Source organism: Micromys minutus, assembly GCF_963924665.1.
Source record: "Micromys minutus genome assembly, chromosome: 26".
NCBI lineage: Eukaryota > Metazoa > Chordata > Mammalia > Rodentia > Muridae > Micromys > Micromys minutus.
In genome coordinates this window covers 42624485-42733704 of record NC_137961.1, presented here as the reverse complement: position 1 = coordinate 42733704, position 109220 = coordinate 42624485, and the positions used below count along the sequence as shown (strand labels likewise).

The following is a 109220-nucleotide window of genomic DNA, read 5'->3' as shown; positions in this document are numbered from 1 at the left end:
GCAAGTCTGGGCAGGTGAACAGTGGAGCCTCCGCTGTGGGGTAGGGTGTGCGTACTAGTCATAGGGAGTGGGGAAGGCAGAGTGGAACCTCAGCAAAGGTCAAGGATTGGAGAATGACTCTCACAGATGAGCTGCCCTCATTTGGTGACTGCTTCCAGGAACTGCAGAGACAGACACTGGGTTGGGTCACATCTCTTCCATGAGGCTGGGGAAGAGAGAGAAGGTAGAGAGCAGCCCCTTCTTGAGGTCATTGCTTAAGGGAAGGAAAGGCAGTCACAAAAGCAGGAGGGATTTGAGTTAGGTGAACAGAGGGTCAGGTAACGACAGCAGGAAGAATGAGCTGCCTCCTCATTTGTGGTGCCCCTGAGGAGGAAAAGGGGAAAGCACAGCAGCCAGCTCTACCCTGGGAAAGAGGGCTTCCAAGGCCGGGGAGAAGGCTGGGGGAAAAAATGGTAGCTTCAGCTAGGGTTTGAGAAACTCATAGCCAAGGAAAACACCCAGGCCATTGTTAATTAGATTTCTCGGCTCATGCCGGGACAAAGCACACCAAAGCAACACGGTTCCACGTGGAGAGGTTTAATAGAACAGGGACAGGGCAGGGGTCAGGGTAAAGGGAAGAGAAGAGAAAAAGAGAAAGAGGAGGGGTTTCAGTCTTTTATAGGGGTAGTGATGTCACTTGCTCCCAGGTAAAGGTGGGTTTTTGAACCACTGTCTTCTGGGAATGCTTTAACTGTTTCCATGGTGATGGATGTGCCAGATTCTGGTCACCTATGGGTAGCGCCATCACCAGAGGTGCAGGGGAGGGCAGGGGGAGGGGAGTTAAGAGCTGTCCTAATACCAACAGCCATACCTGCATGTTCCTGGGTTGTTCCTCTGTGACGCGGGGATGCCCTCTTCGGTCATATTTAGCTATGGCCACCCAAATATAAAGCCTGGAGACTCCCCTGTAAGTGATCTGCTCAAGTCCTGGGAGCTGACAGGAAACACAGCTGCAACATGAGCTGAACAGAGTGACAAGGGGGGTGCCTGGACTCAACAGCACAGCGCTCCTTAAGGATGCTAATAAACCGATGAGGCCAACCCTCCTGAAGGCCCTCCCAGTAACTGAGGGCATCTAACGCTGCCTTCCCAGATATCTGAGGCTCTGGGATAAGCCCCTTCCATCAGACTTCTCCCACCTGCCTTTCCAAATCTCAGAACCTATCTCTCTGGCCTTCAGTGCTACCTAACTGACTCTACAAGAATTTAGCAAGGATCTTCTAGCACCATGCTTTTCCCAAGCATCTGAAATAAGAAAACTGTGGGTCCTATACTCATCCCTCCTCCAAAAGAAAGCTGGCAAAAAGAAAACAAAGACAAAAACAAAACAAACAAAAAAAATCAATGGAAATAGCCCAGACTATGGGCCACTGAGGGAGGAAAGCCCATACAGCTGTGTGAACCACACAGGGGAGGCAGGTTCTGTAGAACCTGAGGTGGAAGAGCCAGTTGGCATTTGCTAGGGAGACTTATGTGCATGGTGGGCTGGAGACATGCCAATAGGTTCAGAGGAAGCCACGTGTTAAGTCTTCAAGAGCTCTGCAAGACTGCTTGTTCCATACTTTAAGAAATTAATGTATGCAAACATATAATTAGCTAAATTATTTTAAAAACAAAGGTGATCTATAGCTGCCTGCCAATTATTCCTCTATTTTGCTATTATCTGTGCTCTTCAAAGTACTGGTATCTCCTGTATCTTCAAGGGGAGTGAGCACATCATTGTGCAGGGTTTTCTCTCTTTCTCCTCAGCTCCTTGTTCCATGACATCACATGGACAGTCAGAAAAGGCCATGGCGGGCTGGAGAGATGGCTCAGCAGTTAAGAGCACTGACTGCTCTTCCAGAGGTACTGAGTTCAAATCCCAGCATCCACAAGGCGGCTCACAACCATCTGTAATGGGATCTGGAGCCCTCTTCTGGTGTGTCTGAGGACAGCTACAGCATGCTCATATACATAAAATAAAGAAAAAAGAAAAATAGTCACAGAAAAAAATAATAGACTAACAAAATGGCTCAGTTTAATGGTACCTATTACCAAATCTAATAACTTTTGTTCAACCCCTGCACCTCACATAGTGAAAGAAGAAAAACAGGAAGCTTGTCCTCTAATCTATGAACACCAAGGCACATGTATAACCCACATACATGCATGCATACATACGTACATACAGATAAGAAATAAATGTAAAAGAGTTGCACCATTGAGTAATTTGTTGCTGTTTTTTGGCTAGGGTCTTGTTCCACAGGCCAGGCTAGCCAGGATCACATTGTGTAGCCCAAGCAGCCTCACACTTTAGTCTCCTCCCCAGTGTTGGGACATAGTTGTGCACCACCTGGTATCTGCAGAGCAGTTGGCTGTAGACTTCAAACTACATGGGATACTTAACATTTTTGTAAGTTATGCACAGTTTTATACTCTTTATGTATAACAACATTTTCACAATGATCATATGTACACAACATACTATGGACACATTTAAAACACAGAACCAGTTGCTAAAAGCATTCATTCACTAGCACACTATGAGAGAGCTGGCTTTGGAAAAGACGGTCAAGGGGGAGGGAGTAGGGTTGTTTAAGGTAACATGGGAAGTAATGGGGCTGGGAAAATGAGACTTGTGAACAGGGTGAGGAGACAGACACCACCCTGAAGGCCATGCAGAACTGTGGGAGGACCACAGAATGGCAGGGAACTTATCTGTGTTTAAAAGGCTTTGCTGACAACTGTATGAGGATTGGCTTTCTGGGGACAGAGTATAAGGGACTAATTAGTGCAAGGAGAGAGAAAGTAAGAGGAAATATGTATGAGTAGTTATGACGGCCAGTGTGGTGGTTAATTCTGACAACTAGGAAAGAGTATTAATTGAGGAACTGTCTAGATCAGGTTGGCCCCTGAGGATGTATGTTGAGTACCTTAACTGGTGTTGAAGGACACAGTCTAGTAAGGGTTGTGCAGTTCCCTAGGCTTGGCATATATATTTATGAGAAGAAAGCTCAGCTAAGTAAAAGCAAGCAAACACAGATGTGTTTGATTCTCTCTGTTCTTGACTGTGGATATGATGTGGTCAGCCACCTATAGCTACCAATGCTGTAACTTCTCTGTGGTGATGGATTAGAATGTAGAATTATGAACTTAAACCATTTTTGTCTTAAGTTACTTGTTTTAGGGATGTTTTCTCCTGAAGGTGTTTCCTGTGGGGCACTTGGGTTGAGCAAAAGCTACTCTAGCTATGTGTGTGTGTGTGTGTGTGTGTGTGTCTGTCTGTCTGTCTGTCTGTCTGTGTATGTATGTATATGTGTGTGTATGTGTGTGTGTGTCTGTGTTTGTGTGTGTTTCTGTGTATGTGTGTCTGTATTTGTGTGTGTCTGTGTATGTGTGTGTGTGTATGTGTGTGTATGTGTGTGTCTGTGTATGTGTGTGTGTGTCTGTGTATGTGTGTGTATATGTGTGTGTGTGTGTACTGGGAACTGAATGTAGAACCTTGTACTTGTCAAACTTATGCTATTTCATTGAGCTACATCTCTGACCTATCAGATGTATGTTTCAAAAGAACAAGGGTGCTTTGTTTACATGTATGAAATTAAATGACTTTTTAAAAAGGAGATTTGCCTTTTGTCTAGGAGTTCTGGCTGAATGTGTAGGTGGAGTGGAGGTAGAGGGATTTCCCAGAGAGCTTGGAGGTTCCTATCTTGATGGCTCAACAGGTCCCAAAACCTGGCAGGTGACTCAACTCTTATCCTAAAGTGACTTTGTTCAGGAAGTGGGAGAGGTCTGTAGAAGGTAGCCACTGCTCACCTCTGTAGCTGGATATGCTGTGCTGCAGACGTGGGTCTGTGTATAAACAGGATGTCACCATGCGTGCAGCTGGGGCAGCCTAGCTGGGAAGGGTAATTGAGGCCAAAGCACGGTATAGGAACAAGCAACACTTCCCAGAGTATGTGGGCAGGATTATGGGATGTAGCTTCAAATCCTGGTGAGCCACTAGCCCGGGTGCTGGCAAGGTGTGTGTGGGGGGATCACAGCTCCTTTCTCAAAGAGCCTGGCACAGCTGGCAGGGCCAGACACCCTAAGTCTGTGGTGATGATGGCTGACATCTTTCTTTTTTATTCTTTAAGCCCCCACTGCAGGTCATGACAGCTCCCACAGCCTGCCCATGAGAGGGTGCACACAGGCTATGGGCCACTAGCAGGCCTACAGCAGCGAGGATGGAAGGTAGTGGTAGATTCAGATGTCTGAGCTCCTTCTCACTCCTCTGTACATACTGTGTGCTCGTGGGAAACACAGGGAGCCTCAGGTTGCCCGTGTAACTTGCTTGGAGCCAGGTTTCTGCACGGCCTGTGTTTCGTGCACACACCTGGCCCAGTGCCTGCAGCCTGGTTCTCCCTTCCTGATTTGCTCTGTGATCTGAGAGATGCCTGAAGTGGGGCAAAGAGTCTGGGCCAGGAGCCAGGCTGTCTCACAGTGACTGTCAGGTTTCTTTAACTTACCCACTCTAAAAAACAGAGGGTAGTAGTCCTTTCAGGGTTGTCATGTGACCCCTGTCAGCTGACATGTGTGTCATGGGTATATGGGACACTAGTATTCCTTGAGTAATTTAATAGAAGAATTAGGGCTACAAGTCGATAGGGCGTAGTGGACTGGTACTCCATTAAACTGTGGTTTAGCCTTCTGGAGATGTGAAACATTGGGGTTCTGGGGCTGGGCTTCAAAAACAAATATAGCAATGTAACAGGTTAAGACCTGCCTGTAGTGAAGTTGGGAAAGTCTCTCCACCCATCCCTACCCCTAGGCAGTGTCCCAGAGGTGGGGGGGGTGGCAGTGTTGAACAATAGTTCTCCTCCAGCTGAGAAGCCTTGACTAGCTTCTGCCCCTCCCTCAATTCCCCACCCCCACATTTGATTGTTGCCTTTTAGGTTCACACTTCCTGCGTTCAGAGATTTCATCCTGAGGCCAGAGCTTAGCCAGAGCAAACAGAAACAGCGCTGAAGTCAACACAAGAAGTGAAGCAGGTACAGGTGACAAGTGATGGGGAAGAAAACTTGGAAGCCACACGAAGGTGTGTGGGCAGCCCTGAACAGAGCCTTAGAGGACAACCCCTGGGCTAAAACTAGGTGGACTAGTCACTCAAAAGGTGGAATTTTCTAGCTGGGTGGGGGTTCCCAGCTGGCTGGTGCCTGCAGGGAACTGCAGCCCAAGAAATCGGCATAGACCACCAGCCGGGGGTGCTAGTACCAGCTTCATGTGGATGGGGTGGTCGGGTCTGAGGGTTGAGAGTTGCTCCCAACACTTACCCCCACCCCAGTTGTCACACCCAGGCTCAGGTTGCCTGTTGCAGAAAAGGAAGACTTGAGGCTAACTCTGCCAGGTAGTTGGGCCAAGCAAACAGCTTGAAAGTAGAGAGAGGACCATCGGACTCTCCCCCACTTCTCCTAGGATCTCAGAGCCATTCATGCAGATGTCTAAGAGACTCTCCCCATCCTACTTGCAGACAGGCTGCTCTCCGGGATAAACTTTTCCTCTTCCACCAAGGGCAGAGGGGACCCAGGTCTTTCATCATTCAGTTACTGTGTACTTGCTGTGTTCCCTCTGAAGGAAAGATCATGGGATTGAAAGAATAAAAAATATAGCCTAACTCCTCCAAGGACCCCAAGCTAAAGGAGACTTAACCCCCCCCCCCCAGTGACTTCTGACCACCATTGCCACCCCCACCCAGGAGACCACGCAGACCTCTGAGACTATAGGGAAATGATTAGTTTGTGATTCACAGGTTTTGCAATGATTGGTTGTAACTCACAGGCTTTTGCTATGAAATGATTGGTTTGTGATTCGCGGGCTCTGCCATGATTGGCCGGCTTTGTTGTGAGCCATATAAATTCTGTCCTGATTCTGCCCTCGTGGTCCGAAGCCCTCTACTCCAACATGGCATACAGGTTGTGGGCCCCAAGCGTGCTCGGAATAAAAATCCTCTTGCAGTTTGCATCAAGACCGTTTCTCGTGAGTGATTTGGGGTGTCGCCTTTCCTGGGAGGTGCGGAGAACCCGACCCGGGAGTCCGGCCTTTCAGGATCATGTTCCCAAAGAACGCAGAAGGCCCAGTTTCCTTAAAAGGCAACCTGGTCAGGCCTTGTCACACCTGGATCCCCCACAGTTCCGTGATTTCCAGCTGCCTGCTGATGACACTGGAGATTGGAGAGTGCCTGAAGCAGCTGGGCCTCTTGACTATGCCAGGGGTTCAAGTTGAGATGCAAGGAAAGGGCTGGTAGGCCAGACCTACACGCTGACAATCTAGGTGACCCTGAGCTTAGATCTCACTGCCTGGGAATGAGTATATAACATCCTACTGGACTCAGGGTCAGGGGTGGGCAGCAGACTCTTGTTCAAAATTCTCTCATCTAGCATCAAAAGTTACCAGGCATTTACCATACTCCTTAGCAACTCAGTCTACTCCTCCAACACTGGTGAAGATACCCAGATAGGTCTTTGTACTGGCTGGTTTTTTGTCAACTTGACACAAGCTGGAGTTATCCCAGAGAAAGGAGCCTCAGTTGAGAAAATGCCTCCATGAGATCCAGCTGTAAGGCATTTTCTCAACTAGTGATCAAGGGGGGAGGGTCCAGACCACTGTGGGTGGTGCCATCCCTGGGCTGGTAGACCTGGGTTCTATACGAAAGCAGGCTGAGCAAGCCAGGGGAAGCAAACCAGTAAGCAACATCCCTCCATGGCCTCTGCATCAGCTCCGGCTTCCTGCCCTGTCCTCAATTCCTCTGGTGATAAACAGCAGTGTGAAAGTGTGAGCTGGACAAACCCTTTCCTCCCCAACTAGCAGGAATAGAAACCCTGACTAAGCCAGTCTTGTACTAAAACTCACCAGTGTTAATGAAAGAGCTGAGCCGAATTCAAGCTCACAGGATCCTGTCTACAAAGACGAGCTGCGAAGGTCTCACCACGCAGACACAGGAGTCCCCCTGCATAAGGATACCTCCAACAAACTAGCACAGGCCCCTGGCCAGGAGGGCCCTACACTGCCTCCCCTGCTCTCTGCTTTTATTCATTCTACAACTCATATGAGAGAGAGTGGGAGGGAGGGAGGGAGGGAGGGAGGGAGAATATCTAGGCACTGAAACCATCAGGCCTCTTATATACTCTGTAGGTGTTGCTCTATCTCTGAGATACACGCTCCGGCTTTCCTTCCATCCTTCAGGAGGGTGAATGTCCCTCAACCTGACTCCTCTTCCATTCTACTTAATCTGACGGCCAAAAATGTACCCATATTAGATTCTTTATTTCCCAAGGGTCAAAAAGGTTGGCCAGGTGAGATAGCAGTCATTTATAATCTCAGTCAGCTTCGAGGTTATCCTTAGCTGCAGTGGTAAGCTTGAGGCCAAGCCTGGGTTACATGAGACCTCCTCTCAGACAGATGAAAGCTTTATTGTAGAAAACTTTTAGAATCAATTTAGGTAAAAACCACAGGAAGGCTGAGGATAGAGCTCAGATGGTAGAGCAGAGGCAAGAAGGTCACATTTAAGGTCACCCTGGGCTACAGAGCAAATTCGAGGTCAGCTTGGACTACATGACATCTGTCTCAAATAAATAAACAGTGAAGGAAAATGTCAGATGATGTAAGATAAGATGGGGGAACTTGACATGGAAGGACCAGGCTGGCATCCTGAATCCACTACCCACTCACACTAAGTATGAGGCAGATGAACTTGTGAGACTTGTAAAAGTATCATTTATTTACCTGATGTAATTGTCTTCAAGATCAGTGCCTCAGTCTGCTACCCTAGGCCTAGTCCTGGAAGCTTCTAGCCTTTACACAGTCTTTTTTAAAAAGATTTATTTATTAATAAATAAAATGAGTAATAATTAATAAATATATGAGTACACTGTAGCTGTCTTCAGACACATCAATAGAAGACATCGGATCCCATTACAGATGGCTGTGAGCCACCATGTGGTGGCTGGGAACTGAACTCAGGATCTCCGCAAGAGCAGTCAGTGCTCTAACCACTGAGCTATCTCTCCAGGCCCCCTTTATACAGTCTTATCTAGACCCAAATGTTTTCAGTCTCCAAACCTTACTGCAGTAGGAAGTACATGGTATCATCTACAAAGGATTCTTTTCATCGCCTGACCAAAATTTTGTTTGAATGAAAATCATATCACACTAGAACTCACTTTCTGCATTTTCTAATCATAAATTAACACACTGACAAAGCCCAAACACAGGACTTCCCACAGGAACAGAGTAACTCAGCAAACATGGGTCTATGGAAGATGGAGGGGAGAATGTTCTCATTTAAGAGGTAGCCAGCAAAGTGGAGATACTAGGCTCTGCTTTCTAATACTATTCTCTTCCACAGAGGAGCTACCACCCATCAGAGCCTCTGGACAGCAAATGGAGACAATGCAGAGATCAGTGGTGGGTCCTGTGGGACACAGCCTCAGCACGTGCATCCACAGCACTTCCTGCATCTGTGGCTCAGGGAACATCAAGGAAGAGGGGGCCGAAAGATAAGAGCTGAGGTCTTCAGTAAAACTGTCCTTCCTAGAAATGGCTGCGGAACATGGTGAGGTGAAGAGGGAAACTTTATGAGGTCCTCAGCTCCTGGGAAGTGGCACTTTCAGGGTGTGGGCAGGCTTTGAGGTACTATGATAGGTTCTGCCCTGTGCAAAAGCGATCCTCCTCTTAGCTGCTGTCTCTCCTCTCCTCGATGCCTTCAGTCAAGATGCAGAACTCTCTTGGTCCTCCAGTACCGTGTCTGCCTTCACACTGCCGTGCTTCCTGCCATGATAATCATGGACTGACCCTCGAAAGTGTAAGCCAGCCCAATTAAATGAATTTTATAAGAGCTGCCTTGGTCATGATGTCTCTTCACAGCAATGTGAAACCCTAACTAAGACATGTCCCATCCCTAAATAAAGAACCACAGATAACTAATGACATCTGGGAGAACTAGATTCTCCCATTACATTAATACATAATGGGACACCATTACAGATGGTGAAGTCACATGGTGGCTGTTAGGAATTGAACTCAGGACCTCTGGAAGAGCTGTTAGTGCTCTTAACTACTGAGCCATCTCTCCAGCCCTGACAATCTGTGCCTTTAATCTCAGGAAGCAAAGGTGAACAGCTCTTTGTGAGTTTGGAGCCAGCTTAGTCTACATACTGTGTTTCAGGTTACTCAGGTTATGGACATCAGAAAGACCCTAGTGCCTGCCAGAGCAGGAAGAAAGATGGAAGCTGAGCTCTTGTTCCTGCAGAAGGAGTACCTGGGTCATCTCCCAGACAACCAAGATGAGAAGGGACCTGGGTGGGGAGAAGAGCTCTTTAGATGTCCTCCTGTGTATAAAGCCGGACAATGGAGACATTTAGACCAAAAACCAAAAGCTGAGCAAGCTGTAGACTATTTCAAGAGGGTCTCTTCCCAAACCCTTATTGATTTTTATTGATTCGCTCAACATCCTCCCTTTTCTTCTTCTTCTTCTTCTTCTTCTTCTTCTTCTTCTTCTTCTTCTTCTTCTTCTTCTTCTTCTTCTTCTTCTTCTTCTTCTTTTTGTAAAATTGGGCAGTGTTTTATTTTCCTTTACAATTTAATAAATACTTGATAACTGCACATGGCGTAAGGCTACTTGGTAGTTCAAAAAGGTTACAGTGGCGGTGTTTTCCTGACTGTGTAGTCTTCGGTAGTGAGTGGAATGACTTGTATGACATCACTGTCAAACCAGCAGGACTGCATTTATGCACCATCGTTTTCAGGATTGTTGGTAACTTGGGCGTACTTTCCCCAAATCACCTGCCTTCTTGTGTCACAAGGCCCAACTCGCTCATATTCACTTCAATAACTGTGCCTTTGGTGATCACACCCAGGGTTGTATACAGTGGGGATGATGGATTCTTTTTCACACCAAGTATAGGCAGACAAAAGGTAGCTTTCAGCTCAGGGTGTGTGACATGGGCTTTTTTGAAACGCAGACCCATTGGCCTAATGAACCTCTCATATTTAGGTGGTTTTCTTGTAAAACCATCACCAACAAAGCAGACTTTAGTAACCATTCTCGTCCATGCCTTCTTTTTCCTTTTTCCTGTTTGAATAACTTCCAATACTTCTCTTTCTCCTTGGGCACGAACTTTGGGTAGAGGAACCTCCCATTTTCCCGCCTTTTCTTTTCGTTTCTGCTTAATCATGTTGGAAAGTACTTTTGCTCTTGACTGCCCCTCTCAGTCCAGCAGATAGGCAGGGACTGCTCCCTGTGGAGTCTTATCATCATCCTTCTGCTTGGTGTTTCTCTTTTCATGCATCTTAATAGTCTTTTTCATTTGTATTTTCTCTGCATGGCGCTGTTTATGGTAGAGCTTAGCTTTCAGGCCAATCATTTTTTTTTTTTTTTTTTTTTTTTTGCTTTCTTTGAGCGTTCATGGGCCTCCCGACCTTCTTTCTTTCTTTTTTTCTCGTGGTAGTCCAAACGATATCCATATCGTTTGCAGTGCAATTCAATATATTCATTCTGTGGCATGATGACAGCCTCGGAAGAGCAGTCCGCGACCTCCTGGGTTCCAAAAACCTTTTAATTTCTCCTCCTTTTCTTCTTATCCGACATGATCATTAGACAACCAAAGGTCTACCTATGCCACAGTCATACCATTCTCCACTACCATCACCTTCTCCACCACCAACTCCTTCCTCTCAATCAACACCACTGTGATGCTCAAGTTCTGTGATGCTCACGTGCTTGTCCTAGCAGCACAGGCAGATGGGACTCATCCAGGAAGACTTGTCAAGGGAAGTTAGGACTGTGGCAAAGGTGCAGATAGGTAGCTTGGTGAGCTCTGAAGACGGGATGCTGGAGTTGGTCCCAGAAGTTGGCAGAGTTCTTCCCGTCCTCCGGGAAGCAGAAGTGGTACCACACCTGTAAAAGTGGTAAAGGCATAGAAATAGCATGTCCTGACAGGAACTTTCCGGTTTGATTGCAAGCATGTCTCTACATGGTGGGAGGGAGGGTTAGACAACTTTAAGCTAAAAACATGGCAACTTGGGTTGGGGATGTCACCAAAGTTGGGGATGCAGGCAGCAAGATCCAGCAAGAGGTTCCTGAGGACAGCATAGATTTCGGGAGTGGAGAAAGGGCAGGTCTGGGACATTGGAAACAGTGCTGAGTTAAAAAAAGAGCCGTGGGGCCAAGTAAGAAGCTGCTGGGAAAAGAACAGACTGTTCAACAGAAGGCTCCAGAGACTCAGTGTGGAGCTCTGTGCCTTGAAATGTGCTTGAAGCTGGTTAGACAGTGGGGCATGAAATTAGACAGGGTAGGTGAAGTGACATATCTCTTCAATATAGATAACAATAAAGAAAAAGAAAGAAATTGAACTTGGGGCTGAAGAAAATACTATCACCATTATTATGCTGGTTTTTTTTTTTTTTTAAGATTTATTTATTTATTTTATGTGAGTATTCTGTGATATACTGTCCCTGTCTTCAGACACACCAGAAGAGGGCATCAGATCTCATTATAGATGGTTGTGAGCCATCATGTAGTTGCTGGGAATTGAACTCGGGACCTCTGGAAGAGCAGTCAGTGTTCTTAACCGCTGAGTCATCCCTCTAGCCTATGTTGAATTTTTAAGACATGGCCTCACTTATTCCAGACTGGCCTTGACCTTGAACTCTTGATTCCCTGTCATCCTCACCCAAGTACTAGGACTGCGTGTACAAGAAAAGGCTTTAATGTGCAACAGTAGTATATTGATGTTTGTCACTTTTGCAAAAAAAAAAAAAATTAATTTTTCTGAAGGTACAGCTTCAAAAGGCAAAAATGCCAACACACACACACACACACACACACACACACACACACACAAACACATACATGACTTGGATCCTAAAGAGATATTTGTATATGTGTGTTCATAGCAGCATTACTTCTAACAGCAAAAGGGGCAGTAGGAAAAAAATACATCAAAAGTGGGTGGCAATATTTAAGCGTATTAAGCTATGGAGTATTATTTAGTCGGCTATGGGAAGAAAGGCTCTTCTGACACATGCTGTGACACAGATGAAATCTTAGGACATTGGGAGTAAGATGAGGCACATGCAGCCTGGATGGTCTGGAACTATGAGGAAAATAGAGAGCAGAAGACACAGCACAGTAGGATTGCGGTTGTCAGAGGCTGGACTGCTGGAAGCTTGGACAAGAACCCTCCCTCTACCACGCAGACAAATGGATCCAGGCTTGCAAAATGAAAAATGTTTTGGAGGATGTTCAGCAAAAAATGTATTCCCATTACTAACTGCACACTTAAAAAGTGGATGGAGTCAGGTGTGGTGGCACATGCCGTTAAGCCCAGCACTCGGGACACAGAGGGAAGCAGAGCTCTCTGAGTTCGAGGCCACTCTGGTATACGGTGAGTGTTCTGGGACAGGTAGTGATTTAAAAAAAAGATATGTTGTTTACGAACCATGAAACTCCTGGCTTATTTATGTGTTTGTATGCTTATATGTGCATATGACTGTGTGCCAATAGGAGCCAAGACCTTCTTTCTCAACAGGAGTCTCTGTAAGGCACTTAAGCACTGTTTTCTTTCTTAAGTTTAAAACACACACACACACATGCACACACACACACATGCACACACACATGCACACAAACATGCACACAAACATGCACACACATGCACACACACACACATGCACACACACACATGCACACACACATGCACACAGACATGCACACAAACATACACACACATGCACACACACATGCACACACATGCACACACTTTGATGCTTTTTCATAATGTCATTAGTCCATATCTCATAAAAGTTTTAAATAAAAAAAGATGACAAATTTTAACTCATAATCTTTTTTTACTATAGAAAAAAAGCAAGCCACATGTCCATGAGTCAGAGTGAATGTCACCTGGGCTGTAGGGAAGCCATCCAGGGATGGACTTTGGAGGCAGGTGAGATAGCTCAGGGTCTGCTGCCGTGAGTAGTAACCCCAGTGGTGAGAGTTTCCCTCCTTCTCTTTCCTTCCTTCCCTCCTTTCCTCTCTCCTTCCTTCCCCCTTCCCTCCTTTCCTCTCTCCTTCCTTCCCCCTTCCCTCCTTTCCTCTCTCCTTCCTTCCTTGCTTTTTCCCTTCCTCACTCCTTCCCTCCCCTCTCTCCTTTTTTCCCTCCTTCTCTTTCCTTCCTTCCCTCCTTCCCTCTTTCCTTCCTTCCCCCTTCCCTCCTTTCCTCTCTCCTTCCTTCCCTCCCCATCTCTCCTTCCTTCCCTCCCCATCTCTTCTTCCTTCTTTTCTCTGCATAGCATCTTTGTTGTTCATGTTCATCTTTATACTGGGTATCCTCAATCCTTTATACTGGGCTAAGAGTCAGGATATTTGAGTTTGACTCGTTCTGCTTCTTGGTCTATGCCAGGAGGTGAAGAGAAGTGTTTGCTTGCCCGACCCTAGGACCATCTTGCACCACAGGGACTGCTGTGGGTGTGGAAGGACCCTCAGATGACACAGGGAGAGACCAAGAACAGGCAAGGCTCCCACCCTGCTTGAAGTCCTTGTGTTTTACTATGCCTTCCTGGTTGAGGCTCCACGCCCACAGAAGTTGGCGCCTCAGACATCTGTTTCACAGACCTCTGAGCAGGTCTTCCATGTAGCTGGGGGAAAACTGGCTCTGGACTCTCACCTTCTGCCAGATTCCCAATGCCATTTCCAAGTTGCTTTGTTGCTAAGAGCATTTCCTGGGGTCTCTACCCCTATTAGTCCCCAGAAAGACAGATGTGTGTGGCAAAGATGTCAGATTATATCAGCCTAGGCTGGCTTCCCCTATGTGCTGGGAGGCTTTTTGGCTGGGAGTCTCCAGTAGATGTGAGGAGAGAGGCAGCCACACCATGTTGGAGCTATGCAGCCTTTGGGCCTGCCTCCTTCCTCAGGCTGAACAGTGAGTGAAGTGTGGCTTCCCTGGGGGAACTAAGATGGGCTCTGTGCCCACCCAAAGCCCACTGTTCCAGGCCCACAGCCCCTAACCAGATTAGATAGGGCACGTTCCCACAGTGAGCTGCCTGCTGACTGGGGCCATGCTGACGCAGGCAGGAAAATATTAACCAAGCCCAATAGGAGCAGGCTCAAGTGTGCACAGCAGCGTGTGCCCACACATGTGAAACCAGATATAGAAGAGCCAGGTATGCTCCACACCTGTAATCCCAGCACACGAGTCCAGGCAACAGGACTCTGAGGCCAGTCTGGAATGCACTGTTAGGGCCCATGTCAAAATAAACATCAGCTGGGTAGTGGTGGCTCATGCCTTTAATCCTAGTGAGTTTTTAGAACATCTGAGGCTACACAGAGAGAAACCCTGTCTCAAGAGGGGGGGGTAGGTGAGGGAGGGAGGGAGAGACAGAGAGAGAGGGGGAAGGAGGGAGGGAGAGAGAGAGACAGAGAGACAGAGAGAAGAAGGGGGAGGGAGGGAGGAAGGGAGAGACAGAGACACAGAGAGGGAGGGGGAGGGAGGGAGAGAGAGAGGAAGGGGGAGAGAAGGAGAGAGAGAGAGAGAGAGAGAGAGAGAGAGAGAGAGAGAGAGAAAGAAGTAGCTAAACTATGATCTCAGCACCTGAGAGTTAGAAGCAAGGAGATCAGAAGTTCCAGCCTACTTCAGCTAGTTTGAACTAGTTTGGGCTACTCGAGACCCTAGGACAAAACAAAACAAAACAGAAACAGTTCCCAGGAGGCAGCTCAGTGGATATTCACCAAGCCGGGAACTGGAAGGACAGCCAAGTCCTAACAATTTGCTCTTTGACCTTCCCATGTGAGCTTGTCTGCCTACCCCCTCCATAAAATGTGTGTGTATGTGTAAAAGAAATGTAAACATATCTCTCTATATAGATCTCTAGATAGATAGTAGATTGATGTATCTCAGAACACCCAGACACACTCCCCACCCCCAACCCCACACTTCCATTCTTCTCACACATATGAATTCTGTGTTCTCTCCCCCGTGCCTCTGTCTGTGTGACTGGCCTCCTCTCAGCTTCAGGAAGCTTCTTCAGATCTTACTACCCACAGGCCTCTGCCTCCAATGTGCTGGTATTAAAGGCATGTGACACCACACCTTGCTCACACTGTAAGCCTGGTTGGCCGTGGCTTGAACCTCAGAGAGAGCAGGACTGGGTTTGAATTCCTATACCTCAGGGCTGGGGAGCCTGACGTGGGAGGCACTGGGGTCAATTAAAGAAATATACAAACTGTGCATGCAGACACACTTAATACAAACTGTGCATGCAGACACACTTATCCCCTTCATCGGCAGCTTCTCTTCGGGCAAATCCAGGATGCCTTATCACCCTAACTCCACCCCGTTCTCCATATGCCTTTGGAAAGGGTAAGCATCCAGTTGGGCTGGGCCTGAAGGTGTTCTGGCAGTAGTAGCTGTCAGGATGGGAGTGCAGGGCAGCACCCTCACCAGATCCCTTGCCTTCTGGCTGGGGTGCAGGTCCTGGTCTGGATGTTCTAATTCTGGTTGACCTTAGGAAAGGAGACTCAGTTTCCCTTCCTGAAAAAGAGCAGTGAGAATGTGGGCAAGCTCAGGAGAGGGAAACTTGTCTAGCATGTGTGAGGCTCCTATGTTATGTAAAATGAAGTAAAGCCTTCTGCAAGTGGAGACAATCTAAATGCTAGGGGATTCCATGTTACAGAAGATCCACGAGGCAGAATGCTGGGCAGCCTATTGTAGGCAAAATAATCTAATGACTGAATGGGGAAAAGTGCACTGGAAAACCCATTCCTCTGGGTGTGGTGGTTTGACCTGGCACTTGGGAGTCAGGTAGAGCTCTGTGAGTTTGAAGCTAACCTGGCCTACAGAGTGAGTTCCAGGCCAGTCAGGGATACGTAGTGAGACCTTCTTTCAAAACAGAAATCCCTATGTAAGTACTATTAATTTATCGTTTAGACTGTGTCAGGGCACATGTGCATGTGTGTTCACAGAAAGAATTCACAGATGGGGTGAGAGGGCAATAGTGGTTGTCAGTGGAAGGAGGCATCTGTTCTCAGGCGATTAAATAGTAAAAGAAAACAATTTTTATATTTCCCCTTTTCAAACTTTCCAGCGTAATAGATGTGATGAACTTGTTTGTCTCTGTGTCGATAAACAGTTAAAATTATTCAGTTAGGTAAACAGTTTGCCCTGTCAGATTCTTAGTGTTGTACTGAGAGAGAGGACGGGGGTGAGTGTCAACACCAGGACAGCAGGTGACAATAAAACTGGAAGACTTAATTATGGCCGTGTGTGTGTGTGTGTGTGTGTGTGTGTGTGTGTGTGTTTGTGTGTGTGTGTGTATGTGTGTGTGTGTATGTGTGTGTGTGTTTGTGTGTGTGTGTGTGTGCCACATGTCTTTATTTCCACCATCCGTGTCGCCCGTTGGTCTGGCTGCCCTACTGTGGGCTGATTTCCTTTCCACCTGCACTATGAAAGATCGCCCCAGCAGCTTTCTTTCTTTCTTTTTCTTTCTTTCTTTCTTTCTTCCTTTCTTTCTTTCTTTCTTTCTTTCTTTCTTTCTTTCTTTCTTCCTTTCTTTCTTCCTGTTCAACCATTTGCCACTGGCATCTCTATTGATAGATCAAAAACCAAGGGGGCAAGAACCTTCCATGTCAGTAAACACAGATTCCTGAATATCAAAACATCAGAACCACGCCTCTACAAATCTGTGGGGTTCAGTTTTTTTCTTCCACTGTTTGAGTCCCAGGAGAGAACTTCTGGACACCTTTCCCCCTTATATTTCATTTTATTGTGTGTGTGGGTATTTTATGGGTGTTTTGCCTGCATGTGCCCAAAGGAGCTGAAAGAAGGTATCCGCTCACCTGGAACTGGAGTTACAGACAATTGTTTCCTGCCCTCTGGATGCTAGGATTTGAACCTCAATCCTTTGGAAGGGCAACAAGTACTCTAAAACACTGAACCACCTTTCCATCCTCTACTTTTGTTGTTTGAGACTTGCCTTGTTATACAGATCTGGCCAGCTCTGCACTTACTATATAGCTCAGCCTGGCTTCACATCTTTGTGCTCCTCCTGCCTCAGATTCACCAGTGTTGGGATTAAAGGTGATACATACCAACTGAAGACCTGGGACTGATTCCTAGTGCACAAATAAACACACACACACACACACACACACACACACACACAGTGCGATATTCAAAGACACAATGAAATATTTTAATCTAAATATTGCAAATACTGTTTCTCTGAAACCCACCTTTAACTGTATTCAGTGTGGTAACCCTACTCAGAGCCTATCTTAAGGGAAAAGGCTCTAGGTGTGTCTTCCTTGTGCCCAGTTATCTGCACTGATCCCGTCCAGACTAGTGTGATTCATTATTCTGGTCTGTCCCTCGATCCCTCCTGGTGCCCCTCTCCACTGTGGAACTCTTGTCTCCTAGCTTCCAGGTGTCCAGCAGAGACCACCTTCCATCCGGTCAGCTCTCCCAGGCAACCCTCCACAAACACATGCCTCATTGGCCCCTCCACAACTCCACTCAGTGTGGCTTCCGGCTGGCTGCATAGCCTCTGGGCAGCCCAGGGCCTAGGTTCTCATCTCCCTCCCACCTTCTTAGTCTCCCTGTACGTCCCCCACCCCCGCCCCCAGGTCCTGGCTCTGGCACTTCCTCATTATTTGACTGGGCCCTCCTCTGGAGTTTGGTGGAAGCCTTTACTTCGTTCCTTGCTTAGTTCCTTTTACAGGCTGCTTGGCCCTTGGGATAGCATTGAAACCAGGTAAAGCATTTCATGGTAACCCCAGCCCAGTCCACACCCTTTGTTAGCCAGTCTCCATTTCCAGGTTAGGTTTTCACAATCCTTGGCTTTAGTCAGCTTTAAGAGTCATTCTCTTCCTCCCTGGCTGAATATAGGAAGATTCGGCTTCCACGTCACCCTTTCTGGAAGACTCTTGCCTCTCTAGACTGAATATATTCCAACTCTCTTCCAGTCTAACAGCCAATTTCTGGCTTCATAGAAGAGCCTAGCTTTATTTATTTGACTCAGGCTACCCTCAAACTCAGTATTTGTGCCCCAAGCTGTCCAAGTGCAGGGATCATAGGTGTGCAGCTCCATACTCAGCCCATAGCTCCCTCTCTCTCTGCCCCCCACCCCTAAAAAGGTTTCTCCGTGCAGCTTTGACTGTCATAGAACTTGTTCTGCCTGCCCCTGCTGGGCGCCACCGCCATGCAGCTTCTCAGTCTTCCACTCATCTCTGACGGGACAGCATGCATAGGGCAGCGATGAGGGCAGATATCCCTCTTTCCCAGGGAGCAGCTCTCCTTTTCTGGAAGAAACACAGCAGTCTGAACCCACTTAGGATCTGCTATGGGAGTGAGGTAGAATCTTTAGCCGCCTGGCCACAATCAGGAGCGGCTGGAAGAGTTGGGTTGGCATTAAGTATATGGACTGGAAAGTTCCAGACATGGCCTGGTCTTTGGCGCCCTCTAGAGGACAGATTTTCCTCTTCATACCATGCTGTGGCTTCCTTTCCAACTGCCTCTACCTCTGCCTCCGGAGTGCTGGGATTAAAGGCATGAACTACGGTGGCCCAGCCACTGAGAGTCTTTATGGACCCTAACTAGTTGTCCTATCTTTTCTCTAAGTCAGTCTCACACCCTCTCCCTCACTCCCTTCCTCCCCCTCCAACCCTTTCTTAAAAGTGATTAAAATCTACAGGTTGAAGAGATGGCTCAGTGGTTCTTGTATAGAAACAATTGTACAGGTTCAATTCCCAGCACTTACTTGTTGTCAACCATCTGTATGCATGCAGATGGTCCACATACATACCTGCAGACAAAATACTCATGCACATAAAATAAATACACCCAGGAATGTAATGTTATGTTAAAAATCCCTTCTGGTTTTGTTTAAGACTGTATCCAAGACAGACATCAAACCCGCTACTTAAATTAAGATGGCTTTTTAAAAGTCTCTGTCTTTCTGCCTTTACTGTCCAAATGCTAGGTTTACAAGCATGAGCCACATGCCCATTCTTTTAGTACAGTGCTCACACAGGGAAAACTTTCTGTACTCTGAACTACTTTTCTTAACTCTGCTTCATACTGGCAACTTCCTGAAATTGTTGTTTACTGTAGCACAGGAACACTGGTTTCACTGGAATGGAGGAGTGTGTGTGTGTGTGTGTGTGTGTGTGTGTGTGTGTGTGTTTGTGTGGGGGGGGGGCTAAAGAACAGGTCTCTGCCCGGTGGTGGCCACCCCTTTTAAGCCCAGTGCTCTAGAGGCAGAGGTAGCTGCTGAGGCTGGCCTCCAAGTTTGAGGCCAGTGTTGTTTACAGAGTGAGTTCCAGGGACAGCTAGGGCTAAACAACAGCAACAAAAGAAACCTGTCTTGAAAATAAAATAAAGTTAGGGTCTCACATAGCCTAGCCTAGCCATAGCACAGGTTATCTAGTCTAAACTTGTTATGTAGAGGAGAATGGCATTGAACTACTGATTATAGGCCTGCGGCTCTTCATTCAGTCTCTGAGACATCCTCACTGTATAGAGCACTGTCTGGCCTGGAACTCACTATGTAGACCAGTCTGACCTCATTCCCCCTGCTTTCCAGGGGCTGTGGGATTAACCCCACAGTGATGGCCTGGAATTTTCTAGGCAGTGTCCAGAAGACAGAGCTTGGAATGGGGACCTCAGAAAACCAGGTCTGGCTTTTTCCCTCCTCTCCTAGATGGGGACCTCTGAGGACAGGGTCTAATTTTCCTCTTTCTCCTTCAGGTTGAGAGCTCTGAGGACTGACCCAGGATTCTTTTTCCAATCCTTCCACCTTTCCGTTGGTTTCTGGAAACCTCTATCGCCTGCATCTCAGGAGCCTCTGTGGCCTTCTGCATACTACCTCTGGCTCTGGTCTTAGAGATAAGTCAGAAACTTGGCACGTAGTACTAGCCTTTCCTCTGGGGCTATGAGACCCAGAGTTCACACCTGGAACTCTACCTCTGACCTCACAAGGCTGCCTCAGAATTCAGTCTCCATGGTGCTGTTGGCCAGAGCAGAGATGCTATTTTGGGCAGAGCGTATGGACCTGGCTTCCATGGCATGAGCCAGCGCCCGCGCTCCTGACCTCTCCCCTGGAGGAGCAGCACATCAGCCACCCTGGGGAGGGCTGAGACGCTGGCTCCAAGTGAGGACTCAGAGACTGCGGGGCTCCAGTTCAGTTGTAGCTCCAGCCTGCCACAGTGATAGAGGAACAGAATCAAGACCAACTTTGACGCTGACAGAGGGGCTGAGACGGAGACTGAAGGACACAAGCAGGCACTTCAGCAGAGTGAACAGGGCTGCAGGTAGGCTGGGACAGGGGATCCTCCTTGGGGCAAGCCCAGCAAGGATTGTTTTGAGTACAGTCAGAGTCTTCACTAGTCAGGGCTGGGTTCTCTTTACCTCTTTACCCTCTGCTCCAAGCCTCACTCTCCCAGCTAGCCGTGCTGTCTTCGATTGCTTTCTGTACACATTCTCAGACTCCCTCAGAAGTTCTTCTCTTTTCCTGAAGTTCTCTCCCCATATTTACCCCCATGGCTACTCTTTCACCCCCACCACTCATTTCCAATGAGGCCTGTCTTAGTCAGGGTACTATTCCTGCAAAAAAAAAAAAAAAAAAAAAAAAATCATGACCAAGAAGCAAGTTGGGGAGGAAAGGGTTTATCCAGCTTACACTTCCACACTGCTGTTCCTCACCAAAGGAAGTCAGGGCTGGAACTCAAGCAGGTCAGGAAGCAGGAGCTGATGCAGAGGCCATGGAGGGATGTCACTTACTGGCTTGCTTCCCCTGGCTTGCTCAGCCTGCTTCCTTATAGAACCCAGGTCTACCAGCCCAGAGATGGCATGACCCACAATGGGCTGGACCCTCCCCCCTTGATCACTAGTTGTCACAGAACCAGCCAGTACAAGGCCCCTTAGAAAGGCTTCTGGTCCCACTCCTTGCACAACCACAGCTGATGCATCCTGGGTTCCCTTCCTCTGGTTTCCAGATCTCTGTAGTCCTTACTGCTCCCTCAGACAAGCATATGTATTCCAACATGTTGCTGAGTGTCTCGGGAGGACAGATGCTCACAGTCTGTGCCCTTTCACTGGAGATGAAGAGCAAGTGGCCATGTCTCATAAGATCAGCAATTGAGATTCCACACCTCCCAACCACTCTCCTTCCTGTGGCCTCAACTCAGGCAGGGGTCCCCTTCTTAGCTCCAGCCAGGAGTCAAGGGTAATGTCCATGATGTCCCTGCTCCGCCATGGTTCTGCTCTAGGCACTGGTACCTTAAATACCTAGACTTTCTCTTTACCCACTTCTCCAAGACCCACCTAGCCACATCTGTCTTGTTCCTCTTCATCCTTGAGACCCAGCATTTTCCCCAAATGCCAGCCTTGTACCCCCCTAATGGACACTCGTGCCCCAAACTCATTTTCCTTCATCTGTCCATCAAATAAAGCTTTATTGAACAAATGTCTATCAAGTCTCAGGCTCTTTAGGAAGTTTTGGTGTCAGTCTGGTTAAGAGGATTGTCCGGTTCTTGGTTATTCAGCCAGTGATCACTGCACCATCTATGGACTTCGCACTCAGGGTGCTTGGGGAAGTGAGACCCAGTCCCTTCTTTTTTCCTCCTTATTTCTTGTTCATCGATTCACTCACAGGCGTCTCTGCTGGCCTAGTCACAGAGACCAGTGCATTTGCTGAAGCCCTCCCCAGTCTTCTGAAGAACCTATTGTTTGTTTTCAGACTTCCATGCAGTTCATAGAGCCCAGCGTCAGAGTTTGCCAAACCTCATGGGCAGAGTTCCCTACTGTTCCTAAACCCTGGCCTGTGGCCCCAAGCTCTGCAGAGAGACAGACACAACTCAGCTCCATTTCCCATATATCTCAGACCTGGCCCTCACCCCAAAACAGACTGCACTTCCAGCTCCTGGCCTACTCCCTTTGCAAATTGGCCACATTGGTACACCCCTCTTACCTGTTCAGTCTGGGGCAGAAGGAAGAAGAGGTCTAGCTGACTCCATGTTCCTATGGCTCTTGGGCGTCTCTCTCCTGCCCTGGGCAGGAGAAGGTACATGGGGAGAGGCAACTGGGTTACCCATTAACTTAGCCATGAGTTGAAGGGCCGATGGGCAGGAGGCAGACTTGAATCTCCTTTCTGTTTGTTGGCTTGGTCTGTTGCTTCAGGTCCACCCACAACTCCACAATGGCCCCCGGCTCTGTGCTCGGGACCATACAATCAGTGCTACAGAGGACCATGGTGCGAGAGTTCCTGGCGGAGTTCCTGAGTACCTATGTCATGATGGTGAGTGGGTGGGCGGCAGACCAACAGAGGCTCATCTCCACTGCTGACCCCAGGGGGTCTTATCATTCCTTCCCCTGCCTCTGAGCTGGGAGCCTGGGGAAAGAAGAGGAAAGTAAGAGGCCTTTCTTATCAGATCTTTTGGGGACAGAAAGGGGCTCATGTAGACCAGAATAGAGTGGACTCTGGGGCTGACAGATGGGTGGAAGCAAAACCAATATTGAGGCGACTGAAGAGCAAGCCTGATGGCTCATGTTTACAATGTCAGCACTTGGGAGACTAAGGCAGGAGGATTGAAGCCAAGTTGAGGCTAGCCTGCTGTACGGAGCAAGTTCTAGGCTAGTCAGGGTTCTACTGGGAGGAACTGTCACAAAACAAAATACAATGACTCAACCAAAAATCCAAAAGGACATGATGAGAGAGCTGGGTTTGGTGATGCCCACTTGTGAGGTGGGGACAGGGAAGGTGGTTGAGTCCTTTGTCTTGTCCATAGCAAGTGCAAGGCCAGTGCTGTGCTACATGAGAGGTGGGACCTTTGAGCATTGATCTGAGGGAAATGGGGGAGTTGTCACACAGAGGAATGAAGGGAAGGCAAGATGGCTCACAGGTGAAGGTGCTCCGTGCACAATTCTGATAACCAGGGCCAGTCCCTGGAGCTAAGGTAAAGCTGGAAGGAGAACACTACCTCTATAAAGCTGTTCTCTGACCCCCACATCCTCCATGAGGGGCATGCACACTCCACTCCCATCACACACACACACACACACTTTTTAAAAAGTAATTGAATGCTCCAGTTGTGTTTGGATTTTAGAAGGTAGCGTGGAAAGGAGCCTGCCCGCAGGTTGTTACTGAGGAGGTTGGAGACTGGGGGATGACAGATCCAGAGATGACAAGAAGGCAGATAATTAAAGAACTATAGATGCACCAGGAAGACATTCAAACCACAGGTGAGGGCCATTCTGAGCAGTGTGTCAGCACAGGCTCAGAGATGAAGCTAATTTGGATACAGATGAGGTGACAGTTGGGGGGATCAGGAGAGGTGACAGTTGGGGGGATCAGGAAGTAGTTAAACAGGGGATGCTGGTGTTAAGGGAGGATGGGGCTGGAATGGAAGAGGTAAAGTTCACTATGAGGATGGTTATAAAAATTGTTCAGAATTAATGACGTGGGAGGGACTCTGGACATCTAGGCTTTTGACCTAGCCCTGACTGTCAGCAGCTGTCCAGAGCAGGTCTCTCCCTGGGTTTCAGCCTGACTTCCCAGTTTCCTAGTGTGTGGAATCCCAGCTTCTGGGGTTCTGGCTCAGCTGTATAATGTTCCATGGGCATTCTAACAGTTCAGAGTTCGATTCTCTGTTGGCAAATGTGACCAATAGCGTCAGGCTGACAGACTTCCATGAGGGGGCCATGTATTGTACACATGGATGGTTGACTCCTTGTTAATTACTATTATATTTTAAGATTTATTTTCAATTTTACAAACTATGTTTGTAATACCAGTGCAAGTGTCTTTGGAGGCCAGAAGAGAGGGTCGGATCTCCTGTGAACTGTCTCATGTAGGTGCTGGGAATTGAACCTCAGTCCTCCAGAAGTCTGTGTTCTTAAAGCTATGAGACATATCTCCAACCTGGATTTCATTTTATTTTTTGTGTTAATTTTTTGTTTTGTTTTGTTTGTTTGTTTGTTTTTTGAGACAGAGTTTTACTGTATAGGCTTGTCTATCCTAGAACTTGCTCTGTAGATTAGGCTGCCCTCAAACTCACAGCGATCCACCTGCCTCTGCCTCCCAAGTGCTGGGATCAAAGGTATGCACCACCACGACCTTTTTTTTTAAATTAAGATAATTTTTAAAACTTGTGTGTGTGTGTGCACCTGCGTGTGCACATTTCCCAGGGCCCTTCTTATTTTGGCAGGCACTCTAGCTATTCTGGCCTCTCTGCTTCTCCCCTCCATACTTAGCTTCTTGGCTCCTGAGCTGTGGGGAGGATCCTCCTCAAGTCAGAGCAAAGTAATTCATTTATGACAAAACATTCCAGTCCTGTGACGGCTGTTAAACCTTGGAATGTAGGAGGCTGGAGGGTGTCATCCTGAAGACGGAGGAAAGCGGGAACTGCACACACGGGGCGACACTGCCCACGTCGGCTTCCTACTGTTCTTTCCTGGCAGTGCTGAGGAATCACACCAGAGCCTCACACATGTGCAGCTAGTGCTCCGTCTCCACTTATGCCCCCAGGCTTTCCCTTGGAATGTTTTAATTCATTATTTCCTCTGTGTGCTGCGGGATTGAACTCCAGCTTCCTAGACTGGCAGCGATGCCTTTTTATCTGCTAAGTCATCTCACCAGGTCCTTTTTTCTTTTTTTCTTATTTTAGTTTTTTAACATAGGGTTTCTCTTTGTAATAGCCTGTCCTGGACTCCCTTTGTAGACAGATTAGCCTGTAACTCACAGAGATCTGCCTGCTCTGTTTCCTTTGTTCTGGGATTAAGGATGTATGCCACCACACCCAGCATTTCTTTCTTTTCTTTAAAATTTCCATCTATCTATCTATCATCCATCTATCATCTATCTATCTATCTATCATCTATCTATCTATCATCTATCTATCTATCTATCATCTATCTATCTATCACCTATCTATCTATCTATCATCTATCTATCATCTATCTATCTATCATCTATCTATCTATCACCTATCTATCTATCATCTATCTATCTATCTATCTATCTATCTATCATCTATCTATCTATCATCTATCTATCTATCTATCTATCTATCTATCTATCTATCTATCATCTATCTATCTATCTATCATCTATCTATCTACCTATCATCTATCTATCTATCATCTATCTATCTATCTAAAACAGGATATTTCTGTGTAGCTTCACTTAACTTCAATTTTGAACTCCTTCTGCCCCAGCCCCTTGAGTGCCAAGATTAAGGCTGTGTACTACCATGCTAGGCTTCCTTTCTTTTATTTAGATGATTATTAAGCACCTACTGCATACCAAGCACTACCATGCTAAGCCTTTTACATGCAGCACCTTCCCAAATCTTTACAATGGCCTATAAATCAGGTACTAAATTACTATTAATTTAGGCAAGGTCTCTGGGTAGTTCCAGTACACTTGAATTTCAGGTCCCATCTGTAGAGTGGGAGCATCAGCCTTTGCTCCTCTCGCAGTCTGTGAGGGTTTAGAAGCAATGCCTGTAAAAAGAACTTGGTGAGGCTGGACTTCTATGGGACAGTGTGCTGTTGTTATTTCCAGTTTCCAGTTCTGTGCCAAGAAGGTGAGGGCTTTTGTGGTCATAGGAAGCTCAGTAAATCACTAGGGTAAAGCTTCTGCCAAAAAAGGCTAATGTGACCTTGGGCCCTACTCAGTGTAGCCGGGATGAGGTCTGTTGTTCTCAGAGCTGGTTTCCTGGCTATTGCTGGGACTTTGGTGGGCTGGGCTACATTCACAGACTAGGGACAGGAGGGGCCCTGGAGGCACTGGGGCCCTGGAGACCCGGCTGCACATGTGAGCCACAGGGCAAGGAAGCAAACTCAGAAGCCTCGGTGGGAGGGAAGGGTGGAAGGGCCTTGGCCTTGGTCTGTACAAGGGTGTCGCTGCCATAGACAGTGGAACAAAGGCCAGTGTGCCCTTAGCTGAAACTTCCAAAATCAACTATCCCAACACAACCCGAGTGCTGGATGGATTGGGGTAGCATGCACTGCCAGTCAGCAGAGATGCAGCAGAGCCACACTGTGAGAAGCCTGGTCACATGTCCATTATCATTAACAAATGGCTTTGGGGGGCTGGAGAGACGGCTCTGCAGTTAAGAGCACTGACTGCTCTTCCAGAGGTCCTGAGTTCAATTCCCAGCACCCACATGGTGGCCCACAACCACCTATAATGAAATCTGGTGCCCTCTTCTGATATGCAGGCATACACGTAGGCAGAATGCTGTATACATAAACAAATAAATCTTAAACAAAAAACAAAACAAAACAAATGGCTTTGAAGCCAGGTATGGTGGCACATGCATGTAATCCCAGAACTCCAGAAGATGAGGCAGGAGGATTGTATCAATGACTGACTCCAGTGGACCTTCTGTCTAACACACTGCCTTCCATACCCATCAGTCCCTGTCTTCTCAGGCTGCATTTCTCCTGGACTGCAAGCCAAGTCATCCCCGACTTTTAAGTGTGTGTGTGTGTGTGTGTGTGTGTGTGTGCTTGTGAGTTCAGGAGCTCATGGAGGCCAGAGGCATTAGATTCCCATAAAGATGGGGATATAGGTCCTCTGAAAGAGCAGTGTGTGCTCTTAGCCACAAGCCCTCTCTCCAGTTGTTTTATTTGTTTGGTGTTTGGTGATAGGGTCTTACCATGTAATCTAGGTTAGCCTCCAATGTGGAATTACAGGCATGTGCTACATACCTGGCTGGCTTGTTTTGTTTTTGTTTTTCCCATTTTTCATATGTGCTGTGTGCATGCATGTGGAGGCCCAAGATTAATACTGACACTCATTAGCGTCCCATCTTCCATGTCCAGACAGGGTTGGTCTTCCAATCAAACCTACAGCTTGCTGATGTAGCTAGTCTTTCCGGCCAGATCGCTCTATGGTTATTCTCTGTCTTTGCTTACTGAGGTTGGCACTACTGGTGGGCCAACACACTTTTCTGCATGTAAGTAGGTTTCTGTGGATTTGAACTCAGATCCTCACACTTGCTTGGTACATGTTTTAACTGCTGAACTGTCTCACTATATTCATAGCCCTGGCCCCTGGCTGGCCTGGCATATACCATGTGGAACATAGTGCCTTAAACTGAACATAAAGCTCTGCCTCTGGAGTGCTGGGATCACAGGTGTGCTTTACCATGCTAGGCCTGGCTCTTCCCAACTGCCCCGCCCTGAAACTGAGTTCCTGCTCACCAGGAAAATTATACGGAGTCTCCCTGCAGCTGTTCACTTTCCTACCTGTTCCCTGTTCATGTTCCCATCTCCCTCAGCTAGAGCAGATGCCTTCCCTCCAGTTACCCACAGTACTCACCCACGTACTTTGTCTCACTCTTTAACCCCCTCTCTCTCCCTTATCCTCTCCTTCCCTCTCTCTCTCCCCCTTTCCCTTTCCCTCTCCTTCCCTCCCTCCCTCCCTCTCTCCCTCTCTTTTCCCTCCCTTCCCCTTCCTTCTCCCTCTCTCTTTCCCCTCCCCCTCTCTCTACCAAAGTCTCTCCACCCAAAACAACACGAGACAGTCTCAATCTAGTGGAACTGTGCTCAGTGGCAGAAGCCCTGGACTCCACCCTTAGCACCTCAAACAAAAAGAAACCAACAGCACTGTCCCTTAAAATCATCTCTGCCAGACACAGTGATGTGTGCTTGAAGCAGACGGAGAAGCTGAGCACTTGAAGCTATCCTGCACGATATAGTGAGATCTGTGTCCAGAAACCAAAATGAAACAAGAAAACAAAAAGTATCTTTTCCTTACTACCATTTACCTCCCAGTCTTGGGATTCAGCAACTGCCCCACAGGCTGAACCACACAGCACTCACAACACGTGCGACTTTTGGTGTCACACCCAAAGGAATGCTAGTTAGACCTTTATACATGTGAGTCAAGCTGCCAAGCAGAGCTGACCATGCCCTTCTTGGGATGCCAACACTCCCTGGTGTTTATGAGGTATTTTTGTTTCTTATTTATTTATTTAATTAATTTTGTGACATGGTCTCTCTGTTTATCCCTGGCCGTTCCGTTCTGGAACTCACTCTGTAGACCAGGTTAGTCTCAAGCTCACGTGCCTCTGCCTCCTGAGTGCTGGGGTTAAAGGTGTGGGCCGCCACTACCCAGCTGTATCCATGAAATTCTTTCATTTCAAGATATGCTCCAGCTAGATTTCTGACACCCACCATGAGTCCCCACACAGGACTCATCTTCCGGTGGAGTTGTTTCTAGCTCTCATATCCACAGCTGCTTCATTGTTTTCCTATCACAAACAAAGCTGAGCCAAGGAATTACAATGAGTCAGGAATGTCATATTTTGTAGTAGCCACATTAAAAAGGTGAAAGGCGCAGATGAAGCTATTTTAAACCACTATTGTATTTAACCCATATATTCCAAACTTTGTGTCAACGTGGTCCTCAGTTCTGATTGCACATCTGTGAAGTCGGTGCGTGCTTTACACTGTGGACATCTTAGTGTGTAGTAGCCATGGGGAGGCAGATCGCAGCCACACCTGGTCAGCTGCATCAGAGCACACACATCTAGACTGGCTTCCAGCAGCCTGATCATTAGGGATCTATTCACAACACATGTATAAGACACATGGGCATTGCAAAGAAAGTACTGAGTGTATGTTTTTTCTTTTTAACAGTTTATCACACATTATTTATCTTAGTGTGTGTTTATACTTCTATACGTGTGCATTTATGTGTGTGCACATGTGTGCCACATCACACCTATGGAAGTCAGAAGATGGCTTTTTGAAGTTGGTTTTCTTCTTCTATTATGTAGGTTCTGGGATGAAACTCAGGTGGTTTGGCTTGGTGGTGAACACCTTCTATCTGGTCCCTTAAATGTTTTGATGTAGGACCAGTTATCTTAGGCAGAGGGATTAGCATTCCTAAGAACACAAAGACATTCATGTTATAAAGGATTGGCATAGATGGCTGCCTAGATTCATGCTTGACTTATCATGCCTTGTGTCATGTGACCTAGAACAGGTCACTAAAGAAAAGATTTATTTATTTATTTAAAGTACACTGTAGCTGTCATCAAACACACCAGAAGAGGGCATCGGATCTCATTACAGATGATTGTGAGCCACCATGTGGCTGCTGGGAATTGAACTCAGGACCTCTGGAAGAGCAGTCAGTGCTCTAACCACTGAACCATCTCTCCAGCCCTGAAAAGTTCATCTTTAAGCTTCAGGTAGCCCATCTGTGGAGTAGGGCAAACAATGGCAAGCCTGTAGTGAGATGCTGGGGAGAGGGATTCTCACCAGCTGTCCCTTCTTTGAAGCCCTGCTCCCACTCCACACTTCAGGTGGATCTGGATTGCATCTGGATCTAGCCTCTGGCTGTGTGATCACGTACCTGTATCTCTTTATCCCCATCACTCAGCTCTCCCTGACTCAGATCTGAGAGGCCATACTGGGGGCCCAAGGAGGACAGTTTATAAGAAAAGACTCTGGAGAGAGAAGGCAATGAGTGATGTTGGGGAGGACCAGGGATGAGGACATTGGGGATGGGTGGTGAGGAGGAGAAACTGAATTTCGAGCATTCTTCTGATGGGGGATGTTGGGTAGGCCCTTCCCTCAGAAGCTCTCCCTCACAGGTGTTTGGCCTTGGTTCCGTGGCTCATATGGTTCTAGGAGAAAAGCTTGGCAGCTATCTTGGTGTCAACTTGGGTTTTGGCTTCGGAGTGACCATGGGAATCCATGTGGCAGGCGGCGTCTCTGGTGAGTGAGCCCATATCTGGCTTTACAGGCAACGCCAAATCTTCCTAGTGGGTTGTTTCTGCCTCCTTCAGCCCCTTCCCTAGCTCAGCTGGAGAATCACCTTTAGGTGACTCAGAGGGAGGAGAACCTCTGTGACACGCTGGCCCCATGCCTTCCCCAGATTCTAATGGACCCTTTGACTCACCGTCTTTACTAGCTGGGTTATCTTAGGCAAAAGATTAAGCTTCTCTTCCTGCACGTGTCTTGTGGTAGAAATGGAGATGGAGATGCTGTGGTCTTTTAAGGGTTAAAAAAGAGAGTTCTAGTCACAGATAGCACTCCATAAACTCCCATTCAGTGTTGTAGTCGCTGTGATTCTGCTGCTTGTTTCTTTACTTTTATCCCTGCTGCACCCACAGGGGCCCACATGAATGCAGCGGTGACTTTTACCAACTGTGCACTAGGCCGAATGGCCTGGAAGAAGTTCCCTGTGTATGTGCTGGGACAGTTCCTGGGCTCCTTCTCAGCTGCAGCCACCACCTACTTAATTTTCTATGGTGAGCATTTGTCCTGGGTTGTCTACCTCCAGCCTCTTTTTCTGAAGCATGGCTGGATTCCATCTTGGTGTCTTGTTCTGGAAGAAGAGGGGAAAAAAAGGCATGCAAGCAAACAAGCAAACAAACAAACACAACAAAACCCACTCCTCCAAACCCCCAAACCCTACCCATTGAAATATTCTCAGTCACAAATTTTACAGTCCCCTTTCTGGGACCCCAGTGGGGATTAGTTCAATCTTTGTCTCCACAGGTGCCATAAACCACTTTGCAGGCGGAGACCTGTTGGTGACAGGTTCCAAGTCCACCGCAAACATTTTTGCCACCTATCTTCCTGAACATATGACACTGTGGCGGGGCTTCCTGGATGAGGTCAGTGACCAGGGTATTCCCACCTCAAGTGCCAGGTCAATGACCAGGGTATTCCTACCTAAGTCCCAGGTCAGTGACCAGGGTATTCCCACCTCAAGTCCAAGGTCAGTGACCAGGGTATTCCCACCTCAAGTGCCAGGTCAATGACCAGGGTATTCCCACCTCAAGTCCCAGGTCAGTGACCCGGGTATTCCCACCTCAAGTCCCAGGTCAGTGACCAGGGTATTCCCACCTCAAGTCCAAGGTCAGTGACCAGGGTATTCCCACCTCAAGTCCCAGGTCAGTGACCCGGGTATTCCCACCTCAAGTCCAAGGTCAGTGACCAGGGTATTCCCACCTCAAGTCCCAGGTCAGTGACCAGGGTATTCCTACCTAAGTCCCAGGTCAGTGACCAGGGTATTCCCACCTCAAGTCCAAGGTCAGTGACCAGGGTATTCCCACCTCAAGTCCCAGGTCAGTGACCAGGGTATTCCTACCTAAGTCCCAGGTCAGTGACCAGGGTATTCCCACCTCAAGTCCAAGGTCAGTGACCAGGGTATTCCCACCTCAAGTCCAAGGTCAGTGACCAGGGTATTCCCACCTCAAGTCCCAGGTCAGTGACCAGGGTATTCCTACCTAAGTCCCAGGTCAGTGACCAGGGTATTCCTACCTAAGTCCCAGGTCAGTGACCGGGGTATTCCCACTCAAGCCCCGAAGAGAAAGAGAGCAGAACTGTGCATGGGATTATATCAAAGCATGCTTTTGCCTCTGCAGATCTGGGATTCTGCTGAGCACCTGTAACTTGCCCTGGTGGGTGGCATTTATTCCACAGGTATTCGTGACTGGGATGCTCCAGCTGTGTCTCTTCGCCATCACAGACAAGAACAACAGTCCAGCACTTCAAGGGACCGAGCCCCTCATCATAGGCATCCTTGTTTCTGTTCTTGGGGTGTCCCTAGGCATGAACTCAGGATATGCAATCAACCCGTCCCGGGACCTGCCTCCCCGGTTCTTCACTTTCCTTGCTGGCTGGGGCCAACAAGTGTTCAGGTATAACCCCTGCCAGACCCCATTCCTGTCAGCTTTCTGGGGGTCCCTGCATGTAGAGGTGTGAGCTTTTAGAGTGCACAGGAGAGTTTAATGAAGTCTCCAGGTGGTCTGGGAGGAGGAGGGGCCCAAAGATTTTTAGATGCAGATCCTGATAAGGATGAGAGTCCCTTAGGGTAGAGATGGTCTCCCTGTTGGTCTGAGCTGGATAAAAGTGGCATCCTGGACACTGATGTCTTTAGCAGGTCTCCTCCTTTTTGCCTGCAGAGCTGGAAACAACTGGTGGTGGGTGCCAGTGGTGGCACCCCTTCTGGGAGCCTACATCGGTGGCATTGTATACCTGGGCTTAATTCACATCGGCATAGCACAGGGTACTCAGAGCCTGGAGAATTATATAGCAGGAGACCAGAAGACACGTGCCTCACCCAGTGATCCCCACACCCCCATCTCCTCTACCCCAGCTTCTGTTAAACCTGGTTCTGTGCCTCTAGAGCGCTTTTAAGTAGAGCTTAAACCCTACTGCAATAAAGGATACCTCACACCAGTGGCCCCCACTTCCTGGAGTCTTCTGCAGCTGAACTTCCTCCTAGGTTCTGTAGACTCCTGAGTTATTACAGCCTGGTACTTGTTGTGGAAAGCAGGCTGGCCTTGAACTTGTGATCTTCCTGCTTCTTTCTCCTGAGTGTTGGGGATACAGGCATTTACCACCCTGCTTGGCATATTCCAGAGTTATTCTAAGTTCTTAATACTCCATCTCTTTCTAGTTCTAGCAGGTAGGGTACTGTGGGGGAATGTCTACTTTGGGGGCTCAGGACATCAGACAGACTGAGGGACTTTCATTCATCGGTGCACATGTTGGGGGAACTGAGAAAAAGACCAGAGTAGCTGGTGGGGAACTGGATTTGGGAAACCTGTGATGGTTTTCTGGAGTTTTCTTCTAGTTTTGAGCCAGAAAAGGCAAGGCCAAGAGTTTACATCAATCCTTTTGCACTAATGCTTTCCTCGGTGGCTTTTAGGTCTCCACCTGTTTTCATTAAAAGAGGGTATTATGTAGCCCAGGCTAGCCTTAACTGAAACTCTATTGAACCAAATCTATCCATGAACTCCTGATCCTCTGACCTCCACCTCCTGAGTTCTGGGATTACAGGTGTGTAATGCCATTCCCAGTTTGTATGTGGTGCTGGGAATCAAATCTGGGGCCTTGTACATGGCAGGTAATGTCTATAACTAACTTAAATCCTCAGCTCTCCAGTTCTATTGTATTTAACTAAACATCTTAATGCTCCACAACTCCCAGGGACTAAAACACCAACCACTGAGCACACATGGAGAGACCCATGGCTCCAGGTGCACATGTAGCTGAGGACAGCAGTGTCTGGCATCTGTGAGAGAAGAGGCCTTTGGTCCAGGGAGGGCACGTTTTTCCAGTGTACGGGACGCCTAGGCACTGAGGTGGAGAGGGTGGTCAGGAGCTAGTGCACCTTTGTGGAGACAAGTGGAGGGGGAGGGGGATGTAAATACAGAGAGTATCTAATAAAAAAATCAAAATGAAACATTTTAATACCACATATATACTTGTGTGTCTTTCATCTGTGATATATATGTGTGTGTATGCATATGTATATATTTTTCTTTTCTTTTTCTTCATTTTTTTTCCTCCTGCTTCTCTGTTGACAGGGTCCTTACCATTACTCTGGTTGACCTGAAACTCTGCTATGTAGATCAGGCTAGCCTGAAACCCACATAGATACATCTGCCTCTGCCTTCTGAGTGCTGGGATGAAAAGCCCGCACCATCATACTTGGCTGAAAAGTGTTCAACACCCATTTCCAGCATCAGTTTTTATTTTCCTAGTACTGCATAGGTACTAGGAAAGGGAGGGAAAGCTTTTCACGGAGTTGGCCTCTAATTCCCTCCTTCCTGCTACTCGGAGGGATTGATTCCAGAGTTGGGAAGGAAGAAGCAAGGAGGAAATCTCCAAACAGGTTGAGACATAAAGAAGCCTCACAAGCTAGAGGAAGGCTTGGAGGACCAACTGTTGGCGTCAGTCCCAATTCAGAAGACAGCATTCCTCTGTCCTTCCATTACTTTCTCCTGCTGCTGAGCCCTGGGAATGCATGAAGGGAGAGGCTGTGCCTTTGCATCTGAAGACTGCAGTGTGTGCACAGGGGTGAGTGTGTGTGTGTATCTGTATCTGTGTGTGCATGTCTGCCTATGTGCACACATGTTCATTAGTGTGTACGTACATGTGTGTGTGTGTGTGTGTGTGTGTGTAGGGAGAGATGGCTCAGCAGAAGGGGAGCTTGCTGCCAAGTGTGACTATCTTGGTTTGATCCCTTGGCCCCACTTGATGGAGGAAAGGAAGTGACTCCCATTGTTCTCTGACCTCCACATGAATGCTGTGGCACACACACACACATACACACACACATACATACACACATACACACACATACACACATACATACATACACATACATACACACATACACACACATATACACACACATACATACACACATATACACACATACATACACATATACACACACATACATACACACATATACACACATACACACACATATACACACAAACACATACATACACACACATACACATACATACATACACACATACACACACATATACACACATACATACACACACAAACACACACACACACATACATACATACACACATATACACACATACATACACACACATACACATACATACACACATACACACACAAACACACATACACACACATACACACACATACACACACAAACACACACATACATACACACACATACACACACAAACACATACATACACACATACACACACATACATACACACATATACACACATACATACACACACAAACACACACACACACATACACACACATACACACAGATTCATACACACACATACACACACAAACACACACATACACACACATACATACACACACACATACACACACAAACACACACATACACACACACAAACACACACATACATACACATACATACACACACAAACACATACATACACACACATACACACACAAACACATACATGCACACACATACACACACATACACACACACACAGAGGTGTGCTTAGGTGGCAGGGTGTTTGCCTAGAAGAGGCTCTAGGTTCAATCCCCAGGACCACAGAAGAAATAAACAGACTACAGGAAGGCTGACAGCATGGAGCCCACTGTGATCACCAGAATCTAGGAAGGGAAGAGAGAGGCTTGAATGTATCTGGTGTCCAGTGCTGGGAGACTGAGGCTGTATGGCTCTTGGCCAGGCCACCTAGTTGCAGCTGCCCCCCTCCCTGGAACTTTATAGAACACCCAAGAATGTTGTGAGGCTCTTAGACAGGTTAAGTTGCCCCTGCTCTGAGACTTTCTCAAAACACCCAGTTCTGAAAAACAAAACAAAGACAGAATTTACTGGCTGATAGCCACAAAGTCTCATGGGAAAGTCCCAAATATGTACCATCATTAGCCTAAACCTCCTCATCCAATGAATCCAAGGGTCACTGTAACCCACCAATGAGATGCCACCACCCCATACTGTTGCTGAAATCTGCCCTCAGAACTGTTTAAAAAAATGTGTAATTGTGTACTTTGAAACCTCGGGTCGTCTCTGTCCCACTTGCAGAATGACCCTATGGACTTATTAAACCTCTTGCCTATTGCATTGGTCTCAGACTCTGTGTGTCTGTGGGAGTGGACACCCCGATCATTGGGCCATGCGGGTCCAACAAGGCCAGGCCCAGAGGTGACAAGAGAGGTTCTGGATCTCCAAATCTCCAGCTAGTTGTACAATGGCCTCTTCTCTTGACCATGAGTGGTTCCTGTCACACCTTGCGGTTTCTGGTCTCAGTGTCTGGTGACAAGAGCCTTGACCCCATCCAAGGATCAGTATTCTCCATTCTCAGTGGACTCTGGGGCAGACACTGCCTATGTCAAGGCTAGAAACATGAGGAAGACCTCGCTCTCCTGGAGTTTATATCCATGTACAGTCCATGTGTGAGAGATGATGCTAGAACAGAGAAGGGTGTGGGAAGGTGCGAGGAGAGCTACCAGGCTGAAGGAAAATCCAGTTTAGCCCTAAGCTAGGAGGCTGGAGGGTCACTGTGCTGAGGTGCAAAGGGGGAAGTGTGGGAAGGAGATGAGGTCAGAGAAGGCAGGTCCAGGGAGGAGTAGAGGACAAGTGTTGGAAGGAGAGAAGGGATCCTGGAGAAAGCCAGGTCTCAGTGCAGGAAGGAAGGAAACAGCCAGGATGGGTGGGGTGGGACCTACAGGGCCTTGGGCTTTCAGTTTTACTCACAATAAACTCCTTCCCCATGCTTCCTGTCCCAGCACACAGTGGCTGTGGGCCCTGCCTGACTTTGGGCCTTGTTTTCCCATCTACACAATGAGACTTGGATCTGCTGGTGTTTGTGGCCTCACAGATGACTTCTCCAGACCTCTCTTCATCCTGCCTGTCTTTCCAGTTGGTGCTGTTGCAAAGGGACATAAAAGTGAGGCAGGGACAGCTAGTTCCATGTCAGGCTCCTCTCAGACTCTGGAGAGGGTTTGGGTCTCAGCCTGGTGCTCCAGCTTTGGGAAGAGCCCCTTACTCCTTTTTGGCCTGCCCTCCCACTCTCTCTCGGTCTTGCAGCTGCGCTCTGGTCTGAATGGTCACCTTCAGACGGAGCCTTGCAGTCTTGGAAAAGGTGGGAATAGCCACCTCATGCTTATGACCTTTATGTGAGGAGGCTGTGTCCACCCCATTGGTGTACTCTTCGACTCCTCACCCTCCTGCGCTGACCTGTAGTGGAGGAGTAGGTCTTGGAGAGACTCCAGTCATTCCATATAATAAAGAGCCTGGATCTGAATATCGGTTCTGTCCTATGTTTGACCTGAGGTAAAAGGGAAACAGCTCCCATCTCATATTGCCAGTGCTGTGAAGACAGGGCTTATGCTGGGCACACGGGTCTTCACACTTGCCGCATCCACTCCACTCTTACCCAGTCCGCTTGCATTCAAGGAAACCAAGGGCCACGTGTTACCCAAAGGTCTATGACCTGGGCTAGCTTTGGGCTTTAAACTGTCAAATATGTAACAAGAATGTAAATAACATAGAGGAACAACAAAATGACAATCACACACACACACACACACACACACACACACACACACACCAGCTAGGTATAGATGCACAGCTTATAGTCCCAGCTACTCAAGAGACTGAATCAGGAGAATTGCTTAAGTCCAGGAGTTTGAAGGCAACATAGCAACATTGTTTCAAAACAAAACTGCTCCCCCCTTATGTTAAAAAACCCAACGTTTCAAGTGTCCACTTCTGAAATCCTGGCAGGTTGTTGAGACTCCTTGGGCTTTAGTTTGCTTGCTTGCAAAACAAAGATGAGGCTCAGAGACAGGAGTTCTGTTTTGTACTTTGATATTAGCATTTCCCTTTGATAGAACAAGACTGTGTAAAGTCTGCAAGAACTCCTGCTTATCAGACACCCAGCTTCAGCTAAAGGGAATGGGGGGAGCAAAGGCTCAGAGGTGTGAACCAAAAGTGGAGGGAACAAGGCCAGGAGGGCTGGAGGGCTGGAGGGCTAGAATTTAGACTCCCATGTATAGCCTCTTACCAGGCAGATTGTCATCTCCATTGCCTGTTCCTCCTACACTCTCCTGAGTAAATGACAAATTCAATCAACCATGCCCTGGCAAAAAAAACTTTGAAAGCATTCCTGACTCTTCTCTCTCTCACAGTCCAATCACAGCTGCCAACAAATCCTATCAGCAAAATGTATCCAGAATCCAGCCACACCACACACCACAGTCACTGCTGTCTCTCATGGATGACACCAGTGGGTGACCACCTCTTTGTCTGAAGATGTTCTGTTCATACTTGCAGTCTTAGTATAGAGGCTGGATTTTTTTTTTTTTTTTTTTTTTTTTTTTTTTTTTTTGTATGTAGGTGGTGCATACCTTGGAAGCCAGAAGCACAGGGTCCCTCTAGTGCTGGACGAGGTTGTGAGTCACCTGATTTGGGTGTTGGACACTAAACTTGGGTCTTTTGAAGGGCAATGGGTTACCTCATTCAGGATGATAGCTTCAAGTTCCATCCATTTGCATAGGAATTTCATGAAGTCACTTATCTTGATAGCTGAGTAGTACTCCATTGTGTATATGCACCACAATTTCTGTATCCATTTCTCTGAAGGGCATTTGGGTTCTTTCCAGCTTCTGGCTATTATAAATAAGGCTGCTATGAACATGGTTGTGCATGTGTCCTTGTTAGATGTTGGAACTTCTTTTGGGTATATGCCCAAGAGTGGTATAGCTGGGTCCTCAGGTATGTCCAATTTTCTGAGGCAAATGGATGGATTTGAAGCTATCATCCTGAGTGAGGTAACCCAGTCACAAAACAACACTCACGGCATGTACTCACTTATAAGTGGAAACTAGCCCCAAAAAAGCTTGGAATATTCAATAAACCATCCACAGAACTTATGAAACCGAAAGAGAAGGAAGGCCAGAAAATGGATGCCTCAGTCTTTCTTGGAAGAACAAAACGTTCATGTGGGGTAACAAAAGGACAAATAGAGGAGCAGGGATTGGAGAAAAGATCATCCAGAGACTTCCTCACCTGGGTATACACCCCATATGCGCCCAATAAAACCAAACACTATTGCTGATGCCAAATAGTGCTTCCTGGCAAGAACCTGATATGGATGCCTCCTCAGAGGTTCTGCCAGAGCCACACTGATACAGGGGATGCTTTCAGCCAACCATCAGACTGAACATGAGGACTCCAATGAAGGAGCTAGAGAAAGGACTGAAGGAGCTGAAAGGGTCTGCAACCCCATGGTAAGAACAAAATTATCAACTTAGTAAACCCACCACAGCTCCCGGGGGACTAAAACACCAACCAATAAATTCACATGAAAAGACCTATGGCCTGAGGTGCATATGGACAGCATTTTCTGACATCAATGGGAGGAGAGGTCTCTGCTTCACCAAAGGCTCGTTTTACTCAGTGTAGGGGAACACTAAGGTACTGAGGTGGGAGAGGAAACACCTTCATGGAGGCAATGGGAGGGGGATAGGATTGTGGGAAAGAGATAACATCTGAAATGTAAATGGAGAAAATATCCAATTTAAAAGAAAAAAAGGGCAATGGGAGCTCTTGAGTTAATTTTTTTTAAAGATTTATTTTATTTATATGATTACGCGGTTGCTGTCTTCAGACACACCAGAAGAGGACATCAGATCAACATCACAACAGATGGTTGTGAGCCACCTTGTGGTTGCTGGAAACTGAACTCAGGACCTGTGGAAGAACAGCCAGTGCTCTTGACTCGTGAGCCGTCTCTCCAGGCCTTGAGTTAGAGTTTATATATTTTACTCTACCCAAAGTTCTCCATTAGCTGGGAAAGCCTGAGGCCTGGCACCATCAAATCCCTTCAGTTATTTTTTGGATAGCTGCTCTTCCCTGTTACTGGTCCCCCCACGGCTTTTTGAGCCCTCCCTCTGCCTGGAATAGTTTTCCTTTGGGTATCTGCATGGTTGTGTTTTTTCCCTAAACCCTGTCTATACTCTATATAAGAACATATGGAAAAAAAGATCAGGAAAGAAATGAAAAAAAAAGCTCTTGCTCTTGTGCTCTTGCAGCCTTGCTCTCCCACTCCTACCCCTCCTCTTCCCTTCCCTTCCCCCTCTCTCCCACGTGCTCATGGCCGGCCTCTAATCCCCCCACCCCTTTCTTTCTCTCTCTCTGCCTCTACCACCCTCTTAACTCTCCCATGACCTGAATAAACTATTCCGTACTAAAAAAAAAAAAAAAAAAAAAAAAGAAAGAAATGAAAAAAAAAAAGATCTGTAACTGCTACTAAAAAGTTTGAACTGCTAGGCCTTGGTGGAGCACATCTTTGATCCCAGCACTCAGAAGGCGGAGGAAGAGGCAGGCAGATTTCTGAGTTCGAAGCCAGAGTGAATTCCAGGACAACCCGGACTACATACACAGAGAAACTCTTGAAGAAACAAAACAAAAAGTCTGGACTACAGTACTTTCCTGAGGATGGGTAAATATGCCCCATCCTCTGGCTTAGGGTTCTATAAAAAGTCATGTCTTCTGAGAGGTTCAGCTTGTTCTATTTTCTTGCCCTCTTGATAGGATCCGTTGAATCATCCTGCCCCACAGGGTTGCCAAAGCAGCTCTGCTGTGGGGAGGGCTCACGGCACCTAATGAGAATCCAGTTCCCTGCTGTTCGTGAGTAATCTTGGGAAAGCAACGAGACATGAACGTAGTGTCAAGCTTGGTGCTGGTCAGGTCATCTCAGTAACTGCTACTAAAGGTTCCTGGGAAAGGGTGGGGAGATGAACCTTAGACTCCTTCACTCACAACTGTGCTGTGCTGGCACAACAGGAGAGCAAAGTGGGCTCACTGAAAGCTCCAGCCTTGCCGGGGCCACTTGACCACTGCTCCACTTCTCCCCACCCCCACCCATGCTGCCTGCTAAGACTGTGCATTGTCTGGGTCAAAGTAAGTCGAGGCAGCAACCCAGTCACACTGGTGTTCAGTTGAGCTCTCAGCCCCCACACCTCTCATGTCTATGCACCAAAGAACAGCAGCAAGCTACAAGTTTCCTGGACCACAGGGAAGGACTTGCAAGTGAGTGCTGTCATGGAAGCTCATTTCTTTGAGCTGACTTTCCTTCCTCCTGACCCGTACACCAGCCCGGACCCCCGATTAGGATCACACATTAATCCCAAGGAATCTGTTTCTTCCACGGTTGGCTTTTGTCAGCTGAGAGACCAGAGTGGCTTCCAGAATTGTTTTGGAGAACCCTAGGTTCTAAAATGCCATGGGAAAATGGTACAGGAGATTTATGCAGAGGTCATGTGCTATGTGTGAGAACTTCTTCTTGGGTGTGAGTGACCGAGGTTAGGTCAGTGAAGGTCAAGGTGCTGGCCTGGCCATGTCTCTTAGAAGAGGAGTTCAAATGTCTTATCAGACAGGAATTTAGAACTCTAACAGTATGGGAAGGAATTCCACAAACCTATATCTACAGAACAATACCACCCCACCAGCCCTCTCTACTCTGGCTTTTGGAATATGGCCAGACGGGTCAGAGCTGTCTCCCACAGACCTGTGGTCAGTAGGGCTTCTCGTCTTCACTACACACATACGATCCCTGTGTTCAAGTGGAATGACTCTAAGGTTGAAAGGAGACAGCCACGCTGGAGAGAATTACCACTAGGAACTCACTCTCTGGACATCTCTGACCCACAAAGAAAGCATGCGGCTAGCCTGACCCATGGCTTGCTCCATGAATGAGGTAGAGGTGGTGGCTGTCTCTCCTAGTTTGCCTTAGTGTACAACTGTGTCTATCATTGCTTAGTGAAGAATGTACCAGATCCATGAGAATGACTTGCCTTCACTGGGACCTGCGGTCTGTCATTTTTGAGGGGGAAGGGGAGGAGGACAAGAAACAAGCTTCCTGCTGACCCTTGGCTTACTATCCTACTTCCCAGACCTGAATTAGTCAGCCACTTATCCACTTAATCAGCCCCACCATTTCATCTAAGCTACTTCTGTAGCCTGCTGGGCTTCTTGCCTTAAAGCAGCCTTCACTTCCTCCCACACACTTCAGCCTCAGGCCAGGAAGACAAGTGTACAACTGAATCCAGACCTTTTTCTTTTTAAGATGGCTTGGGAAGTCAGATCAATTTTCTATAAATTTATGAAAAGTGGCTCTTTGCTTGTTATATCTGTATGATGTCAGATGCCCTGGAACAGGGGTTAGTTATGAGCTGTCATGTGGGTGTTGGAGATTGAACCTGGGTCTCCTAGAAGAGCAGCCAGTGTTCTTGACTGCTTCTGGATAGCGCCTGTGGACTGCTGATACAGACTGCAACCACAGCCCTGCTACGTGCTTAGGTTTGTCCATGGCCTCATGACTCACTGTCAGCTTCAAGCTCCATCTTGAAGGAAGTTCTCTCCTTCCTCACTCACGCCTTCCCAGGCCCAGTGTGAGACTGGCACAGGCCCCTCTCACCAGGATCTCTCTCTCCTTCACTAGTGTTGTGCTCATGCACTCTGCATCTCTGATGCACCAGGCTGTGACTCCTTTAATCCTCACATCCCAGACCAAGCAGGAAGAGCCTCACTCCACCAAGTGGCAGGGCAGAGTCAGATTTCCCTCTTGAATACACAGATCACCCACTTAGAACCCTGATGGCAGCTGCAGACTTCCTGTTCTGTGAGGCCACATACGCTGTGCTAAACAGGCCCTGAGACAGGCTCTGCTGATCTCATCACTTGTCCCAGTTCCTACTCCTGCTGCCATGTCCCATGATTTCCATGGAAACTGTAGTTAGGACCAAAGAGCAGCCTGGTCTTGCCTGTAACATTGTCTCTCAGCTGGGTTTGGTAGTAGAGCCTGTAATGCCAGTACTCAGTAGGCTGAGGAAGGTCAGCCAAGGGTTTAAGATCTGAACGGGATTAAGCAGTTTAGTGAGATCTTGTCACAAAATAAGTAAGTAAATAAATAAATTAAAAAGTAAAAATTAAATGCCTTGTTTAATGATTCCAAGTTTTTGGGGGCTCAAAGTTTATTTTAAAGCAAAAAGAAGCTAGGAGGTGGTGGCACATGCCTTTAATCAGGAGGCAGAGGCAGGCAGATCTTTGTGAGTTTGAGGCTAGCCTGGTCTACAGGAGCGAGTTCCAGGACAGGCAGGGCTACACAGAGAAACCCTGTCTTGAAACAACAACAACAACAACAACAACAAAGAGAGAAATCCAGCCTGTGCAGAAGAGGGGTTGATACAGGTGGGGCACACACCTGCTTTAAATGGGACTGAAGAATGCCTACAGTAGGGTGTTTGGCATAAACTCTGGACTGGCCACATATTTCTTTGGATATCTGAACAGTGGTTCAGAGCTTGGATACAGGGAAGAGTCTGTGGCTGCTGAAAGCCCAGGAAAAAAGAAACCCAGTACCACTGTCTATGTGAGAGTCTCTATCAACCACGGAGGACACCAGTGGACAGTCCATACACTCACAGTTGTGAACATGGCAAAGGAGCTTGTCCCAAGTTCTTACCATTTTGAGAGATGGTTAAACCGTCCCTGGGTGGGCTTGGTGATGTGCTGAAAGAATGCCAGGGATTGGAGAAAACGGAATTCTATAAAGTAGCCTGACCAGTCTAGAGAGACATTTGAGAGCTTTTGATAAGATGGCTAGGTTAAGATGCATGATTCCAGACAGGGCTTCACATGTCTTTCCTCAGGAGGAAGGTGAGGCCCACAAGGGAACAAATGGGACAATCAGACTACGGCTAGGTGTCACAAAGCCAGTTTGGGATAAAAATTCTGGTTTATCCAAATAAAATCTGATGCTGCCCCAGTTTCTGTGATCGCAGTGACAGTGGACAGGCGCAGACAGGGCTCTGACACGGATGGTGTGCTACAGCTGCACATGGCAGCGTGTGTGCTGGAGCTCTGCCAGGCAGCAGGAATGGGCGTGACTTATCGGCTGGCAAATGAGTCTGCACTACACAGAATCATTCTTTTATCTAAACCATCAGTCTTCTCAGTCCTGGACGTCAAAGTAGTCAATCACTGGCTCCTTCATTATCTTCTGTAAACCACCGCCCCCAGGATTCCTACAAGGAAAGCAAAGAATGATCAGCCTTTTCTCCTCCAGGGTCTTCAGGGAGTTAAGGTCAGCACTTGTGCGCTTTGGGAAGACAGGGACCCATGTGCTAGCATGTGTTGAAACCTGCTAACAACTCATAGTGTTCATTAATGATTTTTTTCTATTCTAAAGAATTTCCACAAAAAGTTTATAAAGATCAACCAAGAAAAGGGGCAAAGACTATGGCAGGAAGAGGCATATGGCACCCCATGGTGTGTCTAAGTGGAACTGAATATAGCTGTGGCTTCATGTTTCCCAAACAACTGCCTACTTGTAATCCCAGCACTGAGGAGGTGGAGGCAGGAGGATCATGATTTCAAAGTCATCCTTGGCTATACAATGAGTTTGAGACCAACCAAGACTATATAAGACCCTGTCTCAAAAAAAAAAAAAAAAAAAAAAAAAAAAAAAAACCCTAAACCCAACCCAAACCTCAATAACAAAGCCACTTGTCTGTCTGGATGCACAGACCCTGATGATCCAAATCTGGGCCATTTGGTTTTTAGGAGACAGCCCTGGCTGGTCTGCGCCTGCCCAGACCCACAGGAACGTGATATTATACACCTGTCAGAGGGTCGGTGCAGGAACCACAGAGGAGGTGCTTCCAGGACGGCTGTGGAAGTCGGGGAAGGAGAGTAACTTTTAGCGATCTCCCTTGGCTACAGGGGCAAGGCTGGGCCCCTGTGGAAACAGGTAGAGGACGGGAAGGGAGGTAGGCCTCCTCTGCCCAGCTGAAAAATGCCTAGCAGATTCCTGCTGTTTTCTCTATCAAAATAACATGTTTATCATAAAATTGTTCAAGCCCCAGAGAACTAGAGCAAAACGTAAAAGTTGAGACTCGAGAGATGGCTCAGAGGTTAAGAGCAATGTGTGCTCTTGCAGGACCCAGGCTCACAGCCAGGGTAACTAGTGGAGGACCCACGATGCTCTTCTGCACTCTGTGGGCACCACACACCACACAAAAACACTGCCTGGGTCTTTCAGGATATTTTTTTCTTTTTGGTTTTCTGAGACAGAGTTTCTCTGTACAGCTCTGGTTGTCCTGGAACTTGCTTTGTAGATCAGGCCAGCCTCTCAAAGATCTCCCTGCCTCTGCTGAATGCTGGGATTAAAAGTGTGGACCACCACAACTCACACTTTGACATGATTTTATTTTCTCCCTTCAACGACAATAAAATCCTTACAGTAAACGTATGTATAGTAAAATGACCATGTCCTAACTGGTGGGTCTGTAAATGCAGGCTTATCCATCCTACTGACAGGTGAGGCAAATGCCGTCTCTTGAAATGATCCCACCAAGAACATCCAACCCAAACCACACCTTTGCCTGGCTTTATCTTCCCTGTACTGCATGGTACTGAATCCCACCCCACATCTAACTTTCCAGGGCTTCCATGCTTCTGCCATGGTTTTCACATAGAATGTATGTGACCTTTGTCAGACCTTTGGTGCTCTGAGCCTTCTTGTCAGCATAGTCACTCTGTACCCCTCTCCTTTTCCAGAACCACCTTTCCCCATGGCACTGTCTAACTGTGTTGTTGAATTGTCCAAAACCTTTGAGAAAGTGAAACTCCCACTTGCCTCCTTCAATGCCAATGGCTGCCCCCACCTATGTCCATGTCTATTAATGGCACCCTGCTCTGATTTATCGAGAGTGGCAGAAAACCCCACTTATACACATCACCATCTACACTGTCTACACTGAAGACTATATGCTATGACTGCTCTTGCTCTTGTTTCTAACAAACATCTAAAATATTTGTTTGCTGTGATTGGTCTGTGAGCATGATGTGTTGTGTGGGGGTCACTGTGTCTGTCCATGTGATGCAGGTCCTGGGATGGAAGTCAGGCCACCATGCTTACACAGTGCTTTCTCTGTGAAGACATTTGCTGGTCCCAAGTGACTATCTTCTAAAGGCATTGTTGGCTTCAACAAATGTGTCTGATGCCCCAGTTCATGCCTATTTGGACATCATACCTTACAGACAAGCCCCAGGAGGCCAGCAGTTTACGCTAGCTCCTCTGCCTGCACACGTTCTACGGGAAAGCAGCTAAGAGTCCTTACTTGTCTGCCTGGTGTCGGTGATGAGGAATTGGTGGTGGAGGCCGCGTCTGTGTCTCCCTTTCAATCACACTGGTCAGAGTGATAGGAGGACAAACGGACTTCCCTCTGTGAGGAGAAAAACAGTGTTGAGAGGAGCAGAAACAGCAGTTGCCTGAGCTGCTGAGCATACCCACCCACCATCTGTTTCAAGTGTGGCCAACCTGCATTCCCCCTTGTCCAACCCACCATCCCTGACAGACCTGCTGCCCACTTCCTCCAGTAGCACGTTACTCTTTTACACTAAGAAGTTCACCCTGAGGTTCAGATGATGATTCTAGGTCCTTCCTGTCCCTTCCTGTGTCACACCACTTCCTCCATTTCTCTGATGACAACATGGGGTCAAGAGTTCAGCATCTTTTCTGTTCCCACCATGCCAACATTAGAGTCAGTGGGAAAAGCAGGAGACGGGGTAGGATCACAAACGTGATGAGCATTCCACTCAAACTCCTCCACCTCCAGAGATGCCACCTTGTGTCTGCGATGGATTGGGGCTGTGAGACCTGGGTACTAGGGTGTATCCTATACAGTGAGGTGTGGACTTTGCTCTCTGGCTTGGATATTTAGGTAATGGTAAAAAGACTATTCCAGAGAAATGTATTTCCTTTCCATTCCTCCAGGAGGAAGAGGAAATAATAAACGTACACAGTGACTCCCAGTGTCAGGCCAACCCACCTGATGGCTGTGACCACGACATTGCGCTTTGGCTCACTGTCATAGCTCACGCTCTCCAGCCCATAAACTTGGGCCAGGTCATGGATGATCCGGCGGTGGTCTCTGTTCATGGGGGGGAAGCTGTAGCTTTTCTTATTATTCTTTCCCTGGTCAGAAGGGGAGAAGGCCGATCAGTACCGTGCCTGAGGAACGGAAAACGCTCATGACTCATCCTTACCACAGGAACATAGCTACTCAAGGGTGACGGGACTTTTCCTTTATGTTTCCTCACTTGGATCTTTATTATTGTTACTGAGCAGGTCAGATGATGGTTTTATCCTTTCACTGTGGTTCCTGGGATGAAACTAAAGTCGTCAGGCTGTGGCGAGCCTGTGACTGAATCTGAGGTTTTCTGAGTGTAGGCACAGAATCAAATGCACTCCGTAACATGTGCAGGCACACAGACAGTGTTACACACAGGTGGTGGAGCTCACTGGTTTTTTTAAGGGAGCCTGTGACTGAGTGATAACATCTCCAAGAAACACCTAAATACACTGAAGACCTAAAACAAGACGCTCTCAATCCCTTAGCAGTCTGTTGTAACCAAGCCCCTGAGTAAGCAGTTACAGGCACACAGAAACACACGTGCTCTGGTTTCCTACACAGAAAAAGAACAATTACGTTTCCCTTTCAGGTTAGTTCCCTGCTGGAAGAGGGAACAGAGAGGGGGAAGGAAGGAGATGGAAAGCTGGCGAGGGGAAGGGCCCTGAGAGCCACTTGGACCTCAACCCAGTGACTGGATAGGGAGCTAAAGCAGTGCTGGCTGCTTACTATCAAATTACTATATTATTTTGAGAGGATCATACTGTGCAGACCAGGTTATCCTGGAGCTCGTTATGTAGATCAGGCTGGCTTCAAACTCAGAGCTCTGTCTGTCTGTCCCGTAAGTGGTGGGATAAACGGTGCTCATCACTATGCCCAGGTCACTATATAATTTCTCCGTGTAGAGCTCACGCTGAGGTCCCTGGCAAACTGGGGCCCATTCTCAGTCTGCATTCCTGATCTTCATCTTTAGTCTCCCTATAAGCAATTCTGTCTCAACTCTGAGAAAATAGTGTGCTCAAAATCAAATCGGCTATTACTGTTGACCCCACCACCTGCCCTGTTCTCATGAGACAGGATTTCTCTGCTTAGTCCTGGCTGTCCTGGAACTCACTTTGTAGACCAGGCTAGCCTTGAACTCACAACGGTCTGTTTGCCTTTGCTTCCCGAGTGCTGGGATTAAAGGTGTGTGGCACTATGTCTAACCGAGAGTTATTCTTAATATACACTCAATTTAATTGCAGACATCTTTTCTATCATAATAGAAGCAATCAAAGTTTTCATGAACAATGATGGCTTGGTATTGAAAATGTTCAATCTTTTCCTACAACCCTCTAGGCTATCAGTATTTCTGAAATGTATTTATCAAATACTTTCTCTAAACCCAGCTGGTCTCAGAGAAATGCCTAGTTGGATGTGTTCCAACCTTATTCACGGCCTCCACAAGCGCTTCCATTTCCTTCTCAATGTCACCGACAAACTTTAAGTCTTTCCTGAAATGAGAAGTCATCAGTTACCTTAGCCTGTTCTTGCTCTTCTGGGAACTTCTCCCACCCCTTTTCTGCCCACAGAGAGGACAACAGTGGCAGAGAAAGTGCAGAGGACAGGAGCTGCTCAACAGCAGAGAACCAGAGCAGGAGCCATCACTGCCCCGGATAAGAACCTTGTGACTGTGAGACAGGTGAGAGGTGGTTCAACCTTTACCCTTGATGGGCCAAACATGTCATTTCTTACAAGTTCACTTATTTGGCTTCATAATGGAAGAAAACACAGAATGACTACATATCTTATAATACTAACAGATGTGCTCCTAAGCCTCAGGCAGTCACATACCTGGCATCGTCCTTCAAGCTGTCACTGAATTTGGATGCTGAAGAGCGTACATTGAAAGGATCAGAATCATCAGTGATGTCGAATGCCTCTGCCAGTCTCCTGAGAATGATTGAGAAATAAGCAGACATGAGAGGAGACAGTGTAGCAGTTCTTCCTGTGCAAGGCTCCCCAGGGATTCCTGAATTCAGAGCATTCTGGCTTTAAGGGTGTATGTGGAGGGCAGAGGTCAACCTTGGGTACTGTCCACTTTGGTTTTTGAGACAGACCCTCTCGCTGGGACCTGGGGCTTGCTGAGTTGAACAGACCAAGCCAGGCAATGAATACCAAAGACCCTGTCCGTGCCTCCTCAGCACCGAGACAGCAGGCATGTGCCCCACATGTGGCCATTTCACATGGGAGTTGGGAAGCAAACTCCAGCCTCATGTTTTCATGGACATCTCTTTAACACATTAGCTATCTACTTTTTTAATCTAGCCAGTGCTTGAGTGCTCTGCTGCACACACATCTGCAGTCCAGAAGAGGCATCAGTCCCACTGAAGATGGTTGAGCCATGTGGTAGCTGGAAACTGAACTCAGGACTCTTAGCCATTGAGCCATCTCTCCAGTATCTACTTTTTGTTTTGTTTTTGAAACATGGTCTCATGTTGGCCATAAAAAGGCTACATAGCTAAGGTGATTGTGATATTACCACCACACCAGGTTCATGAGGTGCTGGGATCAAACCCAGGACTGCTTGTATGCTAGGCATACAACTCTTAAGAGCTTGGTCCCATACTGTTTTTGTTGTTTTCTATACACACAAACCTACAGTAAAGTTTAATTTACAAGTCTGGTGTAGGAGATGGTTATTAGCTTAGCACAGATTGTAGTAATCTCAGCACATGTCTTTACGTTAAGTCAAGAACTTTCACCTCCTTTCATTACAGAGGTCATCCCTGAAACATGCTTTGTTTGAGACGGGGCCTCATGCGCTCCACACTGTTCTCAAACTCATCAGGGGCCAAGAAAAGTCTTAAACTCCTTGTTTGTCCTGACTCCACCTTCCAAGTACTGGGACTACAGTATATGTGGCCATGCCTGGCCTTTCTGTTTTCCTGTTTTGTTTTGAAATAGCAAAACACTGTACGGCAGGATTCCACTGAACAACAGACATTCTCCTGCCTTTGTCTCTCAAACAGTAAGATTATCATATCTCAAAACCCAACCACCTAACCAATCAGCAAAAATCACAGACACTCCCTAGGTAAGCAAACAAATATTCTGTCTATACCAGAGTGCACGGCATGGGATTTTATCATTTCACTTTAGATAGTGTGTGACCAGGGATGGAGGGCATAACAGCTAAAGCACTGCCACTCTTCCTGAGGACTCAGGCCTGATTCTCAGCACCCACCTGGTGGTTCATAACCATCTATTATTCCAGTTCAGAAGACCTGACACCATCTTCTGGCCTCCGTGGGCACAAGACATGAAGTAGCGCATGGAATACATACAGGCAGAACACCTATATATATTACGAGAACAGCAATCTAGGACAAATGTATTGTTTTCATAGAAACCGATAAGAAGCACAGTAGAGCTCTGGATCATCTGGGAGAGGGGAGGCTGGTCTTCAGGAATAAGAGCACTGGGTCTGGGAAGACGCCCAGGTCAACAGTGCTCTGCCTTTCCAGGGGATCTGAGTTTACCTGAGATTCTCAGGGGCCTTCACGTATGTGACATACACTCACACAGACACACAGATACAACAAAAATAAATCTTTAAAAAAATGAGGTAGCTGGAAATGGTTAAGTCACTTATTGCTCTTGGAGATGACTAAGATTCAGTTCTTATTACCCACATGGTGCTTACAACCACCCACAGCCCCAGTTCCTGGGGATCTGACACCCAGTTCTGATATCTGAAGGCTCCAGGCATACACACAGTGGGCATTCATGCAGCAAACACTCATACACACAAAATAAATACACAAATAAATAAACAAACCACAAGAGCACGGTGAACATTTCTGTAATGCCGCTGGTTAGGAGGAGGAGGAGGCTCGCTGAAGTCAAACTAGACCACACAGCCGCTCACACCGTCACAAGCATGGCTAACATGAGAAAGATGGACAATCCCAAGTCTTGACAAAACTGTGCAGTAGGAATTTTTACTCTGCTAGAGGTAGTGAAATAGTTTGGTAGATTGTACAAATACTAAACATATGATTACTTTACTAACCTAGCAATGTTACTGCTAAGTTCATATCCAGCAGAAACATCCACTGCCAGGTCAAAGTAGAAAGTACGCATGCTGGCAGACACCTATGATCCCAACACCTAGCTCTTAGGAGGCACAGCCCATCTAGGAAGTACCAGGTCAGGAGGAGTGACATAGTGACACCCTGTCAAACAAAACACTGCCAGGCAGCCAACAAGCAAGGGTTCGGGATGTGGACAGAAGGCTTGGGACCTCCTAGTAAGTCAGTAGCCAAATTGGCAGTAAGGAGAGTTCTTGTCTCAAGAAATGAAGTGGATCCTAGCACTCTCTAGGCAGAGACCGGTGAATGTCTGTGAGTTTAAGGCCAGTCTGCTGTAATATTTGCCTGGTATAAGCAAGGCCCTGGGTTTGATGCTAAGCTGCAAAAGAAGAAAAGGAAATGGGGTGGGGCTGGGGTGGACACAGAACAGATGCTCTTGTGGGTTGGACTGTGAACGGGGTCTTGGGCCTCATGCAGTGTGAGGCTATCACTTGGCTGTAGCTCCAGCCTTCTCAGTAGGTTACTCAGACTGGACTCAAACTTCCCCCCAGATGCATAAGAACCCTCCAGTCTCTGTCTCCCAAACATTGCCTGGCTGACATCATAGGTGTCTACCATCACGCCTGGCTTGCATTGTGTATGTGCCAACTAGAGGTTCTAGTTTTGAGACAAAAGTCTTTCTACATAGTCCTTGCTGCCCTAGAATTCACTATCTAGATCATACTGGCCTCAAACTCTGCCTCCACTGTGTTGGGATCCACTTTATTTTTTGAGACAAGATGTCTTTGTGAACCTGGAGCTTGCAGTTTGGCTGACTTCCTTCTGTTTCTACCTCCCACCATGCAGGCATCATACCCAACTTTCACTTGGGTGTTAGGGATCTGACTCTAGGTCTTTATGCTTCTGTGCGAATATTTTATAGACTGGGCTATCTTCCCGGGTCCTTATGTTACACTGCAATAAAACACCCATTCAACATTTTTGTTACAGCCTCTTACCTCTGCTGGATCAGGAAGCTGGCCAGTCACAGAGGAAGTGTGTGTGCCATGTGAAGTTGACACCATGCCAAAACCATGCTACTTACATTTCTGAACATGCTAAAGCTACCTGAGCGGTTTATCTCAGTCAGTTCAGCTTTCAGGAGCACATTCCTCTGCCGACAGCCATTAGGACCCAGAACAGATGGTGAGGGGAAGAGGGGTTGCTTGTTCCCGTTAGTTACACAAGTTCCTGAGACTACTTACTTGTTCCTTTCCAGGGCAGCACACTCCTCATCACACTGTAACCTTGATGAACAGATAAACAGTGGTCAGGGCCCAGGCTCCACATACCTAGTAAGACAATCTTAGCTAGACTATGAGAACACAGCAGCTAAAGGCCCGGCTGCAGTTAGGAGGCCATCTGTTTCTCAGGCTTCACTAGCACACCCTGCTGGCGGAATCTCACTGTCTACCCTCAGTCCAGTTTAGAGATGGCTAAATGGGTCCATCTCAAGGGAGATGGGTGGCCTCCTGGTTAAAGGGGGTCCTTTAACCTTTAGCAGTCCTTGGTGGCTTCAGACTGTCCCCCACTTCAGTCACCACTCTGGATCTCAGTTCTGTGGGCTGAGCTACATGAATTCAGATCTCTGCCCCTTTCTTTGTTATAGATAGAAGCAAGACCTGAAAACCCTGCTTGGGTCTTTGGTGAGTTTTGTTCAGGACTATCTTGGAGGGCTGAGATATATGAATTCCTGTACAAACTACGGAACTAGAAGGCAGCAGTGTGCACTTCTAGAACTACCTGGCTTGTTGGATTTCCTTCTTGGTAATGAACTTGCTGATCTCCACTGAGTCTCCAAGTTGCAAGTCTGTTATTTTAGAGGCCATAGAAATAGCAGCTATTCTGAAATAGAAAAAGAGAAGATGAGGCATTGCAGGACCGTAGGAACTGCTGTGCTAGGGATTAGAACACTTCTATATAACCCATTAACTGCAAGATAGCTTGTGTGACCGTGAAAGCTCATCTCTTAATGTTTACCACAGTATTACATGGACACGTATGATATATGTCCTAAGATTCTAAACAGCTGCACATGAAGAGGTAAAACAACTTTTTATCTCCAGAAAATCAGTGGTAAACACCTCTGATTCCAACCACCTAAAATTTCACCTTTGATTGAAGGCAGGCTGGCAGACCTCTGAGTTTGAGGTCAGCCTGGTATACACAGTGGGTTCAGGCAAGCCACAATTACAAAGTAAAACCTTGTCTCCAAAACCAAAAACAATGAACAAAACCAACTACCCACCAATCAGATATCTGTGTACACCTGCAGGCCTGTAACCATGGTACACCTTCTCATCTACTTAGAGGTGTAGGTAGCCAGATGCTCACCAACAGACCAGATCTTTGTACAATCACATGGCTATAAGGATATCTACCAAACAGTGAGAGGAAGGAGTAGGAAAGGAAGAAAGCAAAGACACTTAAACACTTTTAATTTTATTACTGCACATGCGTGATATATGTGTATATGGTGGGGCACACATCCCATGATGTACACAGGGTGCTCAGAGGACAACTTGGTGGAACATTTTCCTTCTCCTCCTCTCAGGGACATCCCTCCAGGTCTGCGTGAGTCTTTCCCTGCCCATAGAGGTACTGTAAGCACATCACTTTCCAAGGGACGGGCAGGACAAGTTCAACAGGTAAAACTGCGCAGAGCCAAGCCTGACAATCTCACTCTGGTCCCAGGGACCTACATAGTAGGTAAAATCCAACTCCTCCAAATGTCCTTCTACTTTCACATAGGTACTGTGGCACACATGTATGTACATATACACGTTCATGCATGCACACACACACAATAAGTAAATGTGAAATTTCACACACACCCCCAAAACAACCCCCAAAATAACAAGAAACCCAGCAACCTCCTTGGGCTGGAGATGTAGCCTGGCGGCAGGGCACTCATTTGCCTAGCTTGTCTCTAGCCTTAGAGAAGCACATGAGTCCCCATTCAAGCAAAACCAACCATTTTGAGAATTTCTGAAGCACTGACCTTTGATAAGTCCCGGATGCTTCAGAGCAAATCACCATCTCCTTTCTTCTTCCACATTCACACTGTAGCTCTACCTGGAACATTAGTTAGCAGAGAGTGACTTCCCACAACACAACTGCACGAGAGCCAGGCAGGCTTCACTTTTAAAGGCTTCCCAAGTGAAGCCACAGCAGAGACCAGCTGACAAGCTTCTCTCCAGACCAGAGATGCTGACCACCACACACACACACTGAGGACACATCAATGGACATGCGGGGAGCCACATGTCCCGGTCATAAGGTTTCTTCCCGGAAACTACTTCTCTTCTTATTCCTAGTTCAAAGGGCAAACCTAGACTGCACCACTGAATCCAGTGTGCATACTTGATGCAGGTCCAAAGGCCTAGCCGACTCCAGATGAATCAGTCTGTCTTCATATCCTTGGGGTGGCCTTCCATGATTCCTCAGACCAAACTAAATCCTTCACTTAACTTCCATGAGGGTTAACTACTCAACTATACCACAGTTCTGACTATCTGTCCTGTTGTGCTGTAAGGGACCTACTACTCAACTATACCACAGTTCTGACTATCTGTCCTGTTGTGCTGTAAGGGACCACTTTTCTCATTCACTAGGTTCAGAACCAGTACCTCACACAGTACCATGCACAGACTGTATTTCTCTTGATGACTTGTAGTTTCTAGAATGATGAAAGTCAATTCTGGATTCACTATCAGCCGAGTTAACACTTACCTTGGTTTTACAAGCTGTCACTGGGCAGGGTAAACTGGGGTGGCAGGAAGCCATACATGGGTGGCCACAGTCAGCTCTGGGTGTGGTACAGGGCTGCTTGCAGGCCTCATCCACAAGACATTCTCCTTTGTGACAGAGTCTTTGACATTTGTGCATCCCACAGGGTAGCATGGCACTGCAGGGTAATCCGCAAGAGATATCAACCAGGTGACAGGGGATGTTGCTTCGTAGCTAGGAGAGACAGAAGTAGCCAGATTCTCATCTTTGTGTGGGTTCTGGGTGAGTTTTCACTTAGAAAGCATTCTTTTACCATCCAGTTTTTGCAGCACTGAGATTGAACTGGGAGCCTCAGGCAGGCACACTAGGTAAATACTGTACCACTGAGTTATGTTTCTAGACCTTACTCTTTAGAAAAGAGCTGTATATTTTGTTTTGGAAACATTAACTTAGTATGTGTGTCATGGTATCTGTGTAGAGGTCAACAGTTTGGAGGAGCTAGTTCTCTGGCTTCCATTATGTGAGTCCCAGAGACTAAACCCAGGCCATAAGGCTTGGTAGCAGGATCCTTTGCCTGCTGAACCACATAGCTAGCACTGTATAGGAATTTTTGAAACCAGATCTACAATAGCCAAGGTGACCTCAAACTATGCAATCATGGGTGGCTTTGGATCCCAATTTAGAACTGTATGAATGTGCATGCTGTTTTTCTTTCTTTTTGAGGCATGGTCTTATTACGTAGGCTGATCTCAAAGTAGAGATTTACCTGCCTCTGCCCCCCAAATACTGAATTAAAGTTGAGCACCAGCACACTTAGCCATAAAGATTAAAACAAAACAAACTTCTTTTAACTGAAGTTTTTTTTTCTCCTGGGACAGGGTTTCTCTGTGTAGCCCTGGCTGTCCTGGAAGTCAGTCTGTAGACCAGACTGGCCTCGAACTCAAGAGAGCTGCCTGCTTATGTCTCCCCATGTACCACCACCACATGGCAACAGATAGATTTTCAAAGTTCAAGTGTCCAAGTGGTTAGGAAAGAAAAGCAAATGGGAGCTCTGACAACAGCCAGGTGTGACCCAACAAACTTCCTCAGCTGGTTAAGATGAGACAAAGTAACCAGGGAATACTTTTAAAATACTGTAACTATGACTGTATATCCTAGCACTCAATAGGTTGAGGTTGGATGAATGAGTTTGAAATAAACCTTCAATATCCCACCCCATCTGACAAACTCGGAGGATGAGCTGTATCATGGGGCTCTGAGTTAGAAAACTAACTCAGAGAAACCCTTGGCACTGCTGCAGGGCTGTATGTGATTAAATATTCAACTACTTCATCACAGCTCTCCGCTGATGGTTTCATAACTTCAGGTAACAGTGTCAAAAAGAAGAAAGAGGCAAGGGCAAATGGGCTCAGTGGGTAAAAGCACACGCTGCCAAGCCCAATGAACTGAACTCAATTCCCAGGAACCAAACAGCAGAGAACCAACTCCTCTGAGCTGTCATGTTACCTCTACACACACCTTCTCCTATCTCTCTGTCTCTGTCTCTCTCTCTCTCACACACACACACACACACTTTTAAAAATCAAGAGAGGCAATAGGAACTCCCAACTCATTTTATTTCTTAGGAAATTATCTGCTTCTAGGTCTCCCATGGCTGGAAAACACATTGGAAATTCATTACTGTGGGATCAAAGATTCTTCCCCGCCCCCCTTTTTTTAACAGGGTCTTGCAGTACAGGCTAGCTTTGAACTCCTGATCCTCCTGCATACACTTCTCCAAGTGCTGAGATTACAGGTATGAGCTACTATGCTCAGCTTCTGGGTTACTTTTATAGATTCCCTCAAATTCTTTCAAGAGCCCTTGAAGTAATTTTTATCTAAGTAACACGTGACTTTTTATATTAACATGAGGTCACCCAGGCTGGCCTCAAAGTCTCAATCTTCCCTTCTCCCTTTCTGATGCTGAGATTGCAAGCACATGCTAGCATGTCCAGCAGCCATGACACCTTACTTCTAGCCCTGAGAAGGTCTCCAGGTGTAGAACACACATGCTCCCAATTGTTTTGCATGTAGGGATACCTTCTGCTTACGTTGTGTTCTTGCTTTCCTTGCTTTCCACGCCTCATGCCTGGCTTACTGTATCTTAGAATACCTTTCTTTGGCAAGATCTATCTCCCTAGGACTCTGCAGTTGTCAAATTACTTAACAACTGTCTGTTTCTATCTACACACCCATCCCCAAATGACTGATTCATACAGACAGGGGTGTATCAGTCACCCCACAGCTACTCTGTTACCTGGCATAGATTAGGTATTTTATTATCATTGACTAAAGATAATAAATGAGTATTTCATGGTAGATAAACTAACAGAGAAAGTAAGATTCACAATCTGGATATGATGGTACATGTCTGTAATCCCAGCAGCACCTGAGACATAGAGTCAAGAGAAATAGGAATTCAAGATGTCTGGCTACATGGTAAGTTTGAGGCCTATATAAAATCCTGCCTCAAAGCAAGCTTGAGAACATGCACGCATTCTCTCTCTCTCTCTCTCTCTCTCTCTCTCTCTCTCTCTCTCTCTCTCTCTCTCTCTCTCTCTTGCACACACACACACACACACACACACAATTTATAGAGACTTAAGAGCTATCACAGGAGGCTGCTCATGCCTTTAATTCCAGCACTTGAGAGGCAGAGGCAGGAGGATCTCCATGAGTTCGAGGCCAGTCAGGGCTACAAAATAAAACTCTATCAAAAAACAAACAGAATTACCATAGGAAATATGTACAGAAAAAAGTCCACTGAAGATAAAAGAATATTGAAAACATGCTACAGATGTCAAGAGTTATGAAGTAACAAGAGCAGGTTAGAAAATATATCATCTTGGAGTAGAAGAAGCATGTGTCATATATCTCTGGCTATACAACACAACTTTCTTTCACTGGCTAGGGATATAGATCAGTCACAGGACCCTTGTCATTTCTGTTGCTGTGATAAAATAGCCTGACAAAAAGAAACAGAGGAGGAAAGGGTTTATTTGGCTTACAATTCCAGGTTACAGTTCATTATTGCATTTAAGTCAAGGCAGTAACTCAAGCAGCTAGTCATATCAGATCCACAGTCAAGGGAAGAGAGAAATGAATAACATGCATGTTGCTTGTTTGCTGCTCAACTTGATTTTTCTGTTCATACAGTTTAGAGTTTTCTGCCTAGGGAATGGTGCCTCTCACAGTGGGCTGTGTTTTCCCACATCAATTAACAATCAAGACAATCTCCCACAGACACATCCATAGACCAAACCTGATCTAAGCAATTCCTCATTAAGACTCTCTTTCTGGATGATTCTAGGTTATGTCAAGTTGACAGTTAAATCAGTACAATTCATCCCATGTCAACTTAGCACACAAATATGTCACTTTGTGCAATAACTTTCCATTTCTTGTCCCCAAATCTCATGGTAACAATCTCAATATAAAATATAGTCCAACTCCAAAAAAGCCCCCCAAAGTCTTCAAAAATTCCAACACTTCAAAAGTCCAAAGTCTCTTTAAAAGTCCAGAGTTTCTTAATTGTGAGCTCCTGCAAAATAAAAAACAAGTTACATACTTAAACATTCTTATTCTAAGAGGGAAGAACTAGGGCACAAAAACAGCTACACTAAAACAAAACCAAAACTCAATGTCCAACACGTGGAACTCAACCACAGTATTATCTTCCAGGCTCCAGAGGGCTTAGGCAGCTGTATTTCTTCAACTCACATCCACAGGACATAGCTTCTCTCAAGCTGGATCCACTCCATACAGAAGCTCTCATCAGTTCTGGCATCTTGGATACTGTGGGGTCTCCATTGCTACTGAGGCTTCACCTTCACCAATGGCTTCTCCACGACTCTCCTGTAGAAACTTGGACCCTGACATATGATGTCTGGCTTCAGCTGTCTCCATGACCTTTTTGCGCCTTCAAAACCAGTACCATGTGGTAGGTGACTCTTACAAAGTCAAGTTCTGCTGCAGGCTTGAGATGTGGCTTGGTCCCTGAACAGCAGCTCTGTTAGGTGCTTTGTGCTGACCTCCTACTTCCTACTGTCTCTAGGAGGCACAGAAGGTTCTGCCTCAGTGGTGCTGATCTCTCATAGTCATGGTTTTGTTCAGCACAGACAGATATTAGCCAAAACACTAAATATTAATCCCAATTCCTAATAAAGTTCTTGTGTCCCTCAGAAACCTCAAGAATCAGCTCTCAAAGGGCACACATTTCTTCCATGCTTCCAACAGAATGGCCCATTTAGCTCTGCTAATAGCATTCATTGGTTTTTGCAGCCCAGTTCCAAAGTCTTCCATATTCCTCCTCCACAGACAAGGTCAGATTCATCACAGCCACAGCCTCACTCCTCAGTGCTGACTTCTGTTCTAGTCTTGTTTATGTCAGCAGCCCATCCCCTGCTGCTTGTTTGGTTTTTTGCTAACCTGCTGCTCAGCTTGATTTCTCCACTCTTACACACCAAAGGAACCGTGCCTTCCAGAGAACTGGGTTTTCTCACACATATTAACTGACAACTATCCATACACAAAGTTACAAGCCAACCTGTTCTAATTCCTCATTAAAACTCTCTTCTCTCGTCATACAACATATACAGGTTCTATCAGTTGTGTTATTTAAAAACTAACCAGTACACCTAACATGTGCAAAGCCCTTGGTTTAACCCCCAGCAAAAAGTATTTTTCGTTTTTGTCAGAACAGTATTTTCCCAACTATCTGTAATAAATATGCATTTAAAAAAATAACGCTTGTGTGTGATCACATACATGCCACGCTCCCTGTGTAGAGGTCAAAGGACAGTTTGGGAAAGCTGGGTCTCTTCTACTATGTGACGAGGGGCTGAGCTTAGCTTGCCAGGCGTGGCAAGCACCTTTACCCACTGAACCATCATCTGGCAGGCTCCTAAATACACACTGGTCTCTAAAATTTACTTAATTATTTCCATATGTGTTTTGTCTGCATGTAACATACATGGCTTATGCCTTTTTAGGTCAGAAGAGGGCACAAGATTTCTTGGAACTGGAGTGACAGATGGTTGTGAGTTGCCATGTGGGGGCTGGGAACTCTTCCTATGGAAGAGCAGCAAGTGCTTCTAACAGCAGAGCCATCTGTCCAGCCCTTTATTTATATGATATTTAAAATGTACTCTTTAAGAATTTCACATACATGCATAATGTACTTTGTACACTCTCCATATCTATTTAATGTGTGTACGCCGTGTGTACACACATGTGTACACACATGGAGGTCAGAGAACAACTTGCGGAGTTGGCTCTCCCCTTTCACCAAGTAGGCTCTGGAGAGCACACCCAAGTCATCAGGTTTGGCAGCAAGTGCCCTTACCCACTGAGCCATCTTGCTGGCCCAAATATGTTCTTAGAAGAAATTTGTGTTGGGGGTTGGGACATGGGTCGGCAGTACAGAGCACACACCACTCTTCCAGAAGGCCCACGATATCCCCAGCATGAGCTCTCACGGTAACCTCAGCTGCCTTCTTGGTTGTAAATAGATTTTAAGATGCTGAAAGATTAGAGATGGCTCAGCAGTTCAGAAGAACACTAGCTGTTCTTCTAGAGGATCCAGGTTTAATTCCCAGCACCCACATGGCAGCTGACAACCCCATCTGTGACTACAGTTCCAGGGGATCTAATGTCTTCTTCTGGCCTCCATGAGCACCAGGCACACAGATATTTGTGAAGGCAAAACACCTCTTACAAAAACAAATACATTTCAAAAATTTATTCTACTTTATTATTACTGTGTATGTGCATGCAAGTGTATTGTGGCATCTTTGTAAAGGTCAGACAGAGGTCAAATGTGGAGTCATTATTTTCCTTCCATCTTTTACGTAGGTTAAAGAGATTAAACTTAGGCTGTCAGGTTTGTAAGATGTCTTTTCCTGCTGAGTCAAGTCTAGTAGCTTTTATTGTATGCAAATTTTAACATAAAACAAAAAAAAGGTGGTATCGAAAAGCACCTTCTTCTTGGACTATAATTATTTTGAAAACTAAGACTAACAATGTCTAAGCAATTAAATTATACATTTCTGACTGAAACAAAGAACACTCAAAAGAGAAAACTTACCTCATGCTTGCCCATGCACCACTTCTGAGTTAGGAAAGTACAAGGGGGACACTTCTCCTCACTATGACAAGAATGATACACTGCAAAAACAGAAGCACCCCTTTAGGAATAATTTCTTAATAAGGTCACAAACACTATAAATGTTATAAATGGTGCCAAACTTACAAAATCCAGACTTAGGACCTTCTCTAAATGCTCACAGCAAGGAAGTCACATGTATCTTGCTTTATATTTGAGTGCTAAAAATTGAACATTTGGGGCTAGGAATATGTCTTGACAGTTAGTCTGCTACTTTCCCAGAGGACTCAAATTTGGGTTCCAGAGGTATGAAAATTCTAGAAACAGGGCAATGTTCCTATCATCTTCAAGAGAGCCATTTTGGTCTACCTATTCTGTATTTTAATTTTAGCTTTTGCTTAGACTACACTGATAAGCGAGGATATCCACCATTTAGTCTATGTGAAATGCTCTGCCATAGGCTACACACGTGGCTCAACACTCAAAAGCACTGGCCGCTCTTCCAGAGGACGCAGGTTCAATTCTTAGCACCCATATAGTAGCTCAAAACCATTTGTAAGTTCAGTTCTGGGAATCTGACACTTTCTTCTGGCCTTCCACAGTTACCAGGCACATGTGTGTGCATAGACATACATGAAGGTAAACTACACATCCATATAAAATAATTTTTAGAAAATGATTTAAAATGCTGCTACTGATTACTTTCCTTGCCATAGATAAAAGTTAAGTATTCCATCCTGAGCTTCCAATATTCCCTTATATCTTTCTCTCCAGCCTAAGACTTGCCTCGTTATGTGGCCCATCTACATGCACAGGTTTTGACAACTAGTCTGCAGTTCACAGGAACATGAGAACCTCATAATGGGAATTTTTTTCATCCTATGAAGTTCCCTCTGCCCAAAACCATGCTGGATATTCAAGACAGACAGACACCCACCCACCCATACAGAAAGTCAAAACAAAATTCTTACTAAGGATACTACCCAGGAGGATTTGGACATCACCTATAATCAATCCTGCAAGTGGTAGAGAAGAGGGGCTGAGTGGGAAATGGTTTGGACATTTCATGCTGGTATGACTACCAAGAAAGGAACTTAAAAAAAATGCTGGGGGCTGGAGAGATGGCTCAGTGGTTAAGAGCACTGACTGAACTTCCAGAGGTCCTGAGTTCAAATCCCAGCAACCATATGGTGGCTCACAACCATCTGTAATGAGATCTGATGCCCTCTTCTGGTGTATCTGAAGACAGCTACAGTGTACTTATGTATAATAAATAAATAAGTCTTTAAAAAAATACTTTCAAAAAAAAAAAAAAAATGCTGGGCTCCCCTCCCTCCTTTCTCTCTGTGTGCTCAGGCCGTTTCTCCCATCCCCAAGTCCCTCCCCATGGTGACTTCCCTGGCCCCAATCTTGGAGCCAGTGAACACTAGTGAGCAAATTCCCAATAAATCCGCTTTTAATATAATCTAAGAAAATAAAAAGCAATGCTGGGTGGCTAGAGAGATGGCTCAGTGGTTAAGAGAACTGACTGCTTTCCTCAAAGTCCTGAGTTCAACCATCTGTAATGGGATCCGATACCCTCTTCTGGTGTGTCTGAGGATGGCTATAGTGAACTCATACATGAAACAAATAAGTAAATCTTTAAAAAAAAATGTTGGGAAGATCATTCTACATTTTCCAAAAAAGAACTTTTCACTTTACTTTAAGACAAATTTGCTTAGTTCTTTTTTTTATTATACTAACTTAAAAACATGACAGACAGCCCTATAATTTTAAGTTCCAATCACATGGTTAGACTTAGTGTGGGTAACACATCCTGGTGCACCTACTGTGTGTCAGTTTCCTCGGAGACAGAGACACTCCACCCTGCGAGAAGCTCCACACACCACAATGGAAGGAATTCAAAATAGTTTCCGGATTCCCAAAACGGCCCAGCTGCCTGGAGGAGACTAGACACACTGTAATCTGTTGAGCTGCCTGCAGGCTCTGAGGTGTGCTCTGTGCTGGGGGTGGGGGGAGCTGCTATGATGATCCAGATGTCCATTGAGTCATTTCTGTTTCTCTAAGTAATTCCTTACCCATTCTTGTAAATACCAACAATAAAAGTCATTGATTCACCAAGCTGGATTTTAGTGGTATCTGTACTTTGATCTGTGGTGGGCCCCCAATCTGAGGGAGCAGATGTATGTCTTGTGTCTCCTCAGGAAAAGTTTTGTCATGTGGCAGCATCCAGTATGACCCCAGATACCAGTTAGCAACTACACTGGGTACAACGAAAATGTGTGATTTCAAATGGTTTTTGCCCTGGTACCTGTAGCAATTATCAGAGAAAAACTAAAAACAAATCTAGTAACATAAAATGGACTAAAAAAAATAGTAGGTTATCCAGTAACAACCTGTGGGCTGCTGCCTCCTTTTGGGGGGAGTAGATGGAGGAGGGGGTTGAACAATCGTTTCACAGGGGGTTGCATAAGACCATCAGAAAACAGATATTTACATTAAAATTCATGACAAAAATGGCATAGCAAAATTACAGTAATGAAATAGCAGTAAGAATAATTTTAAATTTGTCGGGGGTAACCACAACACAAGGGACTGTATTAAAGGTTTGCAGCATTACAAAAGTTGAGAACCACTAATGGACACTCTACTGAATTTCAGAAATCAGTGTTAGGGGGCAGGGGAGGCAGATCAGTAGTTAAGAGTAGAGGACCCAGTTTGATTCCCAATATCTACATGGCACCTTATAAACATCTTTCTCCAGTTCCAGAGGATTCAACCCCTCTTCTTTAGCGGAGACTACATGCATCTGTTGTACAGACAGACAAACATGGAAGCAAAACACTCACATAACACAAAAATAAAATGTGTGTGGAACAGGGCAAGATGGCTTAGTGGATGAAGATGCTTGTCACCAAATCAACAACCTGAGTGCTACCCTCAGGACCTATATGGTAGAGAGAACTAATTCTTATAGGTTGGTTGAACACCATATGTGCTATAATACACAAATAAAATTTAAAATATCATATAAGTGAGTGAATACAGTATGATGCTGTATGTTTATAACCTCAGCACCCAGGACAAGGAGGCAGAAAAAGCAAGAATTTGAGGCCAGCCTGATAAGACATGGCAATCTGGAGTTCAGGCTAGCTATAAACCAAGATTAACACCCCAGAAAACACCCCAATAAACACACTCTAAAACATGTAAAGACAAGAACAAAACCAAGCAAGTGTAAAGTCATTACATTCAGTAGGATCTCACATTTAGAAAAAAAGGGTAATGTACATGCACACGCACACACGCATATAGAAAATATAACGGGGGCTGGAGAGATGGCTCAGTGGTTAGGAGCACTGACTGCTCTTCCAGAGGTCCTGAATTCAATTCCCAGCAACCACATGGCAGCTCACAGCCATCTGTAATGGATCCGATACCCTGTTCTGGTGTGTCTGAGGACAGCTACAGTGCACTCACATAGATGAAATATAATGGAAGGCTGCAGAAATAACTCAGTGGACTGGAGTCTAGTTCACAGGACTCTGATAGGCACCTCACAAACACACGTGACCCAGTTCCCGAGGACCCAACACACCTGGTCGCCGCACTCATGTCACACACGCACACACACATAATTAAAAATAAAAGTCTTTTAAGAAGTACCATAAATGACATAACACCAATCTTTTGGCTTACATTTTTATACAATTTTTTAAATTATACATAGGTGTCACAGTGGTCAATAGTTTAATATTGCTTCTCTAAACAAAAAACAAGTTCAATAATTATTTTGTTTATTACTATTTACTTCCTTGCTCTCTCTCACTGTATGCATATGCACGAGTGCGCATGCATGTAAGCGTGTATGTGGCACGGCGTGTGTGGAGGTCAGAGGACAACTCTCAAGGGTTGGTTTTCTCTTTCCACCACAAGAGACCAGGAAATCAAACTCAGGTCATCACCTTTACCTGCTGACCTAGTCCACTGGCTTTAACTAGGTTATCTTTAATTAACATACCGTTTTATCTTTTAAAGATAAAATGCTCAATTTTGAAATATGCATCAACATTAGAGGCAACAAAGAGAGAGACTTCTCTGAAAGACAAGAAACTAGGGTTTCTTCCAATCTGTTGAATATGCTTGACAGGTACAATAGTAAGGAACTAAGAGATGAGCGCTGTTGAGCCATGGTGTGGCTTAGATCAACAGACACAGAGGAACAAGGGACGGCTAAGCCAGCAGGCCAGAGAACTCTGCACAGCGACTCTAATTTGAAATGACAGGATATGTGTAGGCTGTGAGGTGTGGCAACATGAAGTGACTCACCTGGATGGTCACATTCATGGATCCTGGCACAGGTTTGCGTACACTCAGGAGGCCTAGTCCCACAAGGAACTGGTGGATAGATCACAGAGGCGCCACAGTGGCAGGTTAATTCATCAAAGCCTGAGGAAAAGAGAACAGAACAAGCCTTTGTGAGTTTGCACACAGATGTCCATGGATGCAGCAACAACACGCACAGATATGTGTGTATGTAACTGTCCCCTATGCCTTCATTTACTAATGCACTGCTGTGTTTGGCTAAAAATAAAGTCTCAGCATGTTTTAAACTTCAACACTTAGTTCAGTAACCCATATTCATCTAAGCAAACCCATTACTCAAAGTTCCTAGGAAACTCTTGTTTTTCAGACAGGATCTCTCTATGTAGCTCTGGCTACATGTAGTCCAGGAAAGTATTATGTAGACCAGGCTAACCTCAAACCGACAAAGATCTGCCTGCCTCTGTCTCCAAGTGCGGGGAGTAAAGACACAGGGGGCTATGAGCAGCTGCAGAAGCTCTAAGTCCAGGCAAAGGCACTCACTGGCTTGCCAGCAGGTCTGACAGTTCCCTCGATGACAAGGTTCTTCACACCGATGAAGGCCACAACGAAGTTTCCTCCCACAAATCAAAGGACACTTGTGTTCCTTGTCCTAGGAAAAACGATCTCTAGTTTTTAACACTATTTTCTCTACTTTACAGACAAAATAAAGACAAAGTTGTGCAGGTTTAGGAAGGAAAGGATATGTAAGGAGGGCTTCAGAACCATCAGGGGAGGAGGGAAACAGTAACACCAAGACACAGCAGCTGGACACTGGATGAGCTTCTCCATAGTATCCTTGCTTTTGTCTGGGTTTTCTGATAACCAGAGGAAGTCTAGGCTTCCAAACACTGACTTATCAAACCTGGCATAAAACACAATACCATTGGCTCTTCATTTCGTTAAAACAAAGCCTTTCCATACTATGCATGTAAGGGTACATGTGCGTGTATGAATGTGTGAAGACTCCAGAGCCCAACCTCAAAATGTTTTCTGCCTCCTTTGAGACAGGGTCTTTCATTAATCAAGAGTTCCTCAACTAGGCTAGAATGGCTGGCAAGCAAGCTCCCAAGGACTCTTCTGTCTTTGTGTCCCTGGCATTAGCATTCAAACTCATACCACCATGTCCAACATTTTTTAAAAAGATATTTATTTTTTTTATCTGCATATATGTGTCACCTAGAATTGAAGTTAGACAGTTGTGAGCTGCCATATGGGTGCTGGGAATTGAATGTGGGTCCTCTGGGAGAAGAGCCAGTGATTCTAACAACTGAAACTACCTCTCTAGGCCCCACGCCTGCCCAGCGGGTTCTCATACAGTGAGGCAAGCACTTCATTATCTCCCTACCTGCAAAACAGAAAATGTAAAGGAAAACACTGTGCCGAGTGTCAGCACATGCCTTTACTTGGTGTTCTGCACTAGGGACACAGAGGCAGGCAGGTCTTTGAGTTAAAGGAAAGCATGTTACAAGGCAAGTCAGCTAGGGCAACAGCTGGAGAGTCTGCAATTAAAAAGCAAACCAGCAGACCCAGCAAACCCATTCTGGCCTCTGACCTGGATAGAACCCAAAGCTCAAGTTGCTAAGTCCACACCAGTCTGTGCTGGGGCAAAGGTCACCCCAGAGGACCATTCTTGTTTGAAGTCTTGGAAGCTAGAGAAACGGCTCAGTAGTTATGGGAATTCACTGCTTTCCCAGGGGACAGACGAGTTGCCAGCTCCCATGTCAGATGGCCCACAGCTGCCTAGAATTCCAGTTCCAGAGAGATCTAAGAGTTCTAGCTTCTGCAGGCACCGGCACTCACACATACATACCTCCACACTGAACAACACAGACACACATCCACGAAATTTAAAGAAACAAAAGAAACCAAACTGTCTCAGAACTAGGGATGGAGGCCCTCTCTATGTCCTCCTCTATGTGAGCTGACATCCCTGAAAAGCCTGGAAAGGCAGCGTTTGCTCACGCGCATGTGCACGCGTGCTCTCTGACTAACATTTAGGGGCCCCTTCTGTTCTTTCTAAATCTGGGTCACACTGCAGAGGGCTGAGGTTTCCCAATGAATGGAGTCACATAACACCAATAAATGCCAAGTCCACTCACCACACAGCAGATCTCGTTACATTTATGCCGTCCACACAGCCGCTTCTTGTTACACCGCTTGTCGCACATAAATGTAGCATCTACTTCAGCCAATTAAAGGGAAATAAAGACGCAAAAGATGTGAACAGTCATTTAACACACATTTGAGTGAATATGGGCTGCAGGAACACACATATAACAACATAATAACTTAATGATGAAAATGCTTCTAAAGTGTTGTTTTCACCTGTGAGGACAAAACCAAAGCTCATTAATACATGGTATGGGTGAGAGTGTAGAAAGGTGTGGCCTCTCTGTGGATGGAACACATATCCAACAGTGACTCAAGCGGGCTCTAGAGAAGCACTCAGTGGCAGGTGCCTATGCAGCCTCGAAGGCCTAAAGTGAGCCCCAGCACGACACAAAGACGGCGGTAGCAGTTCTGTGCTTTATGTGCTTTCTTAAGTAACTAGAGGGGGTGGGACAGGCAAGGATACCTAAGGCACACAGAGGTAAAGAAAACAAACTCAGTAAAACAAAAATCTTCTGTGCATGAAATTGAGACACCATAAAAAGATGGCAACCCCTTACAAAACAGAACACATTTATAAATTACATCCCTCATAAGCATCCAAGATCCAGATACATATTACAAATTGACAATAGAAAAAACAACCCAGCTTTAAAAAAGTACAAACGATTTAGAGATCTTTCCCCTATAAGACATACAAGTGGCCACAGAAACGAAAACCAAAGCCCACTTCACATCCAGTCATGACAGCAACAAGGTCCTGCTGGCTTGGTTTTGTTTGTTTGTTTTGGCCACTTTGTATCCCCACTTGAGCTAGAACTTGTTACCATGTTTGTCTGTGATCCAAGGACTCAGAAGGTTTAGGCAGGAGGATCACAAGTTCAAGGTTATTCTTAGATGCAGAGTGAATTCTAGGCCAGCTGTGGATACGGGAGAGCCTGTGTCACAAAAGAACATCAACAAAGGACAGCACTGGGTGCTGATCCTCACAGTCACAGCACTGAAACAAGAGGCTGAGACAAAAAGACCAGCACAAGCTTAAGGCTAACATGGGCTGTAAATAGTGAACTGTAGGCCAGCCTGGTCCACAGAGTGAGATCTTCTCTCAAAAGTAAATAAGACCAAAGGGTTAAGTTATTTAAATAAAAGCTTGTTTAAAGACTGGGGAAAGTGGTGCCTGCCTAGAATCTCGGTATTCTGCAGGTAGTTGTAAGATCAGAAATTCACGTGCATCTTTGACTATACAGTGAATTAGAGGCCATATTGAGCATAGAAACCCTGGCTCAAAAAGAAAGAAAGAACAGTAGCCAAAAAGCAGAAATCCCCTAAATCCATCAGCTAAGGAATGGATAAAATGATGAATGAAATAAACCAAGATAAACTTTGTACAATAATTCCTATGTAATAATCAACAGGGTCAGAACGCTGCCAGTAGTTGGTTATACAGGAAGGCTGCATGAGGTGAATGCTTGAGAAGCACTGGGTTTCCTTTTGGGAAAAAGAAGCCATCTAGGCACAGGACAGGGTGATGTTAAGTGACACTGAAAGTATACTGAATGCCACTGAGCTGTGTGCTCTAAACTGGCTAACTTCGTGTTGTGAACTTCAGCACTTTGTTTCTTCTGCTCTTACTTTCAAAACCATCCTCAACACTGCTCTCCTCCCAACTACAACAAAACAGAAACGTTGTACATACTGTCATCTCAACCTTCTTCAAAGTGAGTTTTAGGGTCACTTAGAAAGACAGACTGGCAGGTATAGAGTGGTTGATTAGGATCAAATAAATCCAGCCTCATTTGCACCCACAACTTACAACATTTCAAAGCTATTGACAGATATGGTGATGAATGCCTGTAATCCTGGCAACCAGGCCAGGCTCTGTCTAAAAGCAACCCCTAAAGGAATAAATACGTGTGTACGTACTGCATGTCTGACTAGTGCCTAGGAAATCAGAAGAGCAGTGTATGAGATTCCATGGGATTGGAGTTACAGATGGTTGTGAGTCCCTGTGTAGGATCTGAAAACCAAACTCAGGTCGTCTAAAAGAGCAGCCAGTACTGCTGAGCCACCTCTCCAACCCTTGTCTTTTATTTAGTTATTACTTTTGTGCTTGACACAGTATATATGGTGAAGGTCACAGAACAACTTTCAGGAGTCTGTTCTGTCTCTTCATCTGAGTGGGCAGGTATTTTATTGTATCTGTAGCTTTAGCAGACTCTAGACTGAGCTGACCTTGGAATGTCTAGCCAGTCATCATGTCTCTACTTCCCACCGTGAAGTAGGAATGGCTGACTACACATCTACTCATATGGGGCTTGGATTGAGCACAGACCATCAGATTTGTGTAGCTTTGACCAGCTGAGAGACCTCAGCCTCATATTAATTTCAAAAAAAGCATCAATGTAAACTCAGACAAGGCTTCGAATTCTCAAGTGCCCTGCCTCCAGAATTCTGGGACTGTAGGCATGTGCCACCACACCTGGGTTCAATTTACTTTTTTTTTTTTTTTAAAGATTTATTTATGTGAATTTATTTATGATTTATTATGTGAGTTCACTGTAGCTGTCTTCAGTGCCTGAAGAGGGCACCAGACCCCATTACAGATGGTTGTGTAATCCACCAGCCATCATGTGGTTGCTGGGAATTGAACTCAGGACAGAAGTCAGTGCTCTTAACCGCTGAGTCATCTCTCCAGCTCTACAATTTACTTTTAAAATATATTTCTAAGTAAGCTGTAGAAAAGGAAAAATCTACTAACTGGAATAATAATAATAATAATAGTAATAATAATAGAATGGATGATTTTTTTCTTTTACCATAAAAATTATAAATGTAATGGACAAATTTTAAAGGTTTCTTCACTAAATTTTGACAAACACCTAACTCAGTATTTGTGAATATACAGGACATTATCTGCATTTCAGAAAATTCCCTTGTGCCCCTTACAGTCATACCTTCACTTTTAAGACTGGTACACGGAAGCTCCTAAAAAGAAAAAGAAACAGTAGGTAATTTAGGAGTAATTAATACGACCCCTGTAGAATGCAGAGTATAACATGGTTATTCACCGGATCCAGCCTGGAGCTAGCCAAATTATGTCAGTGCGCTTCACTCATAAGACTCCATGTTTGCTGACTTTTCATGCAATACAATTCCAATATAATTCCAACAATCTTTGTAGTCTGGTCTTAAAGCCCAGAGCAGATTAAAGATTATTAAGTCTGAAAAGAAAGAAGTGTCTTCCTGACCAGGGCATAGACAGAAGAAAACATGGAAAACAGATTCAAAGATGAGCATGCTACACATGTAAAGCCTCCACTTGGGAGGCAGGATCAGGGCAGTGAATTCAAGAACAGCAGACAACACAGTGAAAATTAACTCATTAAAAACACAAAATATTAATTTTTTAAAATGGAAAATAGGTAATAATTTACCACTATTTAACCTAAGGGAAAACAAATAACCTGAAAATACCACAACCAAGAAAATAAGCAGGCCTGTGGACCTCAGAACTCCATTATAATCATTTCAACCCTGTGAGAGGAGCCCCAAAGGCCTACTAACATGCCATTTGCTGAGACATGATCATGTGTGGTAAGGATGACGTATGGGGAACTGAATCAGTTACGAGGTGGCAGGAGCCTGGCTGCCTAGAGGCTGCACTGGGCTCACTTTGTAAAAATGGTTCTAATTTACAAACTGGCCAACTGCAAATACATGTGAAGTTGTGGGGCGCTGCCTGCACATTCTCCATTACAAGATTGCACTGACATCCGGCTGGAGTTAGCAGTAAACAAGTCATGTGCGCACGCGCTGGGTAACTTTCCACTCCTTGAGCTCTGCCTCTCCCGTGGCGTCATAGGGCCTGATGAGTTTCAACCAATCAGGGGGCTCCACGACTAAGGCGAAGACTGATTCCTATATAAAGGGACGGGCTAGGTAGTTCGGGGTCTTCGTCTTCACTTGTTGCAAGCTTATGCTCTGCCTCTCGAGATGCATTAAAGCATTATTGCAGAAGAATCCTATTTGTGTGCCGCGCCGTTCTTGCTGGCGAGACGGTTGTGCGAGACATCTGGTGCCGAAACCCGGGAACTTGACCACTCAATAGTCAGCACCACCGAAGACCCCGTCTCTGGGCAGGGAGGATTCAGAACTGCGGGGAGATAAGTTCGGCAAGGTATGTCTGACCCTAGATCTTTCTTTAATTTTGGTTTAAATCTTCCACGGCCGTAGGAAGGGTCTGTAGAGGCTCTGGTCTTTGTCAGTGCAGTTTTTATTCTCTTCCTCTTAATTTCCTATTGTGTCCATCAGGGCTGGTGTTAGTTTTGTGCTTACTCGCCTTTCAGTTTCACTTTGTGCCACAACGTAAATAGCCGCTGGCATTACATCGCTGTGATGGGCTCTTCACACTCTTGACAGTTACAGCCCTGCAGTCAATTCTTAAGCAGAGAGATCTAGAATTGCCCACCTGCATCTGACAGCGTTTCGTAAAAGAGGTAGAGCGTGCTGCCCCTTGGTTTGCGGTCTCTGGGTCTCTCTCACCAGCCTCATGGAAAAAATTGGGTAGAGATTTAGGCCATGCGCAGACTGCCGAAGACCTCAGGCCCGGGACCATGGCCATTTAGACAATGGTACAAAATTGTTTAAAAGATGAGAGTTGTAGGCCCGCTGTCGCTGCGGGGCAGGAGGTATTGAGTGAAGTCCAGGATAGACTATCAGAAGCCGAACAGAGCGAGAGGATGGGCGCACGCAGGAAAAGGCACCCCCCCCCCAAGGAAAACGGACCTCCCGGTACGCTGCACAGCGGGAGAGCTGTTAACCACAAACCTTCAGATTTTCATTCCCTGATGCCCTCTAATATTAAGAAAAGGGGAGTCAGCTTGTACCCTGTAGAAGACTTTGAGGCTCTTAACATTGATAGCCCCGAGACTTCAGATGATGATGAGCGAGAAGGCTTAGACCCAGAAGAAGAAGCAGAGCTAGATGAAGAAGCAGCTAGATATGAAGAAAAAAAAAAAAACCATCCTGATGAGCGGTGCAGGCCCATGCGCTTGTCCTCTATTGTTCCGAAAGCGCCTCCTTTACCCGTAGCCCCCCCTCCTTATGTAGCATGCACGCCTGTAAAATCCTTCTCGTTCCTCCCGGAAAGGGTGAGAAGGCAGATGTGTCTTGCTTTCCCTGTGTTTGAGACAGCTGAGGGTGGCCGCGTTCATGCCCCCATAGAATATAATCAAATAAAAGAATTGGCAGAGTCAGTCAGAAAATACGGGGTAACCGCCAATTTTAGTATCGCTCAGCTTGACAGATTGGCTATCTCTGCCTTAACTCCCTCTGATTGGCAGACAATTGCCAAGGCTGCTCTACCGAGCATGGGACAGTATATGGAGTGGAAGGCTCTTTGGTATGAGGCTGCCCAAACCCAAGCAAGAGCCAATGCTATGGCCCTGACTCCTGAACAACAAGAATGGACATTTGATCTGCTGACTGGCCAAGGTCGCTATGCAGCAGATCAGACAGCTTATCATTGGGGCGCCTACGCCCAAGTATCAAGCACAGCCATTAAGGCCTAGAAGGCACTTTCAAAAAAGGGAGGGGCTGATAATCAGCTTACAAAAATCATTCAGGGACCTCAAGAGCCTTTTTCAGATTTTGTAGCCCGCTTGACCGAGGCGGCAGGACGGATCTTCGGGGATCCCGAACAGGCTGCCCCTCTTATTGAACAGCTTATTTTTGAACAGGCCACCCAAGAATGTCGAGCCGCTATCACCCCTAGAAAGGGCAAAGGTCTTCAAGATTGGCTTCGAGTCTGTAGAGAACTGGGAGGGCCACTCACTAATGCAGGTCTCGCAGCAGCCATTTTGCAGAGGGGACCCTCCACGGGCCCCTGATAGGCGGGTCTGCTTTAAATGTAGAAAATCTAGACACTTGAAAAGATTGTCGGATGGTCACTAGAGACCCTCCGCCCCTTTGCACAAGATGTGGCACGGGGTACCATAAAGCTAAACATTGCCGCTCTTTCAGAGACCTCAAAGGCCGGCTCCTCCCTCCACTAGAGAGCCAGACCGCCCAGACCAATGAGATGCCAAAAAACGGGCCACTGGGCCCCCGTTCCCAGGGCCCTCAAAGATATGGGAGCAAATTTACCAAACCCCTAGGGGAGAGCAAAGTGAGCATACAAACAGGCCAATAAGAATGGACCTGCGTGCCTCCTCCTCACTTGTATTAATGCCTCAGATGGGCGTTTAGCCCATCCCTATAGGAGCGGTCACCTTGCCTCCAGGAACCCTAGGACTGATCCTCGGACGAGGATCCCTTACAGCACAAGGACTGATAGTCCACCCAGGCATAGTAGACAATGACCACTCCTCTGAAATACAGGCACTGTGCTCCAGCCCAATGGGCATATTCTCTGTAACTCAGGGCGACAAGATTACATAGTTATTGCTCCTCCCTGATAACTCTGATAAAAAGACTAAGGAAAAAGCAGAAAAACAGATGGGTTTCCTCTGGGACCGACTTAGCCTATTTAGCAGTATCTTTAAATACCAGGCCAAGGCTTAACTTGTGGGTTAATGAGAAGAAATTTGAGGGCATCCTCGATACGGGGGCCGATAAAAGTATTATATCCACTCATTGGTGGCCCAAACACTGGCCTGTTGTAGAGTCATCACACTCCTTACAAGGATTGGGTTATAAGTCCTGCCCCACCATTAGTGCAGCCTCACTCACCTGGAAAGCCCCTGAAGGCCAATGTGGGCGATTTGTCCCCTATGTACTCCCTCTTCCAGTTAACTTACGGGGGAGAGATATAATGCAACAAATGGGGCTAATTCTGTCCAATAAATATTCTGCACAGGCTTATATTATGGATAAGATGAGATATAAAGAGGAAAAAGGCTTGGGACGCTATAAACAAGGATCCCTAGAGCCTGTTTCGCCTAACCCCAACAAAGAAAGGCAGGGTCTGGGTTTTTCCTAAGCGCCATTGAGGCAGTACGGCCCATACCATGGAAAACGAAGGATCTAGTATGGGTTCCTCAATGGCCCCTTACCTCCGAAAAATTAGAAGCTGTTACCCAATTGATTAGAGAACAACTACAATTGGGTCATGTAGAACCCTCTACTTCACCTTGGAATACCCCCATTTTTGTGATTAAAAAAAAAATTAGCAAAATGGCAATTGTTGCATGACTTGAGAGCCATCAATGAACAAATACATTTGCTTGGCCCTATACAACGTGGCCTACCGGTTCTCACGGCGCTCCCAAAACATTGGCCTTTAATGATAATAGATATTAAAGATTGTTTCTTTTCCATACCTTTACATTCTCAAGATAGGCCTAGGTTTGCCTTTACCCTTCCTTCTATTAAGCAAATAGATGTTACCCATGTCTCCTCCTTTGGTAAGCTGCAATATGTACATGTATCCATTGACACCTGTTGGGGTGTAATTGCAGCCACTCCCTTATCTGGGGAGAAGGCCTCGCATGCCATCCAACATTGCCTAGAGGCCTAGAGTGCCTGGGGTAAACCAAAGTTCTTAAAAACAGATAATGGTCCTGCTTATACCTCACAAAAATTCCAACAATTTTGTAGCCACATGGCTGTGACACATCTCACAGGTTTGCCTTACAACCCACAAGGGCAAGGCATCATCGAATGTGCTCACTGCACCCTCAAATCCTATTTAATAAAACAAAAAGGGGGGATTATGCAAGCTCTACCCCTGTGCCTAGAACTGCAACTTCCATGGCACTATTCACCTTAAATTTTTTAAATCTTGATGACCACGGCCATACGGCGGCTGAAAGGCATTGCCTACCCATGGACAAACCAAGAGAGATGGTGAAATGAAAAGATGTCATAACTAATAAATGGAAAGGACCAATAAATGGAAAGGACCGGATCCTGTGTTGATCAGATTCAGGGGAGCTGTTTGTGTTTTCCCTCAAGATGAAAATAATCCCTTCTGGGTCCCCGAGAGGCTCACTCGAAAAATGGTGGAGACTCCTGAAGCAGTAGGTCGCCGGCCAGACAGCTCTTGCACTCCTAGAACTTCGGTTCATTGCACAGGATTAGAGTGTTTGGCTTGAGCAGCCCATGAGGGATGCCAAGCTAAGCATCGCACTGAGAGCCCCTCGCCGCGGGGTATCTCTGGGAGATATGTCATTTTGCATGAGGGTTGCCTGCCCCAGTGTCCCTCCCTCAGAAAAAACGGCAGAGTGACAGGTCACGAGTACTATGGGCTACAAAAAGCCTAGCGGTTACTCCTGTACATGGTCTTTATACACCTTAACGAGGATTTGACTTCTATCTCCACCCTCCTAATATGGATGTCCTACTTTGCTTAAAGAATAAAAGAAAGGGGGAGATGTGGGGCGCTGCCTGCACATTCTCCATTACAAGATGGCGCTGACATCCGGCTGGAGTTAGCAGTAAACAAGTCATGTGCGCACGCGCTGGGTAACTTTCCACTCCTTGAGCTCTGCCTCTCGCGTGGCGTCATAGGGCCTGATGAGTTTCAACCAATCAGGGGGCTCCACGTCCAAGGCGAAGACTGATTCCTATATAAGGGGATGGGCTAGGTAGTTCGGGGTCTTCGTCTTCACTTGTTGCAAGCTTATGCTCTGCCTCTCGAGATGCATTAAAGCTTTACCGCAGAAGAATCCTATTTGTGTGCCGCGTCGATCTTGCTGGCGAGAAGGTTGCGCGAGACATGAAGTGGTATAAGAAACTGAAGCTTTAGCTGGGTATGAGGCCTATAATCTCAGCACTCTGGAGGCTGAGGCAGGTTAGCCTGGGCAGTACTGTGAGATGCAGTGTGAGATACATGCTGAGACCCTGTCTCAAAAGCAAACCAAGAAGAGGAAGAAGAGGAGGATGAAGAAAAAGAAGAAGAGGAGGAGGAAGAGGAAAAAGAAGAGGAAGAGAAAGAAGAAGAGGAGAAGGAGGAGGAGGAAGAATAGGAAGAACAAGGTGAAAACACTTGTCCAAATTTGCTTTCATCCCATTAAAAGAGCTTTTGTGAAACACCCACATAGTAAGGCATGGAGGCACATGCCTTTAATCACAGCACCGGGAGGTAAAGATAGTCAAGCCTTGTGGCTTTCAGTATGAATACCCCATAAGCTTTACACAATTGCCATCATAATAAATTAAACTACATGCTTTTTCTTTTATTTTAAAGCTTATTCATTAAACCAATTATATCCTCAAAATAATTTGGGAATCTGGTTGTTGCTCAAACCTTAACTACTTTAACAAAAAGAATCAACTATTAAGGTCTGTCTTTATTCCAGCCTATGTTCTTCAGAGGAAGTCCTGACATGAACTGAAATGACTTCTTGGTAGAACAGCAGGACAGATCATTACTTAGAGGCTCCATCCCAAGACAGCCATAGAAGACTTGATGGTTCTTCTGGTTAGAAACAAAAATAGGGAGCTGGAGAGATGGCTCCGTGGTTAGAGCACTGACTGCTCTTTCACAGGTCCTGAGTTCAATTCCCAGCAACCACAGTGGTGGCTCACAACCATCTGTAATGGGATCCGATACTCTCTTCTGGTGTTGCTGAAGACAGCTACAGTGTACTTATATAAATAAAGTAAATAAATCTTAAAAAAAAATAAACAGAAATAGGCACCAAAGCCCAACTCCAGAAGGACAGTCAGATGTCTAGTTATACTACCTAGAGCTGAAATTAGAATCTGAATTCTGGCTTCTGTACTTGGCTCTCAAGAGGTACTGTTTAGTTGAATGCCACCGTTTGTCTATGGCTGTGTCAACTGGACAGCCTAAGCATAGAACATAGAAAGAGGATGGTCACACAGTAGCCAATGTGGAGAAACCGAGACTGGCTTTGTAGGTAGTCCATCATACCAAGATGACAATGCATGTTCTAAACACACAGGCTTTTGTGAACCTTCCTGGCTGGATTATTCTCTACATATTACTACATACAGATCCTGAAAAGGTCACGGAAGAACAAATGGAGCTTCACATTTGCTCCTTTCTTGGATTCTTTCCTACGTTTCTTCTACTGACTAATTCTAATCTGTGTACTTTCCCACAACCACGACTGAGACAGTTTTCAGTGAATTCAGTCTACCAAATTATCAGGTTGTGAGTGGCCCTGGGGCCCACTAGCCTTTCGCTCAGATGAGAATTAAGTGGTGATGTTGGCTATTAGCAGCTGCCTAAACTCTCAAGTGAGGAGCTTTGTGGGCTGCGTCCAGTTCCCGTGTGGCTAAATCACAGTAGTGCTATTTCCTCCTTCATATCTATACTTGGGGTGAGCGGCCCTCCAGACTCTCCATTGGGTGGGTGTATGTGTACATGTGTCTTTGTGACATGCACGCGCATGTCAGTGGATCATACACTGGAGTGAAGCTGGATTACGGTGGTTCTTCCTCTCCCACATCGTCGTCTGAGACTCACCTTTGTTCTGAAGGAGCACCTGCAGGAGATGACTGAGGTGCGAGAGCAGGGTCCACAGTCTCCTTCATGGCAGAGCTTTTCACAGGTGTGGATGAAATCTTCAAAAAAAGTGAAGAGCTGGGAGTGACAACTGCAGTGACAGATTTTGACATGTCCAAATTCACTGCCCACATTGTCTTACTCAGCTTCCCTCCATCCAGTCACTGGAATATGCTTTTGGCATGCATATTGCTTGCTGAGGCAAAATATACTTTCCGACCTTTGCTTTAGGTCCCAAGTCTTTGCATTACATTCAGATCTCCCTAAAAGTTAATTGTGGATGGCTTCGATAAAATGCTCTTGGGATCATAGGCAATTCTGAAGCCATAATCCCTAACTCCATCAACTGGGGCTGCTGTCTGAATACCATGGACAGCCTGCATTCATTTCATACATAACTAGATTTAGGGCAAATACCCTTTTTTGTTTCTTTCTCGAGCTAGGTATTACTATGTAGCCCAAGATGGCCACAAACTCATAATCCTCCAGCCTCTTGGCCTGCGTGCTGGGAATACAGGTATGCACCACCACAGCAGACCCAGGACAAGTCGCCTTTCAGAGGCTCATGAAAGGACAAGCAGAGTTGTTTCAATGTATGCAGTGCCGAGGACAAAGCCAGGGAACTGTGCATACTAAGCAACGGCCCTATGGAGGAATTGTAGTTCCAGTGCACACCAGTATTTCACTTATATTACATTTTTTATTAGTTTATGGTTAATCCTCTCTATCAAGCCAGGTATAATGGTACATACCTTTTAATCCCAGCACTCAGGGAAGCAGAAGCAGGAAGATCTCTGAGTTTGAGGCCAGCCTGGGCTATAGAGTGAGCTCTAGGACAGTCAGAGCTACATAGTGAGATCCTGTCACAAGACAAGCCAATTAATTTATATTTATCATTGTGTGTGATATGCATACATGCCACAGTGTATGTATAGACCTAGTTGGCCTCGAACTCACAGAAACCCTGCCTGCCTCTGCTTCCTGAGTGCTGGGAAAAAAGGTGTGTGAATATTTGTGTGAATGCTGCAATGCCTGAGGACAACTTGCAGAAGTCAGTTCTGTCCTTTAACCAAGTGGGTCCCCAGGACTAAACACAAGTCATCAGGTTTGGCAGTAGCACTTTTAAACATTGAGCCATCTTAGTATTATCAATGTTTTTAAAATCAATTGAAAAAAAAAAAAAACACGTCTATTTGTTTTTGAAGACATGGTGTCATATAGTCCAGGCTAGCCTGAAAAATATGAAGTAGTTGAGGATAACCATGAACTGCAAAATTTTCTGCCTTTACTTTGCAAGTGCTGGGACTCAGGTGTGTGCCACTCTACTTGGTTTGTGTGGAGCGGAGGCCTGAACCAGCAGCTTCACTCATGCTAGGTAAGCAGTCTGCTAACTGAGCTCCAATCTCAGCCATGGGAAACTTCTGCTATCTTTTAAAATGACCTTTCTACACTTCTTTTTTTGGGAGTGAATTTGACTCAGATCTGTGCTTACTTGTTTTCATCCTGCAGAATCACGCTGAGTGTTTGTTTACTGTAAGGCTAGCAATCAAGCCTTAGTTTTTGCGTATCTCACTTTCAGATTGTTTTACTACACACAAGAGTCTGGGTTAGAAGCTTCATTTTTCTTTCTTTTTCTTGCCTTTGAATTTGTTCTTTGCTTGTGATGTTCTCTGAATTGTTTATGAGAAACTCATAAGTGGTTTTATACGAGTGAGTTCTCTTATATACTGTAACTTATTTTTCTCTTGCTGTTTTTAAAACAATCCTTGTTTTTTCATTATAGCACTTTTATTACATGTCTCGATGTAAATGTCTTTGCATGAATGACTTCATAGACAAATGTTTTCCAATGAATGTGAAAGTTTTCTTTTGCTATTCAAGTGTTTTTCTTTTCCTTACAACCTTCCTCTGCCCCTCTCTATGTGTAATAATGTGCTGCCCAGTATCATGAGGCTCTCTGTTCAGTCTTCCTGTTTTTTAAAGTCTCCCTTCCATGTTTCCAAAAACAGAATTTCTCTGTGTAGTCCTGACTGCTCTAGAACAGAAAATCTATGTGCCTGCCTCTGCCTCCCAAATGCTGAGATTAAATATAGGTGCCTTTATTTCTTTTTAAGACAGTGTTTGGTATTCCAGAATTACCTCAAACTTGCTGTTCTCTTTTATGTAGTCAAAGATGGCCCTGAACTCCCAACCCACCTCTCTCCACCTCCTGAGTGCTGGAATTACAACAATCCCAACCGTTCACTCACATGAAAGGTTTTAGAGTTGCTGGGGACCGACCCCAAGGCTTTCTACAAGTCAGGCTACTGAGCTACACCTCCAGCTGTCAACACTGTCAGCCACACTCCCCACACCCCATGTTACTTGGGATTGAAACCAAGGTCTAATACACACACACACACACACACACACACACACACACACACACACACACACACACGGTAAGCACTTTACCCTAGCCCTATTGATCATTTCTTCTGTCAGATCAAATCAATTGCTCAGCACCTTTAATGGATTCAGTTGTTAAAACTTTTCAACTCCTAAATTTCCATTTGGATCTTTATTGCTTTTAAACAGCCTCCTAGAATAGCCTTCAGTTAAGATCTTTCTGTCACTCACCTGAATGCTGGGGTAATGGACATGTGCCTACTCCCCCAAGAATTTTTTCTTTCTTTCTTTTTTTTGTAATTCCTCTCTTTCATGTATCCCAGGCTGGCCTGGAGGTCACTCTGTACTGGGTGATCTGAACTCCTCTCTTGCTTCTACTTCCCAAGTGCTAGGATTATGGGTATACTATACCATGCCTGGCTTTAGTTTCCTTTTCTTTACTGATAGTCTCTATTTGATATGAGTCTGTCTCAGCCTTTCTTTCGGCTAATGAACACACTTCTAATGGATATTTGACGCTCTCCTATCTGACACCTGTCTATTCTCATGAGCAGGTTCTATTGCTACTTTCCTTCTTGGCACATCACACTTAGTTACTACTATAGCAACTGTGAACTGCTTTAAAAGCCTCCCTACCCACAGCTTCAGAGTTCATATTTATTAATGTATGTATGGTGTGTGTGTGTGTGTGTGTGTGTGTGTGTACGTGAGCATGTAAGTGCCGTGGTCATCATGTCGCAGTCAGAATCATTATTGGAATCAGTACTCTCCTTCCATAATGCCTTACCCACCCCACTGAACTTCTGTTGATTTTTGTTTTTCAAGACAGCTGTCCTGGAAGTCACAGAGGTCCACCTGCAGGCCTGTGCCAGCACCAGCCCACCACCCAGATGTGCTGACCTTCTGAAATCGCTCAGGCGCTCTGAACTTTGTGCTTTTACTGGTTTTGTTTTGGAAACCTCTCACTGTTTGCTGTGGCTGACCTGGAACACTTTGAGCAGATCAGGTAGACTGGCCTCTAGCTCAGAGACTTGCCTGCCTTTGTCTCCCAAGTAAGTGCTAAAATTAAAGGCCTAAAACAATATCTCCAGCACTTTCGGTTGACTGATGTATTTTGTAATGTGGCCAGACTACTTTAAAGCCAACTACTTCCTCACAGGATGTTCTTTGAGCGGCAAAGCCTTCGGAGTACACAGTTACTTAAGATGACAGCTATTTTAGCAGTTTTTTTCCTAACCAACTCCTTTAAGCTGGTTTGCATAAACAAGGCTGACTGGAATACATTCAGGGACAAGAATCCATTAATCCACTAGCCTTAAAAAAAAAAAAGAAAAAGGGGTATACCCTAGAACCAAGCCTGCTCAGTACTCTGATCCTATTAATGTGGTCCAGAAGATGGTCTTTGAGATTTGGCCTGACTTCAGAAAGGCTCCTTCTAGGCATCTCTCTTCCTGGTTTGTTTCTAGTGAAGTAGCTGGAACATTACTACAGTCTAATGTATAGCTCTTAATTAAGAGCACCTACTGTTTTCTAATATCCTAAGAGCTTTACTCCTACTTGCTGATTTCAGGTGTGTGTCACCCCCTCCACTTTTTGAGACAAGACAGTGTGCTGGAGGTATAAGTGTATACCACAACCCAAACTAGAGGATTAGTTATATCTAAACACAATTTAAGAATCCAGAAAAAAAATTAAAAATACTGACCAAAAATATCTGCAAATACATTATTAGGCTGGGAGATGGCTCATCAGGTAAAGTGGCAGGTGGATTTCTGTGAGTTTGAGGCCAGCCTGGTCTATAGACGCTAGGCTACCCCAGACAATTCACCAAAACAGCAAAGCTCGGCAGAGAAGCCCATGTCTCAAATATAAAGTGGATAGATAGTGACCAGGGAGGACTGAAGCTGACCTCTGTCCTCCATATCTGCACGCAACAAATGCATTCTTAATTGCAAAAGGCAAGTTAGATTACACACTGCACAACAGCATTTAGGGACAATCAAAGCTAGTTTATTTGTCATGTGAACACACAGCATGTGTGTGACACATGAGATTGTCCACAGAGCTCTATAGCATGGTCTGTTGGGGTAGAAAGAAGGGACAGACAGGTGAACACTAACTCAATTTCCTTCCACGTAGTTCTGTAACATTTGAAATTTTTAATGAGAATATATTTTATTTCATTTAAAACCATAGTGAGCTACTATGTTGGTGGCTAAAATTGAACCTGGGTCCTCTGAAAAGATTAGCCTGTGCTCTTAACTATTGTTCATCGGCTACACATTGAAAAGATACATTTAGGTCAACTAGTTACCTGAGGAGCCACAGGACAAGGGTTTGCCACACACTTTCCCACAGGAAGGAACAGGGTCCATGCATGTTTTCCGACCACTACTTCCATGTTCCAGCAACTGGCTGAGAGGGGTTTGGCCACAAGGACAATATCGTACCAAATGGGGGAGCCGTGGGCAAGGCTGACAAGGCTGAGGGTGGCAAACCTGAGAACAGGTATGGCTCCCACATTTCAAGTCCCTATTAAGAAAACCAATAAACAGTTAATTGCATAACTATTAAATAAAATGAAGCTTTAATTCAAAAGAAACTTTAAAAGCAAAAAATAGAAACCCTTACTTGCCACATATCTTTAAACAGCTGAAGTCCCCAAATCCATCAGACTTTCCCACATCAGTTCCACACAACACGTCTCGAGAGGTGCTGCCACAGTAGCACACTTGAGAACACAATTTAAAAGACAAATCAATAACCTATTCATACTTTAAAAATATCCCCAACAATCTATAAATGTTCATCAGCATAGACTACAAGTTACAGCAGCTCTCAAACCCATCTAAGAGCTCTCCATGGAAACAACCTTCTGCTCCTCTGCCAATATCTCTTAGTGCTGCGGCAGACATCCTGTAAACAGACTACCTCCAAAGTTAGAAGGACCCAGTGTGGTATCCAAGGCAATGGTGGCACAGCATGGATGGTATGTCATAGTGCCTGCAAGCTAAGCTGGGAGATGTAGTAAGGGGTCGACACCCAGATCCCCACTGTCACTTCAACACAAGCAAAATGGATTTGGTCATTTTCATATATCATTCATATAAAATGCTTCAAAAAGGTCTCTACTATTGAAAAAAACTTTTAATTTTTATTAAATTACATAATTTTTCCGGTATCACTTTACATTTTTCCACAATGGATATTTATCACAAATTAATTTATACATGTATACATGATAAATAATAACCAAGAGTAAAAACTAAACTGGAACACTGTGGGACTAATTAAATGGTAACTTTTTTCTAAGGACAATTATTAAATAGTGACTTCTTTCTAAAGACAATTTAGGTTTATCTACTGGCCCAGAAAATCAACATCAGAATAAATGTAATTGACTTCAAGAACAGACTGGTTTAATAGCAAGTTCCAGCCAAGACGAAGAGAGTTATATAGTGAGAATCTGTTACGAAGGATCTAGGTTTAATCATCAGCACCCATGTGGTGGCTCACAACTGCTTATAACTCTGGTTTCATAAATCCGATGTTTCCTTTGGCCTCCTTGGGCACTAAGACAAGTATGGTATACACACTGACACACCTACACATATGTAGGCAAAACATTCATACACATTAAAAAAAAGACATTCTGCCTTTGAAGAGAATTTGTACATCATCCTAAAACTCACGTGCCATCAAACAAGAGTGTCGGGTGAACTACTACAGACAGGAACAGTGAGAACTCTGGAGCCAATGAACTGGTGAACAAGCTCCAGCAGCCAGGAGCTGCTGAGAGCAGCCTGTTCTACAAGCAGCCTTTGCTTTGCTGAGTTTCATTTCTTCCCCTTTCCTTTTCTTCTATTCTGAGGCAGGGTCCGGCTGGATCATAACATACACATGCTTAATTTCACAAGTTTGCTTATAACTATGCTGAGGTTGAGCAGTTGTCAAAGTGACTCTAGCAGTTGATGCATTGTCAGCATTGCATGAAGATGCTAGCTGCTTCACCCTAAACACCCTGGTAAGTATAAGCGGAGACCTCACTATGGACCTGTGTTTGATCCCTGTTCCTTGGACTCTCCCTCTAGTGTAGGCTTCTATGAAGCAGTTTTGTTGTAATATAACTGATCCACCATACAATTCCAGAAATGCTATGAGCAGAGCTAACAGGAGCGTACACAACTTACCCTGGTTCAATATAATCTGGCAAGGCTGGCATTGACCCCCATGGCACAGTTCAGCACAGTGGTGCTGACCACAGTTCAAAATATTTTCACACGCATTAGAACAGTGGACTGAGACAGGCTGACCACAGCGAACCGTGTGCCTATAAAGACAGACACAAATACATCACCCGAAGTTCCCACTACACAGACTGAATAACAGTAAAACCCAAGCTGTTCCCTCAATACCCAGTAAACATTTCTCTTGACTTTGCTCTTCCCAACTTTTTCTAAGTGTTTCCTTCAAATTTTTAATTAATTTTGTGTAGACATATTTGTAAATAGGTGTGCAGGTGGCCATGGAGGCCAGAGTCATATTCCCAGAGCTGGAGTGACCAGCTGTTGTAAGCTGCCCAACATGGGTCCTGGGAACAAACTCAGATCCTTTTCAACAGCCATGCACTTTTATCACTGAGCAATCTCGCCAGATCCTCCTACCAGTTTTTATTTCAAAATTCTCCCCACCTCTCCCTCTCTTCCTCTCTCCCTCCCTCCCTCTCCCTCCCTCTCTCCTATTCTCTACTCTGCCTTTCTCTCTATGCTGTTTTCTAATTAGTGGTGGAACAAGAGCTAGGTCTGAAAATGTGTCCTAGTCCACTGAGCAGCATGCAGGAGGGAAAGAACCCTGGAAGGATGAGACAAATCTGTTCCACTGTCGCATTGCCTGGAGCTGCCTGTCTTCCTCTAACAACCAGAAAAGAAAGGACTCAATGTGCACCCAGATCTGTTACACTCAGACCAGAAGCGCAATCCTATTTTCCTGGGATCAAGCCACAATACTTAACAAGACAGGAGACAGGACTGTTTCTAGCTTGTGTTAATAAGTACCCTGATTTTGCTGGCTTACCCTTTCATCCCTAGAGGTCCCGAAAGCAAGGCCACAGAGACGGCAGGAATGACTTTATATACCTGCCACTCACCTGTATCTGCTTACTAATCTTTTACGTTAGACACTCACAAGTAAAACATGCATATGAAAACTGACTTCTTCAGTCCAATTCTAATTTTACCTCGTCCGTCCACATTCACATGTTTTAGTTGTAAACGCAGGGCAGGGTGGGCAGGGTCCAGGATGGCAGAGACTGAGAAAAAGAGGAAAAGAAAGCTTCAACGAATAAACCATTTCTATGTACCAAAGCTAAACCAAAGCTGCCTCAGCTGTGTTATACCTTGAGTATAGCAACGTGAAAGCCAATCTCTTACTGTCAACGTGACACAACAGGAAAGAGAAAACCTTCGCTAGAAAGACTTGCTTTCATCAGATCGTCCTGTGAGCATGTCTGGGGACACCATCTTAACTGTTAATTGTTGGGAAAGGACCTAACCCACTGTGGGTGGTCCTTGGCGTATAAGCAAGCTGCCTAAATATTAGTCGAGGAAGAGTCTGTATGCAGCATTTCTCCTGGCCTCTGCTTTAGTTTCTGCCTCCAAATTCCTGCTCCCATTTTTCCCCTGGCTTCCTTTGATAATAGGTTCTGATTCATAAGATATAATAAACCCTTTCAGTAAATAACCCAGTTAATTAAACCTAATCAGTTTTTGTGTGTGTGTATGTGACAGCAACAAAAGCATATTAAAACAGGCAACAAATAGGCCTACTATGGAATGTCTTTAAGAACAACTATATTTTTAAAAAGATGAGACAGCACATAATGTCAGCACTGAAGAGGCACATTTGAGGTCAGCCTGGTCTATATAATGAGTTTTAGGCCAGCTGATCACACAGTAAGACTGCTATAAAAAAAAAAAAAATCAATGGATAATATTTGTATGCGGAAAAAGTTGTTGGCATTATTATCTCAGAATAAAATAATCATTTTAAAAAAAACAAAAGTAAAACCCTACTCAAAATACTAGTTTTGCTTGAATTCAACAAAGATGACACATGAAAATATATGGCCTTGGTCCAGCTATAATAGTGTATGTGTCTACTTTCTATAATCATGTGTGTACACACTTCTTATAATAGTGTGTGTTTCTACTTTCTATAATAGTGTGTGTGTCTACTTTCTATAATAATGTGTGTACATACTTCTTATAATAGTGTGTGTGCACACTTCTTATAATAGTGGGTGTGCATACTTCTTAGAAGAGCACTTACTGACATGTGCAAGAGCCTGGGTAGGATTCTCCGAAGGGAGGGAAAGTGGAAAAGAGGAAGGAGAAAGCCACAGTGCTCACATCTACCAAGACCAGAAGTACAGAACTGTTCTCATCAGCTGGTCATAACCAGGTACTGGGCTGACAGTTACGATGCAAAGGCTGACAAGGGGACAAGAGGCTGTGGGAGGAACTGAGCTTAGTGATGTGCTCTACTAGAACTAGACATCTGAGCGCAGTGCTGTATGGAAGCTAGAATAAGAAAATAAAATCACAAAGTGTAATTTTAGCATTTCAGATAAATATTGTCTTCATGCAAAACTACTGTCAATTATAGACTGGTCAAGAAATTCGCTGAACAATATCCTTGGAAGTTAAGGAAAAAAGTACATTTACTGTGTGTATGGTGAACATGTGGGTCAAGTTGCGAGTCAGCTCTCTTCGTTCACCATGTAGCCTCAGGCCTCAGTCTTGGCAGAAAGCACGTACCCAAGTCATCTCACCTAACCCGCCTTTTGGGATTTTCTAAATTGTGGAGAAGTGGCTTCTGCTAGGCTGAGGCTGAGGGAAGCCACAGCTATAGCATAAAGCCCATCTCACAGGTGCCCTGCTGGCTTCATTCCTAGAAAGGAGAGTAACAGTAAAGGTGGAAGCACACATGCTCCTCTGGCTTCCACACGATAATGGATTCTCTATGACTGCTCCACACATGTACCATGTGATTTTGATGCTGTTCATCCCCCAAACCCCCACACACACTCTGCCTTCCCTTATTCTCCCTCCCCAGTCTACCTGGTCCCCTTCTACTTTAATGTCTTAAAAGAGAGAGAGAGAGAAAAAAAAAAAAGAAAAACAAAAAAATCTGGAATCTAGCGGCTGGAGATGGGTTGGTAATTAAGGGCACTTGCCGCAAGTCCCAGCTTACAAGTGTCTGTCTGCATTCTGGGAAGGGGTATTCTAATGATGGCAAATGTAATCCTTTAGGGATTAAAGAAAACTGGAGTAAAGTCTAATTCAGTGGGCTACTGAATTTGTGAGAAACAGAAACAAATATTCTTTACACCCTCAACGCGCTACCGCACAGGCTGCCGCACAAATAAAAGCCTTCCCTGGTTGCTCTACAGACACCTATAAAGTTTCGGAAGCTCTTTTCTTCTTAGAGCCAGCAGTATACAGCAGGATTATTGGCTTTGACATCCAGCTCTATGACTCTGAGAATGACACTTCACCTCTCTGAGCCACGTCTGTACAGTGGAAACCATCATACCTACACACCGCAGGGCTGTGGAAAGGATTTCACTATGTAGTGGGGAGTCTGCTGAAGATTCAGTGCTCAGCAAATGGTCTGCATCACTCTCTCCCCCTTCTTGTTACACGAAAACACTATGCACACTCAAAGCCACTGGCTAGCAGAGCACTTCCACGGGGAATCTCCAGAAGTCTAGTTTTCCAACTTACAGGTTACAGGAATGTGGACAGTCCTGGCCAGGCTGTTTCTTTCTACAAACCTCACCACAACTATGTGGAATTTCATTTCTGCTCCATTCAGGATTCTTTACTTTGCCTACAACAAATCAAATGGGCGAGTCAATGCTATAAATTTCAACCATATTCTCAACTTTTATAAAACAGCTAGATGATGTGAAGCTTGAGCAAGGTCTCAAGAGTGCAACACCTAAGTTACTGTACACTCTGAGACAAAGCTGGCTTTAACGCTACTTATCAGACAATCTACTGAGCACAATTAATCTTAATGTCAACATTACCTTAGAAAGATAAGGAGCTTTTCCCAATGAAAATGACATCGACTACTGAACACAATCTATTTTTTAAAATATTTACTAGATAAGCCATTAATAAATCTTCCTAAACTGACAAGTATCTGTGGTAACGATCAGAAGAAGAAGGAGGAGTGCCAGGGCACAGCTCAGTGGTAAGGCATTTCTTACCATGCCCTGGGATCTGCTCCAGTGCTGAGGGGAGCTCACGGGGTGGGTAAAGAAAGGGATTGAACACAGAAGAGGCTGTGAGATGGACAGAGAGAGCCCCACAAAGGAGCCTGGCTCTGAAGCTTTCCAGGAGGCATAAAAGGACTGTACTTTCATAGTCAATGTTTGTACAGATCTTCATGGACACCTCTTTAACCTTGGACTACAGAGTGAAATGCTATCTCAGAAAAGCCAAAATAAATATATATCCTTTAAAATAATTAAGGTTTGCTACAATTCTGTCTGCCTGACTTGCCAGTGACATCTTATGTCTAATGTATATTATCTTCCCAGTATGATACTCAATCAAGAATATTCATTCCCTTTACTAATACCGAATTAATATCCCAAATTCAGATTTTGGTATAAAATATACAACCAGCAGATTGCACACAAAGAGAAGCTAACATAGGAAGGGATTAACAAAAGGAGCTTCCTTTGGGGAAATATAGCACTTGAAGTGCAACAGTTAAATAAAGATTCAAGAAGGGGGAGGGGTGTTGGGGAGTGGGTGGGAGGGGTATAGCTCAGTGGCAGAGTGCTGGCCTAGCTTTCCTGAGACCCTGAGTTTGACTCCGGAACCACAAAAAGGGTAGGGGTGGACAACATATTTGCTAGTGAAAGAATCAAGTAACTGAGCAATTGCTAGCCATTGTTAAAAAAAAAAAAAAAAAAAAAAGACTGTAAGTAAATTGGTTAGGACAATAAAGCTAGCATACAAAAAGAAATAGAACAAGCTAATTTTTTTTTAATGAAAGTAATGGTCAAAAGTATTAAGGGAGTCATACTGCCAAAAAGTTAATTGCATAAGTCCATATGGCCACTGTGCCTGATGAGTTTTGAACACAGTTTCAGTAAAACAACAAAGGCAGATGCAGAAACCTAATGGTTCAAAGGGAGAAACAAACTGTCAAGAAACAAAATGAACTAAGAGATTAATCATTAAAAGAAATGAGAAAAAAGACACACAGCAAGCAGTAGGAATTCATCTGGACCAAAGAAAGCTGATACTATTAAAAATCAGGAGAGTGGCTGGACAGGGTGGCATGTATTTAATCCCAGCACAGAAGTCAAAGGCAAGTAGATCTCTGTGAGTTCAAATCCAGCCCGGTTTACATAGTAAGTTCCAGGCCAGCCAGGGCTAACACAGTGAGACCCTATCTCAAAACAAAACCAGGAAAAACTATTCTACAAAGAGCGAAGTTTTGTGTTATCAATTTATAGAAAATCTTTCTCCATTATAAAGACACATGGTTTATTTCTTACTAAACACAATTTTTACTCATGATATCCTCTTATAACTTCTCAAAGGAGCCCTGAGACCACTGAAGTGAGTGCTACAGTGTATATACACACACTTACCACAGAAACAAGTGTAGGTATTGGGAACATGTGCAGAAACATTCTGACAGGCAGGGCACCTCCAACCACTCTGGCCATCTGGAGGGGGGGGGATATATTAAATACAATTTCTTTCCACAGTGTAAGTTGGATTAGGGATATAGCTCATTGGTAGGAATATGCTTTGTCTACACAAGGCCCCAGGCTTAATCTTTGCACCCTCCTGAAAAAGCAGCACAGTTAAAAAAAAAAAAAAAAAACCTCTAGCCAAGTATAGTGGCATACACCCTTAATACACCCAACACTCAGAAGACAGAAGCAGGATCTCTGTCAGTTTGAGGCTAACCTGTTTTAGTGAGACCTGTCTCAAGAAAAGGTAAATTTATAGGAAATCACACCCTTGAAGTAGTTAGGATAAAAATGCTGAGTGTTACCAGACATGTAAGAAAGATATCCATAGTCTTAAGTAATTCTTACCCTGGGCTGCACCCCAACAAGTGTATTCTGTCCTATCGCTTTACTTCTGAATAAAGTGAGTAAAAACCACCCAGGAGACAGAAACAGCCAACCTGCGTGTGATGCTGGAGAGCGTGCCCATTTCTTGATGCAGTTCAAATGAAAGACGTGAAAACAGCTCTGGCAGCTCCACACTGGGGCTGTGACCTGAACCAACTCACAGCACACCATGCACTCGTATTTTTCTGCAGTTAGCTGCTCAATCAAGGAACCTGTTAAAAAAAATAAACAAGCTGAAACATAGAAAACCACCCCTCACTTCAGTCAAGGAAGAAATAAGCCATTTGAGAGGATATTCTAACAGACTCGAGGGGACACCTGATTGTGAATAAGTGGCTCTTCAGACTTTTGAGACCAAGAAAGGGCAGACTAGGCTGACGGGGACTGAGAAAAGACTCAGGTGGGACTCCCACAACAGAGGAGACATTCTCCTCAACCATCCCGGTTACTCAGAGCCGTAGCTCAGGCCTGTACTCCCAGGCTTCAGGAGACTCACTTGAGCTCACAATTTCAAGACCAGCCTGGCTATAATAAAACTGTTTCAAAATATCCCAAATAAAATAATACATAATAGTAAGCACTGACAAGACTTAGGAGCACTCAATCATCTGTCATTGTCACTTTATATACTTACACCTTTTCGTGTCTCCACTTCAAGTATTACCACACCCAGCTAGATCTTCTCTTATTCGATACTTAAAGTTTATCAATAAGCAACATTTTGTTGTTGAGACAGTCTTACTATAGGAATCACATTAACATCAGTCCTCCAACACCAATCTCCGAAAAGCTACAACTGCAGAGATGCACCCCCAGCACCTGTCTTATGACAACCATTTTATAATCCAGTTGTAGTGAAGTTGGGCTACTAAGATACACATATCTTTATGTGGATAGATGGTGACAAGCTGTGGAGCCCAACAAGTTCCTACTAAATCCTTTACAGAAGCTTTCTCTCACACTCCACATTGTGTCAGCAGCTTGTACAATATGTTTAGAACCCAATTTCTGCTGTTCTTGTCATGGTCTAAGCTGTGTTCTGTTACCTGGATTATTACAGTGTGTCTTGCTAGTTTTCTTCCTCTGTTGACCATAGTGGTAAAAACAGCAAACTGCAAATTAAGCCTGGCCTGGTAAATGTGTGATAGCAATCCTAGCTACTTGGCACTCTCGTACACTTCTTGTTAGTTACCAATTAGATACAACAACAATAAACCAAAAAGTGTATGAGTGCTTTGCTTGCCTATGCCCTTAGAGGCTAGAAGAAAGTGTCAGGTACCCTGCAGCCGGAGTTACAGACTTGTGAGCCACCAAGTGTGTGCTAGAAGTGAACCTGGTTCCTCTAAGAAAGCAGCCAGTGCTCTTAATGCTAAGTCACCTCCCTAGCCTCTGGTCAAAAGTTTTTATCTCATGACTATAAAAGCCCAAATCCTCAGAGCAGCTCATATGGCTCTTTATACCCTATATGGTTATTCAAGCCCTTACTGACTTCCTTCCTATTTTTCAGTCAGGTAGGGTCCTATCTGGGGTCTGCATGCTCCATACTCCACCTAGAAGACTTGCCCTAGATACCTGCATGGCTCAGCCCCTTACATCAGTATTTACTCAAAATGTGACTTCTTCATTACTCAGCCACACTTATTAAGTTACAATTCATTCCCTGGAAATAATCTATTCTTCTTCTTCCATACTGTATTTTTTCCCTCAACAATTTATAGTTATCTGATAGGGTCAGGCATAATGGTACATTTCTACAATCCTAGCACCCAGGATGCTAAGAGAGGAGGATCAAGACTCCACACCTCACCTAGGCCACATAGTCTTAAAAAAGAGAGAAGGAAACAAAACTTATCTGATAAACCATGCATTACGTATTATATTACTAATTACCGAACTACATACACAGGATATAGTCTCTTTGGGAGCAAAGATTTTCATTAGAGTGGTTCCTTGGACATAGTGGGCACCCACAATAATAAGACATAACAAATGACTCCAAAGAGGTCCTAGAGAAATAAAATTATCTCATCGGCAATAGTAACTTTCTCTTTAGTTTTATCAAAGCATGTCTAATGTACAAAACATGGTAACTGTGGAATTCTAGAGCTGCTCTGAGCCCGTAAACAATCAGGTTTCATTGCCAAGACTCTGCCTGCCCATGCTAGAACCAAGTTGTCTGATCACTGTCTCTTTTTCAGTCTACTCAGGTCTTTTCTCACTAGTGTCTCTGAAACATTTCTCAGCCATGACTGTGTCTACTGTAGGATTCTAACTGAACAGAGTGCCGGTCAAAGGACAACCTCACTAAAATAACTGGGGGAACACAGACCTGACTGCAGTTCTCAGATACACCAATACATTTTTTTATTTCAGTCTCTGACCCCCAAATCCCCACCACACAGCATCAGTGGGTGAGTGAGGTCTATCAGCCATATAGCTCTTTCCAAAACATTAAAACGTTTGTAGTACACGCTGGGCTTTGCTTTCTCCCTGCTGACACATGACGAACTTCCACACTGGCTTGATTCAGATGTGTGCTCCCCTACCCTGTCTTCTCTACAGGCAGCTGCTAAGAGTTACAGCTTGATCTCCTGTGGCTTTTCTTTTAAACTTCAATAAAACTCTCCTTGAGCTTAAGAAATAAAACCAGAAACAAGCTGTCCTAGTTAGCTTTTTATTGCTGTGATAAAAAGCCATCACCAAAAGCAGCCCAGAAAGGAAATGGTTTATTTTAGCTTACAGTTTAATCCACTATGAAGGAGGTCAGGAAAGGCACCCAGGGAAGTGATAACTGTAAAGGACCACTGCTTTACTAGATTGTGACTTCAGGCTCACCTTCAACTACCTTTCTTTCTTTCAATTAATCTGTTTTTATTTCATGTGCATTGGTACTTCTTGTTTGCATGCAATTCTGTGTAAGGGTGTCAAGATCCCCTAGAACTGGAGTTAAAAGTTTTGAGCTGCCATATGGATGCTGGGAATAGAACTTGAGTCCTCTAGAAGAACAGCCAGTGCTTCTAACTGAGGAGCAATCTCTTTAGCCCTCAGCTATCTTTCCCACACCTCCCCTCAACTACCTGCCCAGGGGTAGCATTGTCGTAAGGGAACGGACCCTCCATACCAATTACACTTTGAACAAATAAACTAGCTGGGCAATGGTGGTGCACTGGAAGCAGAGGCCAGATCTCTGAGGCCAGCCTTGTCTATAGAGTGAGGTCCAGGAGAAGCAGGGCTACAGAGAAAAATCCTGTGTTGAAAACAAATCCTTTGACGTTTCAGAGTAATGTTTTGGGCAGAGATAATCAAGGGATCTGATTACTTACTATATATAGATAAAATCATTAAAGCATTGCTAACTTTGTGTGGTGGTAGCACTGTGATCTTAAGAAAACTGGAGGGTTGTCTTTTGGATAGACATAAACTCAGAGTTGGCATATGTGGGTAAAATAACAATTTTCAGAATTTTACTTTAAAATATAACAGCAAAGAAACGAAGAAATGTGTATATAAAATACACAGAGCAAGGAGTGGTGGCACTTACCTTCAATCTGGCAGTGCTGAGGCCAACTAGCCTTATAACAGTAAGAACAACCTTTTCTAAATAAAAATAAGATGGAAGGGGCTGGCAATGTGGCTGAGTTGGAGAAATGCAGGCGGCTTTGGATTAGAGCCCTAGCATGACATGAGGTGCCGTGTGTGCTCTGGGAATCTACAATTCTAAAGTGGGAGCAAAAGGACCAATAGTCTAAGGCCAAACTCCTTCATAACTATATGGTCAATTCAAGGCCAGTCAGGGCTTCGTGAGACTCTGTTTTATATTTTTGGTTGTAAGCCTAGCTTTAAAGGCTGAGCCATCTCGATTATTTTAAAAGCTTCTTTCTTCCTCACTGGCCCAAGTTCTCATGAGTACTTTCCCTTTCTTAATGAACTATCTCTTTTTAGGAGGATGATCAAGCTGACATCCTCCTCTGGCCTCTGAGCATGTGCATGCATACACCACACACAATGTGGTAGCATGCTGGGACCACCTAATACCAGCAAAAATCAGAAGGGGGGTGTCGACTCTACACTAGAGCGGCGTCTGCAGAGTGAGACCATGGGATAAACATTCCTTTTTAATATTTACTGCAACACCAATAAGGTAAAATTCATGAGAAAGAGCTTATGTCCTGAAGTTACCCACCCAAACTCCAACACACACAGAGAGTCTTGCTAAGTACCACAGGTTGTCCTCAAACTCAGTCTTCTTTCCTTGTGCTAGGACTAAGGGTATGTTGGCTGCCATACTTATAGCTCTTTGCCTTGATAAAGAGGCAAAACAAGGAATGGCTTCAATAGTGTAAAAAGCTTTTTTACAAAGAAGGGGACAAGTAACTGTGACGAGAGAGCAAGTGCTTCTTCAGAAGATAAAGGACAAAATGTACTTACAGCAAAGTTTTCAGTCCAACAGAAGTTCTAGGGCATAGTCAGAGCCGACTAACAACTAGGTTTCAAGTGTTGTGTGGCAAGAGCACCAAATGGAAAAAAATGAGAAGGATTTGTTATGTAGGCCAAGGAGAGTGGCCCATGCCTCTAATCTAGCACCGAGAGGTAGAGAAAGAGAAGTTTTTGTTAGTTCGAGGTCAGCCTGGTCTAGATAACAAGTTCCAGACTAGCTAGGGCTACAAAAGGGACCCACACCTCAAAAAACAAAACAACCCAAACCAAGCAACAATAACAAAAGCCGGGTGTGAGGGTGGTGCATATCTTCAGTCCCAGCACCCAGAGGCCAGGGCTACATAGGAAGAAAAACAAGAAAGTCTCTCTTTTGTAACTAGTCTAAGACTAGTGGCACTGCCGTGTGAACAGGTAATGAATTAGGAACATTAGTGTATGCGATATAAGAAGGCATACTTGTTAAGAACTGGAAGAGATAAATACTATAGGGTAAGGAAAGGTCTCCTGGATATGTAACTAAATTAGCTTTCCAAACACCAATAATTTACTGGTGAAACTGAACCACAGGCCTTTAACCCTAGCACTCGGGAGGGCACAGCTCTGAGAGTTCTAGCCAGCTTGGTCTACACAGGGACTTCTACAGCAGCCAGGAGTGCACGGTGAGAACCTGTCTAAAAGGAGTTCTGTTAAAGAGATGGCTCAGTGGTGCACTAATCTCGTTGAGTACCTAAGTTCAGTTCCCAGCTGCCCCGTGGTAGCTCATAACTACCCGTAACTTCAGTTAAGCAAATCTGACCGACCCCCTTCTTCTGGCCTCAGAGAACTTCTCGGCACACACAAATATTCAAGTGTATACCCATTCAAAATAAATCTTTAACTGGTACTGGGGATGAATGCCTTTAAGAACAGCCCTCATGAGGCAGGCAGATTACTGAGTTCAGAGACAGCCTAGTCTACTTAGCAAGGGCTACATGAGACTCTCTCTTGTTTCAAAAAACAAAAGAGAAGGGGTTGGAGAGATGCTCAATACTTAAGAATATTCACTGTCTGCTTCTTCCAGAGGACACAGGTTTGATTCTCAGCATTTGTGGCTTACAATCAGCTGCAACTTCAGTCTTAGGAGTCTGACTCCTTCTGGCCTCCATGGGGACCAGGAACACATAAAAAGATTGAAAAGAAGCACACCTTTAACCGGAGGAGGGGTTAAACTGCACTTGGATGACAGAGGCTAGCAGATCTGAGTTACAGGCTACCCTGATCTACAGAGCAAGTTCCAGAGCAACCAGGGATACACAGAGAAATCATGTCTTAAAAACAAACACAAAAACCAAAATCAACAAAAAAGAAAAAAAAACAGTTTTCAGTGATGGAATGGGTGGAAGGAGAGCAGGAAGTACTATGTGTGGAAGGGCAGAATGGGGCAGCAGAGGGTAGGAGTGCTGAGGAGAGCCGGAACCAGAGTCCACAGGGGACGAGAACCAGAGAACAGAGGACGATGAGCTCAAGATGTGTTTGGGAAAACTGTTCCCTGATGATGGAGCAAAAGAACTGAAAGAAGAATAAAGGAACAACACAGGACCACTGCAATGGGCAAAAACGACAAGATGCAATGCCACAGACTACAGCCAGCAGAGGCGCCACCATGTTTCCAGGTCCTGCTCCTGCTACAACTCAAATTACTTAGGATGCTGAGGCAGGAGGATTACAAGTTCAAGCCCTGCCTGAGTTATATAGAACAAATTCAAGGTCATCCTGGGTTACCTTATAAAGACTGTATCTCAAATTTAAAAAAAAAAAAAAAATGGGGTTATAGCTCATTGGGGGATAGCTTGTAACCCTGTCCCAAGCAAACAAGTTAAAAAGAGGGCTGGAGAGATGGCTCAGTGGTTAAGGGCACTGACTGCTCTTCCAGAGGTCCTGAATTCAAATCCCAGCAACCATATGGTGGTTCACAACCTTCTGTAATGGGATTTGATGCCCTCTTCTGGTGTGTCTGAAGACAGCCGGAGTGTGTTCACATAAATGAAATAAATAAGTAAATAAATCTTTAGAGAAAAAAAAGGAGAGATTGAGGACAGCAATGAGTCGGTTCAGAATCTAAGCAGATGCAGAATTAATGTAGAGATCTCACCATGTTATCTTTTTTCTTTTCTGGCTTCTCGATTATATGAATGTGTTGCTTACAAATTAGTACCAAGCTACATCTTTCTGCCCTTTAGGCATACTTACCTGTATGTGTTTCCACATTCTTCAGCATATGGTTCTGTTTGCCTCTGGGAAAAGGGGATCGCACTTGAGGATCCTGTCTCCTTACAGCATTTTTCTCTTGATCAGCTCTTCTGGAAGACTTGTTGACAACTGCCAAACTCCCAGTATCACAGGCTGCCTTCGTTGATCTTTCTCTGAGATTATCCTTTGGAATGGGGGGCATGTTGGTTTTGGGCCCTGCATTTATATGCCGCTGACTCTCTTGTTTTGGTGGGTTCCTGCCTGGCCGTGGTCTGGCCCCCTCCACTTCCCAGGGAGGCCTTTTCTGGGGATATCTTCTCTGCTCATTCCGTCTGCACACATACGGGTCCACTACAGGTTTTCTACAGGAGGCATCTGAAGAGTCAGAGTGGGAAATCGCCACAGGTCTGGTATTTTCGTCCTCAGACTTTGGGCTCATTCTATTACCCCAGTCGTTTCTGAGTCTCCCTCTGGCCTTTGGTCCTCTGCCATAGTTGTATATAAGCTGTGTTGCTTTTTTGGGTTTCGCTCCCCTGGGATCTGCAATAACCACCTCCTTCTCGCTCTCAGAAGGGCTGTGCTCTCTAGGGTTTGTTCCACCCTCAGACCTGGCTACACTTTCTAAACTAGATGTGTCTGACGTCTGCTCAGTGAGTCCTTGTGCTTTCTTGATTCTGTTTTGGTGCTTTTCAGTCCTTAATTTCTGCCATGGCTGATTCTGAAGGCCATGGTTCTTGAATGATTTATTAGATGACTGGAAAAAGCCCTGTGGACTCTTAGGTTTACTTCCAGAGGTGTAACTGTGCTGATGAACTGCAGAGACATCATCGTAAGGGACGTGTCTAGGAAGGTGGCAGGGAGGTGAGGAACTATAATTTCTTCTGCCAATCCTACTAGAATCTAGTCTTCTTTGGGTCCCACAATTTAGACCAGTATTTTTTCTCTCCTGAGGAATGAACTCAGCAGCATCTGTATTAAATTTAAAAGTGCCTAGGAAACAAAAAATAGACATCTGGTAAGAAATGAATGTCGCTTATGGAGCTCATAAGACTCTAAAAGGCACAACTAAAAAAAAAATATTCTAAAATCATTGAGATTGGTCTCTTGTAAAAAGTCTCAGGCTATGAGTCCCTGTGAGGGACGGTTAGTATCTCATGTCTAGTAGCACACTGATAGCCACTGATGGCTAGGCCATCAAACATTATGAATATGCATTTATCGAGAAATCTTAGGAGAGCCAAAGTCAGGAACAGTGGTATGTACTGTGGTCACCTCGCTTGGGATTCAAATTCAAGGAGAGCTTGAGCTACAGAAGAACCTACAGCCAAAACCAAACCCTAGAAAGAGAGCAGAGCATGCTGGTACATGCTCTATTCCCACAGGGGAGAGGTCCAGACAGGACAATCACAAGTTTAAGAACAGCCCAGGTTCCACAGTGAGACTTTGTCTCTATAAAAAAAATAAAGGTCAGATTTAGGGATGAGAGGTTCCATGTGGTCTTTCAAAATACTATAGCAGCATTGCATAACAGCAGTAAACAGGCTTTGGAATTAGCTAAGCTGGGTTTAAAGTCTGAATGAACTTAAGACTATCACCTGACCACCCTTGGCCTTAGTTTCCACATCTATAACAAAGGACAACAATTCTTTCAAAGGATTATCCTGGCACATAAAAGCCGCCACATTGATAATATTAGCACAGTGAGTATGCAGTCTCTTTCTTCCCCCTGGAAATATACTTTGGATTCTTCATATGTAACTCCTACAATACATTCTAAATTTTTCAAGTCTTAAAACTTAACCTTACTTTAGTATCAGCCCACTCATTTCCCTGCCAAGGTGATTCTGAGTATAGCCAGCTGGGTTCCTGAAACCAAAGCAATCATCTGCCAGGGATGGGACATGGAGGTGTATACCTTTAATCCCAGCACTCCGGAGGCGCAGGCAAGCAAACCTCTGTAAATTTGAGGCTGGTGCACATAGTGAGCTTTGGTCAGTCAGGGTTAGTGACTTTGTCATAGTGAAAGATAGAGAGGGAAAAAGGGAAGGAGGGAGGAGAAACTATCTGTCTAATGACACAAAACTAATCTGAGTTATAGTAGCAATCAACAGTATAAAACATGAATTTAAGTCCTTGCCTACCATTTATTGTTTTTTTTTAAAGATTTATTTATTTATTATATATAAGTACATGGTAGCTGTCCTCAGACACACCAGAAGAGGGCATCAGATCTCATTACAGATGGCTGTGAGTTACTATATGGTTGTTGGGAATTGAACTCAGGACCTCTGGAAGAGCAGCCAATGCTCTTAACCACTGAGCCATCTCTCCAGCCCCATTTACTGTTTTAAATCCTCTATCTTTTGAGAAATGACCTCATTATATAGCTTAGGCTGGCTTCAAAAAGGCAATACTCCTTTTCCAATATCTCTGATCTATCACAGTGTAGGCCATAACGTCCTGCTTTATGCTTTCATGTGTTGCCTGTTTTCTCTATGCAATGGAGAACAGAATCCCTACATCAGCGTTGCTAGGGCTGCTAAGCAAAACAAGTTAACAGCACTCCTACAGTGGTTAAAACAGTGCCTTATTATTGCTCTTAGAGCCACCAACGATCTGAACACTGATTCCAATGAGTACACAGCAAAACCTGTGGATTTCAAGTAAGACCTGGTACTTAATATGGGCCACACATTCTTTTAAGCACTTTCCAGGTATTAACTTCTGTATTCTGTTTTAAATATGTACATGTAGGTATCTCTGTGGTGTGTCTACCATATGTGTGTAGGTGTCCTGAGGTAAGAAAAGGTATCAGATCCCCTGGAGCTGGAGTAACAGGAAGTGTGAGTCACCTGGTGTAGATGCTAAGAACCAAATTTGGATGCTCTGGAAGAGCAGACAGTGCTCAAGCAGCTGAGAAAACTGAGTAGCTTGCCCAAGGCCACAGGCACTCCAAGGTTCCTCAGAATTCCACCTCAGGACATGTAGCACTGGTGACTTCTGCTCATACTCACACTGCACATGGACAGAGGCAAGGCAAACAGTACCATAGCGACACAGTGACGAACTGGTGAGATCATAAAGGCCATAGAGAAACATCTCATTCAATCCAGGATTTGTCCCACACACGTTCACACAGGTAGGGGTGGAGTGAAGGGCTTCACAAATGGCAAGAGGATTAAATGAACTCAGAGGAGCAGAGGTATTCTGGAAAGATGAAATAAATTTAAAAGTGGGAATGGTAAACTGCCAAGAGGTGCTGTATAGTTCTCTCCTGCTTGAAGAAGCAAGGATGGAGAGGGGGTCAGAAAAAGGCCAGTAGCCTGGTAAAGGATGTTTCATATTGAACAGCCATACATAGCTATGTTTTTGCTAGACCTAAGCAAAGCCCTCAGGAAAACACTTAAAGAGGGTTGAAAAGATGGCTGAGCTCACTGGCTGCTCTTCCAGAGGATCCACATTCAATTCCCAGCACCCATTTGGCAGTTCACAGCTGGCTTTAACTCCAGTTCCAGCGAATTCAACACCCTCACAGAGATATAATACATAGTAAAAAAAAAATTTAAAGAAAGATCCATAAAGACTTGAGGAAAGGGACACATGAATCAGGAAGCTGTCCCATGGCATAGGTGAGAGACATTTCACTATTTTAAGTAGAAGTTCCTCCATTAGTGAGATGTCTTCTAACCAAGGCAACATTCTAATATAAAGGGTACCAGAGACCCAACAAAACACAGCAATGAGAAAGTAATCCAACCAGGCAGTGCTGTCCACAGACAAAGCTGGCACTAGAAAGTCTGAAAATACGGGGTAAAATTTCATCCTAGATCAGTCTGTTTACAGACCTTACTTAGGGCAGTGGTTTACAACCTGTGGATTGTGAGTCCTTCAGGAGTAAAGAACAACCCTTTCAGAGGGGTCACCTAAGACCTCCGGAAAACACGAATATTCACATTATGATTCATAACAGCAGCAACCCTACAGTTATGGAGAAACAATTTTCTGGTTGGGGGGCTCACCACAACATAAGGAACTGTTTTAAAGGGTCACAGCATTAGGAAGTGGGTGAGCTAGACACGATGTTAAAGAACAAAGACAATGCTGTGGGGTGTGTCGTAGGTAACCTACAGCACAATTCCAGAGACTGGCCCTCACTCAACTACTTCAAATGCCTAAGGGTGTGGAAATGTGTCAGGATGAAGATGAACAGATTCAATTTAGAGGGCTAGTGAAGGCCTGGAGAGAGAGGGTGACAAAGTATCTGCCTAAGTTCTCCACTCTCCAAGATGATTTTTATATCCAAGTCAAGAGTAGGGCACAGCAATGCAATGTGTTCTTCCACTCTTACTGAGACAGGGCAAAGGACACAGTACTCATCCCACAGTCACACCCACAACTTAACAGTGCCCCATCAATTTGTCAGAAGCACAATTGTAATCGAGCCAATGTTGGACAGGGCTGTGCAGATTTTCAGGAAGAACGAGCCATTTAGTCACAGTGGGTTGTGACGAGTGTTCTTTTTGACTTTTTAATCATAATGTTAAAAGCATGTTGTTGATAGAGCCTCCTGTTTCAGCCTCTGGAGCGCTGGTATTAAAGATGTGAGCCACCATGTGACACCTCTGAGACATTTGGCTTACTTAAAAAATATTTTTTTCTTTTAATAGTGTGTGCCTGTGTCGGCAAGGGCGCTTTAAAGGGCGAGGGGGAGAAGAGGATATATGCCATGTATTTGCTGATGCCCTCTGTGGCCAGAAGAGGGCGTTAGGTCGCCTACAGCTTACAGGTGGTTGTGCAAGCGGACCGTGACTACTCTGGAAGAGGAGCTAATGTAATGTTCTTAAACATTTTATCACCCCAGCTTCTTGGTTCACTTTTACATGTAGGTAAATGTGCACTAATACCTCATGCAAAATGTTTATTTTTATTGCTGTCCACAAAATTTGAAAGCCCGAATCTACCATCATGAAGAAAATGGAAATAACGTATATTAACAGTCAAATGAATATGTCTCTACCGCAGGGTAGCTCCAGGAGAAGTGAGTCAACAATTAGGAACCGAACAGGGAGGGTCTGGGAAGTAGCTTACTGACTGCAAACTGACAGATGAGGTAACTGAGACTGGATCACACCCGTCACGCGCCGCGAGATGGGATTTCAACCCCGAGGGCCGGGCCCGCTCACTCCCGCGCGCGGAACCCGCCACTCCGAGAGGTTAAGGACACACCCCTAGCACGACGCGCAAACTCGCTGGAGTCCAGGGCCCACTACGGAGAGTCGCCTACGCCGGACTCGGCGCTGCGCGGCCTCGGGAAGGCCGCAAGGAGCCCCGCGGGGGCGCAGGACGCCCACGCCTGCTCCCTTGACGCGGAGACCAGCCCGCCCTCCTCGGGAACCCAGGGGCCGAGCCCCACCACCCTGTGGGAGATGGAGGAGGGTTCCGTACGTGCAGCGCGCGTGGCTTGGCCCTCGCGAGCCACTGTCCGCGCGCAGCACGCACCCCACTTGCCAGCGCAGTGGCCCGAACCCTTCCGATCTTCTAGCTGACTAGACTGCTGGACCCTAGAGGTCCCGCGCGGGGAACCAGATAGTACCTGAGACCGGAGGCGCCTCCGCCATCCCGTGCCGCAGCACCTCAAGCGAGCCCGGCCACCGAGCAAGGGCTGTCACCTGGTCACGTGTCCCGGATTTCCGGCGCCGAGAGACTATTCGTTCCTACGCGCGTGTAGACAGCCAAGGGGGTGGTGCCGCCTGAACACACAGTGAGATGGCGCATTTGAGACGTCAGACAAATGCGCCGACCCGGGCAAAACCAGGGGGCGGAGGAGGGGGCGGGGGAGGGGGCGGGGGAGGGGGCGGGGGCGGGGGGAGATGTGGCTGAAGGGGGCCGCGACCGCGGGATCTAGTGCCCGAACTTGGGTAATTATTTTCGAGAGATGCTGTGTTCTCCAAGTCCTGCTATCCGCCCAGCTTCAAATGTCCTTCAGATAAGAGTCGGCCTGGAGTGGCTCTCGCAGGCAGCTAAGAGGGGGCCACTATAGTAATCAAAGGGCATTGTGGAGGAAAAGACTGCAAAACAATAAAAGGTTACCTGCCAATGGCGGTAGCCTACAACACCAGGACCTGGGGAGGCAGAATTAGGGGTGGAGTGGGATGTGGTGAGTTCCAGGTCATCCTGGGCTACCTATCCCTCTCTGTGTAAAACGAAACAAATATCGGAGGGGCTAATTGCAAATGAGCCACAAAACCGTGGGCAAATAACAAATACAAATGCACACCAACTGAGGGAGAAAGTTTGAAGTTAATGTTTTTGGTGGGATGGAGTTGGGGCAGTGCTGCGATTTAGCCCCTATTGGTATACAGGCGTTCTACTGGCCTGCTCCCAGGGACCAGGTGCTGCCAGTGTGCACTGCATATAAAAGGACACTCCGCCACTCACCAGCGTCCTCCTCCCCTTCTCTCTGCCTCATAGCTTTGTTCTGTCTGTCTGTCTGACCGGCCACGTGTCACTTGCCTGCCTCTATTCCTTTCCCAGGCCCTCACTCTTGCTTCCCCCCCCCCCCCCAATAAACCTCTTTTATACCAGTTCTTGTATGTCACAATTTGTCAAGGCCTTGCAGTAGGATCTTCCTTGTCTCTGCCTCCTTTATAGTAAAATATAATCTTCCAAGGGGAGGTGTGGTGACCCAGGCCTTTAATTCCCGAACTCTGGCAGCAGAGAAAGTGGTTTTCTGTGAGTCTGAGGGCATCTCATGTACATAGCAAGTTCTAGGCTAGCCAGAGCTACTGTATGATCCTGTCTCAAACATTCTCCACTATGTGACCATTTTGGTTTCAGGGCTTTTGCACTTCCTATGTCTATAGACTAAGAAGCCTTTTACCGGGTAGCTTAGCCTACCCCTAACCCAGCAAATTCAGGAGCCATATTTAAAAAACTGACTCAGAAAGGTGGGGCATGATAGTGCTGTACTTTACCATTTGCAGTAGTGAGACCACCAGAGAGACAAGGATGCAGTGGAGGGGAGAGAATGGAAGTTGGTGGGCAAGCTGCAGACTCAACGGGCATTTTTGAAATGTAGTAGGATACTACTTGTTCTCAAATTACTTTACTCCAGGTCTTCAGAGCACAGCAAAGACCAATGTTTTAACAAACTTTGAACAAAGTCTTGGAGTTTACAAAGTCAAATGAAGATGGCAATTTATCACTGACACCAAAATCAACCAGCCTAAAAGAGGCCAAATGATCGTATTTTCAACCAGAAGTTCTTTATATAACAGAGTCCTGGCTTAATTCTCAGCAGCAGACACCTCATGGTCATCACACAGTACTACAATGAACTCTGAAGCTCTGTAAAGGTTGAATTGAAGGTCCTCCACTCACTAGAGTTTCGTGATTATGTTATCTTTAGTCTTTTAGTAGTGATTTACTGCCAACTTCCATATCTGAGCTAACATTTTTGTGAGTGTTAGGTAAAACCCTTGGAATACATGTTATTAAACTCAGCAGACCACTAGCTTCAACCGAACATAAAGCTAAGAATTAAAACCATCAGTAATTGACAGGATATCCCGAAGAGCAAGACATTCAAAGTTGGTTCAGGACATACGATATCAATCTCTGTCCAGTTCTCTGACTCAGTCTCCATTGGTAGCATATCTCAGATCAGACCCGTGTATAGTCTTTTCCACCATTCAGCATTCTAGTCTTTAGAATATGTTCATGGGAGCTGGAGAGGTGGCTCAGTGGTTAGGAGCACTGGCTGCTCTTCCAGAGGTCCTGAATTCAATTCCCAGCAACCACATGGTGGTTCACAACCATCTGTAATGGAATCCTTCTGGTGTGTCTGAAGAGAGCAACAGTGTATATATATAATAAAGTTTTTAAAAACTGCTCATGGTTCAACATACACAATTCTTGAAATAACTTATGGAGATAAGAATAAGATGGTTTCAAAAGCAAATACAGGTTAAAACTCTGATTTTGTAGAACTTCCCCTGAACTATACCACAACATTCCATTACTAGATAGGATAAATGAAGAATTTGAATTTCTTAAATAATTCAGGCTTTGCCAGGAACATAAAGTAGACCCATCCTGGAGTTGTCTATGTAGACCAGGCTGGCCTTGAACTCACAGATCTATTTGTCTCCCAGGTGCTGGAATTAAAGATGTGTGCCACCATGCACAGTAGGTGAAGCATCTTATTTTGGTTTTCTCTAAATTAATGAATTTGAAGATTTAAAAAAAAAAAACAGATCTCACTTGAAAAGCAAGTTAGGCCTTAGGTTTCATGATCTTTCTATCGTAAGTCTCTTTATTGCTCTAAGTATTGGTGTACAACACCACATTCTATGTTGAATTGGAACAGTTCTCTTTAAAAAATAACTTATTTATCTTTATTTTATGAACATTGATTGGTGTTCTGCCTGCATATATGTCTGTGTGAGGGTATGGTATCAAAGTACCTGGAATTGGAGTCACAGACAATTGTGAACTGCGATGTGGGTGAACCCAGGTCCTCAAGAAGAGCAGCCAGTGCTCTTAACTGCTGGGCCATCTCTCCAGGCCCTGATTTTTTTTCTTTTTTAAAAAGGATGTTTTAAAATTACATTTAGTGAGTCTGTGTATATGTACATATGTGTATCACGATATGCATGTGGAGGTCAGAGGACAACTTGTAAGAGCTGGTTCTTTCCTTTCACCTATAGGTCTGAGGGATCTGACTTAGGTTACCAGCCTAGCAGCAAGTGCTGTATCTGCTCAACTTTCTTGCCAACCTCCTGGTTGGACATCACTTGATCACCTTATGGATTTTCTCTTTTAGACTGCTTACTTATATCTTTTGTCCATTCTTTTCTGTTGGGTTGCTGTGCTTTTGCTAATGGACTTTCTAAAAAAAAAATTCTCTCTCTCTCTCTCTCTCTCTGTATGTTGAGCATGCATGTCTGAGTATATGTATGTATGTACAGTGTATGTGTCCAGGTGTTTGGAGGCCAAAAGAGGGCACTGGATCTCTTGGAGCTTGAGTTACAGGCAGTTTGATTTAAGGGAGCTGTTTGTGAATTTAAATCACATATATGTGTGTGTGTGTATGTGTGTTTATAGATATCATATATGTGATATGTGTATATATATATCATATATATATAATATATATCAGAAAGATTAGTTGTATATGATAAATTCAAGGAGGGAAATTGTGCATGAAGAGAAATCTTTCATTCCACAGATTATATGAAACATATCTAGGCCACTGCTGGGCTTGAGAAGTAAGTTAAATCCAGGGATTGGGGTCAGTGAAATAACTTAGCAGATAAAAGTTTTTCCTGCCAAGTCTGGTGACCAGAGTTCAGTTGCCAGGGACCACAGGGTGGGAGGAGAGAAATGATTACAGAAAGTTGTCCTCTGACCTCCAAATATACATGTGATCCCCCATCTAAATAAATACTGTGACTTTCTAAAAGCAAGGCTTAATGATTTGTGGCTATGTAGGATGAAGCAAAATGTACGCACTGAAGACAATTCTAGAGCATTCTGTTTAGGTGCTAGGACAATAGTTTCACTAGCTGGAAGGGAAAACAGTAGAGATTTGGGTCTGCCTTTGCTATGTGACTGTGACGCGCTTGTGAGAGTCTGGGACATCAAAATAATTGGCAAAGAGCTAGATATTTGTAGCTGACACGAACTACTAGAGATCCACAGCTGGTTAAAATATAAAGAATAAGAGAAAATGGGGTACACAGCTCCAGTGGGTACATCTGTAACACGATCTCTAGAGCCAAGGCTCAGGGAATATCTTGGCAGAGAGAACATAGGAGTTTAAGAGAGAATCAAGGTGGATGTTTGCCACGAGTTAGCTTCTTCTAGATAAGACAGCAAGGTTGTCCTCATAAAATCATAACAATAGGGCTGCCTAAATATGACCTGCACAATGACAACTCCAGCTGATACAACAACCCAAATGGAGGAAATTTCACAAGGCTCCACCGTGAGATGACAAGCTGTAGGCAGTCAATAGCTGCTGAGGAAGAGAGAGAACTGTCAGTCATCTCTAGGAAGGAGCCACTGAAAGGTTATCCAGTCTAAACAAGTGAGCAACAACTAAGTAGACTCAGTAGGTTATACATATGTATGTATGTATGTATGTATACACTCAAAAGAGTGGGGGTAATAATGGGAGGAACTGAAGCTGGAAGATGGGGGTTGGAATGAAATAAATGCAGTGTACTCATATATAAAATTTTTCAAAAAAAAATTAAAAATATAAAAACTAGGATTCTTATCAAAATAACCCTGAAATTCCACTTCACACCAGTTAGAATGGCTAAGATAAAAAACTCAGGTGACAGCAGATGCTGGCGAGGATGTGGAGAAAGATCCTCCACTGTTGATGGGGTTGTAAGCTGGTACAACCACTCTGGAAATCAGTCTGGCGGTTCCTCAGAAAATTGAACATAGTACTACCTGAAAAATTCAGCTATTCCACTCCTGGGCATATACCCCAAAGATGCGCCAACATATAACAAGGACACATGCTCCACCATGTTTATAGCAACCTTATAATAGCCAGAAGCTGGAAAGAACCCAGATGTGCATCAACAGATGAATGGATACAGAAAGTGTGGTGCATTTACACAATGGAGTACTACTCAGCTATTAGAAACAATGACTTCATGGAATCCGTAGGCAAATAGATGGAACTAAAAACTATCATCCTGAGTGAGGTAACCCAGTCACAAAAGAACACACATGGTATGCACTCACTGATAAGCAGATACTAGCCCCCAAAAGCTCTGAATACCCAACACCCAAGAAACAATTCACAGACATTATGAAGCTCAAAAAGAAGGAAGGCCAAAATGGGGAGGCCTTAGTCCTTCTTAGAAAAGAGAACAAAACTCTCATGGGAGGAAATGTGAGGTCAAATAAAAGAACAGGGATTGAAGAAAAGATCACTCAGAAGCTGTCTCACCCGGGGATCCACCACATATGCGGTCACCAAATCTAAGCACTATAGCTGATCCCAAGAAGTACTTACTGTCAGGAACCAGACAGAGATGCCCCCTCAAGGACTATGCTAAAATCATATAGATACAGCTGAACATGCTTGCAGGTAACCATCCCTAACCTAACTTAGGGACCCCAATGAGGTTGCTAAAGAAAGAACCTAAGGAGCTGAAAGGGGTTGCAACCTCATGGGAAGATAACGACATTATCAACCAACCAAACCCTCCAAAACGCCCATGGAGTAAAACACCAACCATTGTGCGCATTTTGAGAGACCTATTGATCCAGTTGCAAATGTAGCTGAAGATAGCAGTGTCTGGCAGCAATGTGAGAAGAGGGTTTTTGTCCCAGAGAGGGCAAGTTTTCCAAATGTAGGGGAATGACAAGGCAACAGGGTAGAGAGGAAGATCAGGAGTGTAGATTGTCCTGAAGCTGTTTGTATTTTAATGTTAATTCCACTTTCCCAAGAAGGTGGGCCTAGACAATCTTGACTCCAACTAAATCTTCCCATTTTAATTAGTAAAATAAAGGAAAGCCACTGACTGGGCGGGGCAAGGGAGGTGGAGAGGGCTGAGAGGTCTGAGGAGGTCAGAGGATGGAGGGTGGAGGTTGTGGCAACATGGGGTTTCCCAAGGACCAGCTAGACCCAGGTGAGACTGATTGGTGTTAAATAGCTATGAACATTAAGGATTTTATAGGTCTAGTATCTCATATAGAAGGGCAGTTAGTATGTTTGTCTATTTGATGTAATCTTGTTGTGTGGAGGGTTTGTAGATTGAGAGTTGAATATATAAAGCTGTATGAAAAGCTATCAGGCTGTAGAGTTGTATTTATGTGGGATTTTGGGGTAGAGAAACACCCTGGGACAGAGGCAGAAAACAGGGGGTGGAAAACTGCCAGGGAAGGGAGTTGTGCGGACAAGTTGGGCCGTGGTGGCTCAGACCAGGCACCAGAGGTGTGCATGGCTCCGTATCAGGGTCTGAGCCGGAAAAGAGATAAACCTTTTTTAATATTTACTACAACAGGAGATCACCTTTATGAAGGCAAATGGAGGAAGGGGAGGAAACGGGAGTGGGGCAGGGTAAAGGGGTAACATCTCAAATGTAAATACAGAGTATCTAGTAAAAATGTTAAAACAAACAAACAAACAAAAAACCTAGGATTCTGAGAGCTGAGAAAGCCCAGAGCTGGAAGCATAAGTGTGAAGGCGGCTGAAGCCACTAAAGAATAAACAAGCAAAGGAAATATAATGGATAAAAACTGAAACTACCTACTACTACAATTTCTCAGCTCACACATGTCAGGATCCCTGCCTTGGAATGGTACTGCCCACAGTGGGCTGGACTTCCCATATCGGTTAACTCCAGACAATGGCAGCAGACGGCCCACGGACCAGCCCAATATAGGCAATCCCTCATAAAGATTCTATTCCCCTGGGATTCTTAGTTGTGCCAAATTAAAAATTAAAGCTAACCATCAGAGACATTAACATAAAAGCACCCACAATTAAAAATGAAATTGAGGAAATAAAGCCACTGACAATTATTTTGAGTTATTAGTACATAAGTAATCCCTGAAATCTATAGATCTGAGATTACTCAAGAGTATACATTGTACCTAAAATAGAAGAAATACCTCAGGGTCTGGAGTGAGAAAGAAGAGTCCATAAAATTAGAGACTAAGAGGCCAGATAGGAAGAAAAATTCAGACAAGGCAGGAAAACCAAGAGAGGCTTCAAGAGGGTCATGATAAGCACTGTGTGT

The 109220-nt window shown here is 45.2% G+C and overlaps 2 protein-coding genes and 1 pseudogene across 4 annotated transcripts; 1 reads left to right on the top strand and 2 right to left on the bottom strand.

The window, feature by feature from the left end:
• Positions 1–9760: 9760 nt before the first annotated feature.
• On the bottom strand, positions 9761–10558 carry LOC308437519 (ribosome biogenesis protein NSA2 homolog; annotated as a pseudogene). The gene has a single exon. The product of its transcript is annotated as a ribosome biogenesis protein NSA2 homolog (transcript).
• A 9497-nt stretch (positions 10559–20055) lies between these two features.
• Positions 20056–35432, top strand: AQP7 (aquaporin 7). Its single transcript, XM_080938487.1, has 7 exons — positions 20056–20356; positions 22224–22341; positions 29657–29780; positions 30179–30316; positions 30567–30685; positions 31497–31714; positions 31979–35432. Exons 2-7 carry the CDS (start codon positions 22243–22245, stop codon positions 32211–32213), a joined length of 933 nt encoding a protein of 310 aa, XP_080794613.1. The 5' UTR covers positions 20056–20356; positions 22224–22242; the 3' UTR covers positions 32214–35432.
• A 6949-nt stretch (positions 35433–42381) lies between these two features.
• NFX1 (nuclear transcription factor, X-box binding 1) lies at positions 42382–102116 on the bottom strand. Of its 2 annotated transcripts, XM_080938504.1 has the most exons (24): positions 102044–102116; positions 96451–97440; positions 89838–89996; positions 89290–89367; positions 87398–87503; positions 84850–84921; positions 83804–83943; positions 82245–82344; positions 81928–82145; positions 77187–77284; positions 69706–69736; positions 66742–66821; positions 65144–65252; positions 64607–64726; positions 60260–60339; positions 54139–54369; positions 53408–53481; positions 52150–52251; positions 51612–51653; positions 48128–48226; positions 47721–47787; positions 46214–46359; positions 45503–45607; positions 42382–43405 (listed from the first exon to the last, which is right to left on the bottom strand). In XM_080938504.1, exons 1-24 carry the CDS (start codon positions 102066–102068, stop codon positions 43333–43335), a joined length of 3345 nt encoding a protein of 1114 aa, XP_080794630.1. In that variant the 5' UTR covers positions 102069–102116; the 3' UTR covers positions 42382–43332. The 2 variants fall into 2 exon arrangements, with proteins under 2 accessions (XP_080794630.1, XP_080794631.1); XM_080938505.1 differs by lacking the exons at positions 42382–43405; positions 45503–45607; positions 46214–46359; ... (4 more) ...; positions 53408–53481; positions 54139–54369 and adding an exon at positions 57154–57715.
• Between the last annotated feature and the right edge of the window lie 7104 nt (positions 102117–109220).

Excerpts from the sequence above, each read along its gene's own strand:
- AQP7 (XM_080938487.1), top strand. The coding sequence starts at position 22,243 with ATGGCCCCCGGCTCTGTGCTCGGGACCATACAATCAGTGCTACAGAGG. Across the intron at positions 30,317-30,566 it reads CACCTACTTAATTTTCTATG|GTGCCATAAACCACTTTGCA; the intron begins GTGAGCATTTGT and ends TTGTCTCCACAG. Across the intron at positions 31,715-31,978 it reads TGGGGCCAACAAGTGTTCAG|AGCTGGAAACAACTGGTGGT; the intron begins GTATAACCCCTG and ends TTTTGCCTGCAG.
- NFX1 (XM_080938504.1), bottom strand. The coding sequence starts at position 102,068 with ATGGCGGAGGCGCCTCCGGTCTCAG. Across the intron at positions 48,227-51,611 it reads GCTGCCCTGGAAAGGAACAA|GAGACTGGCAGAGGCATTCG; the intron begins GTAAGTAGTCTC and ends AATCATTCTCAG. Across the intron at positions 43,406-45,502 it reads CACCGACACCAGGCAGACAA|GAATCCTGGGGGCGGTGGTT; the intron begins GTAAGGACTCTT and ends CTTTCCTTGTAG.